Consider the following 144,179-nt stretch of genomic DNA (forward strand, 5'->3'; position numbering starts at 1 on the left):
AGTTTATATTAAATGCATGTTTTTGTTAAAATGCATGTATTGGTGGAGAGATGGGTAAAAGAACGTGGAAGATGGTACGATTGGAGCTGCAGTGGGAAGGACTGTTTATTATCTGCATAATGCAATATCACTGGATCTCTGTTAAGTATCTTATTTTTCAAGATATTAAGAGGAAGAGGTATTGTTAAATTAGTGTGCATCACCAAAACTTTCTAAGCTGCATGACTACTTGGACAATAATTTTAAGACAAATGCTTTTTTGTCACGAAATAGTGAAAGTGGGCGGAGAATTAAACCCTTAAACCTCAGTGATGTAGATTTGAACTTCATTCAGAATTGCACTGATTAAATGCAGGTGGAGGTATGACAGAGTAAACAATTAAATGACACAGCAAACAGTAGCTGACAGCTTTGACTGGATATTTTCTGTGAATAAATGTAGCAGCATCTTGCAGATCGCTTACTGTTGGCAATGTTTTTGCAAAAGCTGAGTGCTTTGTGGTAAGCTAATAAAATGAGGTAGCATCAGTGTTAAACTATCAGCAGCATATCATAAAAAACCCAGGTATGCAGAATAATTTTTATCTATGTGCTGACATAAGTGAAAAATGTTGATTATGTTAGTGGTTACAGAATGCTTACATTTACCTATCACCTTGAGAATTATTGCCAATAAGAGAACAGAGAAATTTAGTATATATCCACCACTTGCAGATGGTATTTTGTAGATGTGGGAATAATGAGAAAATTTAAGTGTACTGACAATTATTTAAACATTAGAATATATTTTTAAGATTTGCTATGTAGAATAATAATAAGGCTTGCTATAATTTCAATCCTTATAATTAAGGGCTGCTTTATTGAATCTCAACAGTTGCATATGAGCAAAACTCACTACTAATTACCAAACATTCACAAGTTACTGAAAAAAAAATTTAATTTTAGAAAAGTGCATATTGCTCATAAACATTTCACTGTTAAGAAATGCATTAAAGTACTAAGACTTAGTTTGGTATAGCTTGTTTGCAAATATTAAAATCCATTTTGCTGATGTTTGGAAGTAATGTAATCAAACCATTCCAGCACAAGGTTAGATTAACGTAAAATCAAATACTACCTAGTCTAACAGATTTAGTGTATATCATCTGTTTTAATACACTAGGTATCAATAGTGATAAGAAAATTAAGATAACCAACATAACATTTAAATAAACAGTATTACATGTTATGTAGTATTATAGACAATTTTAATATTATATCTGTTATTTAGTGATAAACACCTTGCTGCACAAGTCATTTACAGCAGATCAAGGGTACCTCCTATCAGTAACCAGACAGGTTGCATTCTTAAATCAGTTCCAAGCAAAAGTGGAATGGATATTATTGCACCAGCCTGAAAAATAAAATCGTAATAACAGTAATGATAATCATGTTCTTTTTTTATTTTTCTATTCCTAAAGTGATTGTTGCAATCTGTTCAACTTGTGAACAATGAGCAACCCTATGGTCCAATGAAATGAAGAAATATAAGATATGTGAATGAAGACATGTAAATAAATGTCTTATACAGAGTCAGAATGGTGATTTGTACCATTCCTAAGATGTGTGGTTAATTGAATTCCAACTACCAAATTACACTGGTATCTTTTTGTCCAGTATTCAAATCTGTATTAAAGAGCTGATTTGCAAGGACAATTTTACGACCAGACCAACCTGGTGGGTTAGAAATGGTAATGATACAGAAACATGTATTCAGAATATGAAAAAACACATCTTTATTTAAGAAAAGGTTAAATATATATATATATATATTTTTTTTTTTAGCTCTGATGCTTGAACTGCCATTTGCTATTACTCAAGAAAATATGTTCATCAAACAATGTCTCAGACATTACTTTTCTTGTTTATTAATTATTAATGATGAAGATATTGGTATATGTTTATCCTATAATATTAAATCAGATTATATTCATGAGGGAATTTTTCTTCCTAAAAATGATAACCTAGCAATGGTAGGTAACAAATGTTTATTAGATCTGAACAGATGCTTATATAACGATATGCCTGGTAAGTTTCATGATATTTAGTAAATTATTTTTAATATTTTAAATTGTAATTAAATATTAGAATTAGACTGTTGGTAGAATGAATTCAAATGCGCACTATACATACATAATATATTTTGGCGTGTGAGAAAAATTCTTATTATACTTCTGTTGTAAATTTTTTTAAATTATTACTAAACTAATTTAAAAAAATTTTTACATGCTTATTTTAAATAAAATCAAAAGATTTTTCTTTTACTGAATCATTTCTATTATATCAAGAAGTTTTAAATAATATTAATTTTAAAATCCCTGAACTTCCTACATCTTTGTTTAACATTTAAAATAATTTAATTTTATCACTTTCTAAATTGTTTTTAGCATTCATTTTATTTATTCACATATTTGCGTGGACTTAATGTATTATTTTTATGTATTAATGTGGACTTAACCTCTTAACTGAGTAGTTTGTGATAATCCTGTGATAAAAGTTTCATCATTGTTTCACAGTAACCATTCAAACAAATACTAGGACAGTTTGTATTTTATCCATGCACACTTAACATTCTTTTTTTATCTGTATAATGTGTAAATTATGTACTGATCTGAATAAAACATTTAAAATTATTTATGATGAACAGTAGAAAGTTGGTAAATGGACTGTTTCCTGAATACAAAGATTGATCACCAGAGTACTTGGGGGGAAGGAAGGGTACTGTTTGACTTTAAGGTAAATCTTTACTTTAAATTTCTCAAAAGATTCTTTCAGTGGATTCCTCGTTCCTAACAATGTCTTTTTTCTCACTGTCAACTCTTTCCTGACTTTTGATATTTTTTCCATTTTGATTTCTATGGTTTTGAATCAGACTCCTACTAGGTCAACACTGAGAATGTGGAAAGCATTGATGTAATAGGCATCATTGATGTGATCTAATAAAGATATCGTTCCAATGAATAAGTCCAGTCTTTATTTCTAGGCTGATAGATGCATAATAAACCTAGTCACTGAAATGGCTACTTGGTAAAGCTAGAACTCACTATTCCTCCTGAAAAATATTAATATAAAATACAAAAATGGGGATGCAGAATTATAAATATTAACAAATAAGATAGTACAAGATGTTTTATCATCACAAGCAGCATAATGAGAGAAAACTTTTTCAATTAGTTTCAAAACCCAAGCCTACAACAATAGGCTGCAATAGTGGGGGTTTATAGGGCCGACCTATAGGTCAGGTTTATAGGTTAAAAGCCAACCTTTTCAGCAGAAGATAATGATGAGATAGAAGGTATATATGAAAAATATACATGATCAAATCAAATAGATAAGAATTTATAGTAACTGGAGACTGTAATGTTATTGTAGGTGATCAGGAAGGAAAACTGATATGAACTGGTTCAAAGAAATTAAAGAAGAACTTGTCATTCAGATTTTGCACTAAGCACAGTATGTACTAATGACTGTTTTAAATCATAAGATATACATGTGTGAGACCAAGAAGTTCAGGAAAATATCAAATAGGTTGTATTTATAATTGGTAAATGAAATTCTGAAACCAAATTACGGGCTGTAAAATTTACTCAGATATTGATTCTGAGCATTTTTTTGAAATACAGTTAGACTATAAGGGATTAATTCTAAAGTAAAAATTTAAAACATCATAGGCAGAGATTAAATTAAACTAAATATTTTATAAAATCTGTTCTTAATAAAATTCCAAAAAATAATAAAATGATTTATAAATAACATACAACATAGCTAAACAAAAAACATTTCCTTAATCAAATACACTTACTAACACCTACAATAAAAATACACTCCAAAATACATAAAGTAGACCCACCATCAAATATACTGCAGCCCCTGCTTCAGACAGAAGTAGAAGGTCATAATTAACACTTGAAAATAGTTCATATAAATTAACACACTTAACCAGGTCTACAGAAACAAATAACAATATAGCCATTCCTTACATCCATCAATAAATTGCATGCAAAAATATTTGCCAAGAATTTGAGCATGAAAATCACCTGACTTCCTTGACCCCACCATATCCAAAACAGATGACATACTTTTAAAGTATATAGAAAATCCATCACAACTGACACACTTCTGCACAAGATATTTAACAACCCCCTTCCCCAAGAACTAACATGCAGATTTCTCGGATTCCTAACACATCAGATTTATCTAAAATTCACCTTTGTCTCCTGTAAACTACACTAAATAACTCTACACAATAAAATAACCATTAACTGATGTCAGTAGGTTAATGGCTACTCATCCACACGAACAAATATATTATCTTATTCAAAATACTGAACAAATTCAAAGCACTAATATACATCAACCAGTATATGTTCAAAATAACCTACATTTTCCGGAAAGAATGTTAATTGACAGTTTTAAAATAACAAAAATACACATAAGATCATAAAGCAAACTGACAGAACACACAAAATGAACACAGCAACTCAGGAATTTTTTGAGTGAACTAAAGTGCTAACACTCAGTACTACATTGAACAGACTAGATGGTCATTTATCTACACATACAGGCATTAAACGCAACAATAGAACCAACTTTTCCTTCTTGTACAAACTTTATTCAAAATGAAAAGATATTACACAACTCATAATAGCCAAAATCTCAACATAGTAGAAAAAATGTTTAATTTTAAAAATAACTACATTTTTCAAAAATCATATTAAATAAACAAACACAACAAAAACCAATTACAGAGTATATTTATTTATTCAGTTAGATTCTTAAGAGGTTTCCTAACTGTTTTAAGATGAATGCCATTAATACTGTTGCTATCAGGTACTCCATTAAGAAAAATGTATTTAGCTCTAAAAGGCTTTGGAAAGGAAAGGTTCCAGTAACCTGAAAGCGATTCATTTTGTATTTAATAATTTTAAAGTTCAATGGAAATTTGGATTTAGGGATAGAATGTAAAAACTTAAAAATTATTTAAAATCTCATAAAACTATTTTAAACTTATTCAAGTGTATTTATTTTAAACATATTATAAATTCTCCTCATAAAAATTTATTCTCACATAGTAGTTAGAATGATTAATTTCATTTTTTTTTTTTTTTAGAAATAAATACAGTGGATAAAATATTGTGCAAAGTAAGATTAAATAATCCAGCGTTTAGTAATTTGATGAAATATTTTAAGAAAATGACAAATGCTTCCACTTTGTTTGGTTTGGAATATCTTAACAGAAATTAAAAATAATTAAATAAAAAGCATCCAAAAATATTTGGAGCATGGAATCATACAGTCTGTTTTATTATTGCTTTATTCATTATAAATATTTAAAAATATAAAGGGAAATTTTTCAAAGAATTTATCAATAAACTATTATTTAAAACTATATCAACAAACTTTTTTGTAATCCATTTTATGTAACTCATTACTTTATAAAATACTACATTAACAAGTAATACATATAATAAGTTGAATTTGTATAGTCGTATTAAAAAAACATACATTTTTTTCATAAATTACATTTGACTTTATTGCTTAAGCTAATCAGTAGTACACATATTTGTTTGTTGTTCATACTGACAACTGCTACTGAATCCAAAACACCTGAAGCAAACATATACAGAGTGTTAATAAAAACTGTTTCAAGAATTCAAGGGGGGTGATCTTTTTTTTTTTTTTTTTTGTCTTCAGTCATTTGACTGGTTTGATGCAGCTCTCCAAGATTCCCTATCTAGTGCTAGTCGTTTCATTTCAGTATACCCTCTACATCCTACATCCCCAACAATTTGTTTTACATACTCCAAACGTGGCCTGCCTACACAATTTTTCCCTTCTACCTGTCCTTCCAATATTAAAGCGACTATTCCAGGATGCCTTAGTATGTGGCCTATAAGTCTGTCTCTTCTTTTAACTATATTTTTCCAAATGCTTCTTTCTTCATCTATTTGCCGCAATACCTCTTCATTTGTCACTTTATCTACCCATCTGATTTTTAACATTCTCCTATAGCACCACATTTCAAAAGCTTCTAATCTTTTCTTCTCAGATACTCCGATTGTCCAAGTTTCACTTCCATATAAAGCGACACTCCAAACATACACTTTCAAAAATCTTTTCCTGACATTTAAATTAATTTTTGATGTAAACAAATTATATTTCTTACTGAAGGCTCGTTTAGCTTGTGCTATTCGGCATTTTATATCGCTCCTGCTTCGTCCATCTTTAGTAATTTTACTTCCCAAATAACAAAATTCTTCTACCTCCATAATCTTTTCTCCTCCTATTTTCACATTCAGCGGTCCATCTTTGTTATTTCTACTACATTTCATTACTTTTGTTTTGTTCTTGTTTATTTTCATGCGATAGTTCTTGCGTAGGACTTCATCTATGCCGTTCATTGTTTCTTCTAAATCCTTTTTACTCTCGGCTAGAATTACTATATCATCAGCAAATCGTAGCATCTTTATCTTTTCACCTTGTACTGTTACTCCGAATCGAAATTGTTCTTTAACATCATTAACTGCTAGTTCCATGTAAAGATTAAAAAGTAACGGAGATAGGGAACATCCTTGTCGGACTCCCTTTCTTATTAGGGCTTCTTTCTTATGTTCTTCAATTGTTATTGTTGCTGTTTGGTTCCTGTACATGTTAGCAATTGTTCTTCTATCTCTGTATTTGAACCCTAATTTTTTTAAAATGCTGAACATTTTATTCCAGTCTACGTTATCGAATGCCTTTTCTAGGTCTATAAACGCCAAGTATGTTGGTTTGTTTTTCTTTAATCTTCCTTCTACTATTAATCTGAGGCCTAAAATTGCTTCCCTTGTCCCTATACTTTTCCTGAAACCAAATTGGTCTTCTCCTAACACTTCTTCCACTCTCCTCTCAATTCTTCTGTATAAAATTCTAGTTAAGATTTTTGATGCATGACTAGTTAAACTAATTGTTCTGTATTCTTCACATTTATCTGCCCCTGCTTTCTTTGGTATCATAACTATAACACTTTTTTTGAAGTCTGATGGAAATTCCCCTTTTTCATAAATATTACACACCAGTTTGTATAATCTATCAATCGCTTCCTCACCTGCACTGCGCAGTAATTCTACAGGTATTCCGTCTATTCCAGGAGCCTTTCTGCAATTTAAATCTTTTAATGCTCTCTTAAATTCAGATCTTAGTATTGTTTCTCCCATTTCATCCTCCTCAACTTCCTCTTCTTCCTCTATAACACCATTTTCTAATTCATTTCCTCCGTATAACTCTTCAATATATTCCACCCATCTATCGACTTTACCTTTCGTATTATATATTGGTGTACCATCTTTGTTTAACACATTATTAGATTTTAATTTATGTACCCCAAAATTTTCCTTAACTTTCCTGTATGCTCCGTCTATTTTACCAATGTTCATTTCTCTTTCCACTTCTGAACACTTTTCTTTAATCCACTCTTCTTTCACCAGTTTGCACTTCCTGTTTATAGCATTTCTTAATTTCCGATAGTTCCTTTTACTTTCTTCATCACTAGCATTCTTATATTTTCTACGTTCATCCATCAGCTGCAATATATCGTCTGAAACCCAAGGTTTTCTACCGGTTCTCTTTATTCCGCCTAAGTTTGCTTCTGCTGATTTAAGAATTTCCTTTTTAACATTCTCCCATTCTTCTTCTACATTTTCTACCTTATCTTTTTTACTCAGACCTCTTGCGATGTCCTCCTCAAAAATCTTCTTTACCTCCTCTTCCTCAAGCTTCTCTAAATTCCACCGATTCATCTGACACCTTTTCTTCAGGTTTTTAAACCCCAATCTACATTTCATTATCACCAAATTATGGTCGCTATCAATGTCTGCTCCAGGGTAAGTTTTGCAGTCAACGAGTTGATTTCTAAATCTTTGCTTAACCATGATATAATCTATCTGATACCTTCCAGTATCGCCTGGCTTTTTCCAAGTGTATATTCTTCTATTATGATTTTTAAATTGGGTGTTGGCAATTACTAAATTACACTTCGTGCAAAATTCTATAAGTCGGTCCCCTCTTTCATTCCTTTTGCCCAGCCCGTATTCACCCACTACACTTCCTTCCCTGCCTTTTCCAATGCTTGCATTCCAATCTCCAACTATTATTAAATTTTCATCTCCTTTTACGTGTTTAATTGCTTCATCAATCTCTTCGTATACACACTCTACCTCATCATCATCATGGGCGCTTGTAGGCATATAGACGTTAACAACCGTTGTCGGTTTAGGTTTTGATTTTATCCTTATTACAATGATTCTATCGCTATGCATTTTGAAATACTCCACTCTCCTCCCTATCTTCTTGTTCATCACGAAACCTACTCCTGCCTGCCCATTATTTGACGCTGAGTTAATTACTCTAAAATCACCTGACCAAAAGTCGCCTTCCTCTTCCCACCGAACCTCACTAATTCCTACTATATCCACATTTGTCCTACCCATTTCCCTTTTTAAATTTTCTAGCCTACCAACCTTTTTCAAGCTTCTAACATTCCACGCTCCGACTCGTAGAATGTTATTTTTTAATTTTCTGGTGACCCCTTCCTTAGTAGTCCCCACCCGGAGATCCGAACGGGGGACTATTTTACCTCCGGAATATTTTACCAAGGAAGGCGCCTCCATTATTTCTATGTGAAAATGCAGAGAGCCACATTTTCTTGGAAAAAAAGCAGCTGTAGTTTTCCATTGCTTTCAGCTGCGCAGTACTCAGAGGACTGAGTGATGTTGATACGGCCGTTGAAGTCGTCCTGACTCACGCCCCTAACAACTACTGAAAGAGCTGCTGCCCTCTTTCAGGAATCATTCCTTAGTCTGGCTCTCAACAGATACCTCTCCGATATGGTTGCACCTTCGGTCCAGCTACTCTGTATCCCTGAGCACTCAAGCCCCCTCACCAACGGCAAGGTCTCATGATTCATAGAGGAGGGGGGGGGGGTGATCACCCACATTGAAATAAAGAAAAGCTTTATACCAACATATATCTTTTTTTTAATATTTTTTTGTTGCCGATGAAGGGGGAATACCAGTTATATACGCCCCAGAAGGAGTAGTGTTGGACTCACAGCAAGTTCCGCAAGATGTTATTAAAAGAGCATATGTGTTCCTGTGTCCTACCAACTAAACCTAACCACCTCACCAACTCCCACACCCCAGGACCTGACCCACAATAAAGCATTACTCAGCCCCGGGAGGTGCCTTTGAGATAGGGGGATCAGGAGTCCCCGTGCTTCATTGCCAACCTCCACCCATGCAAGCGCAAACAAAGGACAGCTCCACAGGAGGCTGTCCATCCCCCTTCACTCTCTGGTCTCAGTCTTCATCTCTTTTGTGTCTAGAGGCCTTTACAAAGGCTGTTCCTGGAAATCCAATCCTGATCTTCCTACTTGGCAAAAATCGCCATCAGCTATGTTTGGCCTGAACCCCAAATCCTATACTCTTCCTCCTTGGTTTTGAGTATTTCCATCACCATCCTCACCGCTATGGACCATTCACGCTGTCCCCGCAACATAAACTCTGTAACGTTTGCAGAGGTCAATCCTACAAGATTGGCTCTTCTCCTTGCTTCGTTCCACCTAGGACAATCAAACACAGTGCACTCCAGGGTATCTTCAGAGGCACAATATATACATACTGATAACTCTCTCCTACGAAATCGATGTCTGTTATAAGTAAAAAATCAACACCACAATCAATGACCAACTTCCACACTAAATCGCGAGTGGCCGTGTTTCTATTGACATTAATTTGCAGGGCCTTCATTTTCGGCATCCTCGGAAGTCCCTGGCCTCCATTCTATGTCAAGATTCTCTGCAGACTGCACACCTTTTCTGCTCTTTACAATCTATTCTCATGTGGCCTTGGGCACCTCAATTAAAGCAGCACCTTCTTTGATTTGGTGCTCTCTGGGTGCAGAGAGCACCCTCTCAACATCTAAAACACTTAGTGTCGGGCTTTTGCTGCTTTACCCGACACGACTGACCAACCAACAAGAAGTTGTTTAACTGCAGTCAGCTTATTGACTTTATTAGGGGGCAGCATAACAGTGGCACTTTGAGTGTCACCGTGTGCAGGTCTTAATGAAGTTATCTTAGCCAAAGTAGTACCATTAAGGGGCTTACTAATCGCAGCCAAGACCTCCTCCCTTGTGACCTCTGCATCGAGATCTTTAACGTGTACTGCAGTTAGTCTAAATGCAGTTTTATCAGCCACCATAGCAGTTGGCACAACTGTCATTATTTGTTCCTTAAGAGTTTGAGGTGTTGTAGAACCCTCTTTAAGCTGAACCTCCAGGTCATCACCCCTGCCCTGCCGTACCGACAAGATGTCCCTGGCCAAGTCCTCACCGATGGATGTTTTAACCTTCTGAAAGCGGTGGGCATAAGAGGCACCCTGTTATCTCACCACCAAAGTAGATGTTTTAGGACCTTCCCTCTGACTAGGTTGCCCTCTAGATTACCAGGTTCAATAGCAACATAAAGTTTAAAGTCAGAATCTGCCTCCTAGCCCAGAACTCTAGGGTCTTTCGCACCGTATTGTCCAAGTTACCAATAGTGGAGAAAACCAACTGGTGTTTCTCCACGCCTAGTATTCTTCTAAGACCTAAACGAATACTGTCGACAATTTTGACTCCCTTCGCTTCTTCTACCCACCAATACATAACGACAGTCCTCATTTTCAGTCAGACGTTTGATCTCATCAATGACTAAAATCGAAGAAATATTCCTTGCTACCAAACCAGGAGTGCGAGTCCACCTTTGTTTAGCTTAATTCTGGTATTGCGGGCCACAGTACAAACATGCCTTGCAAAGCACTTGTTTTATCAGCGAGTGTATTCAAAATGTATACATTAGCCTTCGAATCATCGTCACAAGGGAAGCCAATCTTTCCAGATCTACCATCTTCGGTAATTCTCTTGAAGACCTAGGTTGGTCTTAGTGGTTTGAGTATATTTATCCTCAAAACCTGGCTTCTTACTAAATTCATCAAAATCCTCTGCCACATCTCTGGCCTGGAACAAAATCCTCTGGGCCGCCTCTGTAACTTCACTCATAGAGCTGAGGAGAATTTTACAAAGTTCAACCAGTTCTTTAACCTCCCTAAAAGGAATACCTATTTCAGGAATACCGCCCCTATCGGAATCACTGCTAGGCTCACTTCCTTTTTCTTGACGCCTCCCCATCACCACCCGCAACCTCCATCGCTTGAGGTGTCAACAGTCCAAACAGGTAGCGGGACGCTTTCTTCTTAGGACCATGCTTAGAAGCCGGTTTAGTTGCATCCGGTTTTATAGGCATCGTCTAAAAATAAGAAATAAACTTTAAAAATAAAGCTATTATGACAATACACAGTAATAGATAATGCACCAGAAAAAAATAAAAATAAATAAATTCAGGTCCATTAAGAAATAGCTTTAAAAGTAAAGCTATTATAACAGTACTATCAATTATAGATAACGCACCACTAAAATAATTAAAATTAAAAATAAAATTATCTTCCTCTTGATAAGATAACTAATTGGCCACCTGCATTAACATAAAATGCTAGCGCAAGCAAAAATAAACCTTCTGGCAATTGAAAGTATTATTTAACAAAATAAAACATAAAAAACAATGAAAAAACCGCACAACCTACACCGAATAAAGTTTGGTGCACACCTAACAGTATAGGCTAACACAGCCCAAACCTGAAAAATTCATTAACTCCAAGAAAAATCTACTGATTCACGGAGCCAATAGAAGACATCCGAACTTTCTGATCTCAAGCAGACTCTACCAACATAAGTCTGGAAACACTTAGTTTACCGGCTATCCACTATTTTATTTTAACATAAAAATTTATTTCTCAGGTATGTTTAATCATATTGAGCTAAAATTTTGTATACTGCTAGGAAACCTTGAGGTTTATTTATGCAAAAATATTGAATCTGATCTGGCTCAAATTATTTCAAAATGGCGGCCATGTAAACCTTTTAATTGTTAATATCTTTGCAACTGCTGGTTTATTAACAAAGAAGATTACACATTTTTTAAATCCGTACATAAATAAATTATGGCAAAAATTCTTTAAGTTAGTCACTCTCACAGTAAAACTTATACTAAATTCTAGCAGTATACAAAATTTCAGCTTGATATGATTAACCGTTCCTGAGAAATAAATTTTTATGTTAAAAATACAGAATGGAGTGAATAGCTAGTAAAATTAGCATTTCTGCATTTGTTGCCATAAAGATTTTTCTTTATTTTGATGTGGTTGACCATCCCCTGAATTTTTGAAATTGTTTTTATAAACATGCGCGCGCATGTGTGCATATTTTTTGGTACCTAGATAACATGTTGTCCAGTGTGTTATAGTTAATAATAATTACTAATAAAAACTACTATAAACATAACAAATTAATAGCAAGCCTAAATGTAAACTTACCAGTTTTAGTACTTACTAGTTTTTTGTACAATTTACTAATTTGCATTAAAATCCTTTTTGTCTAAATTAAAGTATATTTTGTACATTTAAAAAAAATATCTATAAGACTATTATATGAGTATGTATGCTAAATGACAAAAACATTGGTTGTTCACCCAAAAAACAAAACTATTTTCAGGCACACATGTCTTACGTTAGGTTTATTAAAGAAAATGATGAGGAGTTTGTATGTCAACACACACAGCCTGTTGAAATGTAGATGATATTTAGCCCTGTAAGTGACACAACTATTACTCAAGGGATTGGCTGTTTAATGAATATAAAATCTTAGTGTTAAAGAGTTGACTAATGTGGTGCACACCTCAGATGCTTTATGTGCATCAAATAACATAATAAATTTAAAGAAGACATAATTTAAAATAAATCAAAATTAAATCATAAGAAATTATATTAAAAAATTGTTCAAAATTATTTCTAAAACAAAATAAATGGAAAAAACTTAATTTTTTCATTTTTATTGACTTTTTTATTTATAACAATCAAAAAATGTGAATTCATTCAATTAAAAAAAAATCATAATGTTAATAAAAAAAATAACATCCTAAAGAAATATAAAATGAGTATATTTTCAGTGTCAGTCTTCATAATGGGCAGAAAAATAAATGATTTAAATAAAAAATGGTCAGTTGCATTAAAAAAAAAAAATCATATTTTTCGTGAAGTAGTTATTTAATTCACTGATATTTTGAAAAAAATTCAATTTTTATTTAGAAAACTACAGAAGATAGTGTATATTACAAAAGATGTTTGATTTCTTTAGAAATCAAGAATTGAAGTTATGTATTAAGTTTATTATCATTTTTGATTTCATTTCAAATATTAATTTATCTTGAAATATTTTTTTATGAAGATTATGGTGTGGTGATAGTGTTGTGAAAGAACAAGAGTAGTGTTTAGGCTGAAAAACAAATGACATGTTGAATTAACAAGAAATGGATTACTGATGATGTTATATATTACTTACTTGTAGGGAAAGATAAGTCATAATGCCACTCAGCTTAGAGAATTTTAAAATTGTTGAAACGAATAACTATATGAAGGTGAACAGGTTTTTTTTATTGGAACTAGATATATACATATGACTGATGTACAGACCACAAGTGGCTGATTTATCTAGTGATTTAACAATAGCTTGAAATTTATGAAATCCTCCAGATTGTACATATCTTCGAATATGGTTGTAGTATCCTCTGGTAAGTCTGTACTATTAATATATAAAGGAATTTAGTATTTAGGTAAGGAGGAGAATCTCAACCACTTTCTGGTATGTAATGAATCATTTAAACTGATTTGTTACACATAATACTTGATTAACTAGACTTGCTTGAAAAATTACTTATTTAACTGGAAATAGCTTGCTGTTTTCAGCACAGTCAAAATTAATAATGAATAACTATTTGTCTTTATGCCTTGTTATTCATTGCTTATTGAGCATACATAATGTAATAATGTTTAAGTTTGTCTTTAATTAAATCCTATTCAACTGAGATATTTAACCCCATGATAACTATTCAGAAAGCAGTCTTCTTTTAATAAGTCAACATTTTGGGGTTATAGATATTTTTGCATTTTAAGTAAATCTTTACATAGGTTATATATTTAAAATCATAACCAACAACTTTAGTTAATAATCTGGAAAAAGGAATGCAGTGAACATTGGGTTTAAGAAAAATTGTATTTAAAAAAAAATATATAATAGGTATAATTTTGAATTTACAAATTTTTAAGTTTTGGATTTTCATTAGGAACTGTTCAGAATGAAATCATAATGATAAATGATACAACTGAATGGTTGTGATTTGATGTAAGAAACAAATCAGTATCTAAAATGGGATAACTATTTATTATCAATAGTTATAAGTACCTCATGCTAAATAAGCAGTAAAGAGGTTTCCTACTACCTTTGATAAATTTAACATAACTGTTTTGCATTAGTGTGTAAGGGAAACAAAACTGAACCCATAGAGCAATACCTTCAATCTGCTCACAATTGAGATTGACTGTTTAAACATCATTACTTTTAAAGAAAGCAACTCTTACTAGCTGCTTATAATAAATTGGATGTCTTGCTGCAACTTGGCTGTAAATGTAAATCAATAAATTAATGTATCTATATTTTAAGAAAACATTTAATATTTTATACATACTTCAACTTAATTGCCTATATAAACTAACCTAAATAATCAATTTTCAAATGATTGTCCTTTTCCAAGTATTACTGTTTTTCCCCTTGGGGAAAAATTATTTCCTGATGTGAGAGGTGTGGCTGGGACTACACCGCTGTTTACCCATGCTGAACTGGAGGTGACAATCACAAGAATACCGTCGGCCAGAGTGCCTAACCCATATCTGCCTAATACGGTTGTCAGAGTGGCAGCTTGGGCCGAGCCAGAGTAATTTTTAGAGACATACAATGTCTGTCTTGAAAAGGCAGTTTTTCCTGGCAGATGGAAGTGTCAGCGGCTGGTACTAGTTTCTAAACTGGGGAGGGATTTGGCACTTCCCTCCTTGTATCGGCTGCTGGCGATGATCGATGTGCTAGCGAAGGTGCTGGAACGTATGCTTCAGCAAAAAATAGTTGGTGTACTGGAAGAGCAGGGCAGGCTCTCTGCGAATCAGTATGGATTTCGCAGGGGTAAGTCCGCCCTCGATGCCATAGCTGCTGTCTGCGACTTGGCAGGAGAGCCTTGAGGAGAGGTGATGGTAGGATCTCTGTCCTAGTCATCCTGAACATATGGAACACGTTTAATTGCATCTGCGACTCAGCAATAATGGGAGCACTGGAGGACCTATGTGTCCCTTCTTACCTTTGATGGATAGTGCAAAATTACCTCATCGGACGTCGGATGATCTTTAAACTGCATGATGGGTATGTTGAGAAGAATCTCGATAGAGGGGTGCTGCACGGGTCAGTCCTTGGACCGACTCTCTGGAACATGACTTATAATAGAATGTTTCAGGTTGTTCTCCCACAATCGATTACATTATTTGGCTACACTGATGTTACATTGCTAGCGGAGGTGGAAACAAGTATGAGGCTGTAGGCAAGATAACTGAGTTGTATACAAGAATTAGCGAGTGGATGGCTGGGGTAGAACTGGAGTTGGCTCCTGAAAAGACTATTGATCTCTGCTGCCAGGAACGCAACTTTATGTCTGATCCTTGATGGCAGAAAAATTGTGTCCCAGGTGGCCATAAAATACTTTGGAATCTGGGTTGACTCCAGACTAAGGTTTAGTACTCATGTACTCTGGGCTTGTGAGAAGGAGGAGAAAACAAGGAGGCTTATTGCTAGCCTACTCCCGAATACAAGAGGGCCCACCCAAGACAAAGGAGGAAACTGCTTACGGGTTTGGTCTATTCAGCTCTGCTATATGGTGCTAAGTTATGGGTAAGTGGTATGACAGATTTCTGTCTTGACTGCAGTGTGGGTGTGTATCGCATGGGTGTCATGGATGTCAGAAGCTTTGTCTCGTTTGCTGTATGATTCTTGTGCGATGTTGTTGTCAGTGTTTGTTTTTCCAGTGATATTGTTTGTGTGGTGTGACATCCTGTTCGTTTATTACGACTGTGTGTGCAGGTGAGTCCCTTCTGATGAAATGCATTTATAAGCAGCACATGTATAGGGTGGTAGGCAGGGGTGGAGGTTTAGTCGGTAGTGTGCAGATATACATACATCCTGGTTAAATTGGCAAAACCTGTTAGCAAACCCGACACTGCCTAAACGCTTGTAAATGTCCATTAAACGTCCTCCACCTCTTTAAAAAAACAAAGTATTACTGTTTTAATCAGTAATGGCTATTTCAAAAATAGGAAAAGCCTTATGTCCACTTTCATGGGATGAGTAAGAAACTGTTTGTATTGACTTAAAGCAACTAAATAATATATATATATAATACAGAGAGAGAGAGAGAGAGAGAGAGAGAGAGGGAGGTTTTTAATAATGAAGTGTGAATTAAACATATCTGTATGGATTTCACTAACATCTCCCAAAAATAGTGACCATTGTCTAATTAAGGTTATGGCTTGCTATTTAAAACTGACCATGCATAAATCCTATTTATGCCTTTTTGGAGCTCAGCAGATTTTTGTAATGCTTCAATTTCCCACAAACCTGAAAAGTGAAAGGAATACTTTCTTGAGGTCAAAATAAATAGTTGACCTTCCTTCCTACATTCAGTTCACAGGACCAGTAAAAGATAACATGTCATTAAGATTTACTGCTGCAACCTTCTGGCCATAAACCCATGTTAGCATTGATCTATAATTCTACATAAAACCTTTTAAACTATAAATAGTTTTTCAAATATCTACATAACCACATTTACTACTACCATGGCTTTAAATCTTTATGTCTGCAGTTATCCTAAAGCTAGGAATCATGTGCAAAGAAGTGGGCATTTGATTGTTACACTGTCTTAGATTTAGATAATTTGTAATATCTATCACATCTGCGGCTATTTTCCTTGATTAATACAGTGAATTGAGGTAAATTATGAGTGAATTCTAAACAATTTTTGTTTAATTAAAATCAACCATCATTACTACCAGACCTCTACAGGGGATATTGTATATTCCAGTCAACATTATTTTCCAAAATATCTAGGTAGGTGTTTAGGCAAAATTTATTATTTGTCAACAATAAGTTCTTACCAATTTTGTATCTGATCTTAGACCAAACACATTCAGTGTTCCAAAAAGAATGCACATTCTGAATACATTTAGAATTCCAAAATTCTTATTTTGCAACTCCAGTATATTTTTTGGTGTTCAGATTCCAGCTCTAACAGAAAGCAATGAACTACCATCACAATTCTTGCCAGTTTCAATCTCTCTATCCTTTCTACACCATACAACCACTTGGAAGGTGTTCACATGTAATTAAATAAAAAATAAAAGTAATTTCAATTGGATTTAATGAAGACCATTTTGTGTGTTTTCAAAAAGATGAGGACTCCCTCTCTTAATTATTTAAACAAAGAACACCTCTATGCTATCAGAAAAAAGACTATTTTAGTAAGGAAATACTAATACTCCTTTGACCAAACTTCAAGGGCAATGACTTCATGAGAATTTTCACTAGGGACAAAAACATGAAAACAATTGTATCCATTATCTTGAAAATTAATTTTTTGCAGTTAATGGTAATAATGGTAATTATTTGCATAAGTATTTATGAAATGTTTAACTTGTTTGGAAATAATAAGTTTAACCAGTTCTTATCATAATTTAAACATATGCAATCCTATGTTTATTTTATATTTAACATATGCTTTTTTCCTTGCTATGAACTGCTTTATTGTTTGCATTACTAGAAATTCAAGCACCAGGTACATAGCCTTTATTCATGCTTATATTTATACTTCTATTTGTTTGTTTATTGACTAAAGTTTTCCACTATGAATTTAGAGCTTCCCAATCATCCACTAAAACTTATTCACATATTTTGATCTCACTAACATGAGACTCATTCAAAATAGGTGAATTGTTATGCTCTGGTACAATAAGGTTATCATTTTCAGTTGCCATCATAATTTTATCAATGATTATTACATTTAGACCATTTTTAACATAACATACATCATTACATTACATTACAAACATGTTTTCTCCAAATCATCTTAGTCATTTACAGAAATTGCAGTTTTTGTGTTTGTGTAAACTGAACAATCCTTAGCCGAGTGATTTACAACTCCACAATAGAAATCTTGAGTTATCATTTATGTCATTTGAACATAATTTACTTATCAAATAATATATATATATATATATGTGTGTGTGTGTGTGTGTGTGTGTGTGTGTCTGAAATGGAATTAATTTGTCTCCTAATATATATATCCTAATATATATTTCAATATATTTGCAGAAGTTTAATTATTTTGTTTGAATATATCTTTTGAGTCTCTGAATTATTACCATAACATCATTCTTAAATATTGGAGAAATTACAAATAAAAATTACTTCTTTAATAGTTTGTAGTAAAGAGATTTTTCACTCTCCAGTTGTTTTATTGAGGGAAATTTAATCTTGCCATAAATTCAGATGATTTGGGTTTTAAATGATGAAACAAAAGTTCTTTAATTTCTTTTAAACTTTTCTTGGCAAGTGTAACTTTTGTTTTTATTTTTGAGGGCGAAAAACACTTTGCATTATGACTGCCTGTAATACAATATTATAACCAAAAGAACTAAATCTAAGCTATAAACTGAAATATTAAAAAACTAATAACAGATAAAATACCACTAAAAACATAGTTAAAATTAATATCACAGTCAGAATCTTAACAATAAGACGCAAAAATAAAAATTTAAACAAACTAATAGAATTTAACAAAGTCTGAGAGGACTGTAAGGGTATCAGATAGTTTTTTTTTTTTTTTTTTTTTTAGGGCGAAAAACGGTTGAACGTTATCATCGCCCGGAAAATAAATAAATAGATAAATAAATAAAAATAATTAAAAATAATTTAAGGTTTTTAGATAAAATTAAAACTTAATACTACTATCACAGAAACAAATTTTACACGGAATGGGTGTAAAAGGCCCATTCTCGGATAACAAAACACTAATATGTAACTTAAAACTCTGTTAAAAACTATCACATTAAAAATAAATAAAACTTAAAACTATGTTAAAAACTATCACATTAAAAATAAATAAAACTTAAAACTAAAAAAGGAGATAAAACTTAAAACTAATATCACAAAAATCTTATAACTAATATCACAGACGAATTTAAAAAACAAACAAAAAAAACAAAAAAAATCCGATAGGGAGTGTAAAAGGCTCCCTACTCGGATAACAAAAACAATACATAGGACAATACATACAATTACGAAAGAATACATACTTATTAAATTTTTTGCATTAACCCTATACTACGTAAAAATATAAACATGCGGTTTAAAACCTCCTTATCGTCACGCAAGATACCACGGATGTTACTAGGAATTTTAAATTTACGACGCAATGCCGCATAACATATGCAGTCCACGAGTATGTGGCGCACAGTCACGCGGCAGTTGCATCTTGCGCATAGAGGTGGTTGTCCTCTTGTAAAGAGGTACTCGTGTGTGACTCTCGTGTGTCCTATCCGCAATCGACAGAGAACTACTTCCTCACGCCGGGGTTTTCTGTATGAGGAGTTCCATGGTAACACAGAATCTTTAATGTGACGGAGTTTATTATCAACGGTAGCTGTCCAATCACCTTGCCACCTTGTTCTTAATAATTGTTTTACATAGTTAATGAAATCAGAAGTAGCAACTCGGGTGGTGAAAGGAGGCTGGTTACATGCTTCTTTGGCAGCGGAATCTGCATGTTCATTACCTGGAATCCCTACGTGGCTAGGGACCCAGCAAAAACTTAATTCTGTGTTACGATTATTCAACTCAGCGATTGCGTTGTAAATTTCAATGACGATAGAATGTTTGGAATAAAAGTTTTTTAAGGCTTGGAGAGCACTGCACGAGTCACTGCAAATAAGAATTTTTCTATATTTAGGGTTAATGATGTTTAGAGCCTTATTTATAGCTTATAGTTCAGCGGTAAACACACTCGTAATACCGGGTAGACCAAACATATAAGTTCTCTCATTAACAACAAATGCACATCCAACTGTATCATTTTGTTTCGATCCATCAGTGTATACAACCGCGTCTGGTTTCATCTTGGAGAGAACACACTGAAACATTTGCTGAAAGACAATAGATGGTGTTGATTGTTTATTGTATGTGGTAAGGTCAAAATTAAAATTTATAAGGCTTATTCTCCACGGAGGATATGAGCAAGGATATATAGGAAAGAATGACGGTTTGTTAACATTTATATGCTGCAGCAGACGCCAGGTACGGATACCTACCGGTGCAGTACGACGTGGATGGTCCTCATACTTTCTTAGATTAGGATTTCCAAAGACCGACTCAAGAGCCGGGTGATTCGGTTGTCCTCTGAGACGAGCAAAATACGATAATAAAAGCTGGTCTCGTCTATCCCAAAGTGATGGTTCACCACAGTCTACCAGTAAGCTTGCGACAGGACTAGATCTAAACGCGCCTGTGGCAAGCCGAAGGAAAGCATGATGTACACTATCCAGCATTTTAAGCACGGTTTGACGAGCTGATGAGTAGGCCACACAACCGTAATCTAAACGGGAGCGAACAAAGGAATAGTAAAAACGTATCATACATGATCTATCGGCTCCCCAGTTGGTGTTAGTAAGGACTCGCATCATATCTAGAATTTTGGAACATTTTGTTTTCAATTCTTTTAAATGTTTGACCCATGTAAGACGGCTATCAAAAATTAAACCTAAAAACTTAACGTAATTAGAGATAGTAATAGTCTCACCGTTCAGAAAAATTTGCGGAATAGAAGGGTTTCGTAGCCGAGAAAAAACTACACATTTTGTTTTTTCGGATGAAAATGTGAAACCAGTAATCCTGGACCAAGCTTCAAGGTGATATATAGTGTTCTGCAGTAGTCTCTCTGCTGTAGGTGCCGAACGGCTTGCAATGTAGATAGCAAAGTCGTCAGCAAATAGAGAGCATGAGACAGGAGCCTGAACACATTTGGTAATATCATTTATGGCTACAGAAAATAAGGTGGCACTTAATACACTACCTTGGGGCACTCCATTCTCCAAGATGACACTATCTGAGAGCGAATCATCCACACGAACACGAGCCGTTCGGTGATTTAAGAATCCCCGGATAAAAGCAAGCATATTGCCCTTGATTCCCCATTTTTGGAGAGTGTTAAGAATACCACGTCGCCAGGCTGTGTCATACGCCTTTTTTATATCAAAGAAGATAGCGACGAGGTGTTGCCGATTGAGGAAAGCGTTTTGTATGGCTGTTTCTAGTGACACTAAATGGTCAATGGAAGATCGTCCTTGTCGAAAACCACACTGTTCTGGAGATAGAAAGCCATGTTTCTCCAAGTACCATGTAAGTCTGCGGTTTACCATTCTCTCCATTATTTTACACAACACGCTTGTTAATGATATAGGGCGATAGCTTGAGGGGTTCGTCTGGTCTTTACCAGGTTTTAGTACTGGTATAATAAATGCTTCTGACCATCTGGGTGGGAAGACTTGTTCGGAGAATAAACCGTTGAAAATATTCAAAAGTTGTTGTAGTGCCGAATTAGGAAGGTGTGAAAGCATGGAAAGGCGAATGTTGTCCGGTCCAGGGGAAGTGTCCCGTGAATTTTTAAGTGCATGTAACAATTCTTTAAATACGAATGGAGTGTTTAATTCACCAACCGAATCACCAATGTTTAACGACAACACCTCCATTTGTATCTTGTACCGTTGAAAATCGTTATTATATGATGAGGTGAGAGACACCGAGCGGAAAGATTTTGCTAGACTATTTGCCACTTCCGAGGATGATGAAAGGAGTTCTCCTTCATCAATAAGACCAAGAATAGATTGTTTCGGTGATCCGAAGATTGCACGAATTTTCTTCCATACAGTAGACGTGGAAGTAGTGCGTGAGATAGTACTCACGTATTTCGTCCATGAATTCCTCTTAGCGTCCAAGAATACTCGACGGCACACCGCTCTAGCCCTGCGGTATAAATTTAGATGTTCTGTTGTGGGCCTACGATTAAATTTACGTAGTGCCTGCCGTCGATTCCTAATAGCATTTTTGCATTCATCGTTCCACCATGGAACGAAAGGACGTCTAGGATTACCCGATGTTTGTGGGATATATCTGTTGGCATTCTTAAGTATCATGGACGTAAAAGAAGAATATTGGTCGAGGATGTTCGCTCCATCGTCATACTGAGATTGGAATGCTTTACAGTATACGTTCCAATCTGCCTTTTCAACAATCCATCTCCGTGGCATTCTTTTAATCTCGCAGTCTACACCGAAACTAATAATAATTGGTCTATGATCACTGCCGTGATAGTCATCACAAATCGACCAATTAAAATGAGGGAGTACATTCGGTGAGCATATGGAAAGATCAAGGTTAGATACAGCACCAGTTGATAAGGACATAAATGTGTGTGATCCATTATTCAGTAGGCAAAGGTCAAAATCTTGTCTCAATCTGTTTATCATATTTCCTCGAGTGGAGCAGAAGGTTGAGCCCCAGGAAATATGATGGGCATTGAAGTCTCCTACTATTAACGATGGAGATGGTATTTGTGTAAGGAGATTTGAGACATCTAAAGCACTGAACACAGTGTTCGGTGAGAGATACAGATTGCAGATATGCAATTTGAAGGGAATAGTGACCTTTACTGCAATAGCAGGAATGACAGTGGTTAGTTGAATTCTTGTAGCTGACACCCCATTCTTCATGAAAATCGCTACTCCACCACTCTCCCTACTGTCTACTAGGCAGTCGTATCTCTCGCAGAAGTATCCTCTAAGTGTAATTCGGTCATGTTGTAGAAGGTGAGTTTCCTGGAAACACATGATTAGTGGATCATGTGTGTGCGCCAGTACTCTAATATCTTCAATGCGGGACCGAATACCTCTAACATTCCACTGAATAATGTTCATAAGTGTAAAAAACAAATAAAAAAATAAATTTCGGAAACTATATAAAAATTAGTTGTACGTGATTCGGTTTTTCTTTTTTGAATTTTTTATTTTAAAGAACTCCGATGCCCTAGGGTCGGGTGGTACTTCAACCATATCCTCCAGTATATGAGGTGATGGTGGAGGAGATTTATTTGAATGGGATGCTGTAGTTGACATCCCAGAAGAGATAGTTATGTGGGTTCCCTTTATGGGGAGCTTATTAGGTGGCTTACTGCCAGCTGTGATAGTCACTATTCGTGGCGGTACGACTTTGGGAATAGGAACTTTCGTATGTATCATACTGTTTGATTCACTAGCTGCGACGGAGGACTTTTTATTCATTTTTGTCAGCTCTGAGATAGTGGCTGTAAGTGAAGCTACTTGATCAGATAGCATCTGAACAAGTTTTTTAAGCTCATTGCAGGATCCGCACTGCTGATTATTAGCATTTGTAGGAATTTGTTTAGTTGTAGCGGTGGCAAAAGATACGTCTGGTTTAACCAGGTTCCGTGAGTTGTTTATCTTTTTATATTCTCTACGTGCAGCCGGAAAAGATAGTTTTTGCTCCGTACAGATTTTGAGAATTGCCTTTTCTTCTTTAAAAGTTGGGCAATCTCGGGAGCGGGCTGTATGTGGACCACTGCAGTTTGCACATTTTTCACTTTCTTTGCAGTTAGTGTCGTTGTGACCTTCTTTACCACATCGAGCACAGATCTCAGTTTTCGTGCAAGATGTTGTAGTATGACCAAAACCTTGGCATCTGAAACATCGCCGTGGGTTGGGTATGAATGGTCGTACCCGAACCGAGAGGTAACCCACTTTAATCTTTTCTGGTGGAACAGGGAGATTGAATGTTAATATAAGAGACGGTGTCGGTTCTTCTGTTCCGTTCTGCCGTCTCATTATACGTTTCACCTCAACAACATCTTGGTGGCAAAGCTCATCGACTATTTCCGAGATATCTATATCCAGAAGGTCTCTACAAAAAATTACACCCCGGCTCGTATTTAACGTTTTGTGGCTTTCAGCACTTATATTTATACCACCCATATTACGGAGACGTAAGATTGATCGACTCTGTTCGTCGTTGAATGTTTCAACCAGAATCGATCCGTCGCGTAATTTCCTGATGTTCTTTGGGGAGCCACTTGCACCTGTTAGAGTTTTATTTATAAGGAAAGGTGAAACCTTTTGGAGGGAGCCACCTTCCTGACTATTTCGGAGAACAATGAATCGAATATTTTTAGTGTTCAAGTCTAAAGATTTGTAGTTCTCTTCCATAGGACATTTATCCTCGTCAGACAAAGCTGACCGAGGTCTCTTCGCAAGACATAATTTGGAGGTTTTTTCAGATGGACCACCAACCATCATTGTGTTTATTGTTGGAACTGAAATTTTGGTCCCACGAGTACCGGCGAAAAATGGACCACTCCAGCAGAGCGCACGCGTACTGGAGCTAGAGCTAAGTACAACTGGGTTCGCCCTGGTGCCCAGAGGACATCGTTCAAGACTCACTACGTAGATCCATTCACCCATCGGCACGATTTGTTCCCACCTTGGGTTACGGTTGCGTTTCGTAAGATGTCGCAACACCACCGAGTGTTAATGTAAGAAATATCAGTGTAGGATGTTGTTGTGTAATTGTGTAAGTGTGTATGTTGTAATTTATGTAGTGTTCTTGGTGTAGTATATGTGTATAATGTAAAGTGTTCTGCAGCTCACTGTATAGTGGGAAGAATAGCTGCAGAGGCTAGGCCCGTGGGGACGCCAACCCCCAAAGTCTTAAAGAATAAGACTCCCCGTCGGGGAAGGGTATCAGATAGTTACCCTTACAGATAGATAGGTATCGGATATCAGATAGATTAAAGAACTAACATAAAAACCATAACAATTATAAGAAAAAAAACATTAAAAAATATTCAACACAGAAACAAAATATATACATGAATAAACAAAAATGTTTATTATTAAATGAAAAGTTGAAAACGGTGTGTCAAAATTTAAAAGGTGTAGTAAATGCTGGTTACAAACACCCATAGGTGTATACATCATTGATAGTCCTCATACTTCGAAAATAAGGATTCGCAAGGACTGCTTTAAAAACCAGGTGATTTGGTTGTCCTTTAAGACGGGCAGAGTAAGATGCTAGAAGCTGGTTCAGTCTATCCCAAGCTGATGACTCACCAGAGTCAACAACCATGCTTGTGATAGGGCTTGATGTAAAGGCACCTGTAGCAAAATGAAGGAAAAAACATGTGTACAGCATGCAGCATTTTAAGCGTGTTATGATGCACTGAAGAGTAGGAAACATAAACATAATCTAAATGGGAAGGAGCTAAGGAATAATAAAAATGCAACAAATATTACACTGATCAGCTTACCAATTGGTATTGTAAAGAACTCGCAGCATATTTAGAAGTTTGGAACATTTTGGTTTTAATTGTTTGATGTGTTTGACCCATGTAAGATGGCTATAAAAAAATAAACCTAAAAACTTAAAATCAGGAAAGATAGCAATCAGCTCTCCATTGAGAAAATCTTGCAGAATTAAAAGTGTCCCAGAGCCAAGAAAGGACTACTCATCTTGTTTTCTCAGCTGAAAAGGTGAAGCCGGTAACCTTGGACCAAGCTTCAAGGTGAGATATAGTGTTATGTAGTAGTCTCTCTGCTGTGACTGTTGATCAGGACATAATATATATAGCAACATCAACAAATAAAGAACATGAAATAGGTGGTTGTACACACTTAGTAATACTATTGATGACTATAGCAAACAAGATGACAATTAATATATTTCTTTGAAGCACTCCATTTTCCAACCTTACCTGAAAAAGAATCTTCAACACAAAAACGGAAAGTTTGGTAATTTAATAAATCCCTAATAAAAGCAAGCATATTGCTCTTGACTATCCATTCTTTAAAAGTGTTTAGAGTACTATATCGCCAGACCGTGTCGTAAGCCATCCTGATATCAAAGAAGATAGCAACAAGGCGCTGGCGGAGTAGGAAAGAATTTTGAATAGCTGTGTGTGTGTGTGTATGTTGTGAAAGGGTTGGTGGGTGTGTGAATGTTGTGAAAGGGTGTGTGTGTGTGTGTGTGAATGCTGTGAAAGGGGATGTGTGTGTGTGTATGTTGTGAAAAGGGATATGTAGGTGTGTATTGTTGTGAAAGGGTGTGTGTTGTAATTTGTGTAGTGTATGTGTACGGTGTGAAAGGTTCAGCATCTGTGTGTAGTGAGAAGAAAAGCTGCATAGGCTTGACCATGGGGATGCCAACCCCCAAAGTCTTAATGTGTAAGACTCACTGTCAGGGGCAAATGTAACTAGAATGCAACACTTTTTACATAACTTATTCATGTCACAGCTCTCTCTTCTCTATAAATGTTCTCAATCATCTGATTTATGATGAAATTCAAATTTATGCTTTACTTGCTTCTTAGAAGTCCTCTTCTCATCTCAACCTCTTATTAAAAAAATAGGAAAGCTTAGTAAAAATCTTAACATTTATTGAAGATAAAACCTATATTTTGATAGCCTTAATCAGACCTAAATTAAGCAGAGATCATGTAATTATTAAATTTGACTATTTTAGAAATAGCAAAATTTTAACATTATGTGATTTTATATAGATATTTGTGACATCTAATTCCTGTAGATACTCTAGATTACAAAAAGCGATATTTTTCTTATAAATCTCACAAAGATTCAACATTTAATATACATTATTTTTAGTAAGTACATAACGATTCTCACAGGATAATAGATAATATTAACTGTGTAAAATTGTGTATTGATAATATTTAGGAAAATATTATTTAAGATTCATGAAGGTAGTTAAATTAGTTAGTTAACTCAAAGGTACAATTATTTTTTTTAACAGTCACCTCTAATTAATAATAACCTACTTTTAATGATTAATTTAATTCAATTATAAGTTATCAGTTAAATTAAGAAGCATGTATTTCATTTACTAAATTAAATATCTAACAGATAATAATGTTTACTTTATGGTGCTATCAAGATTAGGTTTTTATTCATGTAAATCATAAAAAAGATTGCATTATTCAGTGGACAATTTTTAAATAACTATGATATAATTTAAATATATTTTTAAGAAAAAATAATAACTTTTTACTGAAATTGCACGGTATGTAACAAAATTTTATCAAAGATGATAATTCACAATTTAGTTCAATAAAAATGCATGGCTTATTTTATTAATTGTAAAACAACTCAGTTTGTACTTTAGAAATTTCTATAGTATTAATTCCAGTAATACTTCTAGTAAAACTGGTATTATTAATTTCAAACATTGAAAAATATTATATAACCCATGAATTAGCATAAACACATACTTGGTGGTGAACATATTTATTTTATATTTATCAAGAACATAACTTTTCCACTCATTGTGAAAGAAGCAATAATAAATATGTAAGATTATAATCATTCAATGTCATATGTTAACAATATGGAAAATGATCATTACCGTAAATTACTACAAAGAATCTTAATCATGCAGTAAGTGTTACACGAGGTGTATGAGAAAAGTAATGAAACTGACTTTTTACTTACCAAAGTTTTTATTTTTTTCAATCAACAATATTATCCCCTTGGGCAGCTATACTGGTGGAGTCGTTGTTCCCACTCCTGATAGCAGCGCTGGAAGGCTTCAACTGGTGGGGCTTTTAACTGGTCGATCACAGTCTTTTGAATGTTCTCCAGAGTTCCAAAATGACGTCCTTTTAAGAGATGTTTCAATTTCGGGAAAAGGAAAAAGTCACAAGGACTCAAATCAGGTGAATAGGGGGGGTTGAGGAACCATAGGAATTCGTTTTGAGGTCAAAAATTCCGTAATGGAAATGGCTGTGTGACACGGGGCATTGTCATGATGAAGCATCCACTTGTCTGCAATGTCTGGTCTCACGCGAATCACTCTTTTCCTTAGCCTTTCAAAGAAACCTTTGTAAAACACTTGGTTGACAGTTTGTCCTGGAGTAACAAATTCATTATGCACGATACCCCTACTGTCAGAAAAGCAAATCAGCATGGTTTTGATCTTTGATTTGCTCATTTGACATTTTTTCGGACGAGATGACGAAGTGTGCCACACTCTTTGCTTTGCCGCTTTGTTTCAGGATCGTACTCAAATATCCAGGATTCATAACCCGTGATCACACGATTGAAGAATTCTTGGTTTTTGTCAATCCTCTCAAGAAGATCAACGCACACGTTTCTTCGATTGTCCTTCTGTTCCGTTGTGAAGTTTTTCGGCACCAATTTCGCACGTCCAAATCGTCTGTCGAAATTTGATGAACGGTGAAAGTGTTTTAAATTTAACTGTTCAGTCATCATCCTTATTGTTAAACGACGGTTTTATTTCATAAGAATTCTCACACGCTCAACGTTTTCGACAGGTTTTGAAGTTGAAGGTCTCCCTGAGTGAAGTTGATCTTCAACGTGTTCTCGGCCTTCCAAAAATGATTTGTGCCAGCGGAAAACTTGTGCTTTTGATAAGCAATGTTCCCAATAGGCCTGTTTCAACTTTTCAAAGGTCACATTCGTGGATTCTCCAAGATTAACACAAAACTTGATTGCACAACGTTGGCTCTAAATTCCGATGCTCCATTTTCGTAACACACAACTTCACTGATGGCGCTGTCAAAAATAATGTGTTGGCTGAACGGAGTTGAAACTCGTTCTAAACATACGGAAGGGATGAACAAACCAGTCTAGCACAGACCAGTAGACACAGCGTTGCCAGTCTCATTACGTTTCTCACACACCTCGTATGTTACAGATAATTTCAACCATATCCTGAGTTTTAGAATAAAAAGTGTAGATTTAAAAGTTTACATTTCTTCTAGATTAAATTCGGTCTTTATTAAATTTATGTAATGTGTTATTGTTTAATAACAATATACACTTCTACTTTTTAAAAAATGCGATTTCAAATAATTGAGAAAAAATAAATTTAATATCCATTCCATAGATCTAATTAATTTCCTGATATTAGAAACTGTAATTTCTAATATTATCAAATAATATACATGGTATCAGTGCTATTAATTGTTATTCCATTAATTGGTAGTACGGATTATTTTAAATACCTCTTAGCTTTTTATTTATTTAAGATTTAATTGAACTAAATTTTTGAATTCCAAAGATTAGTAATATTATATTAATTTGAATTTTTAGACATTAAACGATAGTTTTGAGTAGATATAATGAAACTAAAAAATGCAAAATGTAAACATGGACTCCCTTTTATGGATTTTAAAGTTGTTTTCTTAGCATTTATATTATAAAATTGCTTAATTTCTTTAATTAAGTATAAAGGCTAGAGTATTTATGGGAAGGTAGTTTTGAAAAGAACTACTCCTTATGTTTAAAAAATAATATGATAAAAGGTAAAGTTCTGAAAAGGATTCAACATGTCTCTCAATATTGCAAAATAATATTTCAGTAGAGGACATAAGTGAGCAAAATACTATATAAATTGACTTATGGGCAAGCACTGGCTTAGCTGGTATGTGAACCTCAGCTGAAGTAATTGTATACAATTTATGAAAAGCATTTAATTTCATAGGAAGGAATAGGAAAGTATCGTATATTTTCAATTCGAAACAGTTTAAGAATGTCTATAACAAAATTTACAGATTTTATGTTTTAACATAAAAATTTGTAGTTTCTGGGGTTAAGGAACTGATCAAAAAAGGTTTCAATTAAACAACTTCAGTGATTAAGGAAGTAGGAAGGTTTTTCAAGAAAAACACAGAAATTTCTGAAAAACCTAGAAAAGTTTCAAAGACCCCCAAAAAATTGTTAAATCAGCTCAGCACAACTCTAAAAGTATGCATGTTGTAATAAAAAATTTAGCTTTTGTATAAAATTTTAGTCATATAGAATACTATTATGCTTGAGCTGCCATTTGATTTACTTACTCTAGAGAGTAGAACATACTATAAACTTTAATGAGATTATCTGAGAGCAGTTCAACCGCAGTGAGAGTAACCATATTTAACTTGAATTGATTATTTATGCTTAAGATTGCACCACTGGTTAATATGCTGGCTTTTGTCAGTAGGCTTGGATTCAATTTTCAGCAAGGGTTTAATTTTTTTTCACTGTTCTCATTAAAATATATTTGTAGCAGAAGTAGTCATAACAGTAAAGTAAAAAAAGTAAACAGAAGGTTCTGTGGCCTTTTGTAAATTTAAAATTGTGTCAGAAAGTTACAAATTTTAATCATAATAATTAACGTTAAAAGTAAAAATCTGATGTAGACGCACATGACTTCCTTGTACACCTATTAAATTACATATACACATTTTTTGCTACACTTAATTTAAACTTATTTCATTTGAAAGTGAGATATGATCCTCCAGTTCTTTAATAAAGTGGACAGTTACACAACTGCATCCACATATTTTGTGGTGGCCATATGAGCATTTTGTATTAGTTCATATATTAATTTTGTTTCATGTTGCTCAAGTAGTTATGTGGTGTAAGTGAGAACGTGTTACCCATGACGTGATAACCATGGACACATTGGTTCAAATCATACTTTATAAACATACATTTTTTAAAATTTAAATATACTGATTTATTAATAATTATTAACCTCTGTAAACATTTTTTAATTAAAATGAAAAGTACATAAAATTTTATTTCACTAATAACTTCTGTCTTATTTTCATATTTTTTTTTTGTTATTATTGAATTATTATTTATCATAATTTTTTTTTACAATCTGAGGTTAATAACTTAATAAATCAATATATTTAAATTTAAAAAAAATATGTATATTAAGTCAGATTCAAACTGATGTACTTTCCCCTTGTAAGATCCAAATATTTCATTAATTAAAATTTTATTTGGCTCTGGAACCAATGAAATAAGTACCACTTATGATACATCGTTGAAAAGCTATCAGTGAGGGGTTATTACTGCAGTTAAAAAAAAAGTCTAAATCTACATTTTTTTGATTTCTCAGGGATGGTCAAAAATGGATAATTCCGTTGAAATTTTTCGCGATCACAATACTTCCTTTACTTTATACAAGTTAGAAAAAAATGGAAAAGTGAGGGGTGAAGTGGTTTACCACTTTATTGGGCCAAATATTTATATATACTGATCTAAAAAACTGGGTGATTAAACTTACACTCCCATCTCTTAAGTTTTTTTACTTTCTTGTATGAAGTAAAGGAAGTATTGTGATTGCGAAAAATTTTGATTTTCAGATTTCATTAGAAATATTAATTTTGGCCATCCCTGAATCCATTTTGACTAGTTTCGGCATCATGCCAAAATAAAAAAATTTGGTTTTTGAAATTTTTCTTAACTGTAGTAATAAGTCCTCATTGAGAGCTTTTCAACAATATCATCATAAGTAGTACTTATTTTCATTGGTTCCAGAATTATAATCAAATAACATTTTAATTAATGAAATATTTGGATGTTAGGGGAAGGCAAATCAATTCGAATCAGACTTCATTTCCTTTTTTTTTAATTTAAATATATTGATTTATTAATTATTAACCTCTCATTGTAAAAAAAATTAGGATGATTAATAATTAAAAAATATCCAGAGGTTTTTAATGAAATATTTTTGTGGGGTTTGGGTTGGGATACTCAAAAATGTTAAATGGGACCAAATGTCATTTGATATATTGTTTTAAAGAGCACAATGGGATGAGAAAATGATACAATTAAAAGTAAATTCTGATCGCCCAATCTAAAATGGCAGCCAATGTGTTTGTTTTAGATAGCTAGAGTGCTCTCCTTTAATTTTTTTGTTATTTGAGGTATTCCAATTCTATCTTTAATCTTCTCCAATAAGAGAGGCTAACTCAGTAGGCCAAAATTTAGAGCATTTTTGCCTTCTCTGGGCGATTCAAAAATTTTAAATGGGACATATGGTCATGTGATGTGATACCTTGTTTTGTTTGTCAATGTAAGACAAACAAAATGGTATCAAAAAAAAAAAAAAACAAATTCTTACTGTTTAAACCAAACTAGTGTTCACAAGTCATTACATTAATTAAAAATTGAAAAAAAAATTAAAAATTTTCAACTACTTCTTTTTATTAAACTTATTCACTATTCCTTTTTGCACTGACCACCTAGGTAAATTATTATTTCATGCTATCACTCACTGAAGCTGATTATTAATAGAAATTTCTGCTAATATTCCTTCTTTGATAACTTCATCTGTACTGGATCGGCCAGGCTTTTTATAATCAAAAACGCTATCAGTGCATTGAAATTTTTTTTCTATTACATTTGTGACTGCAATCCTGGAAATTGTATATTATTTGTTTTTATTTCTCCAAATAAAAATTCTATTTCTACTTTTTCTTGATTTAAAAAAAAGAAAAACATTTTTTTTTGCTTGAGTTTTTTTTGTTGTAAATTTTGAGTCTTTTAATTAAAGTTAAAAAAAAAATCCTGGTTTATAATTCAGCTGAAGATATTTTTTTCTAAATTAAGTTTTCTTTTTAATCTTGATTTCTTTAATATTTTAGGTATTGCTTCAGAGGATGAGATGAATGATTTGTAGCGTGGGTGAAAATGCCATGCCCGACCGGGATTTGAACCCGGGACCTCCGGATGAAAGGCCGAGATGCTACCACTCGTGCCATGGAACTAATAAAAAAAAAAAACATAAAACTTCATTCAAAAATAACACTAGTGTAGATACACGTCAACATCTGTTATCACAAAACCAACAGTGAATATAAATTTTGAAAAATGTAACTTACCTTTTTTTAATTGTTGGTCTGTTGTTGACATGCCACCTTATGAAGTAAAATACTTACTTTCTTAAAAGTTTCTTACGAAATAAAATTTTATGTTTAGAATAAACATAAGTTTATTTAGAAATATTTGAAAAATTTGAATAATTAATTTTATAAATTTTTAATTAATGTAATCACATTTTTGGTCACCATTTTGGTTTAAATGGAAAGGATTTAATTTTTTGATATAATTTTAACTTTAAAACAATATATCAGATGACTAAATGTCCCATTTAAAATTTTTTAGCTGCTCCTGCCAATCTGAAAGCCAAATACTCTGAGTTAGTTTCTCTTATCAGAAAAGAGTTCCAAAGAGAGATTCAGGATACCTCAAATAACAAAAAAATCAAAGGAGAGCATATCTACCTATCTGAAAGAAACACATTGTTGGCTGCCATTTTGGATTAGACAATCAGAATTTAGTTTTAATTGTATCATTTTTACTGTTTCATTGATTTTTTAAAAAATGATCTATCAAATGACCATTGGTCCCATTTGAAATTTTTGAGTTTCCCTTCACCCACTGCCACCCAAAATTAAAAAAAAGTGAAATATATGTTCATTGAAGTATCTCTTTTGGTACAAGGAAGAATGCTGCAAATCACATCCATTTATCTCAGTTATAAACAAGTTACAGGAGGGTGTAAGTTACTTTCTAGCCATCCTGTATATATATGTATATTGACATCGGCATACTGATGTATTATCAATGTGCTACTGGAATGCAAATTATATTTAGCCCTAAAAGGGTGACACCTTCACTCTGAAAGTTGCTCAAAGAAAGCAACTTTGACTGGTTTCTTTTGGCCTCAGGTGTTTTACATACATGAAAAGAATGTCAGATTTTGTGTGAAGGAGTAATGTCTTATTTATTACTTTCAGTTAAGAAACAATACATTATATGTATTACCTCTACTCAGTGTGGGGATAATGTTTTATTCTATTTTAAAATAAATATTACTTAAGGCCAATAATGATTTCAAAAGAATTTACATTATATTAAAATTTGAATATTGAAAAATGTACAATGGTTTTGAAAAGTAACGATATACAATTTCTTAAAATTATATTTTTACTACTATAATTCTAGAATGACTTAAAGGCTGTAAATTGTTTAAGTTTTATGTTTCTGACTAGAATTTTAGCTAAATTACAAAAACATGTTATATGCTTTTTACAGCAAACTATTTTACATATCTTTGATATCATTACTGTATGACAACATTTTTTAATCTACATAAAAAATGTATTGATAAAATATTCTATTTATTAAATGTAAATTTTATCAAAAATCCTGTAGTTCTGTAATTTCTATCTCTTGTTCTTCATAAAAATCAAAAAAAGATTATTGATGTAGATAATTTTTAAAATTTTTTCATAATATACAAAAATAAATAGTTGAATTACATTTTTACTTTTTCAGATGTAAAGTACACATGAGGAAGCGTATCTGGTTTTTGTAAAGTTCAGCAAAGATAGTTTGTATGCTTTGAAGTTATTGTGTTTCAATAAATACAAATATTACTATTATCTTAAATCTTGGCCTGTTGTCTACATTACTTTACTTGCTCAGTTCAAAAGTAACTTTTGAACTGAAAAAGATTTACCTAGTATTTGTTAGAAAAACTGATTGATAATATATTTGTAGTTTCATAATCTATCATTAAATTAATATCTACTTAAAAATCTAGATGTATATGAAACATCTTAGAATTGCAAACTATATTCATTCACAGAAATAAATGAAAAAAATAAAAATGTTTTTCTTCTTAATAATAAATCAATATGGAATAAAATCTGTAAATTTTGTGGTTACCATATTTCTTTCCAATTTTTGAGGATAATTAACTGTTTTTGTAGAACATTAATAACGCTTTATACGTAGAGCCAAATGAATTTATTTGATATGTACTTTGATTAAGAAGTAAATTTAATAGAACAACATTATCAACCATATTATTTGAAACACTGATGTTTAAACAATTATTTCTTATATCTTGTTTCCAACGTAATGTAAGAAGGTACCATTCCCAAACTCTATCTGGTGATAAGTAAGCTCTAATAATAATAATAATTATGATAACTCAATTATCTCTGATGCTCTGCCTGCTTATGGTCACATATTTGATCTTAAGAATGTACCAAAGTTCATTTTTAAACCACAATTCTTGCAAATATTTAATATTCTGACCACGATCATGCAGTTTTACTTTGAAAACAAACATTCAATTGTCAGAACATTGTGAGCATATTGCCAACATTTTAATAGAGTTGCCTCCTTGGAATCAATGATGGATCATTTACAGCAATAAGGTGCAGTAACTGACCATCCCCATATCGGGAGTTCATGGTCAGCTAGAACAGGGGCAAATATGGAAAATGTGCCAGAAACTATTAAAGAAGAACCACAAATGTCGACCTAGGGACGAGCTACCAAACTTTGAATCTTATACGTCGCTGCATTTTGCATGGTTTACACCTTTTCCTGTAGAAGATTCAGCTGGTAAAGTTAATAAAACCTGCAGATAATCCGTGATGGTTAAATTATACAGTCAGATTTCAAAAATTGAAAGGGAAGAAAACAGATTTATTCAAAATCTGATTATTTCTCTTCCACCTCAATGGTTTTGTAAATAGGCAGAACTGTAGAATCCGGGGCACTGAAAATCCAAGAGTGAACAGCAGCATGAATTTCAGCCTCTCAAATTCATGGTTTGGTGTTGAATAACATCACAGGACATCATTGGACTGTTCTTCAAAAATGACAATGATGATACTGAGACGATCAATGGGGAATGATATCGAGAAATGCTTCAAAATTTTGTAAGACCTGCAAAGGAAAAAATACCTGGAATGTGGTTTTAGTAAGATGGAGTCACTTGCCATACAACTGAAGCCACAATGAAAATTTTATAAAAAACATTTGGCGACTGAATCATTTCCAGATCAGTGGATTGGTGAGAATGTTCTCAAGATCTGATGGCCCCCAACTTCTTTTTATGGGACACCTAACAGAAAGTGTGTTTGTGAACAAACTCCAGAAGCACAGGAAAACATTCGAGCAGAAATTAGAGCACTACAGCCATAAACACCAACAGAGGTTGTGGAAAATTGCTTTAGAAAGAGCATGTATTTGCAAAATTGAAAATGAAAGACATTTAAAAGATGTCTTGTAATTTTCTGTTCATAGTTAAGTAATCTCCAATGTGTGTTCTTTATTACAACATAAAGAAAGAAAGAAAGAAATATTAGGAAACAAAATAGATGATCAACCCTGTCGTGATTTACAGGGCACTCAATATTTATTTTAACATTTTTTCATGAGCTTGTTTAAATTATTAATATGGATCTTAATCATATTTATTTTTATCTTATGATTTTTTTTTTATATTTATGATTTATCTTAGAAAAACACGATCTATATAATGCATTATTATGCGCACTGATCAAAATAAATAAAAAATTATTTACTTTCATGCATCTCTCAGTACTGTGATAATTATTGCTTCAAAATATATATTAAACAGAATGATGATAGAACATAGCTCTGAAATAATAAACCAGAAATATATCATTTAAACTGTAGTGAATGGACTAAACACTACACTGAACAGACTGTATGATCATTAACCGATAAATACAAGGGTTATGCAAAGGTACTACACACGACAGAATCATTCTCTGCAGTCAACTTATAGAAAAAGCTACAAAAATAAAGACCATAACATGGTTGTGAGTACTGTGTACATGCAATACATAAACACTAGTACGAGTATCTATCATATTTATTACAAAATGAAATTTTTATGCACTAAATTTGACAAGAAGAACAAATTAAACAATCAAACATTGATCATACATATTATCTGACTGTATGCTGAATGTTTCCAACCTTTTAAAGATGTATAACAATAACACTATTGGTAACTCTATTAGTTTTACTGGTAACTCTATTGGAGAAAGTACAGCTAATTAGTTCTGGAAGGCCCTTTAAAAGAACAAATTTCATTAGTTAATAAAGCTGTTTCTAATTTTTAACAATTAACATGTTTCATCATGTTGTTCAGTGATCTTTATTGCACAATGATTAAAAATCCATCCAATTAAATTAAATTTTGAGAATTTAAAAATAAATATTTTGACATTTTTCAATGAAACGTTCAAGTAATAAACCTTTTCAATAAAACCCCTTCAAAGATATTTGAAAAAAGTTTTCCTACTTCCTCAAATTTTGTTGTTACACTACCTTTTTCAGACTTAAGGCTATTTTCATTAAAATATTTTTTTTTTATTACAATCCAACAGTTCACAAATACAGTTGATAACTGCTGGTAATGAGAATAAGTTATAAAACAAAAACATAAAACTAAGAACTGTGAAAATATCATTAATAATTATAAAGGTATAATAATTAAATAACTTTACTGATGTATGCAACTAGACGTATCCTAGAGGGAAAAATTCTGGGAATAAAGAAACAAGAACAATATGAAGTATAAACCAAACCACGTATAAGCATGTTAAATTAATATCTACTTAAGGTAGCGTGGATGACAAAAGAATTGGCACTCATTTTGATGTGAAATGTCTTTAAAATCACACCGAAACATACAGGTACCAAAACAGAAATTTGTAACATAATGAAAAGGTTTATATCATCCTGGTTTAATAACTCCCTAACTATTGGTCTTGGAGACGTAAATGTGGTGTCATTTTATAATTTACATGGGCAACTCACCATACAACTTTGAGTTTGCATCACTGGTGAGTGGGTTGGCGGAAGGGAGCACAGTGCAGATTGGCCAAAACTGGTGCTCTCGCTCATCTCCATTCAGTGTAGCTCATGACTTAGATGTGATAGTGCAATGATTTGTGTGTGTGTGTGTTTAGAGTTTGTCGAGATATATTATTTTAAGTAATAATAACTGTATTTCGGACAATATTTATATGTAAAAAAATAAAAATTAAACATTTAAAAAAGTATAAAAATTTAATATGTCAGCCGAAAATATAAATTACACATATCATTAGAAAGGGGAGGTTATGGGCCACGCACAGGTACCCCTCCAATATCTGGTGCCGAGTGAGCAAGACTGTTTCAGGAGTGTCACAAAGCTGGCATGGTGTGCTCAGTGAACGATGCTGAAGGTGTGAGCAGCTCTACCGCTGCTATTATATCTTATGTCTCTACTTCTCATATCACAGACCAATGTTGAACAAGATTGTCATCGAATATTAGTTGAAATAAATATCATGTACCATTTAACACTCACAACCGCAGGTGGCTTTGTCAACCACAGGGCTAGATGGACATTCAAAATTTAAAGATTTCTGTGCCCAAGATGAAGTTTATGCTTTTCAAGGGTGCAGACAAATTATCATACAGTCGTTAATGTGTAATGTTAATATTAAGTATAAAGGCTGTATAATCAGCCGAGTTTGAGTTCATAAGTACCTAGGTGTTCTGTTTGATGAGAAGTTGCTGTTTAGCATCCACACTAGGCAGGTAGTGGCAGATGTCGTCTTTGTGATGCACAAGCTTAGAAGGATTGCTCGAAAAGATTACAGGATTTGGGCCGATTTGTACATGGTGTACTGAGGTGTCTTCAAAAGTATGACCTCTTATGCGATGTTCATTTGGGCACATAGGTTGGAAAGAAATCGAGCACTTATTCAAAATTTAAGGAGTGCCCAATGCAGAGCCTTCATTATATGCACTAGTATTTTTAAAACAACCTCCTACGAGGCTACTACTGTATTAGAAAAGGCTCTCCCAATCGATTTAATGGTGAAAGTTCAGGCAGCCATGTGGAAATTGCGAAGAGGCAGGGAGGTCGAGGGATTTGGAATGCGGTTTCGAGCTGGGCCTGTACTGGAGTGGAACAATGATCTTGAGATCAACGGTTATAAATTTTGAACAATTGCCCATCTCCTGCCTTCGGAGGTGGCTTTACAACCTTGCGATGGAAGCATGGCAGCAAGAATGGCACGCCACGACTAAGGGAAGGTCCTTGTATAGATTTATACAGGATCTGGGGGCATGGTATGCCTTTCCTTCGTTTTTAAGAAGCCCGAGTGCTCTCCAACCATGTAACATTTAAACCAATATTTGTTTCAGTTCCACCTGGCAGCTGAAGAGCTGTGTGTCTGTGGGGAGCTCCAGTCGAACAAACACATGATGTTAGATTGCCCAGCTCTTAGGTGGGGCCAGAACTCAGAGGTTATGGGGAAAATTGGCACTCACAAGCAGCAAGTTAATGTGGGGAGAGCTGCATTGTTGGACCATGCGGCAGTTCCTTTGTTCAACCATTAGTAGTTTACCTAATGGAAAAGACTCCTACCGTGCTGCTGTAGGAAGTTAACCGAGAGATATGGCTGGCTACCAGCGAGATTAAGGATCTAAGCTCTTTAATGGTGGACAAATACTTACTGGCATTCAGCGGCCTAGCGTGGCAGCGGATTGATGAGATATATGACAAGTGGGCAGTGGAGCACGCAAGCGAGTGGTGTATGTTACCACACTTATTCCGCTCATGTTTTTAGGTTAGTAAGTAAAGTAGATAGGATACTTGTCGCTAAACTGTTTCGAGGCTCAGTAGTTGTTTGTGGCACAGACATTCGGTCTTATACTTTAGAGTGACCAAATGGGGTGGTGGCAGGAGAAATTCAAGCAAACCAATCATGTACCATTTAGTGTCTGTTTATGTTAAAATTAAATTTAGTATGTAGTCAATGTCTCATTTTTATTTCAATCCAATACACTGAAGTGACTCGCTGACATACAGACTGACCCATTTATTTGTAGAGCTGGCCAAATGAAGAAACTAACATTTTCCATTGGAGACTTTCAGTTTTGTTAAAAAAAGTTTTGTTATATGATGGTGGCTCTTCCATTTATCTTTACAGATAAGTTGGTCAGTTTGTAGCTTGGAGGAACTTTATCCAAGGTCTGTAATGTTTCAGATTATACCAACGGCTGTGTGCTCTCCACCCGATTTTTTTATTTTTAAAATTTTCTATCAAATATGTCAATTTCATAAATATTTTAAAATTTGCATAAAAATATAAATTAGTGGTAAACTGATACATAATCTTTCCTTTATAATTAATTAAAATTAAATATATATTATTATTATTTTGATATTTTACACTACAAAGAAAGTAACTTAAGAAATACAATTCATTTTTTAGGTTAATATGGTGGTAACAAGTATAATATTGTTAATTACATTTATTCATAACCTACAAATACTTGATGGATTCAGTCTTGGAGCTCCAATTGTATCCTGTGAGGATATGCTTCCACAACATGGATATAAACCTTTACAGACAGAGTGTCCTTTTAGTATTAAGTTTTTTAAGACTTATTATAATGACCGTTCTGCAATTGAAGTTACTCTGTATAGCAAAAATAAAAAAGATCGTTTTACAGGCTTCATGGCGATGGTAAAAGACAAAAATAATAAAATTTATGGTACATTTGAAGAGATTGTAGATTATTCTCCACTCACTTGTAATTTTCAGGAAAAGGTAACTTTAATTTAAATCTTTTATTTGGTAAGAAAGTAATAAAAAATGTAATGTAATGAAAATAATATATGGACAGTAAATAATTCTTTTAATGTAAAAAAAAATAATATTTAATGATCAAAGAATAATTCTATTAACATTATGCTGCAAAACTGTAACCTGATTAGGTAGAGATAGAAAAGTTTTCAAAGTTCAGAAAATAAAGTAAATTAAATATTCATTTATCTCATCAATGTATAACAAAGGTAACTAAAATACATAATTATAAAAATCAAAATAAATTTTAAAATTAACTTCATAAAAATATAATATAAATATTTAACTGTTAGGAGTTTTTATATAAATCAAATTAACAGTGAAATAATTGGCAGAGAAGCATATTCAAATTATAGGCATCGGTTTAATGTATACATTAAACTGAGTAATTCTTATTTATGGCTAAGATCAGCTACAAATTATAAGCTGTATGATGAATTTGAGTGCTACTGCCAACAACAAATGACATATGAAGTTAATCAAATATTTTTTGTTACAGAGTGCAGCAACACAACAAGACAATACACCATTAAATAACATTTCATTAATATGGGTCTCACCTGAAAAACTAGTCAACAAAGATATTAAAGTACGGCTACAGTAAGTATTTTTTTCTTTAATAAATTAAAAATTTATTCAATTTACTTCATAGTCTTGATATTTTTCTTATTTTCTATACAACAAAAAAATTAATGAAACTTTTTTTCAAGACTTTGATACCTCTATTTTAGGTACAATGAAATGGTAGCCAATTCTTGGTTTATAGCATTCACTATTGTCAGCAGTATTGTTTTTTTACAATTTAAAACTGCTTACTGTACTCCTACCTGTATGAATGAGATAACTGCACAGCATGGAAGTTACAACAGTTGAACTAAAAAGTTCATATATCAGTCATTTCATGCAGTTATAAAATTAAATCATGAAAATAATGTTCATTTCTACATCAGTAAGTTTAAATCTTCCATCAATCCAGTCTTGGAATTACAGTAACATATCAAATCATATTGATTTATAACATATCAAATCTTCCATCACTCCAGTCTTGGAATTACAGTAACATATCAAACATCAGATTTAAGAATAATGCCAAAATGCAACCTAAGAGTAATGTCAGGGAGTAACCTTCCCACTGACAGGTATAAAAATTAGAAACTTTCTGATGATTAATGTGAGAATTAAAATGCATGAATATATTACATGAGGTGCTACCCAAAAGTTCGGGGAATTTGAATTTCACGCGCGAACTATTGCTGGTACGACCTGCTGCCGCTAGATGTGGCTATCATACTCTTTGTGAATCAGTGTTCCAACAGCTGACAGTGAGAGGCTGCATTGTTGACTTTCATGCGGTTGTGCTTTGCTGTTTCGGCGAAGTTCTAAATGGCAGATTTTAAAGAGCAAAGAACCTGCATCAAATTTTGCTTCACGGTTAAAAAAACTGTGCAGAAACCCATCACATGCTTGTGGAAGCATTTGGTGACAATGCTATGAGTAGAAGTAAAGTTTTTTTGTGGTACAAACGATTCAAAGATGGACGAACGACAGTTGATGACGATGAGTGTTCAGGAAGACCATCAACAAGCGCAACACTGGAAAACATCGCGAAAGTACGAGAGGCTATTGTTGCAGATCGTAGACAAACAATCCATGATGTTTGTGCAATCGTACAAATGTCATATGAGTCCATGCAATGCATCTTGTTGGACAATTTGAACATGAGACGCACTGCTGCAAAATTCGTACCGAGACTGTTGAACAGCGACCAGAAACAAAATCGCGTAGCTGTCTGTAGTGAATTGAAAAATTGAGCAAGAGATGACCCTATCTTCATCTCCAACATCATAACTGGTGATGAGACATGGGTGTACTGGTATGACCCTGAAACTACGCAGCAGTCGTCAAGTTCACCGCGGCCAAAAAAAGCACGCCATGTTCGCAGCAACGTGAAGTCCATGATGATTGTTTTTTCGACATCAAAGGCATTATCCATAAAGAGTTTGTTCCTCTTGGTCAAACTGATGTTCTATTGTGAAGTTTTGAAGCGGTTACGTGAAAGCATTAGGCGCAAATGTTCAGATCTGTGGGGGTAACAGCTGGGTTCTGCATCATGACAACGTGCCCGCGCACACATCGCTAGCTGTTTGGACTGTTTTGGCTTCCAAAAAGGTGGGTGGGTGGCTTCCCCACCCACCCTATTCGCCTGACCTTCCCCCGTGCAACTTTCTCTTTCTGAAAATAAAATTTCAATTGAAAGGCTGTCGTTTTAACACAATTGAGGAGATTCAGGAAAAAACGCAAAACGTGCTTCCAACACTTACACCTGCAGACTTACAGGGATGCATGGAGTCATGGGAAAAACGCTGGGATCACTGTATCAATGCCCAAGGGGATTAGTTTGAAGGAGACAGTGGAAATTATAAGTTATGGTAAGCTATTTTATTTTTATGGTAAAATTCCCTGAACTTTTGGGTAGCACCTCGTATATATGTAATAAATAACTGCGACACAATAAATTTAAAACCTAACAGAAGATAAGGAGAAATAAATTTGACAAAAAATTTGGGTATTTTGGGGAAATATAGATTGTCATTAAGGAATGAGTATGTGTCTACAAATAAAAGTATGGAAGAAAAACAAACTAAAAGGAAGCTTGGTTCCTTCTGTCAACCAGTCTTTTACTTCTTGAAATGGAGAATAATAACACTGAGGTGTGGAATAAATAATAATATAGAAGGGAAGACGAATTTAAAAAATCTAATCTAATTAAAAAGATGTGAAATTTCTTTTTTTTTCTTTTTTTTAGTGTTTCTTTTGTAAAAAGCATGGAAGAATGCTGGGTTGGATTAAAAACAAAAATATTTAAAATTACAAGAGAAATAACAAAAAAAAGTGCAAGTTATGATTTTGCTAAAGCTTTTGATTCAAGTAGTTCACCTACAGATTCAATAAGTTAAATTTTGAAGGTTAAAATTTTTATCAGAATCTCAGACTGAATATTTCAGTTCGACAAAACAGCCCAATTTATAAAATGTTTACAAATAAAACAGTATTTCAGAATGTAACTTTATTTAATATCCTAAACATCTTAGCTTATGTAATTTAAGTTCCTTTGTTATATGAACTCAGAAACCAACACTGTTGAACAAAACACACTCAACTACATGACAGGCAACTTTGTTAAAGTGATATAACAAACCTTTATTTCTTTTTTTTGAGAACTGACATTTTCTCATTCTGATTTTATATGATTTGCAGCTCTTGTTTGTTCTTGTTCTTTTCAACATAAACTGAAGTTTTCATAAGGTTTTTATTAAGATATTAGTAAAATTTATTGTATTGATAATACATCAACCAAATAATGCACAATTCAAAAGAAGAAGAATTTTTATGGTAAAAATCAGTAAAGTTACATGATCATTAGAAATACAGTGGTTTGATACTATAATTTAATTTTTCAGAAATACCAAAAATTGAGCAAAGTAAAAATTTGTGATTTTCAGCTTAGTTGTTACAATATCAAACAAATACAACCTACAATTTAATGATTTTATAAACTATTTGTTTCATTTTTTTATTATTTTCACTTTACTGATCACAGATGATAAATCATGATGGTACTTTATCTACATATTAAAGAATTTGGTTTTTTTTTTGTCTCCAGTCATTTGACTGGTTTGATGCAGCTCTCCAAGATTCCCTTATCTAGTGCTAGTCGTTTCATTTCAGTATACCCTCTACATCCTACATCCCTAACAATTTGTTTTACATATTCCAAACGTGGCCTGCGTACACAATGTTTTCCTTCTACCTGTCCATCCAATATTAAAGCGACTATTCCAGGATGCCTTAGTATGTGGCCTATAAGTCTGTCTCTTCTTTTAACTATATTTTCCCAAATGCTTCTTTCTTCATCTATTTGCCGCAATACCTCTTCATTTGTCACTTTATCCATCCATCTGATTTTTAACATTCTCCTATAGCACCACATTTCAAAAGCTTCTAACCTCTTCTTCTCAGATACTCCGATTGTCCAAGTTTCACTTCGATATAAAGCGACACTCCAAACATACACTTTCAAAAATCTTTTCCTGAAATTTAAATTAATTTTTGCTGTAAACAAATTATATTTCTTACTGACGGCTCGTTTCGCTTGTGCTATTCGGCATTTTATATCGCTCCTGCTTCGTCCATCTTTAGTAATTCTACTTCCCAAATAACAAAATTCTTCTACCTCCATAATCTTTTCTCCTCCTATTTTCACATTCAGTGGTCCATCTTTGTTATTTCTACTACATTTCATTACTTTTATTTTGTTCTTGTTTATTTTCATGCGATAGTTCTTGCATAGGACTTCATCTATGCCGTTCATTGTTTCTTCTAAATCCTTTTTACTCTCGGCTAGAATTACTATATCATCAGCAAATCGTAGCATCTTTATCTTTTCACCTTGTACTGTTACTCCGAATCTAAATTGTTCTTTAACATCATTAACTGCTAGATCCATGCAGTCAACGAGTTGATTTCTAAATCTTTGCTTAACCATGATATAATCTATCCGATACCTTGCAGTATCGCCTGGCTTTTTCCAAGTGTATATTCTTCTATTATGATTTTTAAATTGGGTGTTGGCAATTACTAAATTATACTTCATGCAAAACTCTATAAGTCGGTCCCCTCTTTCATTCCTTTTGCCCAGCCCGTATTCACCCACTATATTTCCTTCCTTGCCTTTTCCAATGCTTGCATTCCAATCTCCAACTATTATTAAATTTTCATCTCCTTTTACGTGCTCAATTGCTTCATCAATCTCTTCGTATACACACTCTACCTCATCATCATCATGGGCGCTTGTAGGCATATAGACGTTAACAATCATTGTCGGTTTAGGTTTTGATTTTATCCTTATTACAACGATTCTATCACTATGCGTTTTAAAATACTCTAATCTCTTCCCTATCTTCTTGTTCATTATGAACCCTACTATACATACAAATAAATATTTAATTAATACATAAATATGTATATTATATATATATATATATATACAGAATGTTACCATATATATAAATATATAATTGTATATAATTAACAGGTGTTGAAAATGATGTCCATAAACTTCTATGCACTTGTCAACACTTTGAATGTTCCTGGCTAATATTATTAGCTGTACCCTTCTATTTGCTGGACATTCAAAAGCCAATGCTTGATACAGAGTGGCAATACTCAAATGCGCAGGCAATAAACAACCCTTCCCACTCCAGCTCCACTCATACCAACAATTTCCATATTATTTTATCCATCCCACACCAATATATGAATTTTAGGAAAAAATATGCATTTAAACTATTGAATAAACTATTGAATGATGAGGCACTTTTAAATTGAACACTCGGTATATAAAAAAAATGATAAGAGATATTACTGATTTGCAGTTTTGCAAGCTATTTTACCTCTCAAGTATATAGAAAGCTGAAATTTTGCATAATTATTACAAAGAGGTTTTACAATCCTTAAGGGGATAAGTAAATAGGATTAATGAAGGGTGCTGAGACCAGAAATACTGTAACTTAAAACCTGACAAGTAGCCTAAGTTTATTTAATTTTTTAAGGGCAAACTAGTGGACAGGTTATTAATGCCTAAGCCACGGACTAACATGCTCTTAACACATGCATATATAGTTATATATGTAACTCGATAGAAATGTAAAGTGTTTCTATAAAAATTGATCCCTGATTAAAAGTCTATTCAAATTCAAACAAAAGTGCAACAGATTTCACGCATTAAAACCATTTCTTAATTTCAGCTTCATTGTCACCTAAAATATTGCCAGTTTAAATCTATATCTAGTTCTAAGTTTAAATCTATATCTCAATGCTGTGTAACAAACACACCTAAGGAAAACGAGAACATGTTACAAGAGATGCTACAGTTATACAAGAACTATATTGGAATGTTGCTACATAACATAATGAATACATGCATTAACCTGATGTGCCCCAAACATAAATAACAGAGCATCTCTTTATGGTATAGTCCAGGGGTAGCCAACTATTCTGTATATAAGATCGACTTTTTATCTTAAAAGTGTGTCGCGATCGACTTGTCATAGGCTAAGGGGGGAAAAAGGGGTGTGAAATGTATACTATGTTTATACACTGTGTTTCAGTATAAGGTGCATTCCAGCGAGGTATGGGTAGCTAAGTAAAATATATTATTTTTTAAATCACTTTTTAAGTTTTCGAGATAGTCTCATGAAGAAAATAAATTTCCTGACCCAACTTTTGATAGCAGCATTCCGTACATGTGGTACCTAAAAAATTTGTTTTTCCGACACTTTTTCAAGATAGATTTTTACTAACTTAAAATGCAATTTAATTTTTTTATCAACTGCAATGAACAATTTGTTGTACTATTTGTTCATAAATAAGAAAAAGTTATTATAAAAATGCACAGTATGGCTGATAATTTGATTTCAATATTTCACTTTCTTTTTTTTAGGCCAGGAAAATTTATAATGAAAGAATAATATGACTTACTTTTTGCTAATCTATCAATAGCTCACTCAGTACACCTTGTACTGAAATATAGATATACGGGTTATCTATCTAAGTAAAAAACAACAGCAATAATTATTTAAAGGGCCAAAAAACTCACATCCAAGGGAATTAAAAGAACATGGATAATTATTAACAATATTTATTAATTAAAAGTAGCTACAGATAAAGACAGATTTAGAAGTTACTTTGTTACCTTAATATTAATGGGAAGACTGAGTTTGCATGTCTCTAACCAAGGAATCATAATTAGGTGTATATCCTGACAAAGATAATAATAATGAGTCTTCAGTATGGGAATCAGTCAAGACAGAACGTTGTTTAGTCTTCGCATAGGTATGTAGATCCGAAACAAGAATAGATATATTCGCTACATTTGGTGATACTGGGATATTTTTCTCGGTTGACATATTTCCAAAAATCTTCTTCAAATTTTCTGACTTGTAAGATTAAGTCAGTCTGTAAAATTATAATTTAATTTTCTAATGCCCTTTGATCCATATGAAATATGTCTGAAATTTTTTTGCTAAGCGTTTCGCACTTAAATCTTTTTTAAAAGGAAAAGATATAAATTCCACAATTTCTTTAATTTTTTCAAAATCCTGGAATTTTACCTGAAAATCTTCAATTACTTTTTGGATTTCCGTGACATATTTGTCGATCTTATAATTAATATTTTTATGTTTTTGTAGGTTATCTGCCATATTTGGAAAATAATTCAGATTATTTTGTTGCAGATCTTCTATTAGCAAAATAAATTTTGTTTTTTAAGCATCTATGCAGCTGATCATATCAATTCCTGTTTTATTTTTACCTTGTAATTCTAAATTTCAATGACTTAATACTGAAGTAAAATCGATAAGAAATGCTAAGTCACTAAGCCAAGTTTCATCATTTAAATTTTCACAGTTTCCATCTTGTTCCTGAAGAAAATTTATAATTTCAGACAATAAATCATCAAATCACTGCAGAAATTTACCTCTGCTTAGCCATCTGACATTGGTATGTAGTAATAAATCAGGTTGGCCTTCATCAAGATGCAGTTGGAAGAGACGCCATTTGAGGAAACTTCCTTGAATTGAATTTACAATTTTAAATGCTATGTCCATTACCTATTTTGTGTTTAGTCTCTTGCTAGCCAACACTTGCTGGTGAATTATGCAGGGGTAGCTCAAAAAGGCTGGGAATTCATCTTCATTTTGACATAGGGCTATAAATCCATTTCTGCAACCTATCATTGCAGCTGCGCCATCTATTGTTATTGAAACTAATTTAAAAAGTGGTACTTTCAAATCATTTGGTACTTTAAAAATCAAGTTTTTAAAGGCTTTGAATGTGTCTACACCTCTAGTCCTTTCTTTCAAAGAAATCATATCCAACAATTCTTCTTTAGATGTAAAATTCTTAAAAACAATACGAATGAAAACAAGTAATTGTGCTGTATCACTTATATCTGTCGATTCATCACACTGAAGAGAAAAACAAGAACATCTATTAATATCATTATATAACTGCTCTTTTACATTCCACTCATCCTTTCAATTCGTCGCATCACTGTGTTTTGAGACAATTGTAGATCTTGAATTGCAGCAACAATTTCACTCTTGTTCTTAAAATCGTTAATCTGACATTTCCAACAAAATTTCCTTTACAAATTCACTGTCAGAAAATGGCTTACATTTTTTTGCTAAGAGATAGCTTAGTTACTGCTTGTGACTTCAACCTTGGCTTTTTAAAAACGCTTTGTTGATTTGTTAATTGAGTTTTAAGATCCCAACTTTATGTTTTCTCAGTTCAGAATTTGGTGGATAATCTGTTTGATACTTATTACGTAAAGCTAAAAAATGTCTCTCCAGATTACCCTTTTTAGCAATGGTTACCGAGGTAAGGCATATTAAACAATAACATTTATCATTCACCATTGTAAAAAAGTAATCGAGTTCCCATTCTTCATTGAAGTGATAAGTTTTCGATTTTTGGGTTTACTACTCATGTCCATGAGTACACTAGAATGCAAAGAAATATGACAGTTTAACGAATATTTATTGAATTAAATATTTTCCTAGAAAATTCAAAAACTCATGAACTGCGGCAATTATCTTCGTTACATTGAGAGAAATAATAACAATACTGCATATTACAATCGGGGACAGCAATACAAATATATTAAAATCTAATAGAGATATATTCAAATTTACAAGTATGTTAAAGTTACAATATATTTATTATGGTTTACAATACTGACTTCTTAATTTAAATATAATTATTGTTATTCCTAATATATTTGTAATACTATCCCTTATTTTTCTCTCAGTGTAATGACTGCAGTTTAGAGATCTGTTGCTGAGAATGCTCACTTATCAAGTAAATAGATAGGTAAGAAAAGTAATTTAATTTAAAACAAAGAAAAGGTATTTACATTTTAAACAGAAGAAAAATTGAAACTCAACGTAGTCACTGAGGATAAATAATATTGATTAATAATAATACTGTTAATACAAAAGAAAAGAAGCTACCATATGGCACTACCAAATATTCAAACTAACTGACTGCGTTCTTCGATGAGTTGAGCTGTAACTGTTGCGTTCACGCATTGCGTCGAGTGATAAGTGTAACACATAAGTCAAAATGTATTGTGCTGGGTGGGCAGAGATTACAGTGTCAGGCTGTCAGAATTCTAGGAATTTATAACCTTGGCAAATTCCCAGAATGCATTAAACTATTGCTAGAAAGTTTTGTCTTCTACAATTGCTTCAAAGTCCATGGTACACACAATTCCACCTCAAACATTGCGAGTGATCAATGATTGACCAAAACTGGCCTCGCGATCGACCGGTCATTCACGATTGACTTGTTGGCCACCCCTGATATAATCAATGCCAAGTAATGGTGAGCTTGGAGTGTTTATGATTACTACCCAACTTAAGTTGCATCATGTTTATCCTACTAAGAGATGACTAATTATGGTGTGCCAATGTTTCAGAGAATAACAGTGATGTGCAGACTGATCATCCAACCTTACTGTTATGTGGTAGCTGCTGTAACTGACTTGCACTAGTGAATGCCATGGCAATAAAAATTCACATTAGTCACAGTGGTCTTTAATGTAATGCAGCTCGTTTAACCACTCATTCTGCCTAGCTACTTTTAAGCAATCTTTTAGAAGGATACATAATCAGAATGGATAACTCCGATGAAGGCCAGCTTACTTAGTGGCTACATAGACTTTTTCATTGGAGTATTTACATGACTAAGAATCTGTAAATATGGGTGTTCATCTGTCTCACTAATAAATGTATAAGCATTTACTTAATCATAGCATTAACAAACCACAAACAAACGCATAACAGAATCACTCTGATATGAAAAATAAATTAAGGAACCTAAATCCAGTCAATAACTTACTGAAGATTTAAGAATATGATCTATAACCTAACAGTTTTTACAAAGAATGTGAAAATAATCAAACATTTTATTATTATTCATTCTTTTTTATTTTAGCAGATTATTACAGCTATTGTCTTGTCACCATTACTTGCTATTACTTGTCTGCTTCCTGTCACCATTTTTGTCTGTCATAACAACCTTCAACTTCAAGAATTCTGCTTTTTATTGGTTCTTCAATATTATTTTTCAACAGTGACTAGGATGTCCTCTCTTCCTTCTTTCTGGAAGTACACACTGTAAAACCTTTTTCTTAGGAAATTATGAGTATCATTCAATCTACCATGGCCAAACCATTTCAACCATTCCATATCCTGCTGTTCCTGAAGATCACTGATTACATCTCTTTTCTCTATGTATTTCTTCTCTTATGTAATTGTTCCTTACTTTGTCTACCCTACTTCTCTTCATGCTCTACCTGAATACTCTATTTCCATCACTAAAAGTTAGACCTGTTTCTTCCATTTACATCTACAGCTCTTCATATAACATCACACTGTGGGTACAATGATTCTATAAATTCTTTTCTTCATCTTTATTGTTACACACTGAACCCACGAAACTGAATTCTGTGGTCTGATGGCTTCTACCCCCCCTTATTTATCCTAGTTAGAATTTCATCATAACTGCATTTCACCATATTAGATAACATTTCAAGTTAGTTTAATTTATTAAGTCCCAAGTATTATTTCTTCTAATTATAGGTCAGTAATGATTCTTGTCCCTACTACCAGGTATTCTCATCTGCTGAGGTTCACATTTTCATATTCTCCTTAAACTTTCCTTATCATATAATAAGATCTGACTCATCCTCAGCCAAAAATAACTGGTCGCTGTAAACATAATGTCATTTAAACATTTAACACATTGTATACTGAGTTTTTGTAAATTCTTCATTCATGTTACATGCTTATCAAAGTAGATTTACAAATTTTACACAATGTAATACTAAGATTTATTATTGATTTAGAAATAATCTACTGCATTACAGGATCTTAAAAGACAAAAAAACACCTAGAATCTTGATCATACTTTTTAATGAAATAATTAAGATCATTCTCAATTGTCACCGTATGACAGGTTTTTATGTCAATAATGATAAATCTTTAGCATAAAATTGAATTAGGCTCTTCTGTGGCACACTGTCTTCCAATATGGGCATCTGAAAACTGCTATCCCTATTCAAACATGAAATTTTGATAATCTAGGAATTCTGCAATCAAGCACTACCACCTCATTCTCTCAGGTGTTCAATATACAAAAATCTCTTGTCTTTGCCAAGTCATACCACCTGTCTTTTCCAAGTCCATGTACGCAGCAACAAGTGATATGTGTAATAAAAGCATCTTGAGCAAGCTAGTTCAAGGATGATGAGAAATATGCATGATCTGAATCCATAGTGTTATGTTCGTAAGGAAGTTTTTCTTAAGATATCACTCCAAGCTAAGAATCTAAGTAAACCAGTAACTATGTTCAATTCCCTTTCAATTCTCCAATTAACTTGCAGATAAAAACCAGAATTCATCCTTGCAAGCTATCTATAGCTACTTTGGTACATTCAGCTTTGTACCTGGGGCAGATATATAACACATGGCATACATCATCACTGGCCCTACACTCCAGACACAAGCCTGAATTAATTAAACCTTTCTTTTTCCTGTTTAGCCTCTGGTAATTATCGATCAGATAATACTTCAGAGGATGATATGAATGAGTGTAAATGAAGTGTAGACTTGTACTGTCTCAGTGACTATTCCTGAGATGTGTGGTTAGTTGAAACCCAAATGCCAAAAACACCGGTATCCACGACCTAGTATTCAAATCAGCGTAAAAATAACTGACTTTACTAGAAGTTGAATGGTGGAAGTCTCGACTTCCAAATCAGCTGATTTGGGAAGATGTGTTCACCACTAGACCAACCCGATGGGTTGAATTAATCAAACCAAATCTGACCAACCTATCTATGTAATAGCTGATTGGGGGAGGCAAACTGCAGCAAAATTTTTATTTTTTCCAAATATCAGAGCATGTGTGATTATGGAAGGAAATTCAACGTTCAAATTCCTGAAATGTTCAATGGCAAACTACTTTTGAATTTAGATAAATTCTGAAACATTCAGATGTTGGTCTACCTTGTGACCTTTCATAAAACTTTGGAATGATATCTAAGTACTTTCGTAAATAAATCATTTTACCAGAATGAATTAATGGTTACAATCGGATAGATTTACTTGAAGCATTAAGCAATTATTTGGTAAATTTAAAAAATCTCCGGTTCACAGAAACATTCTTACAGATCAATACTTGCTAATCATTGAAGTAGTGAAAATTCAGTAGGGTTAAATAGTGAAACTTCGTCAATCATATTTACATGATTGATACAAAGATACAGGTCTAAATCCTACCTAATATTTTCACTAACATTCCCAAGTGATGCAAGAACTTAATTCTCTGGGGAAAAAATGGTAATTAAAATATCTACAATTAAACACAGATTAAATTAGGATTAGTTTCCAAATTACATCACGGTTACAATATAATTAATACCAAATTCTGAAAACTCAGAGTGAAAAGAATTCATTTTTGGCAAGCTATAGTAGATGTCTTAAAATAAACACTCATTCCTTCATGGTCTTACCAATATCCGAGGAGTTACACCAAAACCACTTAGAATTATTTTTAATGAATTGATTTAGTCTTTGTTGATCAGTTTAAATAAAAATTAAGGGATAATAATCCCCAGTCCTTAATTTATTATCTTCCTGTCAGAAACATTCTGTTATACAATGCTCATTTGTTAAAAATAATAGAATCGTTTTTTATTTTTCACCTAATCTTAATAAGGTTGAGGGATGAGTCTTACATATTTAATCCTTCAAAAGACTGGGTTGAATCCTTGGAAAGGCTTTACTGATGAAATAGATCCTGTTGAAGGGATTTTAAGTGATAATTATTTTTATAACTCTGTATGGGTATCCTTCTATTTTGTCACCCACCCCTTTTTCATAATCCCTTCTTCAACATATTAACCTCCTTTTCACTTACAACATGCAAAATGGAGGACAGTACTAAGCATGTTTTTCTTATCAATGCTATACTGACATTTGAGAATGATAATGCTCTATCCTTAACAGCCTGTCATCTAACTGCTGTCATTTGCTTTTTAATGATGCTGTGAGAACTACAACACAGAAAACAATTCAATTATTAAATCAAAGGTAAAAAATAACTACATTCACATTTTACTGCTCTTTGCTGTCTTCAAATGACAGTACAAAATTGAAAAAATTATAAGTTTAAAATAAAAATTATAAAATACAAATATATATCCTAATTATATACAAAATTCCAAGGTATGAATTATTTTACACATAACATTTTTATGTAAGATCTGTTGTAATAGCTGCTATAATAGAACCTCTCCCCTTATATTATATATTTAATGTAAAAAAAGTTTATTTACATATAATAATGCCCTTGACATTTGGTTTATCTATTAGGTATTATGGCCGTATAAGTAGCTGACATCTGATTTACGTAAATCCATTTTCAAATTATAATGTTTTAAAACAAAATTTCAAGAAAGTAATAATTCAATTTCTTTTTTAAAAATAAATCTTTAAACATTTACAATGAAGAATACACCTTTAATCTAAATGCTATTAAAAGATTAAAAACTGCTACTAAAAGACTATTAAATATTAAAAGAAGCATATATGTAATAATTTTCTAATCTGCTCGATAGTTTATGTTAATGTTTAAATTAAAATATCTCTGCTAGATAGCAGAGATATTTTAATAGAGATCTATTATTGAAGGTTAACCTTTTACTTTCCCTTATATTTGGCATATATTTTGACATACCTTGACGTTTTACATACTAAGAGATCCATTAAGACAAAAAAACAAACATTTTTCTAGATGTATGCATGTATATAACTATGTGGGTTGCAATACTTTTCACTAAATAATTTCAGAACTGAACTAAATTGGATGAACTGATTTTTTTCAAACTTCATTGGTGGATAAAATTTTTATAATTTATTTTCTTTTGCTTCAAATCATCCACTATTTAAAAAAAAAGAAGATATTTCAGAACTATGACTTCCCTTCAGTTTCTTAAGCCTTGATATCTCCTAATTTTAGTATTTAAGAGAAATTCTCTGCAGAAATACCATTTCTTAAAATAAAGCTCCCATTAATAAAGATATCTTAATTTTTTTACTTGCCTTAACCTGAGAATAACTTAAATATGATATGATATACGAAAGAAGATCTCTTTTCAGAGATCTCCTTATGTAGGAAAGTAACGAAGTGCATGCCTAAAACCCAGCCAGCAGCACCATTATCTCCTCCTCTTAACATTGCAGTTGTTCCAAATGTCCTGAGAGTGCTTTATAGTGTAAAACAAATATACACACAGATTTTGTTCTCTGCTTCTAAGCAGAGAATCTAAAGCATCTAAAAATTTAGATTAATTAATAAAATAGCATAATAAAATTTAGCAGAGATTTAGATCTCTGCTTCTAAGCAGAGATCTAAAAATATCTTTACTCCAAGTAAGTATTTTACAGTAGATAATAACATGTATGTAAGCAACATAAAGTCAGGGTACTTAAATGAGTGAATTATGCCGAATTTTAGCATTCTATTCATCTATAAAGTTAAAAATATGGATATTTGCATCTGAGGAATCGAGAACCGTTTACATTATTTTAAACTTCACCATAAAAAATTCTTTTCAGCAAAGTAATAGATGGCACTAATTTAAAGTGCGTAATTTCTGATTTTTTGCCTTTTAAAATCAGTTTATTTGATCAATCAGTTCTTCCTATTTTATACCTTCCAATAGTCAGATCTTTTAAAATTATGTTATAGAGAAGTAAGAACTCCTCGATAAAATTTAGTAACATGTAAAATTTTTAGCACTAATATAATTGAAAAGATTTTAATTGAGTAGACTTTGTTTTCCAGGGCTGTATGCTTTCTAAACTTTAGTAGTTCTTAATAAAACAATTCTAGCAGAAGAACAGTTGAAATAGCCAAAATGATTAATTTCTACCTTATACAAATTCACACACTACACTCAATAATACTCTACAAGGATAACAACTAATATTATAAAAGATTTCTTAGTGGATACCCAATTTCAAAAAAGGATCTCCTAACTACTGATTACTTTGACCTAATGAAACAGCGATCACTGTGAATGTATTTACAAGCAGAATAATCAAAAGCAGTAAAATGATTAACACTTTTAAAATAATTCAGTGTGACCTTTGCTATTCTAGAAGACTGAATCATCCAGTAATCTCACAACTTTTACAATAATGAATTTTCAAGAGTTTATTTTTTATGCAATAGTTTTACATATTTATAATTATTTAATAATTTCAAACATATTACAAAAAATCTGGAAATTTCAGAAAATATTCAACATTAAACTTTGCTAGACATATTGCAAAATATCGTAAAGAAATATTTTAATATTGTTTAAAAAAATGTAAACAAATTTTCACATATACATTTGAATTTTTAAAATTTTTACTAGCAACTGATAAATACAACACAATAACACTGGTAAAATATTCTAACTTAATAGATTTCATGAAAAATTAAAAAAAATATGCAAGTATATTATGATAAACAGCTGACAAATTAAGAACTTATTCAATTAAATAAGCAAGAAGCACAAAGTACAAGCACAGAAAAATTAGAAGAAATTAAGATTATTTACCACCAAAATAACAAAGGAATTAAAAAATTTAAAAACTATTTTATTTATTTTGAAAAAAGATAATTCTATATCATTTTAGGATCATCCTTTATTGGTAAGTAGTGAAAGATTTTTTTTTTTTGGCGATGTGTAAGTTTTCAATTTTAGTAAAAGAAGTAAACAATATTATGAACAGATTTATTAAAAGGGGGAAAAAAGGACACAAAATTTAAGTCTGTAGTAATGTACTTATCAAGTTACAAATGACAATGAGTAAGAATAAACAAATGGATGTATAGATGTTTGTATTTATAAAAAATCAAAGTTCTGAGACATCTATTTTTTATTACTGTAAAAAATATTTAGTCAGGTTACACAAACAGATTACAATGAATACATTTATCAAGTCAGATATAAGTAACAAATGAAACTGTGTAAGAATGAACAAATGAAAATAGATTTTATCTAAGAAAAAAAAAAGAATGTCTTGATACATTAAATCTCATTACTATAAAACAGTTTACCTAGTTTACATAAAAAAAAGAAACCAGTTACATTCTACACAAATTATATTACTCAATTCCAAAAATAATTATTCAGAAAATTGAATGTTCTGTAGCTGATGTATTTATATATATATATATATTCTAGTTTTTCTCAATTTGCTTATGCATTGGTCTGAATGATTCTTTATCACCTTTTATATTGAATTTTGAGGAGAGCTGTAATTTACATAGATAACTCCACTCTTTGGTGAGAATCTTAAACATAGAATGTGCATTAATACAACTTTGTATTGTTAACGGTCTGAGTTTCTAAATCACATTTTAACAGATGTCTATATGGTTCCTGCAATTATTTATTCCTGATTTTATTTATGATACTTCATTTATCAACTTTTCAGATATTGGGGATTCGATTAATGTTTTATCAATAAATAATTTGTTTCAACGTTCTTTTTACATTTATCAGTGAAAGTAAAATAATAATAAAAATAAATACGTCAACAGTATGTGATTAAACATTTGGGCATATAGAAAAGTTGAGGAGCATTCAACAGTGGTAAAGCAAGATTAGATAATTATATCAAAATTTTAAAGTGTTTTTAAAAAGTACAACATAACTTAATAATGCCTAAAAGTAACTTTATGTTATAATGTATCTTAAAACTAATGACTGCTTGCTAATAAAAAGTGAATGGCATGCAAGCAAAGTGATTTGCCAATCACTTTGCTGAGTGACATGTGCTGTCACTCAGCACATGTATGTAATAATTTCAACTGGTTTATTAGGAGTTACTACTAGCCATTTGGTCAACAGTCTGTTTTTCTGTGACAGTGAATAATGATGACTATAGCAATAAATAATCCTATCAGATCTGATGTCTGGTCAGTTGATTTATTAAAATTTACTGTGAGTTGTGAAAAATTTACAGGCCTACAAAAAAGAGTGAGGAAAGATAAGACAGCAGTCATTAAATTAACAGACTATAAAAGACTACATAATAAATGTTACTTATGGATAGTAATAATAGGTCTAGTGTTCAAAAGGATGTGACCTTATTGAGCAAGTAATTGGAAAAGTTTTAAAAAAATTGATGCCTCATAAACAGTGGGATAATATGAAAGATCATGATCAGTGTTTCTGGTACAAAATATTGTCCTAGAGAGTATATTTTTATGGAGCCAGGAATTAACAGTCATACAAGAACAGTATATGAAACACTTTACTAGATGTAATCCTAGATGGATTTTTATCTGTAGTACAAAGAAACTTGTTTCTTAATTTAAAATATATATATATTTTTTCTTAGAAAATACTGGTATTGAAAAGTAAAGAAGGTATTATGAGCTAGTAATAGATTTTATCTCTTTTAATTATGTTTCTTAATGATCTATCTGCTTTCATCACTTACCACATGTACGATTTATTTTATACTGCTTTAGTTCAAATTATAGAGATTTCACCAAATACATTAAAGAGGAATTCAATACAATTCAAGAAATAGTATCAATAGCACAGTAGTAATTCAGTAAATGAGTAAAACCTGATCCCCATTTAAATACAAAATGCAAGTCTGGTTAGCAATTACCTGACTTTTGATGCATAATAACAGAAGATGCTTAAGTTAATTAAGTCAAGGACCTAAAAATCATAAGTTATCTTGAAGTACAGTAACACAGATAAAAAAATTAATTTATTACGATTTAAGAATAAAACACTGTTTTTCTTTAATACATTAACCGATAAGTAATACTTACTCAACATTGTACATATTATGTACAGTAATATACATATAATTTATGATCTAAAACATACAATTTTTATTTAATCTATCAAAACAAAGATCTAACAAACAGAAAATATCTTTTTTATTTGATAAGAAATTCTAAATAAAACATATTTAATGGGAATCAAAGTAAGGACCATATCGAAAGAATTCACATGTTAAAAATTAATAATTTTATAACTTAACTTACAAAACTTAGTAATGTTATTACTTATCTTGGATTGCTTCCTGATAGAATAGTGATTAGAATTAGTGATAAAATAGTGAAACATCAGTGAATTATTTATGACATATTTATGAATGGTGCATACATTATTAGTTATAATTCCAATAAACAAAATAAAAAATGGGTTTTGTGCATCAATAGGCTTCTACAATATTTTTCTATTATACAAAATTGTTCATTGTAGAACAGCTTAGGCCAACCAAACATTGATTATATTGTGTTGAATGTAATATTAACAAAACTGATTTTTTGCTTACTATTTTTCCAACTGCTCAGTTTAAGAGGCAAGTATTTAGTATTTGATTTGAAATTACTGAAGAGTATTAATCTTTAGCTGATGATGAAAATAATAAGAATTGTACAGTTTAGATAGTAGTTAAGGTGACACCTTCATTTCTGATGCTAAGTACTCATTATTCTCAAATGGTTTTTCACATTTAATTTCTTATTTTGATGTATATTTTTATTTACGCCAGATTAAGAATCAAGTTTAGTATCAGGTTGACAAGCATCTAATATTCTATTAGAACATTTTCTATTTAATAGCAACAGATATACAATGAGAAAAACAACTGATGTTCAGTGGAAGAAACCTTTTTCCAAATTTTCTACAAAAAAAAAAAAACTGAACCATTACATTTCATTCTTTCATTTAATACATTATTTTTTAAACAAATAAAGTTCTGTGTTTGTAATTTTTGTTCGGGTACGTTTAGAGAGGCAAAAAAGTATCTTTCAGTAACATATTTTTTATTTTTTTATTGTAAAATATAATATTAAACTAACTATTTTAATTATAAAAAATGTTCTTTAAACTCAAACCTTTTTCTATTACTTCATGATTTGAATTGAAGTTCAACTGGAATCATATAAAACAAATAAGAAAATTGTGCAGTTTTTGATAAAATTTATGCACCAGTTCCTTGGAAGAAAAACTTTAAGACATGTTTAACTAGGTTTATATACATTAACGTTCTTAAATTTTAAACCTACATATAACACTATAAATCAGATCAAATTCATATCAGTAAAAAGTTTTTTCTAATACACACACCACCCACATATAAAAAAATATGAATATTTTAATAGAAGATCAATATTTTTATTTAAGCTGCTATCTAAATAAATTACTAGATAAGAAATATCCTTGAGTAAGATTTTTTCTCTTTGTAGATCTACTTTATTCATTCACTCTTACTAAAATAAAATTAAACACGCTGTAATTGTTAGATAAAAACGTATAAATTGTTATCAATAGTTACTAGTTATATTTTTTTGCAGTTATTAACTATTCCAATATTTATATGCGAAATATTGCAGTACATGTCTTGATTGAAGAAATTAAAGTAAATAATTTAGAAACACAGATAGGTTAGATAAGATTTACATGAGTAAAAATAAAAATACTAAAACACAATTTCTTTTACATGATCAATTACATGTATTCTGAAGAAGTCATAAAAATATCATACTACCTTTTAAAAAAAAAAAAACTCATTTTTATATTGATGGAGATGTTTTTAAGACATCCATAAGCAACAAATAAATAACCTACAAATTAAGTCAGTTAAACATTAACTTCTACTTCACCTTCTGAAGCCAAAGCTATTGATGCCAGCTTCAGAAAGTGATGAAAGAATTACAAAATTGAAATATCCTAAATTGTTTAACATCAACATGGATAAAATGTTTATAATTATTTATGCTGACAATTTAGTTAAGCACCACCAGGAGGTAATACTATACCAGGAAGTATATACACAAAATGCATTATTTTATAACATTAAACCAAGGATTTTTAGAAATCAACTACATACACTATGTATTTTTTTTAAGAAAGAGATTAGAACATTTTTATGTATCACACTTTACTGTAAATACATTTATCACATAAAAAAATAGTTCTATCATTTATACCAATTAATATACACATAATCAATTAAATTCATGTAGTCGTGATTTAAATATCTAAAATATATATATATATATATATATATATATATAAAAGAAAGGCTAAAAAATGATTACAATTTTTTAAAATAAAATTTAATATTTAAAATAACATAATTCACAAGAGATAAAATATATTTTCATCTAATAATAATGCTTTTCAAACTTGTTAAGAGAATTAGCTAGATGTTTATGAAATTTATAAACTGGAAATTTCAATTATTAGGTATTTAATTTAAAAAGATATTGCGGCTGCAATTAAAATTAAGAGTTGTTATTGTCTGTTATGTTGTATTGTATTTATTTAAAATTTTAGACAAAAACAATTTCACTGATTACTGAAGAATAAAATGACAGAATAGAAATTGGATTCATACGTTGCAATTAAATTAACTTGCAACAAATATTTCAGATCTTAATTGCTGCCCACCAAAATTTCTTTGTTTCGTTACTGTTACCTTTCAGCTACTCTTAAATGTATATTTTAATCTAATAGATCTTCCTCATTAAGTAATCGGCATGAAAATGTATCAATTATCATCAATATCACAAGAGTTACATAAATTATATTGAACATTCAGTCACTAGTAGTTTTGAATTGTACTTGCAACGTACATTGATAAGAATGTATTCCATCTATATTATGTACAGGTTATATAATATAAACATTATTAATTCATTACCTTTATTGTTTAAAACAAGAAGTACTAAAAACTGAAAACTTGAATATACTGAATTAAGTCTAATATTTGTATTATAGTAGACAAAAATAACAATATATTTCGTATAGTATCACTATCTTGTTGTCAAAATGAGTGCAACCTTTTGATAGTTCTAAGGAAATAGTAATATAATACTTTAATAATAAATTATTTTTCCTAAAAGTAATATAAACAGTACTACAATATATTTATTTTTTTTTTTTTATAAAATGAAAAGCATTTACATTTAATGTAAACAGTAATATTTATCAACATACATATAAATACATATTGGTTAATGCATCCTAAAATAATGTTACACTTTGTTGGGCACAATATCTTTCTTTAATATTGATTTCATTATAGATTTACAATAGAATAGTAGTAGTAATCATAACAGCAACATCAATGTAACAAAACAATGAACTGAGGTAAATAAACACAAATCACTTCAAGTATAAACCACTTAATCTATGAATATGTAAAAAAATCTTACACAACTTAGCAGAACTTCCATCGATTGCCACATTCATTGCACATAACAAATGTTGTCATAGGTTCATCAGCACTCCTTGTTTGTACCTTTAATAAAAAACCACACTTCTATTAGTAACTTGTAAATTAAATTAATGTGATACCATAAACTTATTTTTATTAAAAGTATAGTAAATTTTACATTAATAAGGATTCTATGATTTATTGACTGACACTTTGTCCCACCCCCCCAAAAAATAACAATATCATTTTCAGGGAATTTTTACACACAGTGTACAGTAGATAGATAAAACGAAATCTAATCATATCATCATTATCTCTTACAGACAGAAGGCAGGCAGGTAGACAGAAAAAAGTCTGCATGTGCTCATGCATAAATGTGTGGATGAGCTTTCATTCTTTAGTTAAACTTCATACTTCAAAAGTAACTGACAAAAAAGTAGTAAAATAAAACTCTTATTAAGTACTTAAAAAAAGTTGAGCTGCATATGCAGTTTGTGTGGATATTCTGTTAATTAAATCCTGAAAAACATAACTGCACTGTACTGAATAAATACAAAATAGATTTATAGTTCTACAAATAACAAATTTTTGGTGTGAAATTTTTGATTTATGACAATTTTATAAGTAAGTATAATAAATCAGAAAGCATTTTAAGAAAAAAAAACTTTTTATTAAATGAAATTAACCAATTCACAGCAATAAAAAATTAGAAATAACACTCCATGTCAACAAAAACTGGAAATTTTACTTAGTTTATATTTGAAATCCTTGGTTAGAATCAATGAATATTCATTGCATTAAATAATTTTTTTTTATTTTCATTTTTCACTTAAATTCTACATTTAATGTTTGTAATCTTTTATATTTATCTCAAAGGAGCCTAAGAAACAAAAGTCATTATGACTACCATTTCATAATATTTATAAAGCTAGTTACTAATTTTGTTTACTATAATCAGAAATGGAATAGACAAGTGTTGTTCATACCATGTATATTAAAGCCAGGAGAAATAAAGTTTTCTGTTTTAATCAGAACAGTCTGATATGTAATATAAAATGGATATAAATGCAATCATAGCAGTGTTAAATATGGCTGAAGTGTGAATGATAAGTGCAAGTTGTGTCCACAGCAAACTAGAAATAATTTTAAATTGCACATCAGCACATCTATAGCATTGAATATCTTACAAAAAGAAAATAAATAAGCAATCTCCTTTCAAATCGATACTGTTACTATGGAAAGCCAATTACCTAAATTTAGGAAATGTATCCATACAGATAAAATCAAATAATTAAGATGAATCCTCCCTATATTATAAAATGGTAAGAAAAATGCTGAAAACATGAAAATTACAATAACTCAAAACATTATTGATCTACTGAAATGGGTAATGGCTTAAAATACTCAGAGAATCAAGCAAGTTACACCTAATGAGGTCTCATCCAAAATTTTTCCTCAACTCTTGAGTCGAGAAATATGAGTGAACATTGGTTGTGTATATACACGGTAAGAAAAATTCTGAAAATACAAAAATTGCAATAACTCTAGACATAATGAGGCAATACCCAAAATTTTTGAAGAGGGTTGGGCCATGAAGCAGCCAAGGGGTGCAGTTGTATAGATTTTAATAAAAATAACATCAGAATATAGTAATAAATATTAGCTGTGTGAAAGCCATAACTAACGTATTAAATGTTGAAGGATTTTTATCCTATAATATTAAAATATATAATTTATATAAATAAAATCTTATAATGAAATATTACAGACTAGTATATTAGCAAGTATATTTGTTTTGTAATCAACTAAACGAGAAAATACATATATACAGACAAGAACAAATACAACTAATACAGGGTGTCCCATATAAAACGTAACCCAACCTTATATAGGTAGGTATTGAAATAATAAAAAGGCATGTGTAAATGTAAATGTAATTTTTATTATTACCATCCATTACCTTACATTTAGAGTAAATGTTGGAAGTGGCCACCATCTTCTTGAATACAAGCTTCAATTCTTTTTACAGCGTTTCTTGCAACTTTTTTCAAAGTTTGTGGCTGGATATTTAATACAGCTTGTTCAATATTGACTTTCAATTGTTCAAGTGTTTGTGGTTTGTTGCTGTAGCTTTTTCTTTGAGGTAACCCCGTAGAAAAATCTGGAGATCTTGGTGGCCACAAGCCTCGACCGATAACACAATTACCAAAGAATTCCTCAACAAAATCAGAAGTTGAACCTGCGTAGTGCGATGTCCACCATCATGTTGTAGCCAGCAGTGTCTGTCTTCCTCTTCCAATAGTGCAATGAACTGAAATAAAATATCCTGATATTGTTCTACATTAATGGTGTACACGAAAAAATTAGGACCGATTGTTTTCTTCTGCGATATCGTGCACCACACGCCCAACTTCTGCAGGTGTAATTGTTTTTCGTGATAAACGTGGGGATTTTCAGCACTCCAAATTCTACTGTTTTGGCTGTTTACATTGCCATCCAAATGAAACCGTGCTTCATCTGTGAAAAATAACAAATCCATAACATTAATTCCCTCATGCAGAAATCGACAGAACCATTGACTTATTACAACATTGTAGCCGTTTTTCTTTGTCGGGCTCAAGAAGTTGATGAACCGTTTGAATGCGATAAGGTTGTAACTGTAATTGTTTGGTCGTCCGATGAACAGTTGATTTATACAAATTAATTTCAGCACACAAACGTCTGATCGACGTTTTATTTCGCGAGGCGAGTAATCGGTCTTTGATTTCAGTGACTGTATCTGTATTCAACACTGACGCAGATCTTTTGTGTTCCTTGTTATTAACAGAACCAGTCTCTCTAAATTTTGCAACTAACCTTAATACTGATGTTTTGTTAGGAGCTAGTTTATCTGGGTACTTATGGCGAAACAAATCTTGCACTGCAACCACTGATTTCGTACTGAAGTACTACTCGACAATGAAAACATGTTCATCTAGCGAATACACCATCTTGTCTCTAGCAATACACTGAACATTTTGATTGCATTGTTGTTACTATTGGTAGTGTTCTACTGCGTCGCCACGATGTTCAGATGTTGGACGAGTCCATTTCAGTAACTAGTAAGGGAGTAAGCTTGACTTTTGAAATTTCATGGATGAGTGATTGATTGGTTGTATTTTATATGGGACACTCTGTATAATCTCATAGCTACATTATATTTTCATATAAAAAAATTCTTTTATCAACTGATAACATTATTAAAGTTTCTAATATATCTAGTTCTGGCACAATTTGTTGTTACAGTTTCTTTTAAAGGTGAAGAGAAATTAAGTATTAAGAAAAAACCTATACGGGAGTTACCATCATTGCACTGAATGAATAAAAAGATTTTAAAATATATAATATAAAGGCACTGTGCTGCCTAGGACAAAAGTAAGTGAAAAAATACTCCTACTTATTATTTACAATAAGAATTAACATCCAACCTATGCCAATAAACCTTCATACCATCAGAATTGGGACACCCTGTATAAGGACAAAGGCCACAATGTTACGATCAGTATTTTGTACAGTAATGATAATTGCAATAATTAAATATATAGTACTACTTGGGGAGAAACTATATATATACTGAATCCACTTTTATAACATCATATGAACTGACAAACCTGGAGATTCAAAATATGACTGCAAATAGGTTTTGATAATGATAATGGATCACAGAAACATAAGTTTTACAGAAGCTGACTGTTACCAAGGTGGTTTATGTTATTTCTGTGACACTCTCCTTGACTGGGTCAGGGACACAAAGTAATGATGGTAGTGACCTTTGCATCAATCAAAGTCATGGCAAAAATAAATCTGACATGTAACTAAATGAAATGCCGCCTATCTGGATACAAGTCTTCAATCATATTCTGGCAGTGTGATGTGCAAATCCTTGGATCAGAACATCACACTGATTCTGCAGTTTAATGAAGTGTCTGCATGGTGGATTCCATGTTACTTAACTGCAGAACTGAATGAATGTGTTGATGCTAGAGAGGAACTTTCAGTTTGGAGATGACGGTTCCCAAGGAAGAATTGTTACCTTAGATGAACCTGGGTCCACTATTGCAAACTGGAAAGTAAAGAAAAAAAGAACAAAAAATGGCATCTTAACTTTTCCCCAAAACTGAAAAAAAATTCTTCATACTATCAATGTCAGAAAATACTATACCAATTTTATTTTGGGATTAATAATAGGTAATTTTGGAGCATTACGTATCTACGAACATATGTTACACTAATATTTGTTATGTTCAACATAAAAAATATTATGTTATGTTAAATATGTTGTGTTCAACATAACATAATGTTTATTATGTTCAACATATGTTGATCTTCTGAAGAATCAACTGCAGTGGTTTCATGTTTTTGGAATTTCAAAGAGGTGATGGGAGGGAAGTCTTTTAGATCTGACACAAAGGTGAAATACAAATCAAGTGAGTGACTATGATCTCAGACAAAAATGTTTTTCTCTCATACACTTGTAAATAATTGTGTGCACAGAAATGTTATGTACATAACATTTATATTCAATAAATTAAGAAAACAAACAGTTATGTTTTTCATATTAATTTCTCTTTTAAAATAATCACATAATTTCAAGCAGCAGTAAATAAATATTGAATCTTACCTGATTATAAGTACAATTCCTCTTTTTACACTTTCCACATTTAAGGAGATCAGTCTTTGTACCTTGTACAGTTGCTAACTGGGCATCATCAATTGATTCTTTCACAAATTTATTTCTTAAAGCCTTCATTTCATCACTTGCCATTTCCTAATAAAAAAATTAATAATTGACAACACAAAACAATTTTAATTTGAGATTTACATTCTTTTTATAGATATGCGTGGACTTCTTAAGTATTGGAACAAATTTTGTATAAAATTCCACAATGTTAAAATATATAAATTCGTATGTAATTAAACAATCAAGATTTAGCCAAAAATACAAGTTTTAGATGAAGCACTCATTTTTTCATAATTTTCTAAATTTCAACTAAACAATAAATATACTTACTTTAATTTTTTGTCTAAATATATTAAACATCTGAAGTTGCTTTATATTAATGCCATATTAGTTGGTTTCATACAATAACTAGAACAGTTATTCCAGAGTATCAATTCCAATGTGAGGTATTGATACTCCAGAAAAATCAAATCTTATCCCAGGCTTACTAAGGAAAATATGAAGGAAAGTGGTATTACAATATTCTTGACTAAGACAAATTTTCTATTATATGTCACATGTCAACCCTAACACAATGCATATTTTGCTTACAATCTCTTCACCACAGCGAATGGAAGCATAATGAATGTATTAAATACATTACTCAGAAATAAAACAATTCTCTGAAGTCACTTAAATCTCAGGTGCATTACAAGCTGATATCCATAAGGAATAATGGGGCAGATAGTGTAAGGCAACAAATTACACTTTCTATTATAAAACAATTCATTCATATGTACAACCTTAATCCAGTAGGGTAAATAAGTAATAACATTAACTGAAGAATTCTGTCAAATTAATAAAATAGAAATGTAATAGTTTTCTATCAATTAGGAATAAGAACATGAGCCGAATTTTACCAGGTAGATACTACTAGTTTGGGTTTTATACAAACCCCCAGATAGAAAACAGGATCAGTTGAGCCACACTCCCACAGCACTTGTTCAAGGAAAAAAGCATAAAGGATAAGGGAAAAGGAAGTGGATGATCAATATCAACCACAAAATAATAACTTCTGACTGTGACAATCAACCATCTTGCTCAGAACCACTACTGTAATACTTTTAATATGTCTATTTTATTTCAAATAATCTCCAATATTTTCATACCTCTGTGGATACCTATTAATCCTTACCTCAACAAAAAACAATATTTGTATCAGTCTTGTGTTGAGATGAGTACCAAGCACTGCTACTTTTTCTACAGCTTGAATGTGAATGAAACTATGCTAGAATAATAGTCAACAGTACACTCCAATATAAAATCTTTTCAAATGATTATAATGAGCAGCATTACAGATCTTATAAGGAAATCCTAATTGGGATTATAGACTTAGGAATAAATCCTAAATCAGAAATGTGGATAATTTTAGTGATGGCTGATTGGACAAGCTCTTCTTTCATTTAGATTTGACTTTAGTTAAGTTTATACAGATGTTTAGGAACCTAAATCTTACTCCTGTAACACTTAGCTTATACCTTCGATCTAGGGTGTTCAAGAGTTAAAATTACTGTTTCCAATTTAGCCCAAACAATATTAAAATAACAATGCAATAAAAAATTTTGCCTCTGAATAATATATCTCAGGTTAAAATCTGTACGTAGATAAAAGTAATGGCTTCACATTTATTTAAAGTTCTTAACAAAAACTAACAAAATAGATTTAATTTGTTTGAACAAAAACAAAGTGCTGTTGAACAAAACCACTTTGTTCAACAGAACACTTTGTTGTTTTTGATGGGAAAATAGATAATCTTTGAAAAGCACAACATATCTACCATTTACAACATAAACAGTCATTTAGTTAACTGAAGTATTGCCAGTTATGAATCAAATTAATGTACCATCATTTCAATACTGGTTATAAATCAAAAGAACAATGCAATGAAGCTAAAAAACAATATTCTCAAGGTTAGATTAAAAAAGTCATATCACCTCAAGTGATCTAATTTGTCAAACATTTACTGAAATGTAAAATTATTTCAGTGGAACAAGATTTAATCTTTGTAAAATGACAAGATGATAACTGCTAGTCAGTGACATACATCACTGCAGTTTTAGTAATTTTCTAACTAATGCTGCTAAAGCAGGTACTTATCAGCATTAGTTAGAAAATCCCTACTGTGAAAGAAAGTGATTTTTATTTGCATGACGGGCCCAAAGAGAAATTATATTTTTCGACCTGAAACTTAATATTTTGTCCTGTAATTTTTTAATGAACCTATAGATTATGTGGTTTTCTCAAAATGATTTGTTATTCAATGAGTACGTTTTTAGCTGTTTGATAACTGAAATTATGTACTATTTTTGGATTAGTTTTTCACATAATTGAATTCTAATGAGATTGCAGTCAGTTTTGATCATAATGAGGAAACATCCTTTTGTAATTGCAAGTAAACAGATTTGTTTGAACAAAATTTTTTTTAAATGTGTACATTATTTTAATTAGCCAGAAGAACATACACAGTGCAACACACAAACCAAAAATGAGGATACCATCCACTACAGATTACACAACTCACAATGGTGTTCGTTGGAAAGTTGCATATTCTGTATCCATACCCACGTTGATAAACCAAATACAGTAAACTGTGCAGTAATCAAAATATGATACAGAAAATAAGAGACAATTCCCTTTTAAATGTAGCTAAAACCTATCATCAATACTTGAGGGAAAGTAAATAACATTGGACAGTAAGTAGATATTAAATTATATTAATACATTTTTATATATTTAATCATAAAATTACCATTTATATATTAAATAATTAAACATAAATAACCTGTTGTTACTACACTTATAACATTTGAGAAAAGTGTACACTGAAGGAGACTTGAGCTGTGGGAAAATAATGAATGTTTTGAAATTGTACCATAGTAATGTATCAGCTCACACATCACTTCTAATTGTCCATTATCTAGCAAAACACAAGATCACACTATTCTCCAGACTTTATGTTGTTTCCTAGATTGAAGGCAGCTTTGAAATGATAAATGAGATGCTACAAATGATACAACAGCTATACGCCATCCCCATAAAACAATTCCAGGAAACATTCCAAAACTGAAACTGTTGTGAGCAATGTATTGACAAAAATTTCACAAATTGACATTTAGTGGTAATTTTATTACAACAGTAAATACTATTACTTATTTGAAAATTCTATTCTGTTCCTCAGATAAATTTCAACTGTCCTGTTTTCATTTTTAACAAAGGTAAGGCTGCCTTAGCTAGAGTCAGAGACATGTTGCTAAGTTCAGAAGCCAACACATATTGACCCTTTTCATCTACCCTTCTGGATTGTGAATTACAATTACAGTTATAATCTGAGGAGATTTGGGCCTAAAATTATGTACATCAACTAGAGACAATCTAGCTTCAGTTCCTTATACAAGCTTAAAAAGAAATATTCATAATACTTATATATGGTCTGAATTCAAACTTCTTCTAGTAAGAGAAATTATGTTTAGTCAATGATATTATAGATTAATATTATAGAAATATCTGTTTCTGTTGTTTATCAGTAAAGAATTTGTTTCAATCTATTGCCTAACTTAGATTTTATGATGTGATATAAAGATATTAGTCGGGTTTCTAATGTAAAAAAACAAATCTATTTCAGTTAAATCTTTGGAAATATTTCCTTAACAGGATATGTCAATTTTAAACAAAGAATTCTGGAATTTGAATGCTAAATTCAGAAATAAATGTGTATCTTAAAAAGTCTATAGAGCTTATTTTGGCTGGAGAGTATATATTATAAAAAATTAATATGGCAGTTAGACTAGACAATTTGGATAAATTTAAGATTTAATTACAATAAATTTCATTTTTAATTTGATAACAACAATAAATATATCTGTTCTAATGAAATTGTTTGATTCTATACTTGTTGAATGGTTTGTACAGTCATCAGAATGGCTTAATACAAGAGTCCAATAGGAATGGACTTGTCACCTGTTGAATAGTCTGTAACAAGTCATTAGAATGATGGTATAGATTAGAATATATGGTCTTCTTCCATACGTGAATTGTTACCTATATCAAAATAGATAAATATCAAATTTTACAGAACACCTATGAGAATAAAATCAGTTTTTTCTGGTTGTCTCCTCTTTTTTTTTATCACTAATGAAATTGCTTTGTACGAATTATTTAAATCAGATAACAGTTCTATTTATTGTTCATGGATTTAATAAACCTTTTACATAATTTCCAGTAATTTTCTTTAAGTAATGTTTCCTAAAATTAAAAATTTTCTAAATTAATTGTATATATAGTTCCTTTTGAATTTTCTTAGTGCCATGACCTTGATCTTGATTGGCCAAGTTCATGACCATGAACTTTGTAAACTTTATGAAAATCTTTGTGAAATAAAGATTTGTTCTTTTTTCTTTGTCAATGTGGCCTACTATGGGCCTTGGCCTCCACAGTACTCAATCCCTTATCATTCACTTCCATCCAATCTTCAACAAAGCTAAATGCAGTTTCAGAAGAGGGGGAGAAAAAAAGGTTGAAGATTTTTTTTTTCAACTTAACAACTACAGAAAGAAGTTTTTGGGAGGTAACAAACATTTTTCTTGAAAACAATTGGTAATTTTACACATTATTGAAATTTCAATACAAAACTTTAAAAATTAACTTTTTATCTGGTTTTTATTCACATGTCCATATGTATTTGCATGAACACACATACACACCCCTCCCACACACACACACACATACACACACACAATATAAACAAAGAAACATACACAACTCTAATATTGTAATAGTATGCAACTTATAAATAAGATCATGTTTAACAGATATTAATTTATAAATCAAACATGTATTTATAACAGAGTAAAAAAATAACCACTATCCAAACACACACTTGGATAACATGCATACTACTAAAACTATTCTGCAGAAATAGTTGACAGTGGATAAAACTATTTTGGCAGTAGTGCACTGCAGAAATACAATAAATCAATTTTACTAATTGTAATTAACAATTTTACCACTGCATTCTATTTTAAAAATTTAAATATTTCTGATCACTTTGCTAACATGTAATAACATTTTAAAATAAAGATTATGCTACTTAAAGATGAGAAAACATGACTGCCAAAAAAAACTAGGATGTCTGGCCAGTGCAAATCATTACATAACAGTGTAATGTAGAAGTGAGGAAGTCCCTAAATTTTGGACCAATACCATTAGATCCATAAAGGCTTTATGCCAATATGACTTGGTTAAAATGCTGTGTTCTATAAACTTCCTGTTGCCTACATCTTGGAAATATCAGTTCATTTCATTCGACATATTGATTTTGCTGTGTCATTTGTAGACAGTATAATCCTTTTTTTAAATTTATTTAAATATATATATATATATATTTAAAAGCAATCCTTTTAATAACCATACTCCTCTGTAGCAATATAAATTAATTTATATTTAATAGATCAACCCTACGTACAGAATAATTAAAATAGGATGACTTACCTTATTTCATAAAAGAACTTTTTTATTCACAAAAAGAACTTTTGCAAACTTGATTTGCATCAACTGCATACATTCACATGTTTTTTGTTTTATATATATATATATATATATATATATATAACATAAAACAAAAAACATCACAAACTTGCAATCCATGAAAACATACCACATAAATTTTATGTTAAAAATATTTTAAAACCAATCAAATTTTATTAAAAATCTTTAAATTATAGTTAACTTACCACACCTCAAAATCTTATACAAACATTTTTTGAAACTTTTATTCAAATTAGATTTTTTCAAAATTATAATCAAAACAAGAGATAAAAAACATAAAATGTAAAAAATATAAAAAAATTGTTTAAAATTATAAAGGTTTATCAATTAAGTTAAAATTAAAATATAAAAATATAATTAAAACAAATATAAAGATTAAAACTTTTAACGTAAAAACAAAATCTTAAGCAAAGGAAAATAATGTGCCATCCATTTCACTAAATTTACTCTATTCTAGTAAATTGTGAAATGAAAAGCGAGTACAGTAAATTCAGTGAAATGGCTGGTACATGATTTTGTTTTGCTTAAGTTTTTGTTTTTACTTTAAACGTTTTAATCTTTATATTTGTTTTAATTATATTTTTACATTTTAATTTTAACTTAATGATTAATCTTTATAATTTTAAACAATTTTTTAATATTTTTTTACATTTGGTTTTTTATCTCTTCTTTTGATTATAATTTTTTTTAAATTCTAATTTAAATAAGTTTTAAAAATTTTTCTAAGATTTTAAACTGTATAAGTTAAATTTAATTTAAAGATTTTTAATAAAATTTAATCGGTTTAAAAATGTTTTTAACATAAAATAAGTGAATACACCTATTCACTTATGTATGTTATCATGGATTGCAAGTTTGTGATGTTTTCTGTGATATATATGTGAATGTATGCAGCTGATGATGCGAATCAAGTTTGCAAAAGAGCTTCTTTTGTGTAATGAAATAAGGTAACTTATCCTATTTCAATTATTCTGTAAGGGTTTATCTATTAAATATAAATTAATATACATATTTATATAGCCTACGAAACTCCTGGCAACATAAGGATTCCAACACGGGGTGAGCATCTATAATGGTTCAACTCTTGAGCTGTGGTGGAACAAACAAACACACACATACACAAACAAACAAACATATATACACTAAATTTATTACACTTGTATTGATTTTTATATAGTATACATTTTTTGAAATGTATTTTAACATATTTAAATAGCCTATAACACTCCTGGTAATGTAAGGATTCCAATGCAGGATCATACATCTAAATTGGTTCAGCCATTAAACTGCTGCAGTGAAACAAAGAAACATACATACACCCTAATTACATTACACTTCTTCTTGGGCAGTCATATAAAGATATTTAAAAAGTTAATAATTTTAGGCCTACCTTTGGAATTATTGGTATATGTAAAATTTGTACATATTTTTTATTTTCTATTTCTTAGTCTTCATAGTTTATACTTTACAACTGCACTAGTGCACAGGTTTGGGCGTATTAAGTGAAAAATTGGATTGGTATGTTTTATGGTGGGCGAGTGTAATCAAAACATGGGCTAAACAATTTTAATTTCCGGATAACCAAGATCTGGTCGATCAAGAGTGAACCTGATGCATTAAACAGTTAGTGCTCAACTTGCTGATACATACATTGTTGAGCACTGTGAAAATCGAATGAGTGGTTGCCAAGATATTACGGTAGCATCCCATTGCAACTCCCTCCTCAATTTCCAAACGGCGCCCCATGGCACTTGAAAATATTATCATCCGATGGTTACCACTGGGATGAGGTATTGTCAAGAAAGGCCGAAAAAGTTCTTCAGAGTGCTAGGACCAACTTTTTGAGATATTTGCGATTTTCAACCCAAAATTCGGATCTAGTTAAAAAATATTAACAAAACTTCAATATATATTTTACTTATATATATGGTATATCGATATAATAATATGGTAAGTATACACCTGACCACCATGAAACATGTAATAATGAATCGGGATTTTCCGCTAGTGATCGGTATATTCCAGTGCTTCGCTAAGGAGGACGCACATACATACAAATGCAGTTTAGTAGGGTAGAATTTGATAAACTTATAATTCAAAAAAATTTGTATATATATAAATATATATATATTTACTAAAACTGACTATTGTGTTAAGAGAATTTAATATTAAATGAAATATAAACCACCACAGTAAATACTTTTTTGTCTTCAGTCATTTGACTGGTTTGATGCAGCTCTCCAATATTCCTTATCTAGTGCCAGTCATTTCATTTCGGTATACCCCATACATCTACATTCCTAAAAATTTGTTTTATATATTCCAAACGTTGCCAACAATTTTTCCCATCTATCTGTCCCATCAATATCAAAGTGACTATTCCAGGATGCCTTAAGATGTGGCCTATAAGTCTGTCTCTTTTAGCTATATTTTTCCAAATGCTTCTCTCTTCATCAATTTGCCGCAACACCTCTTCATTTGTCACTTTATCCACCCATCTGATTTTTAACATTCTCCTATAGCATTACATTTCAAAGGTTTCTAATCTTTTCTTCTCAGGTACTCCGATCATCCAAGTTTCACTTCCATATAAAGCTATGGTCCAAACATATACTTTCAAAAATGTTTCCTGATTATTAAATTAATTTTTGATGTAAGCAAATTATATTTTTGACAGAAAGCTCGTTTCACCTGTACTATTCGGCATTTTATATTGCTCCAGCTTCATCCATCTTTAGTAATTCTACTTCCTAAATGACAAATTTTTCTACCTCCATAATATTTTCTCTTCTTGCTTTACATTCAGTGGTCAATCTTCCTTATTTCTACTACATTTCATTACTTTCGTTTTGTTCTTGTTTATTTTCATGCGGTAGTTCTTGCGTAGGACTTCATCCATGCCTATCATTGTTCCTTCTAAATCTTTTTTACTCTCAGCTAGAATTACTATATCATCAGCAAATCGTAGCATCTAGTACTATTACTCCGGATTTAAATTGTTCTTTCACATCATTAACTGCTAGTTCTATGTAAAGATTAAAAATTAACGGGGAATAGGTAATATCCTTGTCAGACTCCCTTATTACGGCTTCTTTCTTATGTTCTTCAATTATTACTGTTGCTGTTTAGTTCCTGTAAATGTTAGCAATCATTCTTCTATCTCTGTATTTGAACCCTAATTTTTTTAAAATACTGAACATTTTATTCCGGTCTACGTTATCGAATACCTTTTCTAGGTCTACAAATGTCAAGTATGTTCATTTGTTTTCCTTTAGTCTTCCTTCTACTATTAATCTCGGCCCTAAAATTGCTTACCGTATACCTATATTTTTCCTAAAAAAAAAGTCTGTCTTCTCCTAACACTTTTACCAATCTGCTCTGAATTCTTTTGTGCAGAATTCTAATTAAGATTTTCGATGCACGGCTAGTTAAGCTAATTGCTTTGTATTCTTCACATTTATCTGCTCCTGCTTTCTTTAATCCATTCTTTTTTCACTAGTTTGCACTTCCTGTTTATAGTTTTTCTTAATTTTCGATAGTTCCTTTTACTTTCTTTATCACTTATATTTACTATATGTTTTTTTCTTATATTTTCTACGTCCATCCATCAGCTGCAATATATCGTCTGAAATCAGGTTTTCTACCAGTTCTCTTTGTTCTGCTGATTTAAGAATTTCCTTTTAACATTTTCCCATTCTTCTTGTAAATTTTTTACCTTTTCTTTTTTATTCAAACCTCTTGCGATATCCTCCTCAAAAATCTTCTTTATCTCCTCTTCTTCAGGTTTCTCTAAATTCCACCGATTCATCTGACACCTTTTCTTCAGGTTTTTAAACCCTAATCTACATTTCATTATCACAAAATTATGGTCGCTATCAATGTATGCTCCAGGGTAAGTTTTGCAGTCAACGAGTTGATTTCTAAATCTTTGCTTAACCATGATATAATCTATCTGAAACCTTGCAGTATTGACTGGCTTTTTCCAAGTGTATATTCTTCTATTATGATTTTTAAACTGGGTAGTGGCAATTACTAAGTTATACTTCGTGCAAAACTCTATAAGTTGGTCCCCTCTTTCATTCCTTTTGCCTAGCCCGTATTCACCCACTATATTTCCTTGCTTGCATTCCAATCTCCAACTATTATTAAATTTTCATCTCCTTTTATGTGTTTAATTGCTTCATCAATTTCTTCGTATACACACTCTACCTCATCATCATCATGGGCGCTTGTAGGCATATACACGTTAACAATCATTGTCGGTTTAGGTTTTGATTTTATCCTTATTACAATGATTATATTGCTATGCGTTTTGAAATACTCTACTCTCTTCCCTATCTTCTTGTTCATTAAGAAACCTACTCCTGCCTGCCCATTTGAAGCTGAGTTAATTACTCTGAAATCACCTGACCAAAAGACGTTTTCCTCTTCCCACCGAACCTCACTAATTCCTACTACACCTACATTTATCCTATCCATTACCCTCTTTAACTTTTCTAACCTAGCAACCTTTTTTAAATTTCTAACATTCGACGCTCTGATTCGTAGAATGTTATTTTTTAATTTTCTGGTGACCCCTAACGTAGTAGTCCCCCATCCGGAGATCCGAACGGAGGACTAGTTTATCTCCGGAATATTTTACCAGAAATGGCGCCTCCATCATTGCTATATGAAAATGCAGAGAGCTACATTTTCTTGGGAAAAAAAGCAGCTGTAGTTTTCCATTGCTTTCAGCTGCGCAGTACTCAGAGGACTGAGTGATGTTGAAATGGCTGTTTAAGTCGTCCTGACTTATGCCCTTAACAACTACTGAAAGAGCTGCTGCCCTCTTTCAGGAATCATTCCTTAGTCTGGCTCTCAACAGATACCTCTCCGATATGGTTGCACCTTCAGTCCAGCTACTCTGCATCACTGAGCACTCAAGCCCTCTCACCAACGGCAAGGTCTCATGATTCATAGAGGGAGTTTTCTCGCAAACTCGACAATATAAAAAATTTCCATCTTATGTAAATGCACCAGGATTATCAACTATCTACGAAGAGACATTTTTTTTTTGGGAGACATGATACATATTAAACTTTGCTGAAATAAATAAAAAACTAAACTAAAGCGATAAGCGCGTCAAAAATAACTTGCGTAATTTAATTGCTCAGTGGTAGGAGTGCTGCAGTAGGCGTGCGTGATGCAGAACGGTATCGTCCATCTTTGTTTCACGTGATTCTGTGTTTTATTTGACCACATAATAATATTATCCTACCAAAACCTTAGACACGCAGCTGGAGAGCATAGATGTGTTCCCTAAGAGCCGTGCGGTTAATAGGTTTGTCCGGCTACAATGTAACATTTAATTTATAAACTAGGTACCCTACCGAAAAATATTAATTTAGCAAAAATATGCATTATCACTAGATTTTAAAGAAAATATGCAATAACCGGTGAGAATGGGCTTAATATGCAGATGCATATAATCCGGTCCAATTATCAGCAATAAATGCAGATTATTCTGAGAAATCTCTTAGATTCACTCATCAGGGAGGTTGAAAATTATATTTTATTCAGCTTATTGAAATTTAATCTTTTCAAAATTTTGATTGGCATAGTTTTTTTAATAATTAGCTGAATGCATTGTAATTTTTATTTTGAAATCAGTATCCCAGTAACCAAACAACTGATTCTTATTTTATTTAATGTTTTATATTTTTCACTTGCATAAAGATAGTTAAAAAATGCTTACCGTAATTGATCAAAATTAATGTTACCGAATTAACTACATAAATTTAAATTTAATTAAATATGGTTGTGTTACACATATTAAAATGAAAATAATGTACACTGTGAGAACAAATTGAATCTCTACAATAATGATGAAAATCTAAAAAAATCAGAAATACAGTTACAAAGAAAAAAGGAGTAAGGGGGAAAATGTCAAGAATAAAAGAGAAATTTTCTGAACTAAAATTACAATTAATATCCATAAGGAAAATTTCAGTATTATATCTTATTGAAGAGAAACTGGACAGATAAATAGATATTATTTTTAGTCTATATTAATAAGAATACAGAATAATAATATATGTTACTCTTATTTTTACTCAAAAACATACAACATATGGTAAGCTATAAAATTTTTATATTTTTTCTGTATTTTACAAGACTTTTTCATCTGTCCTTTGATACTAATGTAAGTAAAGACAATCATCTCATCTCATTTATTTTTTTATAACTTTAAAACATTGTAGTGTAAACTAATTAACACTGAAAAATTTTACAATATATATATAGTTTTGATTAAAAATATAAGATATTTGTTAAACAAGCTTTTTACAAAAGCTTGTTATATGTGTACAAAAACTTATATATGTGTATACATATATATATATATATATATACAAGTATGAAAAAAATTAAAAATGGTTACCAAATACTATAAAATTACCGTTTTAAAATTTTTCCCAAATAAAGGCAAAGTTGTGTAACCTACAACCAACAAGATTCAATGAATTTTTTGTATAAGCAATAACTGCTTATCTAAGTATAATACTAAAATATTGTATTACTGAATTTATAAACTATGCGTGAAAACAAAAAAAAATTATAATGTAAATATATTGTCTAAATTTTTATTTAGTAAACTGAATTGAATTAAAATGTAACAGAAAATTTTAATTCAAATAAATAAACTTTTAAACCGATCAGAACATAAAAATACATTTTATAGATCAAAACATAGTTGTATTTAAATACCATATTAATTAATTAAATATAAAAACGTGAAATTAAACGTAATATAAAAACGTGTATTTTTAGTTAGGCACGGTTAGATTTTATCAGTAACAGCATATTGTTATTCACTGGAGTTTCAGCTTAAGTTATAGCAATACAATTTTTATCCAGTACTGTTTTGTTTTATGCAGTAAAAATAGGGAAACCAATAACGACACTCTTTAGATTTTAGTACTGTGATTTATGGATTTTCAGACATTATCCTACTTTAAAAATTAAGATAGATAGATACATTAAATAACAATAAACAAAGTTCAGAAGAAAAAACTTTTGAAGTCAAAAAAATTAGGATAAATAATTAAAAAAGTTAAAAATCATCCGTGCATTAATATAAGGTCCTTAATAATAAAATAACTCAACTTTAGAAAATTTAGAGGTTCAAAGATTCAATGAAAATTAAAAATTGTCTAAAATAACACTGGCTTGATAATTAGAAATAGTTTGTGGAATTGGCATCAGATGTATTATTTCTAATCTAAATAGTCTGTATTTGCAAAAAGAAATTAGTAATGAACATATTTCAGTAATTTGACTAATACAAACTTGCAAAACTATAAATTATAATTAAGATTTATTATTGCATATTTGTAATTCAAACAAAAGCATTAATTTTGTTAACGTACAATTTACAGTGTTAGAATAACACTATATTATGTAATCTGTTACATACAATATTATATTATTACATTTGCATGTAATTTTCTTTTATATACAGGATACACAATAGCTTTTTTTTTTACTAAATTGTATCTTTGTAAGTAGTAGTATATATGAAACTTACATCTGGATATTAATTTTATGTTGCAGATGCAAAACAGAAAAAAAGAAGAAAAATGGAATGAGTGAATACAAAACATAGAATACAAATACAAGAAACAAAACACACAACATACCATAACACATAACATACATCTAGAATACATAAGATTTTGATTAATAGAAGGTATAAGGTATAGGATTAGTAGAGAGTATAGGGTACAGGATTAGTAGAGTATAGGGTATAGGATTAGTAGAGGGTATAGGGTATAGGATTAGTAGATGCAATTGTGTAGGTCAAAATTATAGGTAGCAATTTCATAAACCAATAAAGTTAATGGTTTTTTAACCAATAAAGTTTATGGATATGTAATTGCTACCTTGCTTAACCGCACACACCCATAGGAACAATAATTCAGGCAGTCCATCCTCGGAAAGATAGCCTGTTGGACGGTTCCTATGACTGGATGAGGCCCTTAGGATGGCGATGCAGCTCCCCCAGCACTGACTGGGAAGCCGGTTGAGGCCGATTGAGCCGTTCCTATAAGTGTGTTAAAAGAGTAAACTCTAACCTCAAGGGGGTTGTACAGCAACTTGGTATATCCGAAAGGATTGGATGTGGATGATTGGGGGTAACAGGTTAGGCAAAAATTAAATTGGGTGTAAAATGCAAGATCTATTTATCCTTAGGGTATCCATCATCCGCCCTTGTTGTTTGTGTACAATCTCCCAGCTTTGTTCGGGGAGACTTTTGAGTCTTGGAGAGTGGTGTAGGTTAATTAATGTAAGGTAGGAAAAATTCGGCTTACTATTCACAATGTACGGTAGGAAAATTTGCGCTTACTATTCACAAAGTAGCGCGTGTTTTTCAGAATAGTTTTTTACATTTAAGGTGAAACACAGATGAAGAAACTATTTTTAATTAAATGCTGCTGACTAAAAAGATGTAGTTAGAAGATGTGAGAAATTATGAAGATTAAATGCAGCTGACTAAAAAGATGAAGTTAGAAAGTGAGAAATTATGAAGATTACTTTCATGACAAAATGAGAATTAGAAAAGAAAAAAATAATGTAAGTGCTTTCTTGTCTTAGTTTACAGATTCTATTTCTAAGATATTTCACATTATCTAAAAATGTTATTCTCTTTATACAGGTATGTAGTTTTTATGTTCATAAATACAAATAAGAGTAATTAATTTTAAATGAAAACAATTATTCTGTTGAAATATTTAATTTATCATAGTACTGATATGATAAAATTATTCTATTCATCTGTCCAGACATTTTCTCAGTTTTCAATAAGATATGAATTAATAAATGGCATACTGATTTTCAATTTCTCTTAACAGTTATTAATTTTATTTTGAATAGTTTTTGTTTCTTTTGATATGATAAATGTGACAGAATTGTGTTGTTTCTGGATCATTTATCAATAAATTCCTTAATGGAGAAAATTGTTATCTTTAGTCCACAGACAGACTTAGAATTTTTAAAATTTCTTTCAACTGTTTGTCTTCTGCCGGAAAATTTGAAAATATGTGAAAACCAGTGAACGAGCTGAAGATGTGGATGTTTCTACCGATAGTACATTATCACTAAATAGGTAAGACAAATTCTTAGTTTTATTCTTTTTAATTCAGTAAGGCTTAATTTAATACATTACAATACAAGAAAGTATGGTAGATTATTTTAATATTTAAAAAACTGTTTACCTATGCTGTAATATAGAATTCGAACAGTCCACAAATATTTTTAGATGTAGTCTTGTTGGTCTGCTGCTGAATTCTAGCAGCAAAATCAATATTATCAAGAAATTTACAGAACTATTTTTTTAACATGACACTCAAGGGAATAATCTATCCCAAAAATGCCACAATAGCAAAAAGATTACTGCTTCGTCCATCTTCAGTAACTCTACTCCCAAATAATAAAATTCTTCTACCTCTGTAATCTTTTCTCTTCCTATTTTCATATTCAGTGGTCCATCTCCATTATTTCTACTATATTTTATTACTTTTGTTTTGTTCATGTTAATTTTCATGCGGTAGTTCTTACGTAGGACTTCATCCGTGCCATTCACTGTCTCTTCTTAATCTGTTTTACTCTCAGCAAGAATTGCTATAGCATTGGCAAATCGTAACATCTTTATCTTTCCACCTTGCATTGTTCTACGGATTTAAATTGTTTGTTAAAATCGTTAACTGCTAGTTCTATGTAAAGATTAAAAAGTAACGGGGATTAGGGAACATCCTTGTCAGAATCCCTTTTTTATTATGGCTTATTTCTTATGTTCTTCGATTATTACTGTTGCAGTTTGGTTCCTATAAATGTTAGCAACTGTTCTTCTATCTTTGAATTTGAACCCTAATTTTTTTTAAATTCTGAACAATTTATTCCAGTTTAGGTTATCGAATGCCTTTTATAAGTCTATATACCTTTCCTGAAACCAAATTGGTCTTCTCCTAACACTTCTTCTACTCTCCTCTCAATTTTTCTGTAAAGAATTCTAGTTAAGGTTTTTGATGAATGAGTAGTTAAGCTAATTATTCTGTATTCTTCACATTTATCTGCTTCTGATTTCTTTGGTATCATAACAATAACACTCTTTTTAAAGTCTGACGGAACTCCCCTTTTTCGTAAATAATACACACTAGTTTGTATAATCTATCTATTGCTTCCTCACCTGCACTGCACAGTAATTCTGCAGGTATCCCGTCTATCCCAGGAGTCTTTCTGCCATTCAAATCTTTTAATGCTCTCTTAAATTCAGATCTCAGTATTGTATCTCCCCTTTCATCTTCTTCGACTTCCTCTTCTTCCTTTATAACACCAGTTTCTAATTCATATCCTCCATATAATACTTCAATATATTCCACCAACCTATCAACCTTTTGTTTCATATTATGTCGATTTACCAATTTTATTTAACACATTATTAAATTTTAACTTATGTACCACAAAATTCTCCTTAACCCGTCTACTTTACCAATGGTCATTTCTCTTTCCACTTCTGAACACTTTCTTTCACTAATCTTCACTTCTTGTTTATAGTATTTCTTAATTGTCAATAGTTCCTTTTACCATCTTCATAACTAGCATTCTTATATTTTCTACATTCATCCATCAGCTGCAATATATCCTCTGATAGAATTCAAAGGTTTTCTAGCAGTTCTCTTTGTTCCGCCTAAGTTCAGTTCTGCTGATTTAAGACCTTTTTAACGTTCTCCCATTCTTCTACTATATTTTCTACCTTATCCTTTTTACTCAGATTTCTTGTGATGTCCTCCTCAAAAATCCTCTCTACTTCTTCTTCATCAAGCTTTTCTTAATTCCACCAATTCATTTAACACCTTTTCTTTACATTTCATAACACCACACCTCGCTAATTCCTACACATCTATATACATTTAACCTACCCATTTCTCTCATTAAATTTTCTAACCTACTAACCTTTTTTTAAACATTCCATGCTCCGACTCATAGAATAGTCCCCACCTGGAGATCTGAACGGGAGAATATTTTACTAAGGAAGGTGCCTCCACCTATGTTACATGAAAATGCAGAAAGTTACATTTTCTTGGGAAAAAAAACAGCTGTAGTTTTTCATTGCCTTCAGCTGGACAGTACTCAGAAGATTGAGTGATGTTGATGTGGCTGTTTAAATCCTCCTGACCTACACCCTTAACTACTGAAAGCGCTTCTGCCCTCTTTCAGGAATCATTCCTCAGTCTGGCTCTCAACAGATACCTCACTGATATGGTGGCACCTTCAGTCCAGCTACTCAGTATCATTGAGCACTTAAGCCCTCTCACCATCAGCAAGGTCTCATGATTCATAGAGGGAGAGTAAAAAGTTATACTTACCATATTAATTCCAAGAATCAATTTTCTCATGATCCTGCATCTACAGTTGAAATTTTCTTAAATCATTTTCGTTTTTAAAAATGTAGTTAAAAAAAGTTATTATAGATGAATAGGTAAATTCTGCTGTCCAATACTGCAATGATGTAATATTAATATGGTTAACTTAATTTATCTACTTACTGTGTTTTGGTAGTTTATATTTAATTTAATATATATATATATATATATATATATATAAAACTCTTGAAAAAAAAAGTTAAAATAAAAATGTTTTTATATACATATATGTAATGAATGAAATCAATCTCACCTCAGCAGACATTGTGGCAAGTCTAACAGCAGATACGGCCCCCACTAGAAAGTTTGTCCTTAGCTGTGGATTTTTTGAGTCTTTCAAATTAGCAACTCTACTACGAATTCTGTTTTTGTAACGATTGTCAGTATTTCTGAATTCTTGAAATATTGCTTCTTCCAACTCTTCAGCCAATTCTTCTGGAGTGGCACACCCTTCCATTGAATCTGCAACTTATATAGAATATTCAAATTACATATCTATAATACACCTAACTGCACAAAATGCAATGAAAAATTCTAATAAAAATACCATCATTTTTAAAATCATTAAGCATTTCATTAATAAATAATAGATAGTTAAAACTATATAAGTTCAATTTATTTATTCATTTGAAGTTATGAAAACAGTACTCTTTTTGAATCCATTATTTACCACCAATTTTGCTGACATATAAATAAATAGCATTCTTTTTTTTTCATTTTTTAAGTATGTATTTTACATTATCCAACCAAATGGATTTTTTTATCTGATAAGTACAAGCAAACCAAAAATACTAAAATAAATCAGAAAGCATTTAATTTTTCAACTATATCATTCATAAGTTGCTGCTAAAAAAAATTGTTCATTATCTATGCTAGTTAAATGTTTCTAATGACTATAAATAATTTTTACTCAGTTACTTATTTCTAAGTTTGATTTAACAACTAACTTTAATAATGAAATGCCTTTAATAAAAAAATTCAGCTAGTATTTATGGAATTATTTCTACTGGATACATATTTTCTCATATATAGCTTACTATATGAATTATATATACATTATTTTGTAAATGTTTTGGCATATACAGTGAAGCTTTACAAAAACAACCTCTTAATAAAACAGAAAAATTCTAAGACCTGACCACTTTATAATGTACATGGCCTTAAGTAAAGCAGAAACCTCTTTTTATATAAATGAAAGCCTTTTCCCTGTTCACTTTGTTATTATGCTTACATTTTGTAAAATCAGCTTTTGGGAAAATTTAAATCTAAAATTGGTTTTGGAAAATCTGCAAAAAATATATATATATTTATATATAAATTGCTTTTTAGCTGGCCAATGAATTTTCCACCCACTGTAAAAAAATTGGTGTCTAACAGTTGTCAAGTGTAAATCTACCTGTTCCATTGGCTGCCAAATTCTCAAATGAAGTCCACAGCAGATAATTTTGGAACTTTTTCTCAGTAACAGTCAATACTGTGTTAAAGTAGTAGAAAAAAGTAGTTTTTCGTTTATGACCACATTTGCCTTTCCTTTGAGATGAAAAGGAACAAATTTTATAAACTGTTTTAAAATAGCATTTACTGTCCCTAATCCAACAACACACTCAGAAGCTATTTGTCATTGTGTCATACTTGTATGCTTAGACAGAGAACAATCTTTGAATGCTTTCTTTGCTCTGAGTTAATTATTATATAGTCAAGACACACAGAACAAAAAGTATGAAAATATGATTCTGTAAAAAAAAGGAAGAAATTAACTTTTACAAAATAATATTTATGACATGAAAATTGCTAAATAACCAAAGAACAATAACCTCTCATTACAAAGACAACTAAAAGAATGGGTGTGGTCAAACAGCGTAGTCACAACACAGAAATAAACAAAAAATTACCTGTGTTCAGATTAATTTGCACACTACTGTATATACATCAATATATTGATGAGAACTAAGCCCTTATCAGCCTTGCTAAATGTAATCTGATAACCATGCATTTTGTTTTTTTCTTTTTAAGAAACATAAAATTCTAAGAATCCTAACTTAATACAAAATTAACTATTTGCAGCTTTAAATCCGATTCTTGAATGTTATATAGAAAAAAAAGGTAATGTGATAGAATTTCTTTGGAGACAAAGGCAAAATAAATAATTATTATTATTAATCTGATAATAGTCAACATACTACGTAGTTTTAAGCTAAGGTTTTGCTATTTTGTGTTACTTTTATTAATTAAAATTAATACCATGCTGTATAACACTTTATTTTTTATACTTAAATGTTTTATTTCCTATAATAAATAACCACCTTCTTACTGAAATCTTAACTATTTTTAAACAAGAATTTCTGTTCACTGGCAATACTTTTATTTTCCTTAATGATTTTGATATTAGAGATTTTTACTCATTTTCAATCTCCGCTACAAATTTTACCAAATTCTAGCCCCATCAGTTAAACTTAAATTTGTTTAAGTATGTAGTTTTTTAGTCAAGCAAAACCAATTATTTTTCTGTAATTACTGAAGTCACATATTAACATCTCCAGTTCCTGCTTACTTCATTTATCCAGAATTACAACTGTCATCTCTGGAAACTCTATCAAAATCTCTTACCTTTTCTCACTAATCCCAAATAGATCTAAGAACTGGACTTCAGTAATCTATGTCACCTTTACAAAGTCCAGTTTTCTACTTCATAAAAAAGCATTATGAAAAATACTGAATTTTGACTGCATACATACTGAATTATGTAGGTCTGTATGGCTGAGTTTTCCTATATATATATATATATATATATATACAGGGTTATCATAAAAGAATGGTGCGGTTTTGAACATGATTTAAATTAGAATTACTTACAGTTTATGTTTTTTATTTTTCAAATTTGTCGTCTCAAACATTTTTTTACATAATTAAAAAATGTCAATATGTGCGCCCTTAGCTGCTCGACAAATGTCCAAATGATACTCAACTTCTCTCCAAACATTAGTTAACATTTCTTCGTTAATGGTTGTCATTGCTTCATTACACCTGTTTTTTAAGTGGTTTAGGTCACAAATTTCTTGCGTATAAATGCTTTTGATGTACCCCCAAAGAAAAAAATCGCAAGGTGTCAGGTCTGGACTCCTTGGAGACCAAAGTATGGGTCCTTGCCGGCTTATCCATCGATCTCCAAATTTTTTGTTCAAAGCGTCCGTGACCGATGCATTGAAGTGCGGGGCAGCACCATCTTGTTGGAAATGAAGTTGATGAATGTTTTCGAGTTAATCCGGCTGAGGAAAGCAATAATTGGTTAGCATGTCAAGATACACCATTAACTGTTTTTTCAGCAAAGTAGAAAGGCCCTATTACACGATTTTTCATCACACCACACCAAACATTAGCTTTAGGCGAATCACGTTGTTTCTCAATAATTGCATGTGGGTTTTCAGAGCCCCATATTCGTGAATTGTCTGTTAACGCATCCATTCACATGGAATGTAGCTTCGTCTGTAAAAATTATATAGTCTAAAAATGATTCGTTTTCACTTATTCTGTCCAACATTTCAACAGCAAACTTGTAACGTTTTACACCATCGGGTTTCAATTCCTGCAGTATCTGGATTTTATAAGCATGTAATTTCAGTTTTTTATGTAAAACTTTGTGAACTGTTGATTTTGAATACCTAATTCGACGCTTCGACGGGGGATGGACTTCCCAGGACTTCTAATTGCCGATTGTCTAATTAGTTCAACCGTTTCGTCTGGTACACTTGGTCTGCCGGTTGATTTCTGTTTCTTAACCGATCCAGTTTCTTCAAATTGTTTGAACCAACGTGTTATGTTATTTTTGTGTGGTGGATCTCTTCCCAATTCACGTCGAAATGCACGTTGAACTAAAATTACGGATTTTAATTCAGCCATCAATAAAACACACTTTGCTTTGTCTTTATCCGAGAACATAGTAACTCACTAAACTCACCGCTACAACAATACAACAACTGATGTTGTGGTTACAACTGCTGATAAACTGTTGGGTTGGAGGCTTTCAGGGATACCAATATAACATCTAGAAATTTCCCTACAATCTTCCTATGAATTACTGAAACTGCACCATTATTTTATGATAACCCTGTATATATATATATATATATATATATATATATATATATATATATATGTGTATGTGTTTTGTTTAATAATAGTGTGCATATATATATGCACACTATTATTAAACAATAATCATTTCCATTATTAATAATCAATTTAACTTAATTAAACTCTTTTAATAAAATAATTAGAGCAAACTTAAAAAAAAATTTCTCACAAAATTAACATAAACTTACCAAATGTTGTTAATAATGTTATACATGCACTCAACAAGAAAAAGGGAATATTAGTTACTTGTTGAATGAATAAATTTTATAAAACACATTAATGTAAAATCAATGAATGAATAAAACATTTTAAAATTAATAAACATATAAATAAATGATTTCCACAGTAGATTAAGCTGTAACTTTTTTATTTTATTTTATATCATTAAAGAACGTTATTCAATGTATGAGTGTATGTTATCTTTTCACAATCAATCTTTGGCATTTGAAATATAAGAATACTTTAATTATGTTTAATATATTTTATTTGTTTTAAAAGTCATTAATAAAATCTTATTTTAGTAGTGACTTATTCTGGCTAGTAATATCTACATTGTACTGCAGTATTGCTATTAAAAGAGAATACTTGCATTTAAGCTGTTATAATAACTAATAAATATGGACTTTTACAGATACTCTCATGAAATTTCAGGTCTCTTTAATAATTATTCTTGAAATATATTTATGAGCATTTGATAAAAACTGGAAATTCTGGGTGATATACATACATACGCTTAAATCTTCCATGTTGCTCTTGAGACATATGGCAGAAAACATTTTCATGTCATGTTACTATCCCAAAGACTATGGTTGTGTAATAATGGTGTTCCAGGCTATAATAGAGGTAATTACATTTAAGTAATTAATGGTCCTCAAGTTATTCACCGAGTAGTATGGAGTAATGAAACCTATAATACTAGTGTAATCTGTGCAATACAACTGTGTGATGAATAGACTAACATGTTTACTGCAAGAGTATCTATTTTAATTCAACAAATTATCAAAAATTTTATTACATCACTATTTTTGATTTTGATGATATTTGATAACTAACTACCCACCTTGTAACAGCCAAAAAATATTTTAATATTTTTAAAAGATATTTTTCTTGAGTAATAGAATTTTCTAACTTGCCAACAGATAAAAACAGCCATTTTCGTCACTTTTTCCATGAGCTGTAGCATTCTTATTTTACATTATACATAGAATCAAAAAGGGGTTTTTGGAAAGAGTAAAGATGGAACATCATCTAAGTGTGCTCAAATTCATTTTGCTACATAACCAAATCTTGTAATGTTTACTAAGTTACACTTACAAATTGTTGTTTTTTTCAAATTTTCAGCCCAAAATAAGGCTTAGGGTAACAGGCCTGTTTTTAATTCTTAAGTACTAGTAGTACTTATAAAAATCAAATTGGACTGTAAACAAGTGTCCATCATTAAAAAAAAAAGGCCACCAAATTGAAGATTTTGAAAATGTCTATTTTTGGGGCCCAAAAACCACATGCGGGACAAGTGACAAAAATCTGAAATTTTTACAGCAATAAGTGCTTTAAAACCATATAAAATTTATTTTGTTACTCAAAGGGGTTAACAAGAAATGAAGCCATCAAAACTGCTAAAAACACTGTTCTTTCTAACCATGAATAATGTATCCAAAAAATTCACAGCATGTATTTTTTCAGATGATAATGTAGGCCTACTCTACAAAATATTTTGATAAGTCTATGAGATAGCTTATATTCTAGATAGTTTGTTACTTAAAGTATGACTCTATTCATACACTCAAACTCATGTTTAAACATGAAAGTGAATAGACATGAATGTTTGCGTAATCCTGAATGTAAACATTGTAGAAGGCTCAGTTACTGTTTTGATTTCAATTTAATATGTTGTATTGTTGCCAGTGTTAATACTGCGGTTAGGTAATGTACACTTTGTTATAAAGTAATTTTATTAGCAGTGTACTTCCCTTTTATGCAGTATCCTTTAATTTTAATTTTATTATAGTTATATAGAAACTGGGATAAGACAAAGCGAGGTGCAATTGGTAGTTTTATAATTTATACTAACTCTATTGTTATTGTAAGAACCCTTGCAGTTTATAAAAACAGATTATGGAATGTTCAACTGGAATTCACATTGAAACAGTATGTCACAAATTGACTTACAATAGATCTTCAGTATTGCATGATATTTTAGAGTTTACTGAACAGAAAATTAAATATTTAGATAAATATTTTCATGTTAATGGAAAAAGTTGCTCTGACCAAACTAGTTGTCATGCTGAACTGGTTAAGAAATCTCTTCAAGCAATATCATTGACACTTTCAACAAGCATCCTCTAACCCCTTAGGAGAAGGTACACCCCCGCCTTGTGACGCTACTTTCAATAAGCAATCCAAATTTAAAATTAATTCTAGGCAGAGCACAGTGTATAAAATACTTAGACAAAATACAAAAACCACAAGATGATACAGAAAGCGAACTAGAATGTCAAGATATATTTGAGCCTCAATGTGTTGTAGTAGAGTCAGTGAATAAAGCTTGTTCAGCACTTGGCATTTCCCATGTTAAATTTCAAACCTTATCAAGCAGTGCAAAGGAATCATTTTAAAAAAATAGCAGTCAGTTACCAGTAAATTAAACGATTCCTTTGATTTAAAGATTTCTACAAAAGAAACCAGTTAAGTACCACAAAATTATGCTGATTTAAGTAGGGAATATGAAGAATTCATCATTACAATAAAGGATAAAATGAAAACAGTTAAATCAACCCAACAAAAAATTATATTTTAAGTTTATTACCAGGCACCTGGAGCAGTCAAAAAATTTTCAAATAAGTTTAGTGAGTCAGTATTTCAAACAATTAGTTAAAACAGGTGAAATTTTGCCAAAAATTGGCAAAAAGAAACCCAGTAATTGATGAAAATGTTATTAAATGTGTCCAACATTATTATCAGAATGATAAGCACAGCTGAATGATGCCAGGCAAGAAAAATTGTCTCTGTAAAACAAGGTGACAGGAAGAGAATTGATATTAAAAAAGGGTTATCTTATTTAACTTAAAAGAACTGTACACAGCCTTTAAAGAAAAACATAATTTAAAAATTGGTTTTTTAAAATTTGCCGATTTAAGAGCTAAATTTTGGGTTCTGGCTGGTGGGTCAGGTACTCACCTCTGGGTGTGTGTCATCCACCAAAATGTAAAACTAATATTATCTGCTCTATAAATGAAATTAGATTATAAAATTCTCCTTTCAACCATAGAATGTGATATAGAAAATGAAACATACATGCTGTCACAGTGTGAAAAATGTCCAGGCACTAATGAAGTGCTCAGATTACTGCAAGAGAGCTGGGAAGATTTTGATTCTGAAATTATCTTCAAACAGTGGGTTTCTGTTGACCGTTGTGAACTAACTACTCAAATTCTTCCATTTGAAGAGTACTTAGATAAACTTACTGAAAATTTAAATAATCTAAAACAGCATCACTTTGTTGCAAAGAAACAAGCTAATTTCCTCAACATTAAAAAGGAAAACTTGTTGGAGGGTGAATGAATTGCAATGGGAGACTTCTCTCAAATTTCCCTTTTGTGATACAGGGTGAAGTCCAGTCATCCCACTGGTCAAAAACTTAACGCCACAGTACATCCATTTCTCATATATTTTAAAAAAGAAGGAAAATTACAAAGCCAAGGCTACTGTGTGATTAGCGAATACTTGAAGCACAATACTATATCATTCTTCTGCTTTCAACAGCAAGTTATAAATAAAGTAAAAACACTGTTACCACAAGTTAAACCATTTTTTTATTTTTCTGATGGCTCCTCAGCTCAGTATTAAAACAAACAAAATTTAAGAAAATTTGTGCTACCATCAAGATTTTGAAATCGCAGCTGAATGGCATTTTTTTGTCTCACACCCATGGAAAAGGACCATGTGACGGTATTGTTATTTGTTACACCTTCTGAAATGGTACAATTATTGCAAAGACAACATTAAATTTAGAGACATTTTCTGCTCTAATAAAGATGTTCAAGGGACTAAAGAATACCTCAGTTCTCATTATCAGGTAATCACAATAGTCCCAGAAACAAGAACCTTTCACAGTTATGTTCCAACAATTCAGAGATTTATTCTGAAAGTTCGGGTGGCCTCTGAATCAGAAACATTTACGTTAGTATTGATATACAAAAACATTAGTGTTACTTATTACTTTGTAGGTTTACCAAAGTCAAAATGTAAAAATTATGTCTGCTGTGTATACGATGACAAGTAGTGGTTATGTGAAGTCATGGAAGTCAAAATACATGAAAAGGAATATCGAATACACTTTTTCCATCCGCAGGGCCCTTGTCATACTTCATTCAAGAAATTAGTGAGGGATAATCAAACATAAGTTCAGCTAGAAAATATTTTAAAGATTCTCACACCTTCAGAGCTTCTTCTATAAACTACTGGAAGGACACAACATTACACCAAAGATGTGAGGACTTATCAGTTCTACTCAATAAAAAATGGCAGGAGAGTGCCATTTTGAGTACACAAGATGAAGTTCCATCTTTACTCTTTCCAAAAAAACTTTTTGATCCTCTGTACAATGTAAAATAAGAATGCTACAGCTCATGGAAAGCCGTTTTTACCTGATGGCGAGTTAGAAAATAGTCTATTACTAAAGAAAATTTAAAATAAAAAAAAAAAAAACATTTTTTGGCGACTGCAAGGTGGGCCAAAAAAGATTGACATATCATATTCCAAATATCATCAAAATCAAAAATAGTGATGCACTGATCACTGGTTGAATTAAAATGGAATACCTCTACAATGGCAAAAAAATTCATAAGCTATAAATCAACATAAAAAATCCTTTTCTATAATAACACTATCTATCTTTGTATCTGTCTTTGTATGTTTATTAAAATAACTGTTTAGAAAATTAGATTGTACAAAACTGACATAAAAACACATAATCAGCTGAAACAATGCGATAAAAAAAAATATATATATATAGAAATAAGTATTAAAATACATTTTAATTAACCACATCAGTCCAAAAGTTTATATATACATATATATATTTCACTCTCTTGTGGACGCAATAACTGCTGTAATTTTGCGCCAATCACTTTCAAATCGATAACATAAAATATAACCATCAAAAATTTCAGTCAAGTTCGTTAATGGGGAAAATTGAACCATGGGAGTGGTAATAAGGGGGACTTTTTCGTAAAAACAAAATATTGCTATAACTTTCTTATTAAGTAAAATATCAAATTCATTTAAAGTTCCTACTATTCTTTGGATAACAGCCAAGGGGTGGAAAAAATGGGGTTTCAAGAACAAAAGAATCACAGTTCCCTTAATAGGCGCAAGATTGAATCCGTTTAAAGTGGTTGTTAATCCTCTAGATATTACCTAAAAATTTTATCTAATATGATTTTCGATACCCCTACAGCAAGGGATGACCAAAATATTGTTGGAATTGTAAGAAGATGCTTCCCATATACTAAGCATGTGAAACTTGTTTACATATGAAACTATTCGTATTGAGTGAATGTGAAGTGAATGCATTTAAACTGTCATGATTTAGTACTGTGTATATTTTAATTTTTGCAAGCGACAATATTTTATTGCCAAGAAGTGTGATTTTTCTGTGCATTATCCTTGTTTAATATGAAAGTGTGTAAATATGCCTAGACTTAAGAAGGAAAGTTACCAACAGGGAAAAAACTCCAAACTGGTGAATCAATATTTGGCGAGGGAACGTGAGGACATAGATAAAGACAATTTCAGCCCCAGTCGTCAGAGGAAGGCTCGTCTTCAGCAAGTCAAGGAAAACCAGCAGAAATACCTTAGGACACAGCAAAGTGCACTATTCAATGTGAACATAAGTCATCCCAATAGAAGCGTCTTCTTTCTCCTATCAAATGTGGTATTAACCATGTGCGCGACATATCATGCCACCACAAATGTCTTCATTTTCCTATGAATCATGCTATTCAACGTGAGCATGAAAAGTCTTCCCAACAGAAACGGCTCCAATCAGATTGCAAACGAGGTCGTCACATTCACCAATTTAAAAGAAATCAGCAGGAGTGTCTTTACGTTGTGGGGAAACATGAACAGTACCTTGAAAGATTACAACAATACCAACTTCGAAGGTTATGAATCACTACAGAGAAAATAAAACACCTGGCAAGATTGTGAAAAACTCAAGAACAATGGCTGAGGGATCCTGGGGGCCGTATTTTGCACATAGCAAGAGTTTTTTCATCAAATGTAATAAGAGAAGATAAAAAGAAATTAGAATACAGGAAAAAACTGCACAAAATCTTTCTGGATGAAAAGAAGCAAACCTACAGAGATGTCATGTAACACAGAAAGACATTCAAGACTTTGAATCAATATTGCACAAACATCATTTTACATCATGTGATTTTTTGGCCTAAATTGATAGGAAGATAGAGTAATAGATTTTTCTTTTCAGTATATTAAAAAACAAGGTAAGGTATCAACTTAAGTTGTAATACTTAGTGTGGGTAATGTAGGCCCCTATTTACTTTTCAATCATTTTCTTAACATCACTGTTTTTAAATAAAACTTTCTGAAAACAATTATCAATACAAAGATACATACATTATCAATACAAAGAGACAAACCTAGAACCTCCTACTAATCCTCAACTAAGTGTGTTGTCAAGCAGTTCAGGAAAAATTATAAAGAAGTCTTGATAAATTTAGCAATATCTTGTGGTCTAATGAGAAAAACATAGTGTCCGTAAAACATGAAAAGTAATGTTTGATACAAGCTCATACAAACCAAGTTTGCCTATCCCTATTTTGCCCTGGTGAAATCTACCTCCGTCTTACGGTATGCTGAAAGGAATTTTTTTTAATATTTTATATGATTTATAAATTATCATATTATTTTATACTTTATATTATTAGGAGCAATCAAAGTGTAACTGTAAACCTACCACCATCTGTACGAATAGCATTTGCAAGCAGTTCTCTACATTTTAAACGAACAGCATCAGTTGTGTTAGTAGGAGGAAAAGAGGATTGCATTTTCTTAACATCCTTATCTTTTTCTTTTGCTTCCTTCATTTCAACATCCTTTGGTTTATCTTCTTTCTCTTTAGATTTTTTAGAACCACTAGCAGGTGTTTCCTTAACTGCATTTGTTGATCCTGAAATACAAATAAAATATATAACATATATTTTGATAAATATTTACGGCTTAGGATGAAACACATGCATGTTAAAGGAAAGGCTTCAGTGAATGTGTATAACAACCAGGGTAGGTATAAATTCACATGATGCACAATGAAAGTACAAGTCAATATACATCATACAAGAGTATTTACTAGTGAACATGTTTTCTTCACCACAAAACATACAGAAGAAAATAGTCTATTATGTTCAAAAACTATTTTACTGATACATAATGCTGCCTACAAAATGTTCATGACAGACAGCAGTAGTTTATCAGAAGTTCAAAATTACAAAACAATTTTCTTTTTCAAGTAACTTAAATTGCAATAGAAAAAGGTAATATAAAATAAAAATTTAATTGAAAGCTTATGTTTCTGTGCATAGCTGTATGGCTAGGCAACTGTTTTTTTCCTTACAATTTGACTCTTATGACTGAACATTCTGATAATCAAAACATAAATGATAAATTTAAATAATGGAATAAGTTTTCAAAGTCAAACTTTACAGAACTTAAGAAGAGTTATCATCATCATCATCATCATCATTGTCCTTGACTCCCACCTTATTCAATCACAATTACATAATAAAAAATGAATATGTAATATTAAAAAAACATGTTACAATTACTTGTGATATGGACACAAAAGTTAGATTTTTAACAAGTATTTTTTAATTATATAATAATTTCCACTTATCAACTATTTTATTATTATCTCAGACTGCTTTCAGATATTAATCCTTCATCAAGAACATTTATGTGATATGGATTATAATTACTTCCTTCACAAATTAATATATTAGATGAATTTTGAATTTTTTAAAAACAAAAATTATAAATACAACAATTTACCATCAAAATGTAAAAGTAGAAAATATAATTCACGATAATGCGTTTAATCAGGAACATATTTTTGGATCAGATGTAATCAACACAACTAATATTGAATTTAATGATAAGGATAACGTCATTAAACACGCATACAAATTTAATCAACCAATTTTAAATAAAAATAAAATTATTAAAAATACCATCATAGATGTGGAAAATAATATATTTAAAATCGATAATATTTATAATCAAAATAAATTAATTAATCAGTTTGTTAATGTCATTGATAATATTTAATATAATAATAATTTTAATCATTATTATAAACATACAAATAAAAATAAAACTAATACCCCTATAATAATTTATATATTGAAAAAACTAATAAATTTATTTAAAGATAATAAGTTTAAGGAAATTAAGGATCTAACAAAATAAGGATTAAGAATACTAACAAAATTAAAAAAGATATCAGTTCCAACATTAAAAGATGTAAACATATTTTCAAGGATGAATACATTAAACGAGAATTTAAATAACTAATACAAAAGCTCCTATAATAAAAACACTACCTAAAATATATAAACCTGTTATGCCTATGAGATTGTTAATAAATTGTATTAATTCACCTCACACATTAAGCAAATTTCTATGTAATACCTTAAAAACAGATATTAAAATTGACAATAAATATAATCTAAAAAATGGATATGAATTGTTAGATATAATTAATAATATAAATATAAATAGCACAACAAAGTTATCACTTTAGACACGTATACTAATATTAATACTAACAAAATCATTAATATAATTAATAATACTTTAGATTAAAAATAGGCAATAACATTATACACAAATTAATAAACCTATAAAATTATGTTGTAAATACAACTATTTTGAATTTAATAAGTATTAGCAACAACAGAAACGTCTCATTCTGGGATCTCCACTTTCAACTGTGTTTTGGCTAGCATTTTCATGAATGAATTACAGAACAATAATCTACAACATATGTTTAATTAACATAAAATTTTAGTATATAAAAGATATGTGGATGATAGAAGAAAATACAATAATTGAAGAAATGAACTCCTTAAATTCACTTCAGATCAAGAAAATAATAATGGCATAAATTTTTTAGATATAAAAATTAAAAACTATAATAATATTAATAAACTGGATATCGACATATATAGGAAACCCACTAAACAGGACACCATAAATCATTATAATTATTTCATTCTTGGAATCAAAAAATATTGACGTTAATTCGTTAATATACAAAGCTATAAGATATTTAATCCATAACAATATAAAATCAAACATTGAATTAAATATCAAACATGTAGCTATAACTGATGGATACAATGAAAATTTAATAAATACATTATAGATTAGAATAAAAAATAAAATTTGTATAAAAGATACTAACAAAAAATAATAACAGATACAAATATGCTCAAACTGATTACAATATAAATTACAAAAAATTTAATAAAATATTGAAATATTTTGAATTAAAAATTAAACGTACAACGAATAATAAAATAATTAATTATATAACAGAAATCCTACTAGAATAATAAAACATAACAAAAAAATTTAATTTAGATAAACAGGAAGTATATAGTTTAAAATGCGCAAATTGTGATTTGGAATATCAGAATGACAAACCGATCTTTTTCAATCAGAATTATCAACACATTAATTTTATAAATAAGGGAAATAAAGAACAATCCAATTTTGCTAGATATATCTTGGAAAATAATCATAATTACAACCCAAATAATTAATATTCTTGAATATTCCAATAACTCTTACAAATATTATTGAAAAATATTACATAAACTTAAATATTAAAATCTGATAATTTATTATTATTATTAAACAAATTTATTATTTAAACAAATATTAAACAATAATACTGATTCTTAGGTTGGCTATACTCACCATATGTTCATACTAATAAACATAACAATTGAGAGATTCATACTGACATGACGTACAATGTTGAAATTATTTTTACATTTTGATGATTAGTTGTATTTATAATTTTTGTTTTTAAAAATTTCAAAATTCATCTAATACATTAATTTGTGAAGGAAATAATTATAATCCATAACACATAAATGTTCCTATGATGGATTAATACCCGAAATGCTTGGACATAATAAAAATAGTTGGTAAGTGGAAATTATTATATACTTAATTTATATCAATACCAATGGGCGATGATTTTTAATAAAAGTATTTTTTTTTTTAAACTAATTAACAGTTCGACTTTGGGACCATAAATTACAAATGTTTGACATATATGAAGCCTACAGTACAATAATCCCTCGCTATTTGTGGGTATTCTGTTCCACACAAATAGCACTACCAACAAAACCAAACTGACATGGCAAAAATGGGGTTAATTCTTAAGTAACCCGAATGTCAATTTTGTATACTATAGTATCTATTAAAAACCTATGTACTAACATACTACATGCTTATGAATAACTGTAGCCATAATGAATGTTTACTTATGTACAGAATTGTATTTTTATTCATGTCATGTTATTTTCAACAATGAAAAACTTATGTACAGTTTTATGTACAAAATCGAAAACACTAACACTAAGAGAACAGAATGTTTTATAACCATGTAACATAGGCCGATGTTAACTTTATTCTTAAAAAAAAAAAAAACTTGTAATATTTTATTTTTTATTTTAGTTCTTTATGTAATTTGCAGAATGATGCTAGTGATGATTCAAGCTGTTATTTAAAATTTATTGATTGCTCTAGGAAAGGGTCAGTTTTAGAAATCTTCAATATTAGCTGCCTGGCTAATAAAAAAATTTTGTTGACAGATTTTAAGTTTAAAAATTCGCACATAACTTCTTCATTTTTGTCTTCATCTTTCGGAATAGGTAAGGCTGCGTTATCAGCTTTTGAAGTTCTGCTTCCATGAGCTCTTCCCTGTCATTGTGCATCAGCTTCTGAACATTTGAAACGTCGATTTCATTGAAACCTTCACTTTGAATTTTATGTGCTGCGACATATTTTATCAACAGTTTTTTTTCTTTATTATTCTGTTTTTATTTTTTTCTTAGCAATGTCAGACCATAAATTCCACCAGCATGCATTAATCACTGATGGTTTAATTCCATCAAATGACTCCACAAGGTTTGCAATGCAATCTGCAATGGTGTAATTTTTCCACCACTGACTCACGGTCAATGAATTAGCCACCTCTGTTTCATTTATCAATCTACTGGAAATCCACTGCAAATAATAGGCTTTGAAAGCAGCGATGATCTCTTGATTCAAAGGCTGAATCAGAGCTAATGTGTTTGGTGGCAGAAAATAACATTCTACATCAGGATGCAAAAATTTTACTTCTCCTGGAGCGTTCAATTAAAAGAAGAATTAAGTGGCAAAGACTTAATTTTCAGATAAAGTTCAATATCTTTTGCAAAAAAATGAAACCATTTAATAACAAAGTTGTTGTTACCCATGCTTTTTTGTTTGATTTCCATAAAACTGGTAAATGATTTTTATCTTTACTTTTCAATCCCTTTGGATTAAACGATTTGTAAACAAGAGTTGGTTTTAGCATGAAGTTACCACTAGCGGTGTAGCAAAACAGGATTGTCAGACAAAATTTAGATTTTTATTTTATAGCAGATTTTTATTTTTCTATAGAAAGCTTCGCAAGGGCATCCCTTCAACATAAGCCTGTTTCATCTGCATTAAAAACTTCATCCGCTAAATAGCCTTTTGTAGATATGAGGCTATGTAGTTGTTCTGGAAATGAAAGTGCTGCTTCGTGGTCAGCTATTGCTGTTTCTCCAGTTATGCTAACATTGTGCAGGGAAAACAGTTTCCTGAAGTTTTCAAATCCGCTTTTACTAGCAAAAACATAAATGCACTGGTCCCACTTTCATTCTTAGATTTAACAAAGTGGCCGTACAAACGTTGTGCTGTTTCTAGAATAAGAAGTGAAGTGAGAGATACCCTTTTTTACATTTGATTTTCAATCCAAAAATTCAAGGAAGGGGGAGTTGATCACCTGCTCGTGGTGTCCCCTACGTAATCTAAATGATCAAGAGGTCAAACTTAAAATGTGTTGACTAAATTAAGATTGATCCATACCTCGACCAAATTAGCTCTTCTCAGAGCTCTCACAATAGCCTCCGGCTAACTTAATAGATAGCATCAGGAATCTTCATGGGAGTACGGAGCAGCCTGATTGCAAAATACGTGCAGTATCATGCACGAGATGTAGGAAAACGACAGACTGGAGCTAGTCATGGTTGACGTAACACTTTACAGTTTTTAGCTTGTAAAACCCTCAGGAAATTTTCCTTCTATGAATCCCTGGAGAGAAACATTCAACTAAATACCATTCTTGTTGGAGACTTCAACAGTCCTTCTCCAAGATAGGGACTGATGCCGTCCAGAAAGTGCCTTGAAGAGATGATTGATAATAACCTTCTGAATGTTGTGGATACACCACCTACCTTCCTCTCATATTCAGGACAACTATCACGACCTAATTTGGTTGTTGTCCACCCACACTTATCTGAAAAAATCAAGGCCCTCTTGCTTGATGATGCTGGTGGATGTGGTCACATAGCACTTTTAGTCAAGGTGGCTACGACAAAAGTGCCACACAATGAAAACTGAGCCTCACATTGGAACTTTAAAAAGGCAGACTGGAATAAATATAAAAAGCTTACTGATTCTGTGATCACAGCCTTCCCTGAAATAACCGTTGCAGCTTTAAACTTAGCTAGCCTCTAGTGTGCTGGTGACTGTATCCTATGGGTCAGAGAAATTCAAATCTTTTTGGACTTCAAAGCTTACTGATCTCAAGAAAAAATTAGACAAAAGCTGCCATAAAGTGGAAAGAACCCCAAGGCCAGTGAAGATCTTAGAAGAGACAAAGTGAGACTACAGAAAGAAATAAGCACAAAGCATTCTGCTTTTAGGAGTTTCTTATCCACACTAGATCATCGAAGACAGAATAAAAGTGCATCAATACATACCACATAATGAAAATATTTTAAAAGTTCAAGAACCATTGTAATGTGGCATGAAACCCACAGTTATCGCTAATGCTTTATGTAAGCATTATGCCAATATTATGTCATGTAAAAGGAGACATTTTTGTAGCAAAAACACTTCCGAAGCATCCAAAGAGTTTGTCATGATACGAATACCATGGAACTTTTTGAAGCTGATTTTACCATCCAGGAATTGGACGATGCTGTCTCTACCCACGCCAAAAAAGCAGTGGGATCTGACTGAATTTTCCCAGAACAATAAATCCACCTTCAGGAAAAAGCTAAGGAAACTCTACTCGGCACTATAAACATGACATGGCATAGACATAATCCACAGCAATGGTGAAGGGCAGAAATTATTCCTGTATTAAAAAATGGTAAAAATGCCAGTCTAGCTGAAAGTTACAGGCGTATATCCCTAAAAAGCTCTTGTAAAGTGGCAAAAAGATGGTTGTCAACCGTCTAAACCAGTTTATCAAAACACATGGGATCTTAGACAATGCGCAAGCTGGCTTCCGCAGACGTCGAAGCACTATGGACTATGTTGTTTACTTTACACGACAAGTCAAAGATGGATACCACAGAATGTCTACACTAGTGGTTTTAATTGGTCTAAAAGCAGCATATGATACCGTCTAGTGACCCATGCTCATTCACAAGCTGGCCATGTGCAATATCTTTGGATGCTTATTAAAATGGAAGTTTTTTCTTTGCCAAAAATTAATCCGAGTGTGCCACAATCGCAGTACTTCCCAAATTCTGCATTCAAAAGGAAGGCCTGGCACAGGACGCTGTTCTGAGTTGTACAATATTCAACATTATGATCAATGACATCTTAGACACAATCAGAGAAGTACAAGGAGTCAAAGCCCTCCTGTACACAGATTGGTCTCCTCATCTGGGCTACTCATAGTAATGTAAATGCATTGGAAGAATGCCTCAATAAGGCATTGCTGAATCTTGAAATCTGGGCAACACACGACGCTGACTGTTAATACCACGTAAACTACATTCCAACTGCTCATGCTTTATACAAAAGCACCAGCAATAAGTCTGTTCTACAAGGGTTAAACACCAGAAGAAAACAACATTTCTAAATACTTGGGAGCTACCCTGGACCAACGACCCACCTGGAAACTACATGTCGTGTCGAGCAATGCATGGGAAAAGCTATGAAAAGGACTTTTCTACTGAACAGACTCACTGCTGTGAAATGGGAAGCTAACCAGGAAGTGTTAATGACAACATATAAAACATACATTACACCAGTCCTGAAATACAGATGCAAAGTGACAGTCACTGCCCACTCCACAACTGCATATAGATGAACCTTGTCTAAAACGCTGATGTGAGACTAATAACTGGTGCTGCTAAATCCACCCTGGTGACAGCTACGGAAGCTAAGACACAAATGGAGCCTCTGCATGTCCACCATGAAAGAAGTGCACTGCGCTTCTGAGAATGTTCAAGAAGAGTGTATAAGCAACAGTGGGACAGTTACCAGCAAGCAACAAGCAGGCTCAAAACCCAAACTGCATATAAGAAACTATATGAGAGTATGGCCTAACACCCGTAGATCAAATTCTTTTTACCACCTGTTGCAAACCAAATATAACTTAAAATAACATCAACTGCCAAAACACACTTCTTATGAAGTATAAAACAGGCTGTGTTCCAAACCATTCATGAAGATTATCCAGAACAGGAATGGTTATATACATATGGATCAATACTGGGAACAGGAGAAACAGGAGCTGCATACTACTGCTGCCACTTCCAGGGGCATCTTGCAGCTGGCACTCCACAAAGAAAGATAATTGAGAGTTTGCTGCAATTCAAGCAGCCTCCACCCAACTTGAAATCCTTTCCACACGGAAAGCAGTTTTATTTGTTGATTAATAAGTAGCCATCCAGAACTTGTCATGTAACAATATAACTGACTGCACAAGAACTTAGGAGTGAAATTGGCAGTTGAAATTCCAATGGGTTCCAGCCATGTTAACATATATGGTAATGAAATGGCTGAGAAATTGGCAAAGCTGGGAACCTCTCTGACTCAGCCAAACCGCAAATAAACTATGCAGTCAATAAATGGATTGACTAAAACTAAACTGCAAAGAATCAAGAATCACTGGAAGAACTTGTCACACATAACTCTATAAGCTATAGCCTCAAACAGTCAGCGTTCTGCATTTAGATTAAAAACCAAACATGACTGTCTGGCCTTGCACCTATGTCGCAAACAAGTTCTGACCTCTCCAGCATGCCAACTCTGCAGCCACAACACTGTGGATGCAGACCATCTGAGAGCCTGCAGAGCTCTGGACCACTCACAGAAGGATGATGAAGGCCTGTTTACACAGAAGCCTGTCTATATTAGTCAGCATGTCTGTATAAAGTATAAATTCAAAGCTTTTTCAGTTTTTTCAATGTTTGTGTCACGACATACAGACATAGCCTTAGTCATCTGAGGACCTACCATTACAATTGTCTGCACCTTTTATTTTTCTTTATTTAGTGAACAGTTGATTCATTAACATTAAACAATTTTACTACTGATCTTTACTAATTACATAACTTTTTGTCTTTTCTTTTAATTGTTCACTTCTGACTTTTTTTTAATGAAGACTGGAGACTTTATAACAGAAAAAAAAACAATAACCATGACATGCATCTCTGAACATACTAAAAACACAAACCAAATATCCACTCAATATCAGAACTGCAATCTGCTGGTTGGTTTTTTTAATGTACATATTGAACTTGAGAAAATGACATAGGTAGCCCACGTGTCAACTGCTGCTATTTGCAGATGAGTCAGCACTGGTATCAAGATTGTTAACAGTGATGAAACAGTGGCTGGTGATGCCTGTATTTTCATTATCATCATAATTAGGCTACACTTAAAATAAACTTTTAACAAAAATATATACATCACATAGGTGTCATGTAAATTTATTATGTTCTATTACTATTAAATAAATGTTACGTTTATTATTTAATAAATTATCCAACTATGCTAATAGCCTCTTTCCAAATATGGATAAAAATATTATTTTCAAATGGTAAAAGTAGTAACCAACAGTTATAACAAAACATTTTTTAAGTACTGTACTAAATGTTAATTTTTTAATTTTTGCTGTTATACAAGTAATATTCACTCTTTTAAAAACTGAATTAGGCAACCGTGAATAGCAAGGGATTACTGTATGCCAAGTTGGCTTAGTAACTTCATTGTTTTAACAGATTTATTTGCCAGTTTGTGGTAAAGATTTTTTTTCAACTTGTGTAGTTTTAACTTAACATTGTTTTATTATTAAACATGACATTATTCTAAATGGACAGACAACTTCATTAGTGAACTTTCAAGTAAGTTTAAAGTTGACAATGATCCACGTGCTTTAGCATGGATTTTAGTTTAAATACCTACATGTCAAAGTAAAATTGTTATAATTTATTACTTAATTTTCTCTTCAAAAATTTCAAAAGTTACAGATCTCAGATTAAGTTTTAATTGCAGATTAAGATCTGTAATTGTTTTTTGATAGACAAATATATTTTTATTTCTTTGTTGGCAGAAATATTCCACTAAATTATGCGTGTTCTACTTAAAGTATTTTTTATTTTTATTTTCCTGTTTAAGTCTCCTGGTGTTGCAACAGTATTGCTATAGGGGAAAAGTATAGTGATTGAGCAAAATTCTGGGTTTCAGGGTTTTATTACATTACAAAACTCCGAATTTTTTGATCTAAAACACAAAAAACATAGAAATTTCCAGAAGATGTACATGTGTTGGGTTATACTCTGATTAATATCTCTATACTGGTTAAACATAAATTCTTTAAAAATTGCTGTACATTGCACATATGTATGTATATACCATTAAATTTTGCACAAAATTAAAATTTTTGACTTTTTGTGTAATGGTTGTAGAAATTGAGCTTTAGTACAATGAAAGTATATTTATGATGTTATTTAGAATTTCAAAGTTTTAAATCAGTCAGATTTAGAGGTGAGGAGATATTGAACGTTATTTCTATACAGTTTTCTCCTTACATCTCAAAAATCTAAGATATTTGCTATATATGCAAGGGCGAGTCAAAAATTATCTATATTTTTCATTCTAGAATTTATTTACACAAATATAGGGGTTCAATAAGTCGATCATTTTTATACACAGTCACCTTTCTTGTAATGCACATTTTCAGTGGTCCACAAGCTTGCGCATTCTTTCCAAGAAGGTTTATGGTTGGTTGGCAAGCCACATATTATGCTAAATATTACACACTGCATATGTGACTACAGTCATACCAACTCTAAGCATGCATGCAAACCTTGAAGATGTACAATGGCAAAAGTATAGATAATCTCTGGCATGCCCTTATTTGTATATTGTGTGTAAATACAATGTAAATCGATTCTATGTAGACATAAATGATTTTGGACAAAAATATTCCAACTTTGACCTGATTTTCAATCCCATCAGACAAAGAGGGCATTCATGGGTATGAAAGAGGGCATCATCATACCTATATTTTACTTTAATAAACTATATAATTTTTAAGTAAGTAAATGCTTTTAGTCTTGTAGAATAACAGAATAACAAATTGGGCCAAGTATGGGTCCAGTTATTTAAGTACAGGTCCATACATAAAAGATCAATTTTTGAGAATAGAAACACACAGTATGTAGTATTAATGTAGACATGGAAATTTTGTTAAAAAAAGGGTGTCATATGGGACCATAGTTAAAAATTAAAACTTTTAATGTGACATTTGTCTGTTTTTCAAACTGATGGTGATATTAAACAAGTTATCTGAGGTAGCTGTTGAGCAAGGAGGGATAAAATTTAGGCAATTGGATGGAATAACTTATAATGTTCTGCTAGCTGAAAAAATATAATATAGAATCATTTTAACAACCATAAACATTATATTTCTTTACTTTTTTGCTTAAATAACAAGAAAGATTTAATCAAACCAGAATGACACCTTTATCCCTAGGTTTTCTGTTTCCCTATTTTTATATTTCAATACCAAAATAACCTGCAGCTTAATTAAAATGTATGAAATATTCACAGGTTTTACTTTGTTCTTACCATCTCAGAACATCACAATGGTCTCTTTCAAATGATAACTGCTCTGTTTTAAATCAGTTTCACAATCATGTATATGATACTACATTTTGAAAATGGCAATAATTTTAGATTAAAAAACATAAAATTCTAAAGGCTTAAGTGATATTGGTACGTAAAAATTAGTTCTCTATCAATTACAAACCAAAATTTGATAGCTTCAAGCATATTTGACGGTTGATAAAACATATGAATGAAAACAATCATATTTTGGATAAAAATATAATAAAATAAAAGGAAGAGTTAATTTTAACTACTTATCAAATTTGAAAATTTTACCTATTTTGTTTGGCAGATGTTCAATGTTGACATTCTTGTAATTTTTTACGCATGGTAACAATAAATTAATTGTAAACAATAAAAAAAGTTACTTCACATAATTTTTCTTAGAGTTGTCTGAACATATAGGAAACTAACGTAATACTCTATATTAGATGACAAAGAAATAAATAGTAAATGGTCAAGTAAAGTAATGACAAACTGAAAACAAGCTCCACATTTAGTAATGCACAAAATTGTTTAACACATACTTACATGTAAAATACTTACATACCTGATAAAAATTTTTTCCAATTTTTTATAAGTGTCTTAGACAAACTAATAACTTCATCATCAGTACTAGACTTTCTTAATGCATTAACAGTCATTCCAATTCTAGTTTTGGTTAAAATTTCTAAATTGACTGGTAAATTTTGAAGGGCTTTGAGCAAGTCTAAAGCTTGCTCCTGTCCCTAAAAGTAAAAAAAACATTTTTAAATATATTTGTAATTTCATACAACAGGGTTAACTAAACTAAACATACTACATTTCATGCAGTGATGAATGAAATTACCTTCTTCTACTCAAAAATACATCAGCTAGCTCATCATTGTGCTTTTGTTGAGGAACACACACATCAGCTATGTTTAAAATAACTGATTAGCCCATCCAGTTGTGAAATATGATGGTTTTTTTTTCTTAATGAGACATATGTTAACCACATGAAATTTACTGTCAAACATGTGAAGTTTACAGGTTAATAATTGATGAAGTGAAGGATGCTGAATGTGAAAAAACATTTACGATGACGAACATAGCGGTCACTTGTCCCCCTATCAATGAATCTTTGAAGAAAAGATTCATTCTGATATATAATTCATGATTTCTGATTTGTATTTTTAATTTCCCAACATTTTAAAATCTCTTTTGATTGAAACTGTAATTGAACACTTGCAATAAAAAATTTTTCTTCAGAGATTAGGCCAAAAATTGTAACAAATGTCCACAAAATTAAATAGATAGCATTCTTAGAATTTTCACAGCAGTCTGAAAGGGAAAGGAAATATTTTTTTTAAAGGATTGTCTACAGTAATGAGATGTGGGTTTGCCACATGACAGCAGAATACAACCAACAATTACTTAAATGGCAGCAGTCTTTTCCTCAAAGCCAAGAAATTCAAAGCAACTCTTTTGCAAGAAAAATCATGTGCTCTGTTTTCTGGGCTTGTTCAAGAATTCTGTTGGTATATTTAATGCAGAAATGTAATGCTGTCAAACTCAGTAAAAGTAATCCAGTGCAATAACTGAGTTCTGGTACTGTGTTATTGCATGATAATTTATTACAAAGGAGGTGCTTAACCAATTTTGCTGGGAAAAATTCAGTCATCCAACTTCAGTTTAGAAATGGTGTTAAGCAATTACTTCTGTTTATGCACCTCAAAACAATCATGACAGTAAAAAGTACAGCATTGATGATGAGGCAAACGAGATGTACAGAAATGGATCAAATCATCAACAGCTGGTGATATAAGTGATATAAGCTCACTATCAAAAGGAAAACTCATTAAATTGGTGCAATGATATAAGTGCCTCAACTTGCAAACTGACACAGTTGAAACACTGATTAATGCACATAAAATTATCATCCAATAATCAACTTTTTTCACTAGTTAAATCGTACTTTTTTTCTGGATTTCATCTGGATTATTTTCTTATTCATTGGGCTATGTGGTGCATTGGTGACAATAGGCCATTGCCCACTTACAATCATTATGAAAATCCAGTTTCAAAATTCTTTTCTACTATAAAATAGTTTAAAATTATACTTATATTAACACAACCTTTGATTATTATGTTAATTGTTTACCAGAGCATGACAAAGCCAGAGACACAATAACCATTTTCTAATCTTCAGGTGACAAGGTATGGAAAACAAAAAAATATTTCATGCAACTAATTAAAAAAAATAACAGAATTCTTCTCCAGCTGTTATATCCACGATTAGAATAGCTATTACATTTCCATGTAGTGTCAAAACCACTTCTCAATCTATTAAGATCACATCTTTTACCAATTTCCTCTTTCATTGGATCTACCACCTTTGTGGTAAGTTTCTTGTTCTACTCCAGTTTCCTTCTGTTCCTATACTTTCAATGATATTTGTTGCTTGTTGTCTAGTTGATGTAGGTGCTTAAACTATCTTAATTGTAGTCCTACTCGTTCCAGCAAACTAATCATACCCAACTGACCACATTTTTCACTAAATATGTATCTGAAAAATTTCCTCTGTACTTGCTGCAATGTGCTTTTGTCTTTATTTAGAGTGCATGCTCTTACCCTCAATGCATGTGTAAGGGAGAAGGAATACGTCTTATACAGAAGGTCTTGCCCCTCAAATGAAGTATTAATAGAATTAATATAACTATCACCTAAATCACAGAAAATATTTAACAAAAGTAAATTACACAAAAGACCCTTAATTGAATCACAATAATTCTTTGACTATAGCAACTGCGTTGTAATAAGGCCACTGTTTCATTTTATACATTTTTAAAAATATTAACATTAAACTTAAAAGTTACTACAAAACCAAACAAATCAAACTATAAAGTTTACATAACTTTTAATACATCAAATATAATTTTAAATGCACAAAATAATCCTAACATATCCTGTCAGTATTTATTTGCAAGGTTATGATGTTGTAATGAATATTTTTATACTATGCAAAATAATCATTATTACACATAAATAGATGGGAACATGTTACAATAAATTACTACTTTCTTATAGCTCTACTTGAAACAGAAGAAATTCAAAATGGTCCTTATATAATAAATAAAACTTACATATTAAACCTATAAAGTTATGTTCATTAACAATAGTTTTAAACTTACAATTAAAAGGGTTTAGTTTATTTATTCATCTTATGGATCCATTGCTTTCAATAAATAGAAACTTTTTAAACATGATTAATTTTAAATGGCATAAATCATTAATAAATTAAAATAATCTGTGTAAGTGACAAAACCACATAAATAATAAACACTGCTTTTCACAAAATTAAAAAAATCATGCAGTAAAACAAGATCAGATGTAAGACTTACAAGCTATCAATTTTTCCTATATTTAGAACTTTATTAGTAATGTACAGAATGTACAAAATTACAGTAATTTAAATAGTTTTTGGGTAGAATGAGCACGCTGTAAGTTTTATATAATCCTCACTTTTAGTCTCAAGCACACTTGCAGATTATCCACCAGCTAGTAAGATTATCAATTAAAATATCATTGATTGTAGTGCAGGTTACTACTGTATATGTACGATGCTGAATACTTCTGTCACAACTCTCCCTACGATAAGGCACATGGATTTTCAGGACTTTGATTAAATACATAATTTAAAATATATTTAGTGCAATTTTAGGAACTGTAAAATATGAATAGATCCCTAATGTTCTGTATTGTATGATATTTATTTCATATCTTATTAATGCAATATAATATACCATGGAGACCAATGTCAGGATTGCTCAATTTTGTAAAATCAAATATTATTAAACAGACTTGAGCACGTAGTCCTGAGAAGAGAATAGCCTAATCATACACACAGCTTGTGTAACTAAATTAACATGCTCTTGCAATTATATTATGGCAAAACAAAAATATATGTATCATAAATACAGATTTTTAATCATATGTATTATATGCTCTGCAAAAATCACTAAAATTCTACGGCATCAATGATTGTTTGGTATTGTCAATGACTGCCATTATTTTAAACATTTGATAAAATTAATGAAAAATTAGGATCAATAATTTTATATAATGTATTACGTAATCAACAGGCTAACAAACTGAATTTCAATGATTCTTTTAATCAGATACATGAACTGATTATTAGAATATTACTACTGAAAATCATCAAAATATTACTTGTGCATTGATTATATTCAGGAATTTATTAAGTTTGCCAATAATGGCGATACTTAAAGTACTTTACAGTAAGTGTTTTTACAAATATTTTTCAAAATAATATTTATATTTTGTGTTATCTAATTTTTAAAGCTTTTGTATAGTATTTTCATTAATAATGATAGAAAACTACTTTTTTTTATATATATATAAATATAAAATTTTATATATTTAGAAAAAAACCCTTGTATTGCTTTTAATTTGACATTATTGTTAATGAGTGAAATACCAATCTTGGTTTTCCAAATATCAGTAAAGGTTATGTATGACAACATTTAAAGGTTTATTCTTTTATCATTGCAGCAGGTTATGTAAAAGATTAAGCTACCTTCAATGCCAGAACAGATACAGGGGATTCATATGGTGTAAGTATAATACTGCACTATAACAGTACTGTAGATAGCCCTGACTAACAAATTACAAAAGTACCAGTGTTAACAAATAGACAGTGCTGCAATCAAATCACATGTACAAGGTCTACACGTCTTTTACCACCCTACAAGATGGCAGCGATCTGCACCACACTATCACGAATCCAACCAAGGAATGTGGCAGTCAATATTTTAGAGATTTTAATTCCCTTCGGTATTCAAATTTGATCTCACAAACCAATGCCATCACTCATGCAGTCCTATTATTTACAAAAACTGCTAATATTCACATAAGGGGCCAAAGAAGAAACAATCAAAATGAGGTAATCCAACATTGGTTGCTAACTCATCCAGAAACTTTGATAGGTGTGTCTGTCCAGAAAATATTTTGTACAAATGGGCATAATACCATCTACAACTATCAATATAGGTTTAAAAATGTACTAAATTTATAAATTCAGATGATGGTTTCATGATAAATGCAGTCAGGAAATGCATTGTTTTCCCAAATTGTTTCCCCTTAATTGACACTGATTCATAAATAATTTATCCATTTTCCAGTCTGTTTTTGAGGCATTAATATACAATGACTAACATTTCTTTGTTGATATTAAACCTAAATAACATTATATTACATAAATTTAGATCATTTTAATTTTTGTCAACCGATTAATGAACTGAAATAAATGAAAACTGAACCTGAATAAATTGGCCCAAATCCCAACTCTTGGGTCATTATATGGCCATAAAATATGATTTAATCTACATCTTACAATTAGTATCTTATCACACTAAATGAATAATATATATAAATGCATATTAAGTTTTTAATTACGAAGTATAAACTGTATTTACTTTTTAATGATTTATTTTGTATATTTGTTGTTATATACATATAAATTTTACAATATTATTTGCATTTTTATCATTTAGGTGTAGTAATACTGACCACATATTAACTATAAAGATATAAGTAATACAGAAATAAAGCGCTAAATGTATTATATTCTAAAGTAAGTTTAATTACGTAGTAGTATCGCATAATTTGGTAATTTAATAATACATGAACAAGTGTAAACAGAAGATTACCAACATAATTATGGTAAACTAGAGAAAAACAATAATAATAATAATAATGCACCCTAGCTAAGTGAAAAATAATAATGCACTCTAGCTATAAAAACATTAAGTAAATGTAAAAGCTACATTTATATAAATTTAAACCACAATTTTTAGACAGAGTTGCTATTGTATGAATTAGAAATAAACTTCGCTGACATGTGGCAAAAAAATATGAGGATAACAATTTTCCATGATTTCAAACAATAGTGGCAGAAGTTGATAACTTATTAATGTGGGTTACACCATAATGTTTGAATTTACAATGTAAATTACAAAGAGTATAGTGTAACCGTACAACTTATTGTTTTAAGTTAAATTAAATTGACTAACTCAACTATGAACTTGGCCAATACACTAAAAAGTAGGCATAATCCTTGTTTACCCTGAAAAATCCGTGAACAAATTACATAAACGTGGTCTAGGTAAATGGAGTATTATCTGACTAATTTGAGTAAAATCTGATTGCTTAAAATCAGTTCAGAAAACTGAATCTGTATAATTTTTTGATGCACTTTTAGAAATAATATGTACAGTTCATTAATGCAAAAAATTAAATTCTTTATTTTAAGAATGATAGTTTTTAAATATACTTTCAATAAGTTCTGAAAAAATAACGAAATTTTGCATAAAAACAAGAAAACCAATTCCAGAATGGAAAGACAAAAAAAGTCTATTTTATTAAACCAACTCATAACATGGGCTATAATCAAAACATAAAGCATATTAATTGTAAAATAATTTAACAAAAACAATAATTATTTTGGGGTTAAGGTGGATTCTCATAAATATTTTTTTATTTATTTCAAATAATTATTAAAATAACTAGTTCTATAATTTATACAGAACTAAATGTAAGACTTCAACGTAAACACGGTGCATTCTGCATATTTCCGGACCGAGCATTAATATATTGCAACTTTGCAATTAATAACAGCGTTCTGGCAATTTTGTCTTCCAAGAGAGCACTTACAGCTATAGATTTAAAAAGTAATACTGCTATATTACATACCGTTCCATCACTAGAGGTCATTTTATTAAGCTTTTTCTGAATTTTCATAACCTCTTCTTCAATATTCATGGTAAACAAATATTACTTAACAGGTAATGCAAAAAATATTATTCTAACTGCACTAATTACTCACGCACAAAACAAGAGTACGCATCTCGCGTCTGGTATGGCAGAATAGTATATCTGAACAACAGACCTTCATGAAATGTTGCCAATAATGAATATTTTATTATCGTGTATTTTTAATTAAAATCACTAATAAGAATTAAAATCTTTTCAAATATGTCTTTAAAAAAAACAAAAAATATCTAAAATAATATAAAAATAAAAACTATCTGATTATATAAAAGAAATGTAGAAAAAATTGAAAGAAAAATTAAGTAAAGTAAAAGAATGTTTTCATATGAAATTAATAATTACTTTGTGATTCATTATGATTGAACAGTTTCTTCTCCTTTGAATTATAAAGAATATTTCAAAAATTAACATCGATGCCAAAGTGTAATAATAATTACGAAAGTGATACTTTGGATAAAACAACAAATTTTAATAACAATTTTGCCTGAATAGATATTTTCAGATTTTTAGATTTTACAAGAAATAGTTCACGTATTATTCACATAAATAAATAAATTACCATTTGTGTAATGCATTTCAGACATATAAACTATTCCAAAGGTCATTAAGAGGTTACTTTAAATTTAAAGTCAACGGTTGAAGTGACTTACGTTGTACCGTGTTGCAAGCTTGAATGATGACTAGGTTTCGTAAATCAAATTGCTTATCTAGTCTTTCAAACCTCGAATTACGAGATAATATAAATAACATTTCAAAGATTATTTATTTCAGCAATAATTATGGCCCATACATTTCGTTTACACTGTTATCGATATACAATATTCTAATTTCTTATATGTTTTCGTTCAGGTAAGTTTTATTGTTTTTACACGTGACAGTCGGCAATGAAAAGATAACAATGGTTGTAGTTTTAAGTTTCAAAAATGTTGAGGTAAACTTTTCAACCTGCTTTGTCATCGACAATTTTAGTAAATAAACAAAATATTTATAAAATTACACTAGTTGACAAAGAAGATTTTTTTTGTGTATCTGGAATCGTACATTGTGATTTTAACTATTTTTGTAGTGCTGAATTCCAAACTTATAAGAATTTGTGTATTACGTCACGTTTGTTTATTTTTTGATACATACGATTTATTTACCAATAAATGCATAATCACTGAAATCATTAAAATGTGTATTCATTTAAAATTTGGTTCATTTTTATTTATCCAAACAGATAAATTGAAATACATTAATACAATTTTAAAATAAGTTTCCAAAAGTCTAAATCAGTGGAATTATCTTAACCCTTAATTTTTTAGATATGTTAACACTTTTTTGCTTGTACGATGTTTCTCCAAACAAAACCAACAATAGTCGTGCACCATTCTAGGATCCCATCTGATACAACAACTTTCAGATGATTACAAACTTGCCACTCTGTATTTTATTGCTTCTAATATTGATACCATTGTTTCATGTCGACTGCGTGATCTAATGGAATGGAAGAGTCAATAAAATATGCCATTCTTCAGGAATATGTTGAATTCCAAGCTCTTTCATCAGGTCATCAACACCAGTACAGATGCACAATGTATTTTTCATAGTAAAATAAATGAAAGAGTTTTATTTTGTGTTCTAAACATTGTAACTTTTTTTTTGGTAAAAGATTCCATTATTGCAGTCTAGATCCTAGAAGTTCGGCTTGCTGCTTTGATAACTTAAATTCCGAACTAAATCATTAAGTTCATGTTAGTGAATTAAATGAGATTTCTCATCATATACAGGAAGAAATTCTTCCTCTGTATCATCTGCTTCATTTTCAGATTGTTCTAACAATGATTAGATACAGGTACTACTCTCCTTGTGGTACTGGCTATAAAGTTGAGGATACAAATGTGTATTTTATGAACTTTATATTTTTGAATGAAAATCCAAATATATTTGTCAAACAGATTTTATCTTGATCCTGGACAACCACAGATCACCGACAACAGAAACTGTCTGGATCATTTTAACATCCACAAACTTTTGCTGAAGCCATGTTGTAAAAAAAATAAAAATGAAAATCACTTTTGTATTATAAAGAAGTGATGAAAATATAGCAAAACAGTAATAACAATGGAAAATACAACTCACAGTATCAATTAGTGAAGATAGACTGAATAAGATTTTAAAGCTCTGTAGTAGGCACAGTAGACATCTAGATATCTACTTCTAGTGATAAAGTGCATTTTATATTTATTTTTTTTTCTTTATTAAACTTGTATGCATATTGTTTAAAAGTAAAAATACAGAAACTATTCTTAATTGCAACCAGTAGATGATCTAAGTGACCATTATAAAAAAAATTTTATAAATGTACGATTTACATAAAACCTTTACGTGGTAATACAATTTCAGTAGCATATTTGAAATCACCCAAATTACAATAAGAAAAGTACTATAACACATTAGATACAAATGTTGTGTTTAGTGTTAACAGATTTTTTATTGCTGCCATTCTTCAAACAAATCAACTTATGAATTGGTTAGTGTGATTTTATTTATTATTTATTTTTTTGATTAAAAAAATTATAATGTCAAATTTTTAGTGGCATAAATGTTTTTTTTTATTTAACCTCCGAGACCACCATTAGGTATTGCTTAAGAGGATGAAATGAATGATTTGTAGTGTGTGAAAATGCCATGCCTGATCAGGATTCAAACCAGGACCTCCAGATGAAAGGCTGAGACACTACACTTGCACCAAGGAAGCTGGTGAGTGGCATAAACTGCATTAATCAAAAGCCACTAAAAAAATTTCCCACAGAATGCATTAAAATCAGTTGTAGCATTCTTTAACTTTGGTTATATATGGTAACCAGTTAATTAAATATAGTTTGACCGTTGAAATGTTTTCCTTATCTTACATCTTCCAATTTATGAGTAGAATTCCCTGATGGTCCAGGTAACTGTAGAACCATATGTTGTAAGGGATGCAGTGTATAATCTTAGAACACCCTATAAGAGTTTAATTAACATTCTTGAAGGAATTTTAAAAACCTTTTGCTGGAATAGTTTATTTCAATTAATGAATATCAAAAATACACAATCTTTTTTAAGAAAAAATACATAAAATGTATACAAATTCTTGTTGCTAATTACTTTCATTTTTTTAATATGAAACAAAGAGTGAAAATAATATAACAGAAAGTGAATAAGTACAAAGTACTGCTGTTGGACATATGTAAAAAAATTAGAGTTACCACAACAGGAATGGCATAATTCATTTTAAATAGTAAATGTGAATGAAGATCTCTCTCAAACTAATTTTGAGTGCAGTATGTTACATATTTGTTTGAATTGAAAAGTTAGTTATTCTGAAGTATTTTGCATTTTTAAGTTCAATATTTTTCACTTGCAGCTAATGTAACAACAAAAAATTGTTTAAACAAAATTTTAAAGTTTCTTTTAAATTCTCCTGAAGTATAAATGAGTGATATTCAAGGATTTACAGAAGAGTTTGGTTCTTATTTATATTACTTCAAAAATGTTAAATGATTAAAATTAATATTCTTCGCTAATTTGCCATGCTTTTATTTTTTGGGTTAGTAAAAATATGAGATATGACCTCTTTTCTTTTTACTTTCTTGTACAAACTAAAGGAAATATTGTGATTGTGAAAAATTTTGGTTTTCAGATTTCAATTGAAATATCCAGTGCTTTCACTGCACCCATAGCTTCTTCAGGTGTTTTTATTCGAATAAGTTGAATAAACATTAAAAAATTAAACAGAATGTGTTGTTATTCTCTGTCACTTCATTAAAGAGTGTTATGTACTGGTAAACATTAGTTTGGTCCAAAAGAAAATTAGTATCCAGTCTAGCATTTACCAGGATTTAAACCTTAAACTCTTGACTTTGAAAATCAGCTGACTTTGTTATGATGCAAAACTAAACTAGCCTGGCAGGTTACATATATCTTGTTCAAGCCTTTCTCACCCATACACAATTTTATTTTTTCTTACATTTACCTAATACAATGAAGATAAATTCTTTACCACCCATTTTATAAAAATTGGAGCAGCTATTTTAGTTAACTACTGTCACAATTGCTCATATTATAATGATATACTGTACAGTACTATTATGACAAATACTATGTGTTGATCCAACCAATTAGGAGTTTCTCTTCATTGAATTGCAGCCTATACAAATTGTGAGCTAAATTCTGGGCTTTTTTAAGGCCATGGTTAAAGTTTTGTAAAATAAAAGAACTGTAAATAAAGTCAATCAAATAGAATAACTGGAAGCAGCATAATAATTTAATTCTACACTCTATCACATTCAAGAATATGGTACACGGTTAAGCATAATGTGCTTAAAAACTATTTGGTTTAACTGAATAAATAATAAAATGTCAATACAGATAATATTTTTAGTATTATTAGGTAATATCATAATAAAATATTTGCTTAAAAACATTATAGTCCAATGGTGCTTAATTTAAATTTCTATGTACACAGAAACAAATACATAATTAGTTTTTACTAATTACCTTCTCTTTCACCCTTTCAGCGTGTTTTTGGACAGATTTGGCAATCAAAGAGCCCTTGCTTTTGCCATCTTTTGATCACTACTGAAAAAAAACTAAACCACTTTCATATTCCTTTCACAGACTAAACTAGAAAAGGAAATGAACAAGGAATGTTCCATACACACGCTTGAGTAAAAAAAAATTATCTTCCACCAGCACACCAGTGTCAGCACTGTGGAAGCAACAGTGCTCTCTCTCCCTTGCAGCTTTGTATGCGTACAACAGCCAAACACCATGCCACTGGAACTATGAAGCGCAAAGTTGCATACAAAGATTTTTGTATCTTTTTCATAAACTGGGGGATGGCTACTGAGATTAAGCTTAAGATTATATATTGTACAAATATAAAGAAAATAAGACTCATATTAAATGTTATTGATATGCGTCTTCCCAAATCAGCTACTTTGGAAGTTGAGAGTTCCAGCATTCAACTCAGTGCCTATATTTGGTAGAGAACCAACTAATAATTTTAAAGAAACAGAAAGAACATGTTTTACCTAAACCTTTGATCAGTGATATGACCTGTACCTCATGGCCAAGAAATACCTGTTCCTTCACCACCAGATAAATTAGATAATATATGTGTTGAAGGAGAGGTTTCACAGGCCTAAGCTAATGAACTGGATGATGAAAATGATGATTATGACTTTCGGTCCAAGGTTGAAGGAAAAAACTTTGTTAGTTTCTGGCACTACTTTTTACTGGTGTAGGAAGGGTTTAGGAGTTAAGGCTGTACAATATTTTTCTCAAGAAGATGCATTAGTTTACTTTAATGGTGTAGCTGGACTCATGGAATGATTCCACAATACAAGGTTTCTGAATGGAGACTATTCACCTATTTGTTGGAAAGGAGTTTTATGGCAGGTCTTCTGCACATTGGAAGTAAGAATATTTCTTTACCAGTGGGGCATTCAATTCATCTGAAGGAGTGTTATGAAAATCTTGAGTTACTTTTAATTAAGCTTTAGTATAAGATCGGGGTTAGGCAATTTGTGATGATTTAAAGATACTTGGACAACAGATCAGTTTCACCAAGTATCCACGTTTTTTGTGCGAGTGTGGTAGATAGCAGCACTGTAATAAAAAAGAATGGCCACCAAGCCATAGTTTAAAAGTTTGTATGAAAAAAAAGCAAAATTTAGCTTCCTCTTACATATTAAAGTAGAGTTAATGAAGCAATTTGTTAAGCCATTAAAAAAAGATTGAGAGTGTTTTAAGTATCTTTGGCAGTCAGTTAACAGCTTTATCAGAACAAAGATAAGGAGATTGTTTTTATTGGGCCCAATATAAGAATGCTTAAGAAAGATAATTACTTGCATCTAAAATGGAGGAAGCAGAAAAACAAGTTATGAAAGCCTACAAGGATACTTACAGGATACAGTTACAAAGTTTCTTGGCAACAAAATAAAGATTATAAAAATATTGCATAGAATATGTTAGAAAAATAAAAAAAATGATGCTGTAAAATGAGCATAAAGGTGCATTTTCTTTATATGTATCTTGACTACTTTCCCATAAATCTTGGTAAGATTTAGTATGTGAGGAGCAGGGGGAAAGATTCCACTTATGCATGAAAGAGATGGAGAGGAGATACAAAAGGAGATGAAACATGAGCTGATAGATGACTATTATTGGATGTTAAAAAGGGATGACCCATTGTGAAACTAGGAGCATCAAAACAAAAAGAAAAAAATTATAAAGATTTTTATGAACATATTGTACTATATGTTTTAATGTTATTTTAAAGAAATTTTGATTTTCATATCACTTGTAAGTAAATACTAAATTAAATTAAAAATTGGTTTTTATATTTTTAAAAAGTTATTATTTTTTCATCTTTTTGTGAAAAATGCTTGTGATGGAGAACAATGCTTATGTGATGGTTATATTTGAATTCAGTGCCCAAAAATACATAAGAATCAGCTATTAAATTATAAATAATAGTTTTTTGATCATTAAAAACACAGGTCTATATAATTATTTACATTACCTTATCTTGCCATGAAATTCCACAGTCTGGGCTAATCCTAGCATGAAACAGCCTACAACAGCTCGAGCAAACTGCACTTGACTGTGATAAAGGCCTAAAATTGCCTCTGGCACCCATCCCTTCCAGGAGGTTGGTCCCTCGCTACAAGGATTTCTGTCCACTTTGTGCAGAAAGGGAGAGTGTCACGGAAGACAAACTTATTAGCAAATTGTTCTGTCAGGTCCCTGCCATTGAACACTCTTCTGGATCATAACACAGTTGCACTTCACAAGATGAATAAATGCAAACTACTATTTAATAACTGCCATTTCATTAGAATGACCCAGCAACAAAGGACATAGTTTGCACACTGCAATAGGCAGGAAGGTATTGCACCCTCTGACATCCTTGCATTCCATTCCCGTCTTGTCTTTTCTTGGAAAAAGAAGCAGTTCCTTTGTCACTGCATATTGTTTTATTAACAAGTTTGTTACTGACAGATCTTTTTATGCAAAACAATCTAATACTGCTAAAGTAGTTAATTATTGAGGAACATTAATGCTTATTGTAAGTTTGGTATTTTAGGTTTTAATTTGGTGCTTTTTATTTTGTGCGTTGTCCCTTTTTATTTTAAACTTAAAACTTCATAGCTTTAAGTTTTAAAATTAAAACATTAAGTTTCAAAATTTACTGAAATTAATCTTATTAAGATTCATATTATTCCTCTGTATTGTTAAATTACATTTAAATTGTATTAAATAAACCACATAGAACAGAATATTAAGATAAGATGTATTTTACCTTAAATTTTCATGAGAGTAATTTCATGAAAAATGTACTCATATTCTGTACTATATATATATATATATATATATAATCATACCAATAATTTATTATTGGTATGATTTTTCAAAGTGAAACAATGTGGTTAAATCTTGTATCTTGTCACAAATGAAACTAAATTGATTACTCCAAAAGGTTTTATAATTTAATAAAATATCAAAAGATTTTGCATTGTTAGCAATAGAAATACATTAGTGTGAATTACATCAAATATTATTATTGTTAGTTATGGAAATTCTGTTCATGTGATTAGCAATGAAATCTCTACATGAGAAGCACACTACAAATTTTATCCATCATTGCAGTTTAAAAGATTGTTACAATCCATTCTAATTACCTTCAGATACTATGAAGGTTACCTTCAGATACTATGAAGTGATTTGCAGAGTGTTGTTCTGAGATTCTAAAGATAATTAACAAATATTATGAAAACGCAGGAACTAATATTTAAACCACTAATGAACTAATGACACTTTCTGGGGCAAATCATATTTTTCATTTTAGAGTGTGGAACTACTTTAAAATATAATTTAAAGTCATTTAAAGTTATTCAAAGTCAATGTTTTTTCACCCTCTTTGGAAGTGCTATGTTTTTAACTTGCCGTTTGCTTACAACTATGTCTTTGAGTGCTGCTTTCTTAGAGCTGATTAGTCATTTAAAAAAATTTGCGAAGAAAGATTTAATTTAAGAAAAATTTAAGAAAACCTTTTCCATAATTAAGCGAAGGCAAACTTAAAGAAAGTTTATTTATTGGGTTTAATATTAGAAAAAGAAAAGCAAATTTCAACAGTCCTGCTTTTGAAGTGAAGCTCAACAAAAAAAAATTAGCTGAATAGAAATTATTTATGAAGATGATAAAAAGAATTTTAGTCTACAAAAATAAGAAAATTTGACTCCACATAAAAATAAAATTAGAAAATGTTATCGCGTTTATGGTAAGTTTACATTATTTTGCTATTTTATTTTAGATAGTCTAACGTATACTTATGAAATTGAATAAAATAAATTGAAAAATAAAGAACATGAAAAATTCTTAATAAAAGAATTTTAAAGAATTTTAAAAGAATTTTAAATTTTAAGAATTTCATTCTTAAATTCTTAAGTGTTCTGAAAGTTATTCTTTTGGCAATTTTTTTATGACGTGCATTATTATTGTTCACTACAAAAAAAAAAATTATAAATTTGCCTTATTGCAATTATGTTTTAGTTTTCCTCAAAATTAATTAGAAATAAGTAATTTCTTGATGTTTCATAACAAACTTTTATATCTTCAATTTTTAGGTAGATTTCATAAGAAAGCTACCTATTGTTAATGGGTATCATGATTCGACTTCCAGAAAATTTCAACATATCTTCATATTTCAAAATCCCCAGACCCCAAAACCACCGTCAGCTCAAACATTTACATATATATCTATATATATTTCACTTTCTTGTGGACACAATAACTGCCATAATTTTGCGCCAATCAGTTTCAAATCCTTCCTTAAAAATAACTTGTCCCAAAATCTCAGTCAAGTTCGTTAATGGCCAAAATCAGACCATCGGGGTGGAAATGGGGGAGCATTTTCGACAAACAAAATATTGCTGTAACTTTCTTATTAAGTAAAATATCTAATTTGTTTAAAGTTCCTACTATTCTTTGGATAAGGACCTAAAACTCATAAGTAAAGGTTTTGATATCACCAATCATTAGCCCAGGGGGTAAAAAAATGCAGTTTTGAAGACAAAAAAAAATCATACCTCCCTTAATAGGCACAGTATCGAATCAGTTTAAAGTGGTCGTTAATCCTCTAAACATTACCTAAAACCTTTGTCTGAAACAATTTTTGATACTTAGGCTTTAAATCCTGTCTCAAAACTAATTTTTCATGAAAATATCTTCATCTCGCAGGTAAGTGTGGGTATATTCAAGCATAGTTATCATGTAAAGTAAAGATTGGTGTTAAAATAATGATATAATCTGCATAATCTAATTCATAATTAAATTTTATTTGTATTATCTAATTACAATTGAACAATATAATTGTATTGTATCCTATAATAGATAATCTAATTTATCTAAGCTTTATAATGCTTAAGTAAAAAACTGATTCTGATATTAAAAAGGGAGAGTTCATTTAGTATAACATATTTAAGAGTGTTTGTTACTTGAAAAACAACTTTTCCTGAGTAAAATTATGTTCTATCTAATAACGGCATAGTTTTCCCTATTCAAGCAGTAAATATAATGCATTTTTTCATAAAAGAAAAAATTTGTTATGAGAGAAGTTTTTAAAAGAAAGTGCTGATGAGTTGTTACATAACATTAATTTTCCCAATTTTCTCATGGCTGTTACACATATAAATCACTTGCTATGCAGAGGCACCAATTATAATTTGCATATTTGGGATTAATGATATTCACTGTAAACTAGTTTCTGTAGTGACAGAGTAAATTTGGTCACTGTTCACCAGTAGGGCTGAATATCCCTTAATTTCAGAGGGCTTGATGTATCATGACATGCAATGGGATATTTAGATTAGTGAAGATGGTGACTGAGAAAACTACTTTATTCTTAAATTTTCAACAACTAAGTAAGATATTATTATTCTTAAGAATAACGTGTCGTTTTTGATATTATCTTAAGACTTATGTTTGTTTACAGTCATTAGAGTTATGTTACTTATATCACAATGTGCATTATGCTTTTATCTCTTAGTAGTAGTTTATCAATGATTCATTGTTTTATGATACTATTCCACCATCATCTTTGTTTTATGATACTATTCCACCATCATCTATAATAACTATCAATGGATATATTATTCAGACTTTTATAATGTTCATATATCATACAGAAGATCCCAACAATTTTCTATCAGTGGGAGAAGGAATTCTTTCATGACCACATCTAGTAGTATTTGGTGTGGATGTAATAGGTGAGAAAAATGTTGTCACAACATAGGTGTGTAATGTTGAGAAAAACAGTTGTTGATTCTGCTATTATTCATGTAACAGGTTCCATTTTTCAAAAGGAAAAAGTGTAATTTAATAGTTACAGAGCAATAAATACTGAAAGTTAAAATAGTTAATTATTGTACATTATTTAATTAACTAAAATAAATACAGTGCTCCCTTGTTTGAACAATTGCCATTGAAATGTTTCTGTCCAGTTAGGGGATTATTTATATATTATTAGTATATTGTTATGCTGAGGAACAAAATTAATTTTTTTTTGGGCACAAGAAACAAAAAATAGTGATCCTAATAGAACTATTAATTTTGAATTCAAATATGTAAATAGATTTTCTCCATCACTCACCATTTGTTTTATGAAATGTAGGTAAACTTCAAAAAAATGTAAAAATTTACGTACATGCAGGGCATTATTCAATGAGTATCTTGCAACTGACAATGTGCGGCCTCACATATCACTTGCCACTACAGAGACTCTTCGCAAGTTGAAGTTTGAGTTTATCCTGCATCCGCCATACTCGCTGGATTTGGCTCCGTGTAACTTCCACTTCTTCCCTCATCTCAAGAGGGATCTCAAAGGTAATCCTTACACCTCCGATGATGAGGTGAAGAAAGCTGTGGCCAATTGGATCTGAGAAAGACCATCAGAATTTTTCAGTGATGGAATACAATAATTTGTCACATGTTGGGAAAAGTGTATCAGAGTAAATGGGTATTATATTGAAAAATAAATACTGCATTTTGTAGTTAAGGTATTGTACTTTTATTCATCTTTTATTTCATTCCAATATATCTTTTCTCTATGCTACACATATATGTGCCAAAAAAATCAGCCAAGCCTTGTATTACTAGAATAATTCACCCGCAGTGTTAAAATACTTGGGAAATTTATGATTTCTTAAAAAATTGTGCATAATACTTTTAAATGATCTTCACATTAGTTTTATAATCTAATGGCTTTCTGAGCCATTAGATTTAAAGCCACTAGCTTTTAAACTAGTTTTCAAAAAATTAGTGAACTATCTTGATTCTCTAGAATTATGCTGAAGTGCATCCATTACAGCAGAAATATTGTTATAGTACACTCAACTATTTTCTTAACACGTCTTAGTGTCAGTATGGAGAAAATTCCAGCCTTTCAGCCTAGATCCCTAAAGATCAGCTTGTTTCTTTAAAAAGTTCAAATCCTAAATAAAATTGTTTAATTCACCTTGAGTTATCAAATGAGGTTCATGGGAAGAGAATTCTGCTTAAAAAATAGATCTTCTTGCTCCTCATATTGAATTTCAGGCTACTTCAGATTCCAATTGATCTTCTAAAGTTAGTTGTGTTGGAGGAGCCGTATAAGTAATGCTTCACCATAGGCACTAGCCTTATAGCAAATGGTAAATTCAGGTACTGCACTATGTGTTTAGATTTATTAGTTATTCTTTTTACCTTTCTGATAGAGAAATAATATCTAACAAATAGTCTTGCTATTTATGCCAAATCACATTAGTATGGCAAAATTCATGTGCTGATTACCCTTACCCCCTAGCCTAGTCTGTTAGAAGTTTCACAGTGGATCAGCAGATGTGAAGGCCCAATTCTTATTTTGAACTACGGCTTTACAGACAAAATATAGTTCATAACAATTATTGGAGTAGAACTTTGTTGTTATTCTTTAAAGATCAAATTCCTATATATATATAACAGAAGTTATCCGGACAGTTACACACCTCCTTGGCATCTTTATTCAGTAATACAATACATATGACATTATTTGCAAACACAGTGAACATTTAAACATTCTGTTGTGTTAATTATATGATTTAGAAGACTGCTCTGTGCTGATATATTCAAACCTAAAGTAAACGAATTATCATACATATAGAGCTATATACCTTCATAATGTTAAGTTTATAGCCACCCTCTGTGTTAGGCATCATTTAAAATATTGTTTTATGTACATAAGTTATAACAAAAAATCATAGAATTCCACAAAATCAATACTAAAAAAAAAAATAGAATTGTGAGCGATGAAAAATTTCTAAATGTATTTTTGAATTCAGCATAAAATATGTTACATTAGAAATTTAATAAAACTTTCATATGCAAAGAATTGTTTATTAGTGTTATTGCTAAAAATAAAATTTTACTAAAATTATCTGTACAATAATTTATATCACCAGACTAAACTAAGAAGAATTGTTAATAATAACACTGATAAACAAAAAAAAATTTTAATGCTTCTCTAAGTGTGATACCATCTCTTGAATTGTTTTTTTGCATACATTACAGATCTGTAAATACAATTTTTTTATCACCCTTAGTTTTAAATAAATTACGCTTCAAAAAAAATTAAGGGAAAATATAGTAAAAATTTGTAAAATTTATAATTTTGCATGGCCATTCCTGTGTTAGAATGATTTCACTGATGCTTTTTTTTATAAATAGTCTCAGGCACATCCAAAATCAATATCCAACAGTAATTGGCTAGCATGTTAATATTCCATTTCATTTTACAGCGGCTTTCCATCATTAAAATGTCTTGGTGGAAACGTTCACTGTGTTTGTCATTTACGTCTCCGAGGTTGTCTGGGAAAAAATCCAGATGTGAGTGGAGGAAATGCATTTTCAAAGACATATTACATCCTATAGCTCTGTATGAAGTAAGAAGGTAACAATATCGTGGTAATTGGATTTTTTTTTGCTGATAAAAGTTTTGCAAACATCTTTAAATGAAGCCCAAGCTGCTCTTTCTACATTATTAACATCGAGTTAAATACATCATCTTTGACAAACTCTCTTATTTGAGGACCAACAAATATTCTTTCTTTAATTTTTCCTTCACTTACATTCAGAAATTTCTGCCTGATGTATAAAAATCCGGGACTATCCTTCTTCATTGCTTTAACAAAATTTTTCATTAGTTTAGCTTGATATGGAGAGGGGTAAAAATACTTTTTTGGGTTCAACTAAGGGATCATGAATAATATTTTTCCCATTTGGAGTTAAGTTATCTCATTTCTTCCACTCTTTGGTAACATAATGTTTATCTCTAGCTCGGCTGTCCCATTTGCAAAGAAAACACATGTACTTAGTATAGCCTAACTGCATGTCTAACAAAATAGCTATAACTTTCAAATCACCACATATGTTCCAGCTATGTTTTTTATAATTTATTTTTTCAAGCGAGTGGTATCGAAGGATATTTGTCACTGTGTAGTAGAATCCCTACTACACAAACTATACTTTTAAACAATACTTGGATGAATGTATGAAAAGGCACCAGTCCTCAGGTTTATGAACTTGTCCTAAGTACAATATACGCTCATCAATATTTGTGCAATAAACCAAATTATTTTCATCAATAAAGTACTTAGAAAAAAAGTTTTTGTTGTATTTTTTTAAAGTAAATTCCAACCTTACAGTCTTGATCCTAACAGTTCAGCTTGATTTTCTGATAAATTTAAATCCCTAACAAAGTCATTTAATTCACCTTGTGACATAAGATGTGGCTTATTGGAAGATAATTCAAAATCAAAATCATTGTTTTCTTCTTCAGTACTGCCTTTTCTTCATTGCTGCTTTCGAAATATACATTCACAGGTGGCTCAGGAACTGGAATAATTTCACTGTGAGTTACAGGCCTGATTGCAGATTGCAATGAAGGATATCTTACAGTACGTTTAGATTTTTAAACAAATTAAAAAATCGTTTAGACACAGTTAAACAAAAGTAACAATTGGTTACATGATCCTTTGGTTCACGCCAAACCATGAGTACACCAAGTGGCTAAGCCTTCCGTGTACCTTTCAGCCATCCTCTTAAATAAACAGAACAATTAGTGCATACTATATGAATAGTCCACGTCTTATACTGATCAATTTAAACTGAAAATACAAATGATATGCTTTTTAATTAAAGGTGTAATGTTTTTTCTATTTGATTTTATGGTAAACTCACCACATACATAACAAAAGGCATTCACATCATTTACACTATTTCGAGGCATTATGACACTACACTGTAACAAACTTAAGACTGAACGAAATTAATTCATTCCCAAATCCAGTGCTTACTACACAGCTTTGTTTTCAGCTACAAGTTTTGACCTGCACAGACATGATAAATCTTCTTCATGAAGGCTCACTCTTCAGTATTTGTAAGTGTAAATGTAATTTTGATTATTACCATCCATTACCTTACATTTAGAGTAAATGTTGGAAGTGGCCGCCATCTTCTTGAATACAAGCTTCAATTCTTTTTACAGCGTTTCTTGCAACTTTTTTCAAAGTTTGTGGCTGGATATTTAATACAGCTTGTTCAATATTGACTTTCAAGTATTTGTGGTTTGTGTAAACGGTAGTTACCGGAGGCTAAACAGGAAAAAGAAAGAAAGGTCGTAATTGTAATTGTTTGGTCGCCCCATGAACAGTTTATTTAGACAAATTAATTTCAGCAGACAAACGTCTGATCGATTTATTTGGCGAGGCGAGTAATCGGTCTTTGATTTCAGTGACTGTATCTGTATTCAACACTGACGCAGATCTTTTGTGTTCCTTGTTATTAACAGAACCAGTCTCTCTAAATTTTGCAACTAACCTTAATACTGATGTTTTGTTAGGAGCTAGTTTATCTGGGTACTTATGGCAAAACAAATCTTGCACTGCAACCACTGATTTCGTACTGAAGTACGACTCAACAATGAAAACACGTTCATCTAGCGAAAACACCATCTTGTCTCTAGCATGTTATGATTGCATTGTTGTTACTATCGGTAGTGTTCTACTGCGTCGCCATTTCAGTAACGAGTAGGGGAGTAAGCTTGACTTGAAATCTCATGGATGAGTGATTGATGGGTTGCATTTTATATGGGACACTCTGTATAATCTCATAGCTACATTATATTTTCATATAAAAAAACTTCTTTTATCAACTAATAACATTATTAAAGTTTCTAATATATCTAGTTCTGGCAGAATTTGTTGTTACAGTTTCTTTTAAAGGTGAAGAGAAATTAAGTATTAAGAAAAAACCTATACGAGAGTTACCATCATTGCACTGAATGAATAAAAAGATTTAAAAATATATAATATAAAGGCACTGTGCTGCCTAGGACAAAAGTAAGTGAAAAATACTACTACTTATTATTTACAATAAGAATTAACATCCAACCTATGCCAATAAACCTTCATACCATCAGAATTGTATAACAATAAAAGAAGTTTTGAATATTTTAACACTCCAACAAAAAATACAAGCATAAATTTCATTTATTTTATTTGTTTAAATGTTTGTAAACAAAAAAGAAAATGATGTAATATTAATTTTTTTTATCTACAGACAAAAGAGTTACCCATCAGTTCACCTACATCTGCAATCATGATTGAAATTTTCTAACATTTTGAAAACATCGTAATTAATGACATTTTCAAATTTAGTTTTTTGAACATGGCACCGTTTGTTATGATAACTTTTATATATAATTTTAAAACAGTATAGCAAATTCCAATTTGATTTCCCCCAGCGCTTTTGGCTATTCTGCCATCTTCAAGAGGATAATTATGACTGACATATATAAAACTATAATCTTATAGTTTTATATATAATTAAATAATATAATATAATTAAATTTATATATATATATATATATATATATATATATATATATATATATATATATAATTATATATATAATTATATATATATATATATATATATATATATATATAATTATATATATAATATACATGTATAACAATTGATCATCATTTGTTAAAATTCCTCAAAAGTTAAAGTTCTAAGTCTAAGTGACTACAACCGAATTATAATAGTTTCTCGATTGTTATCTATTCAATTCTATTCTAATCTAATTATCTAATCAAGTTTGATAAAATAGCCTACTATTTCATAATTTCCCTTGCACAAAAAGTTACGAGATGTAACTCATTACATCAAGTAAAATAAACCTCATTTTTTTCCCTGTTGTTTTGTGAAAGTTGCAAGATTTAACTAATGACACCTTTTATAGTTATCCTTTAAAAAATTCAACAAAAAATGTTTCCTATTAAACCTTCTCAGCGTTTCCAGTAACAGTTTTTCTTCCATATAAGGATCATTCAATAAATAAAGAAATAAATTACTGTGTTAAACAGTTTCTTTCAGTGAATTACTAAATATTCTTTAACATAATCTTTAGTTACAACAATGCACTTCTCTTTTTCCTTTACTTAAGAGGAAAAGTAAAAAATGAGATAAATTTACAGAATGTCTATTTTAAAAGGTGAAGGGCTTATTAACCCCCCTCCCCAAAATCCTCTGATAAAATTTGAAAAATTTCCACTGTGATGTTTGTCATTTAGAAGAAAATAATAAATAAACTCAATAGTTTAGAAGAGTAAGAAAAATAATAATAATAATTATAAAAATTACTATTATTAAAGGGTCCCTTCAACAATCTAATAAGGGTAGAAAACTCTTCTGATACTGATAAAATGGTTCATTTGGAAACTTTAATTAAATTTCAAATCAACAAAATTATAAATGATCATTTTTAGGGATAGTGGAATGATTTTATGAAATAAAATATTTTACTTTTAGTAGTCCAATTCTTGAGACATTTAAATTCAATGTCTCTTCCTCCTTAGGAATCTTATATAATGCATCCCTCTAACACACAATTTATTTCACTGAATTTCAAGATTATTTATTGAATCAATGTTGAGATAGGAAGCCAAGTAGAGGCCAACTCGCATGCACATGAACACACATTTTTTAATTTATGAATTTAGTAACTTTGGACTTGCAAAACAAAAACCATTGTGAAATACAAAATCTTGGGGATTGATAAATTTTTTACTTTGTATATTAATAATTCTATGTATCTACAACAGCCAGGAAAATGAAAGTAATGTAAAAAATGATTTTTTAATATTGAGCAAATGTTAGGTCTTTAATTGAGGCATCATACAGCAATATTTGAATATTAAAACTAAAATATTTTAAAGTAAAAATTTGAATTATTTATTTAGACTACTTTTTTTAAATTCAAGCTTTTTTACTTTAAAATAAAATAATTGAATTTACAACAAGTATATCCAATATATAAGTTCTGAAATCTTTACTAATTCAATATGAAGTAAACAAATTTGATAATTAATAAGATAATGTTAGTAGACTTATTATAAGGTAAAAGAATAGATGCTTTACAGCTAGGAAAAGTGTGAAGATAAGTTTTATTAATTCAAATGTATCTGATTCCTCATACACTTCATTTCTTAAAACTATTTAAATGAATTACAGTCTTCATTGTTGACAGAAATAATCTATTTATGAATATAAAGATTGAGTGCAGGTTCTTTCTTTTTCTGTTTAGCCTCTGGAACTACTTATTTCAGAGGATGAACAATTTTTTTTGTAAATTTTGATCTTACTCTTCTTAAAATCTCTGACTAAAATACCTTGTCACCATATATCAAATTCTTTTTAAAGATCAACAAATGCAAAATAGGCAGCTTTACATTTCTTCTACTATCTTTAACCTGAGGACTACAGTGACCATCATACCAATACTTTTCTATTTGGTTTCATTTAATCTACAATATTTTTCTCATTCTGTTTGTGACTTGGAACATATAAAATATTAAACTTGTAGTTTAACACATTCATTTGGTCTTGCTTTGTTTGCTACACTAAAAGTAATTCTTTTATTGAAATATGAAGGCATTTCTCCCACCTCATACATTTTTCTTGCTAATAGTACTGCTTAAATGATCCTCGCCCAAACATTATACCAATTCTGATAATATATCATGAATTCCTGTAAACTTATTCTTATTTAAATTTTCAGAGCTTCATCAAATGATTCATAGCGTAATCTTTTCTCTAAAATAATTCACAGTTGGATTTTATCATTCAGTGCTTCAGCAAAAATTTTTTTGCCTACATTTCTCTCACATATTCATGTCACTTGACAGTCTTATCTTACCTCTTTTACATTCTATTTGAACGACAGTTATTATTACATTTTGGCTTCATTTCATCTTTACATATGTTGTTTCCTATTGTAATTTTTTTTCTACTTTTCTAGTCCAGTCAGGTGTTTTTTTAAATCTATAAATCATATTCTGAAATTCTGTACAATTTTCTGCTCTCATTAAACTTTTTCATTCATTTATTAGATGTTATATATTTCTTGATATCCAGGGTGGCTTTCTACAAACAATATTTGCTTTTTGTATTAAAAACGATGTTCTGAAATTACAGTATTCTATAAACTTTCATAAAGTTTTTATAAACTTTCATATTCAGTAAATTAAAGTAAAGTAATAAGGATAAAATAAAAAAAAAACCGACAGTGATTGTTAACGTCTATATGCCTACAAGCGCCCATGATGATGATGAGGTAGAGTGTGTATACGAAGAGATTGATGAAGCAATTAAACACGTAAAAGGAGATGAAAATGTAATAATAGTTGGAGATTGGACCGACTTATAGAGTTTTGCACGAAGTATAATTTAGTAATTGCCAACACCCAATTTAAAAATCATAATAGAAGAATATACACTTGGAAAAAGGCAGGCAATACTGCAAGGTATCAGATAGATTATATCATGGTTAAGCAAAGATTTAGGAATCAACTCATTGACTGCAAAACTTACCCTGGAGCAGACATTGATAGCGACCATAATTTGGTGATAATGAAATGTAGATTGGGGTTTAGAAACCTGAAGAAAAGGTGTCAGATGAATCGGTGGAATTTAGAGAAGCTTGAGGAAGAGGAGGTAAAGAAGATTTTTGAGGAGAACATCGCAAGAGGTCTGAGTAAAAAAGATAAGGTAGAAAATGTAGAAGAAGAATGGGAGAATGTTAAAAAGGAAATTCTTAAATCAGCAGAAGCAAACTTAGGCGGAATAAAGAGAACTAGTAGAAAACCTTGGGTTTCAGACAATATATTGCAGCTGATGGATGAACGTAGAAAATATAAGAATGCTAGTGATGAAGAAAGTAAAAGGAACTATCGGCAATTAAGAAATGCTATAAATAGGAAGTGCAAACTGGCGAAAGAAGAGTGGATTAAAGAAAAGTGTTCAGAAGTGGAAAGAGAAATGAACATTGGTAAAATAGATGGGGCATACAGGAAAGTTATGGAAAATATTGGGGTACATAAATTAAAATCTAATATATAATATACCAATATATAATACGAAAGGTAAAGTCGATAGATGGGTGGAATATATTGAAGAGTTATATGGAGGAAATGAATTAGAAAATGGTGTTATAGAGGAAGAAGAGGAAGTTGAGGAGGATGAAATGGGAGAAACAATACTGAGATCTGAATTTAAGAGAGCATTAAAAGATTTAAATGGCAGAAAGGCTTCTGGAATAGACGGAATACCTGTAGAATTACTGCGCAATGCAGATGAGGAAGCGATTGATAGATTATACAAACTGGTGCGTAATATTTATGAAAAAGGGGAATTTCCGTCAGACTTCAAAAAAAGTGTAGTAATGATACCAAAGAAAGCAGGGGCAGATAAATGTGAAGAATACAGAACAATTAGTTTAACTAGTCGTGCATCAAAAATCTTAACTAGATTTCTATACAGAATAATTGAGAGGAGAGTAGAAGATGTGTAGGAGAAGATCAATTTGGTTTCAGGAAAAGTATAGGGACAAGGGAAGCAATTTTAGGCCTCAGATTAATAGTAGAAGGAAGATTAAAGAAAAACAAACCAACATACTTGGCGTTTATAGACCTAGAAAAGGCATTCGATAACGTAGACTGGAATAAAATGTTCAGCATTTTAAAAAAGTTAGGGTTCAAATACAGAGATAGAAGAACAATTGCTAACATGTACAGGAACCAAACAGCAACAGTAATAATTGAAGAACATAAGAAAGAAGCCGTAATAAGAAAGGGAGTCCGACAAGGATGTTTCCTGTCTCCGTTACTTTTTAATCTTTACATGGATCTAGCAGTTAATGATGTTAAAGAACAATTTAGATTCGGAGTAACAGTAAAAGGTGAAAAGATAAAGATGCTACGATTTGCTGATGATATAGTAATTCTAGCCGAGAATAAAAAGGATTTAGAAAAAACAATGAACGGCATAGATGAAGTCCTACGCAAGAATTATCGCATGAAAATAAACAAGAAGAAAACAAAAGTAATGAAATGTAGTAGAAATAACAAAGATGGACCACTGAATGTGAAAATAGGATGAGAAAAGATTATTATGGAGGTAGAAGAATTTTGTTATTTGGGAAGTAGAATTACTAAAGATGGATGAAGCAGGAGCGATATAAAATGCTGAATAGCACAAGCGAAATGAGCCTTCAGTAAGAAATATAATTTGTTTACATCAAAAATGAATTTAAATGTCAGGAAAAGATTTTTGAAAGTATATGTTTGGAGTGTCGCTTTATATGGAAGTGAAACTTGGACGATCGGAGTATCTGAGAAGAAAAGATTAGAAGCTTTTGAAATGTGGTGCTATAGGAGAATGTTAAAAATTAGATGGGTGGATAAAGTGACAAATGAAGAGGTATTGCGACAAATAGATGAAGAAAGAAGCATTTTGAAAAATATAGTTAAAAGAAGAGACAGACTTATAGGCCACATACTAAGGCATCCTGGAATAGTCGCTTTAATATTGGAAGGACAGGTAGAAGGAAAAAATTGTGTAGGCAGGCCACGTTTGGAATATGTAATTGTTAGGGATGTAGGATGTAGAGGGTATACTGAAATGAAACGACTAGCACTAGATAGGGAATCTTGGAGAGCTGCATCAAACCAGTCAAATGACTGAAGACAAAAAAAAAAAAAGTAAAGTAAGTAAATATTATACTAGCTACAATCAATCTTAACATTTATAAACATTTTCACATTAAGAAGCAATCTGAACACATTATGGAAGATGTGTGGACAATTACAATAATTACATCTAAAACAAAAATTTTCTATTAAAAAAAGTATATTTAGTCTTAATCAACAATAATGGATTTTGAAACTGAACAAAGTTAGGACTATGAAGTTTTTTCTACAATCTTTCTACTTCTATCATTCATTACTTATTACTCATTACTATTTTCTATAGCATCCAATTATTTAGTAAATTAATGGCCTGGTCAAACTTTCAGACCAGACATTTTTTCTCCCTCTCTCATCCATTTTTTCTCATTATTTGTTATGAATCAACTTTCATTTAGTCATAACTAAATTGTGGTCACTATCCATTTATATGATTAATGATAAGTATATTTTATAATACATAATCTGATATAATAATTTTATAACTCACTTGTCAAATAAAGGATACGTGTTCCAGAAGATATCTTCAGGACTATAATTCAATACCTTCCTCAGTTGTGTAATATAAGGTGCTTGTCATGAATTGGTTGGGGAAACTCATTTATGTGGGGTCAAATAGTACATTTGACTATGCTGTGTGTTCACTTAGGAGTTTGTAGTTTGTTTTATTAAAACTAAACATACTATCTTTTTACTGAAAATTTTCATCCTAGATGTAATTATTATAATTGTCAATACATCTTTCATAATGTGTTCAGATTGCATCTTAATGTAACACTTCATTTCTTAAAACTATTTAAATGAATTACAGTCTTCATTGTTGACAGAAATAATCTATTTATGAATATAAAGATTGAGTGCAGGTTCTTTCTTTTCTGTTTAGCCTCTGGAACTACTTACTTCAGAGGATGGATGAGGATGATATGTATGAATGTAAATGAAGTGTGTAGTTTTGTACAATCTCAGGTTGACCATTCCTGAGTTGAGTGGTTGATTGAAACTCAACTACCAAAGAACACTGGTATCCACGATCTAGTATCCACATCTCAGGAGTGGTCGACCTGAGACTGTACAAGACTACATTGACATTCATACATATCATCCTCATTCATCCTCTGAAGTAATACCTTGCAATGGTTCCAGAGGCTAATCAAAGAAAGAGAGATTCATTGTAGCTAGAATAATATTTACTTATCTTACTTTAATTTACTTATTTAAAATGTTATGAAAGTTTATAGAATATTGTAATTTTGGAAAATTTTTTAATACAAAAAAAGTAAAAAAAATAAAAAGTAAACAATAAAACAAAAATTACAGAAAGAAAAATCTATAAAGAAGTAAAAAAAAAAAAAACTAACAAAAAGAATAATTCAAAGTGAACTATCACCAATCAGTAGATTTTTAAGTTGCAATTTATGATATTCATGCATTATGTTATAATGTTGTGCTATTATTTCATTATGTGACTAGTTTGGATATAACTGGCTACAAAAATTTATTTTCACACAAAATATTACTGTAGTGTGTTGGACTAGTGCAAAGGGTTAGCATTTTCTTATTAGTAGGAGGTAGGCAATTTAAAGACAAACTTGATCAGTGTCAAATTATTCAAACATCAAATTTCATGTAAATTGATTAAGTACTTCTGAGTTATGTTTTCTGAATATAAATCCTACAATTCTATCTTTGTTGTGATTTTTGGTGGTGAAGGTACATTTTATGATAATTTTTATTTAGGATGTAAGAAAAATAACAGGCATTAGAGTATCTCATAGGTTACAGCATAAAAAATATTTTTTCTTAAGGTAGATTTCATCTAAATGTTTAGAGGTCCTTGATATTTTTCCCAGCCACTAATTTGTTGGATTCCAATTATCATATTCTGGCCTTTCAGTACAGCAATGTACCAAGCTGCAGTTGCATGTTTTATTCAAAGAAGGTACATCTGTCTAAGGACCGAATCAACAAAGCAGAACTAGATATGCTAGAGACTTTTACATTACATTTACGTAATATTATGATATAAAAAATGACCAGAGAAAATTATTACAATACTAATAATATAAGTAAATTATAATAATCAAAATTAATAATAATCTAAGGATTGAAAGGGACCTTTCAATGAGTTCTGTTCAATTTCTGTATTTGGGGTTCATTTATTTATGTTTACATAGATAAATAAAATATTTAATATTTATTTACATATCTAGAATACTAGTTTATTATTTACCACAAATTATTATTTGCATAGAGACTGGCAAACATATATATATATATATATATATATATATATATATATATATATATATATATATATATTATGATACCTATATCATAATGGTTTTGATGTTTCCCCCAAGACATGACATTTTTATGAGGGGGTTAGAAAAGTGAAAACTTTCAGTTAAAAATTAAAAGGTGGTAGAGGATTGAAAGATTAAGGAGGACCAGACCTCTTGGACAACATTATATCTTTAATCTTTTTCAAAACGTAGGCTGCACTTCTTAAAGGGTATTCATTATTGAAGTATTTAAATTTTTGTTAGTAGATAGGAACTTAGGGAAAAAATGAGTGAATTCTTCTAAATGATTTTTATTTTTTTTAAGTAGAACAGTACATATTTTGAAAAAAGAGAAGTTCAAATATTGCAATACTTCAATTTTTACATTTTGGTGACTTGAAATTTGGTGGTCTGTAGTGAGCAAGAGGCCGTGAAAATCTTGGACACCATTATGTGCTACAATTTTTTTCCTTGTAGTAGAATATATTTTGAATAAAAATGGTTTCAAATTTCTCTAATTGTGGCGGCTAGAGGGGACATAAGCCTTTTCAGGAACAATAAGGCATGAATCTTCTTTTCTTATATAATTTGTAATTTTTTTTAAGTTTATATTTTGAAAAAAATCTGAATATTGCTGGAATACCTCAATTTTGTTATATTATGCCACTGTTGGAGGATGGACTCCTGCGAGGTATGACTAATGAGAAAACCACACTGATCACACAAGTTGAATTATAATCCATCTTTAATTTTTCCTATATATTTTTAATTACTATGAAATGGACCAAAAGATAGGCAACAATATTTTTTTGGGTCCAATCCAGGACGTATTTTTTAAATGACTTAAAAGTCTTAACAGTTTGAAACATAAAACTTTATTTATTCAGTTGTATTTTTCATTAGACATGACTTTTTTCTGAAATGGTTTGTTTGTTTTAATTACATAACAAAATTCACGACAAGAAAGTTCATAATTAATTTTAGCATTTAGCATATGCTTAACAGTAGATACTGAAAGTTTACCCTTTCTGCAAACCAAGTATTCCCCCTAATTGAAAAAACTCTATCAACTGGAGTAGATGTTCCAGGCAAAGACATCGCAAACTGAACCATTTTAGAAATATTGCAACATGAAATGTAAGTCTTTTGAAACACCTTAAAAATTGCTTTTCACTTTTCTTCAATAGTATTTTGTAGTTTTTCAGAACTAGAACCACATCCTACCCTTTGGTTTTGAATTACCTGGTTCAACAATGTACGTTCATCAAATAGGTCATCAATATTTATGGAATTTTTTATAATTTCATAAACAACTTGTACACTTTCTTCTAAATCAAACTAGGCAATTTCAGTTTGTAAATTTATCTACTGAAACTGACTAATTTTATTAAAACTAGTTCTCCACAACTCTAAGTATTGGATGCTAGAATTATAAAAATTATCTACGTTTGAGAAGAATTTTCTTTTAGAGTGCATAGCAATTCTTTGGCAGAAGATGGTATAAATTTGTGGATTTTTCTTTCCTAAAGTTGACAAATTAATTCAGAATATGTCTGAAATGTTTCTGTTTCTGTGAGAGAATTAGCTTCCAATTTCAGAAATACATTATTAAATAACTGTAGAGTACGATACAAAAATTCAACAACAGTTCACTTTATAGATTTTCAAAAAAGTCAAATAATAATTCTGGGCATTTGTCACAAAATAAGTATAATTTTAGGCCATCAAAAATGGAAAGAATTCTTTATATTGCAGGTAACAAACTAAGGAACCTTGTGCTGCTATGAGATAATACTTTTTTGTAATTTGTTTCTACAAATTCACGGAATTCTTTAAGTTTCATTACTCTTATTGTATATATGTGAAAATATTTATACATTTTTATAACAATAACTTCTATGTCCAGGTGTAGAGAATCACATGCTGTTTGTGTTTGTACTGAATTGTGTACAATGTGAGCTGAACAACCAATTCCTAAAATAGGTCTATCTAAATCACTTTGAACTTTTCTGAACACATTTTCACTCCCCTTTCTCTTCACACCATCAAAATTACTGTTAGTGTTATTAGCAGTGTAACAAACTAAGTTTTCTTCAAGATTGTATTTTTTCACACACTGTAAAAGAAAATTTAAAAGTTTAACTTGAATTCCCTCCTCCAGACTGAAATATCTTACAACAATCAAAACAAGTACTTACTTCACTTATGTTTAAGCTATCCATTGTTACTATTACGTAATTAATGTTTTCCAAAGAACGCAACTCATTATCAAATATAAATGGTGAAATAACATTAACAATAATTTCCTCAGTTTTGGTTCTAGCAGATAAAAATTTTGAATCATATAACTTTTTCTCCAGTTTAGATGTGCAGTCTCATATTTTGAAACTGATTTCGTGTCTAGCAGTGTGGTATGAAAATGTAGCTTCTTTAGCAGCACACTCCAGATCACTGTTATTGTTATTTCCATCTTTGGCTTTAAAAAATCTCTTGTTTGCTAAAGCAATAGCAGTAATCGCACTCCTATGTTTAGCTGTTTTCACGTGGTCATTAATATCACCCTTCACTTTATGTGCAACAGAAAATTCTCCAGTACATAGTGTGCAATAAACACATTCATTATTACTGTCATTACACAATTTCAAAAATTTGTATCCTGTTGCAGGTTAACAATAAACACACATTTTCTTTTGCCCATTGCTAAATGATGAGACAAAAAACAAATAGAGATAAAATGATCAAAAACTTGTAGACGAGTTACTTCACACGTGAAAACAACATAAACACATTGCCCCTGTTGTGTTACCAAATGACTCAGTAAAAAGTTGTGGTGAGACCAGTAGCCATGCTTCTGTCAAAACTGACGTTAGCGCGCTTGCTCCAAGGACAGCTAAGAGATGCACAGCTGTAAGAGAATATTTAAAAACGCGATGTCGAACGTATAGGTCTAAAATTAAAAAACTCCTTGCCAGTCACAAAATTCTCAAACCCCAGACATTTTTCCAACCTTGGACATTACTCCAGGGTTTTGGTAAGCCTACCAAAAGATGAATTTGGAGTGGGGTTTGAAATTGCATGTAGCCTGTTACTCTCACGAAAGAGAAAATTTAAAACAAATAGAAATCTTTCATATTAGTTTAAGATTTCTTGAGGTTATTATACAAATTAATTAACTCTATTCCTCTTTATATCCATGCAAATATGAATAAATAATATATTAATAGGTAAAGCTGAAATTTGATGCTATACCAATCATTTCTGTTGACAGTATTCCATGGAAGTTTGTTGTAATTGACAAATGCATTAGAAGGATAGCTTCATTTATAATACATATAAAATGCTATTACCAGGATTCCATGAGTTGTTCTAGTGAGATTAAAGCAACTTAAGAATTTTTTTCCATTTGGTACATTTGGACTTTTAAGGTATAACTTAACACATGTTAATGACACTTATTTACACAATGTTGTTTTTTTCATGTTGAATTAAGATATAACCTTGATTTTATTCATAAAACTTTTCAAGAGAGGATATCTCTTTTGAAAAAAACATGATGAAAATGGAATCTTTATTATTCGTACTGATAACCAAATCATCCCATAAATAGCTAGATGATTCTATGAAACTCATTAACTGTTCTTTTAAAAAATGTTTTCTTGGTTACAATCTGAATATTTTGTTTTTGATGTTTTGTAGTTTAGCATGAAGTAAGATATAATTTCATCATTGGAGAAAATTATTAAAATCATAATATTTATTGGCTTTTCCTGAAAAAATGCAATGTTAAATTTAAAAAAATGCAGTACTTGAGGAACACATATACATCAAACTCATTGTTACTTTTTAGAGGGAAAAAAGGAGTTTTATATATATATATATATATATGTGTGTGTGTATATAAATCATTGTTTACATTTATGTATGTGTTGTATTTGATGGTATAAAACAACAATTATTATTTAAATTAAAAACAGCTTCTAACAACTTACTAACTGTTAATTTGGCATCAGTTTCAGTTAAAAGAATTAAAAATTAAAACCTTAATTTTTTTTTGTAAAATAATTGTTCTGTTCGAGTTATACTTGTTTCCTTAAAAATACTTATTACGTATCTCCAGCATAATCATTTTTTTATCTTTCTTCTTTTAAATAAAATGTAGGTCATCTAGGACCTCTTTAAAGTTATTTATGATAAGTAATAAGTTTTTTATTTTTTCACATGCAATTTAAAGTGGTCTGCTTTGTAGCATTCTAGATTTTACACCAATGTATTTTATATCATTAATATGGCACAACATTTCCACAATTTTTAAGGTAGATTTATCATATTTATTAGCCAACTGCATCCTTCTGGCTTTATTAACTTTAAATAATAATGGTTGAACACTGTTAACATGTGCTAATACAAAACTTGCAGTATATAAGATGCCTTAGAATATTATCTAAAATTAGCTGGACTTTGAATGTCAAATTGTTGTAGTTGTTTAATATGTGGGATAAAATATAAATGAAACCGGGCTTGAGAGTTTGTATGATTATTCGTGCCTGAACATTCAATTTCCTAATCAGTGGAAACATTATTGAGATTTTCCCTTTCAAAACCCTTTCCTGGTGGGGTAATGAAAAAATTGGTTTAAATTAAATATCTCTGACATCATATCATCCAAGAGCAAAGTTAACCTTCAGGGAAATGTGAAATTGTACTTTAAAATAAGGAATATACATTCATATGACATGAGTAGTTCAAAAACTAACATGTGATATGATGTTTTGATCAATTTCTGAGTAGAGGTGCTTCATGTAATCTATAACGATAAATTAACAGTTATAATGTTGTATTTTAATGGAAACACTTATTATCCCAGTTAATCTACAATTTGGAGTGAATTATTAACCATTTACAAACTGATAAGTGTCTAAAATCATCTCTTCTTTTCTACTACGCCACTGCAGTAATCTAAACTGTAATATCATGGCATATGAAGATATTTTTTCAGTGGTGTTGTATTAATTACGATATTAAATGTATGTTGGCAAGAATATTCATACTATTTTTGAAAATCTATAATTGTTTTATAAATCTTTGCAGACACCTCATCTCTCATCTGTAATTTTTTATTCCTAAGTTCATTTTATGTGAAAAAGCTTGTCGTTTGAATTTTTTGAACCTGCATCATAAGTTGAAAATTCTGAACACTCAGAGGTTTCTTGTTTTACTTGAATCATCCACTCTTTGTACAATTTAAGAAATTTTATTGAACTACAGACAAGCTAACCAAAATATGTTTATTATGGAAGCCTTCAGTCTACATCGCTAATGATCTTTTCATTTCTTCCACAACTGTACCTAACCTTTTAGGTACATTAATTTTCAAGGTGCTCATATAATAAGTTGTTGTACGTTATTGTTCTGTTTTTTATTTATCAGTGTATACTTGAATGAGTCAAAGGAATTCCTAGCAATAAATACTATCTTAGTAAAAATTACAAAAAAAAGATTGAGATCTAATTGTAAGCTATAACCTACTGGGAGCTTTGAGCTCTTGATTCAGTCACACATTAGTAATGGCATTTAATTTTTCAGAAAGGGAAGATTTCATAATAAGAATTTTAATTCATCTTGGAAGTGTATTTGAATTCTGAACTGTAAATCTAATGTTATTATCATTGTTTTGAGTTTAATTTAGTTTATTTCTATAAGAGCTTTAGTTAGAATCATTGAATTAAATAAAGGGAAAAATATTATATTTAAATAAAATGATAGATATTTTTAATTAAGTTGTGTGTGTAAACTGTGCATCAGAAACAAACCACATCTGCAGAATTTTCCTGGAATGCACTTTAGTCATGTGACAGGAAAGTCCTACAACGTGCTGTCAGCTTTATATATATAAATTATTTCACATTATTGTTTTACTTACTGTTGTTTATATTTGACAAATATAAGTTTTATAAACATTAGAAATTTTAATATGTATAAAAATGTAATTTTAATCTTATGAAATAAAAATTTTTAAATGTATTTGCTAATTGATTATTAAAAAAAATACCTTCTAAGGCATTTTTATTAACAATGAATATAAAACAGACTGTTTTATATTAATTCACCAAAACCGATTTATACGAGAAAATAATTTTACTTCATTATAAATTAGTTAATTTTAAATCTAGAGCATTGATTCCCAAAGTGGTCCAGGTGGACCCCCAGGGGTCCACGGGAGACTCGACGGGAGACTCCACGTTTTTGTCTACGTTGGCGTGACAAAAAAGTGGGGGTTCACAATTCGTAAGCGAAATTGGAGGAAATATGGTAGAAATGTAGCTGCAGGGGGTCCACCGGAACCAGCAAAATTTTGAAAGTGGTCTATGAGAAAAATAAGTTTGGGAACCTCTGACTAGAGTAAGGAAAGAAAAGGAAATTTTAGAAAAAAAATTTCCGTACCCTCTAAAACTTTTGTTCCAAGGATTTTTTTCTTAAATACTTAGTTATAAAGTTAAACATGAAATAAATGAAATACTTATGTTCGAAATACTCTTACCTCTTAGAGGTTGGAGGAGAGTAAAAAGCTTAAAAATGTGATAATGTAATCATATTTTATTATACAGAATAAAATAAAAAAAACAAGCTTCAGGGAATTTTTTAAGCCTTAAATAAAGTTTTAAATTTTTTTGATAAAATCAATACTTTTTCGCTAAAAAACTTCATCTTATAATTTTCACCAATATCTTCCCTTCTTTCACCAATATCACACCTCTATAAATCTATTCGATAGAACCTTTCAGAATCACAATAAATAAACTAAACATGTCAAATAACGATTCTTAATTATTTCCTTATTAATTGTCTATTTTTATTGTACAACACTGTTTATTGATTTTAATTTCTGGTTACTAATCTATCTGTTATTTTATGGCTATTTCTGAATCGTAAAGAATAATATGCATTCAGGCACGTGAACGTGCGCGCGCATGTGTTGGAAATTATATAGTGAGTACTTGTTTGACAATATATATATATATATATAAGCTTATGCCTTACCTTATTAATGAGTGAGAATCAAGGCAACAGTACAGTCGGTAGCTCATTTAATCGTGTTTCACGGCTCAGCGATTGCTTACTGCCGCTATTACGTACCCTCTGTGGTGAATGTTCACGCTGATTAAACCATTTTAATTAGCTTCAAGCTGTTGCCGGCCATGTTTCTACTGCACGAACGAACGAGCTAACAAAAAGTTGCAACTTCATGGCAGGTAAATTCAATTGGAGACGAGATGAATAAATCTCTGCTAGGTCACTATTATATTTTGAAACAATAAAACAAAGTAAGTAATTTAAGATAAAATAATTATGAAAACTGATATATGTATTAAAAAAAAAAATACATTTATTGTCGTTTAAAAGCCACATTCTATATCTACCCTAAATTAACTGGAAAGGGGGGAAATGTATATATTAATGAATGATTAAACAAAAATAATTAATAATATTTTTAATTAAAATTAAACCGAAAAAAATGCTGACTATAAAAAAAAAATTTAGTTGAATTCATACAGCTATGATACATAAATTATTGTTAAGTTACAATGCAGTTCCATTTTTTCGAAATTACAATCTTCGGGACAATGTCTAAGTTATATTTGTTAATGACAAAAAAAATTCAGTATTAAATGAAAATTTATTGTTACGACAATAAACAGAATTAACGGAAATTAGTTATTCGAAACTTTAACGGAAATTAGTTCAATTTACGGAAATTAATAGAATTGACTTTAACGGAAATTTTTTAGTTGAAAATTAATTTTCAAGATAATAAATTTGATTTTAGAAGAGATTGAGGGACACTGTAAGCTATTATTGTGTTTGAATAATAAATTACAAATTATTTCTTTAGATTTTTAGCTCTTTAGCTTTGGTTGATGCTAAAATATCTTTGACACTATTAAATGGAATACAATATTAAAACTGCTCTAAAATACCAAAACTGATT

General features: G+C 30.8%; 2 protein-coding genes across 8 annotated transcripts; one reads left to right on the top strand and one right to left on the bottom strand.

Moving 5' to 3' along the window:
* Positions 1-11,343: 11,343 nt before the first annotated feature.
* TfIIS (RNA polymerase II elongation factor) lies at positions 11,344-112,879 on the bottom strand. Of its 5 annotated transcripts, none has more exons than XM_075358583.1 (7): positions 112,702-112,879; positions 106,520-106,697; positions 94,709-94,921; positions 83,852-84,066; positions 66,497-66,643; positions 61,835-61,920; positions 11,344-11,362 (listed from the first exon to the last, which is right to left on the bottom strand). In XM_075358583.1, exons 1-6 carry the CDS (start codon positions 112,768-112,770, stop codon positions 61,840-61,842), a joined length of 903 nt encoding a protein of 300 aa, XP_075214698.1. In that variant the 5' UTR covers positions 112,771-112,879; the 3' UTR covers positions 11,344-11,362; positions 61,835-61,839. The 5 variants fall into 5 exon arrangements, with proteins under 5 accessions (XP_075214698.1, XP_075214697.1, XP_075214696.1 ...); XM_075358582.1 differs by lacking the exon at positions 11,344-11,362 and adding an exon at positions 32,717-32,735; XM_075358581.1 differs by lacking the exon at positions 11,344-11,362 and adding an exon at positions 59,377-59,546.
* Positions 27,131-43,513, top strand: LOC142320604 (defense protein l(2)34Fc-like). 3 transcript variants are annotated; one of them, XM_075358586.1, is made up of 5 exons: positions 27,131-27,234; positions 34,311-34,369; positions 40,079-40,417; positions 40,953-41,053; positions 43,260-43,513. In XM_075358586.1, the coding sequence occupies exons 3-5, from the start codon at positions 40,085-40,087 to the stop codon at positions 43,408-43,410; spliced, it is 585 nt and encodes a 194-aa protein (XP_075214701.1). In that variant the 5' UTR covers positions 27,131-27,234; positions 34,311-34,369; positions 40,079-40,084; the 3' UTR covers positions 43,411-43,513. The 3 variants fall into 3 exon arrangements, with proteins under 3 accessions (XP_075214701.1, XP_075214703.1, XP_075214702.1); XM_075358588.1 differs by having other exon boundaries at positions 34,311-34,365; XM_075358587.1 differs by lacking the exon at positions 34,311-34,369.
* Positions 112,880-144,179: the final 31,300 nt, after the last annotated feature.

The sequence above is a fragment of the Lycorma delicatula genome, chromosome 2 (genome assembly GCF_047948215.1).
Source record: "Lycorma delicatula isolate Av1 chromosome 2, ASM4794821v1, whole genome shotgun sequence".
Taxonomy (NCBI): domain Eukaryota; kingdom Metazoa; phylum Arthropoda; class Insecta; order Hemiptera; family Fulgoridae; genus Lycorma; species Lycorma delicatula.

Excerpts from the sequence above, each read along its gene's own strand:
- LOC142320604 (XM_075358586.1), top strand. The coding sequence starts at position 40,085 with ATGGTGGTAACAAGTATAATATTGTTAATTACATTTATTCATAACCTA. Across the intron at positions 40,418-40,952 it reads CTTGTAATTTTCAGGAAAAG|AGTGCAGCAACACAACAAGA; the intron begins GTAACTTTAATT and ends TTTTTGTTACAG. Across the intron at positions 41,054-43,259 it reads GATATTAAAGTACGGCTACA|TGTTTCTTTTGTAAAAAGCA; the intron begins GTAAGTATTTTT and ends TCTTTTTTTTAG.
- TfIIS (XM_075358583.1), bottom strand. The coding sequence starts at position 112,770 with ATGAATATTGAAGAAGAGGTTATGAAAATTCAGAAAAAGCTTAATAAA. Across the intron at positions 66,644-83,851 it reads TTGCCACAATGTCTGCTGAG|GAAATGGCAAGTGATGAAAT; the intron begins GTGAGATTGATT and ends TTTTTTTATTAG. Across the intron at positions 61,921-66,496 it reads GGAATTGTACTTATAATCAG|GTACAAACAAGGAGTGCTGA; the intron begins GTAAGATTCAAT and ends TTTTTATTAAAG.